Source organism: Taudactylus pleione, unplaced genomic scaffold (assembly GCF_031769625.1).
Source record: "Taudactylus pleione unplaced genomic scaffold, aTauple2 ptg000381l, whole genome shotgun sequence".
In the NCBI taxonomy this organism is placed as follows: Eukaryota; Metazoa; Chordata; class Amphibia; order Anura; family Myobatrachidae; genus Taudactylus; species Taudactylus pleione.
The window spans coordinates 367,071-511,249 of NW_028284782.1; the positions used below are offsets into that span (position 1 = coordinate 367,071).

Consider the following 144,179-nt stretch of genomic DNA (forward strand, 5'->3'; position numbering starts at 1 on the left):
TGGTTAAGAAGAAGCCGGGAGTTAATGCACACTTTGCGGGACAACGGGAGGCTTCACTAAAAATTGAGAGCCTCCCGCTAAAATCGGGAGGTTAGGCAACTATGCATATATACTGTATGTTTATAGATATATGTATATAGATATATGTGCAGCCATGGCTAAAAGTTTTAAGAATGACACAAGTATTGGTTTTCACAAAGTTTGCTGCTGCAGTGTTTTTAGACCTTTTTGTCAGATGTTACTATGGTATACTGAAGTAAAATTACAAGCATTTCATAAGTATCAAAGACTTTTATTGACAATTACATTAAGTTTATGCAAAGAGTTAATGCTAATTTGAGTATTGGACCGCAAGTTGAAACGCATTGCGTCATATCCGCTAAGTTGCGTCATATCCGCCACCAGGTAAAGAGGATAAAGGTCAGCCGAGAGTCTTTGGTGTCACAAAGGATTCTGAGTGTATCACATGTCTCCTGCTGTATAAATGGATTTGCCAAATATAGAGGATAAACAGCAGACATCCTTTTAATGTGCATACAGCGGCCATTTTATTGTTTTCTCTTACATAGAGCTTTATCCCAGACATGGCAGCAATTTTGTAAAGGTCTTTTAAGCTTATTCTCTTCTTTCCTTTAATAGAAGGATAAGGAATCAATAATACATATAATACAAGGACCAATAAGTACCATATAATAATTAAGGATCTATCCCAAAGTGCAGTGCATAATATATATAACTATATAAAAATATGCTGAGATATCAATATAAACAAAGATATAATGTTAAAATACTATAAAAAATTAGCAATTTCAAAACTTTCATTAAAACCTAGGGGTGATAGAGTCTGTAGTTCAAAAATCCAAAACATCTATGGCTTTAAAACTAAAATCATCTGGATATGTATCTCCAGGAAATGTTTAGAAACTGTATATGTTTTATCTTTGTTCTTAATGTTGCGAACATGTTCCTGTATTCGCAACTTTTAACGTTCTTTTCGTTTTCCCAACATACTTTAAACCAGAACATTCCAGCTTGTATATAACCATGGAAGAATTGTAATTAATGTAGTCGTTTATTGCATATTCTTTTGTGCCATCATGATTAAAGAATTTTCTTCTATTAGCATACTTCCCAACATGACCCTCTCCAGGAGGGACACAATACTCTGGTCCTGGACTTCCCTGGTAAGAGGTAGGGCTGCAGCGCAGTTCAAAATTCATATAGGGGAGCCACACCAACTTTCAATTCAAATGCTGCCAAACAGCAGGCTCCCCTATTTGAATGTTGGACTGTACTGCAGCCCCACCCCTGGAGCCGACACCAATCATAAATTACCAGGGAAGTCCAGGACCAGAGCATTGTGTCCCTCCTGGAGATGGTCATGTTGGGAGGTATGTATTAGGATTGACAAATCTACACCTACCGCACTTATAACATCCTTTACATTTAAGATGAGTTTGCAGAGATGACGTTGTATTTCTTAACAGGTTTGGTGCAAGGATTTCCCTTAAATTCCTACTTCTATATACGATTTGGGGTTTTTGAGGGAGAATTTCTTTTCTTTTTGGATCCATCGTTAATATATTCCAATGTTTTGTTAAAAGTAAACCCTTCGAATCCGTTCATTCTGACAATTGAAGGTGGTAATGAAAGGAGCAGTCATTCTTGAATTATCTTTTTGTTGCTGTGTTAACATCTCCATTCTCGAAGTTTCACTTGTTCTTATGAGTGCTTTATTAATGATCTCAGGGTGATCCTTTTCTTTAAATCTTTCTGCATAGATCTTTAATTGCTCATCACAATCTTGCTGTGAGCTGCAGTTACGTTTTATGTGGTGAAATTGCAAGTAGGGGATAATTGTTTTCCATTTCCTATCATGACAGTTTTTGAAGTGAAGATAACTGTTCATGTCTGCTTTCTTCATATAGTTACAAGTGGTGATTGTGTCGTCTTTTGCAAATAAAATTAAATCCAGAAACTCCACTTTGTCTTTATCCAATTGGTATGTGAACTTCAGATTGTAATTATTGTAATTATTTGTAGAGATCCATTTAAAAAAATCTAAAAATTGGGCTTCACTTCCATCCCATGTGATTAAAATTTGACTTTTTTTTATAAAATGGGTTCCCAGAGTGAATGCGTTCTTCTTCCCAACTCCCCATAAAAACGTTCACAAAAATTGTGCCCATTGGGGTGGCAATAAAAACCATCCAGGAATTTAACCCCTAGGTTTTAATGGATGTTTTGAAATTGCTCCTTATTTATAGTATTTTAACATTATATTTTTGTTTATATTGATATCTCAGCATATATTAATAGTTATATATATTATGCACTGCACTTTGGGATAGATCCTTAATTATTATATGGTACTTATTGGTCCTTGTATTATTGATTCCTTATCCTTTTATTAAAGGAAAGAAGAGAATAAGCTTAAAAGTTCTTTACAAAATGGCCACCGTGTCTAGGATAAAGCTCTATGTAAGAGACCACAAGAAAATGGCCGCTGTTTGTGTGATACCCCAGAAATAACATGTCTCCTTAAGTTGTACATATTAATTGTTTAAGTGATCCTGTTAGAAACAAAACAATACAGTGAATGCTATTAAAATATGCTTTATTTTTTCTGGTTAACATGAAGTTTGTGCTACTGGTGCAAAATGATGGACAATACTATCCCTGGACACGATTTAATGTCTAACTCACCTCAATATGTATATAGTTAACAGACTTCATTGGTGGCAGTGGACACTGGGACAGTGGCTGCAGAAGCCAGCACGTGAGTAGAAGTTTCTGGCAATCCACGTGCTGGCTGCACAGATGGACAACACAGCACAAGCTTGCTGGGAGAGGGGGTAAAAGGAGAGTGATGACTCGCGCTGATTGCGCAGTTCAGAGGAGAGACAGAAAGGAGCAGCTGCTTGTCCTGCTGGACCTACCTTGGGTGCTGTGTTGTGGATAGCCAGACAGCAAAGGAGTGATCTTTCAGCTCAGCTAGCTTCACAGATTGTTAATCGGAAGCACTGCTGACAGCTTCCGGCCAGCCAGGAACACTGAGAGCCCTGCAAGGAGGAGACTGTGAGCTGTGCAGAGAGACAGGAGGCGCGGCTCAGGCGGAGCTGGGGAGAGTGACAGGCAGCTGCAGTCAGAGGAGGACGGGCCCTGATCAGCTGGAAGTAGCAGAGACTGAACGGGGCTAGGAGGCAGAGAGTGGTAAGAGAAAGCCATTACACTCCTGCACACAGGCATTCTTCAAATAGTTCTCTTCACCGCAGACAGGGAAAGTCTATTCAAGCCCTCGAGCCTATGTGTGCAAAGTAGATAAGATACTGCTGCACCTTTCACGCAGAATTCACTGGCATCTACCCTCATTAGGAAGCCTACTATAAACAGTTAATCCCCAATAATTCCATTTATCACTGCCCCTAAAACAGGCTGATTAATTACAGGTACCCAAGGGAAAGAGTAATGAACTTAGGGGTTGTAACTTGCAAGACATTAACCCTCTCAGGCACGGTAGCTCACTGAACTCAAGTGTGTAGCCCAGAGTCTAAAAGAGAAAGAGAAATACTCCTGTCAAGGTTTTACAGTTACCTTCATATAGTCAGGACAAGAAGATGGGCAAATAGTGAGCCTAATATTGAGTGACAGTATTAATTATAAGGAAGCAAGATGCCCTAATACTGAGTCTTTTCATTAAAATTAACCTCCTGCAATACAGTATTGAGTGATTTGAGGACAGTTATAATAACCCCAGTACAGGATACATTGATGCGAGCAGCAAGTCCTAGGATCAAACTAGCTACAAGCCAGTTAGTGACTTCATAGAAAACAGTCTCCAGATTTGCTAGTGCAGTTGAATACAAAGGAGAGGATTACCATGAGAATTCATAGTGCCAGTAGTATTAAACTGGAACAGTTTATACAAAAGGATCCTGAGATTCTGAATTAATAGTGTACACTATAATTAACCTAGCAAACTCCAACTGCAGATCCTGGGCAACAAAATAGTGCACTCCAACGCAGAAAACTACAGCGCTGAACCCTAAATCACTAAGACTGTTTTGTGTTTGAACTAATAGTACAAAGGGAAAATATAGAGAGGTTAGGATTTATAGACCTGTTACCAATACATAGTACAAAAAAACAACTGTGGATAAGTGAGAAGTGTGTTGCAGTTTATGTTTGCTGAAAACTATATTTGCCTAGGTATACCGAAATTACCTGTGATACAAGAAGTACTTACCTTGTCAAAGTTTGCAGGTTCCTAGTTCTGGTCCAGAGATGATCGACGAGATCCTGTAAAATAAAAATCACCGTGTGGCATTCAGTGTTATTCATCTCTTTGTAATGTATTGTTTATAATCTGTAAACTGTAATGTATTGTTTATAATCTGCAAACTGTAATGCATTGTTTATAACTTGTGAATACCAACAGTTTTAGGGCTGTGTACCGTACTACATTAAAACTTTAAAGAAAGAAGACCTAGAAAGTATTATTTGATATCAATCAACTCTATACCAACATTATCTTAAGTATTAAGTTAGGATTATTACAACTTGGCGTCACGAACAGGATACGACAGGAAAATGTCGGCACCACAAACTCCTGCATCAACCTCAGGTCGAAGACGACTACCTACTTCACCATCAGCAAATGTCTCATCAAGCAGCGGTGTGGCACAGATGACACAGGCATCACCCATCACAATGCCATATTACTTTGGAGCCCCATGGCTGCCAACATATTCAGGGGAAACTCGCCCACAAGGTGCTAGCACTCTGAAAGAATTTAAAGATAAAATGAGATCGATGTTCAAGTTATATCCACTCAATGATGAACAAAGAGTGGAAATTGTAATTGGACAGCTGAAGGGAGCCGCATTGCGAGAATTAAAAGCGTGGGAGGAAGAAGAAAGAAAGACTGCCGAAGATATTTTCAAAAAATTACAAAATATTTTTTATTCAAGGACAGTATCAGAACTCCGAAGCCGATTATATGCTAGGAAACAACAACCTAAGGAGACCCTAAGAGAATTTGCACTGGGCCTGCAGGAAGCTATGCGGGCCATCCGAGCCCGAGAATCGAGAGAAGTGGAACAAGTTGACGAGACCTTAACGAATTTGTTCATTGAAGGAGCACGAGGGGAAGCGATATGGGCACAACTCCGAATGTGGAGACGCCAGAACCCTGTCTGTTCATTCTCTGAATTCAAAGAAACCATGTTAGACATACTTGGGCTCAATCAAAACATGGATCCTGAATATGATTCGTCATCTGAGCAGTTGACAGCTGATAATTATGAAGAAACCAAAACATATATGACGCCTGCCCATCCTCCGCCAATAGAAACGGTCTCTCAACAAGGACAGTCAGGACAGGATTTGATTGGAACGTTTACCAGCACTGTCACAGAAACTATGAAGGAGCTAAAGGAGATTCGGCAAGAACAGTCTGGAGCCAGACACAGAGATTGGCGTCAAGGATGCAGTGGGGGAAATCAAGCTCGATGGGACATTCCTCGATGGGCAGGTCGACGCCCCACCGATCAGTTTGATTCACAAGGAAGACCCATTTGCAGAGGGTGTCGGCAAAGTGGCCATATTGAACGGAATTGCCCGAATGGCACTTTAAACGAGGAAACCCCGAGGCGGGGGACCGACCCTCGGGAGGACACACCCCAGTAGGTCCATCATCGCAGGAGTGGTGGCCCCAATATGTTGGAAAATGTCCCCACGTAAAAATTCGAGTGAAGAATGTGGAAGTATCCGCCCTTCTAGACACTGGTTCCCAAGTGACCACTATACAACTGGCAAATTTTCTTCAACACTGGGACAAAGAAGAGATGGTGTCCCCACCAACTGCATGGTTACAACTGCTGGCCAGTAATGGACAACCAATCAATTATGAGGGGTATTGGGAAGCAGACTTAGAAATAGGCCAGGCCAAACTTCCAAGACAAGGATGTTTAATCACCACGGTGCAAAATTAACATTTTCCCCCAGTTATTCTCGGAATGAACGTCCTTAAGAATTGCCCTGATGAGTTAGTGGAGGTCTTAAAGATGGAGATGCGAACCGCAGCCCCAAAACAGAGAAAAACCTTGCAGCAGACAGTAAGGTTGCTTGAGGGACAGAAACACTTTGCCAACGAGAGGGGGGAAGTCGGGAAAGCCCGGATTGCAGATAGAAGGCCTATACTGTTACAACCTAATTCGGAGCATGTGATCTGGTGCAAAGCCCGGATCGGACCAGGTGGTCGTGATTACGATGCCATCATCGAGTCCTGTGATTATGATGGAAGACAACCTTTTGCAATAGCTAGGACATTAGCTAAAGTGGCACGTGGAAGAGTGCCCATTCGCATTTTGAACCCACACAGTTACCCTGTAAGACTATTTAACCAATGCCTAGTGGCACGAGTACTACAAGTTGATTTTCAGGACGTGCTGGGCGAAACTCTAACAACAGCCGCTCAGACTACAGCCACGGGAGAGTCGACCAAGGACAACCCATGGTGGGAAGATATACCAATAGGTGATTACGATACCCCAGATGATCAAAGGAAAGGGGTAGTGCAAGTTGTAAAGAAAAACGCTGTGTCCTTCAGTCAGCACCCTTCGGATTTCGGAAAAGCGAAGGGTGTCTACCATCACATACCCACTGGGATGAACCCCCCTATCAAAGAACGTCATAGGCCTCTACCACCGGCAATGTACCAACCGGTACGGAATATGCTAGAGGAAATTAAAGAGACCGGCGTCATCTGTGAGAGTCACAGTCCATGGGCAGCTCCGGTGGTAATCGTTAGAAAAAAAGATGGAAGTCTTCGGTTTTGCGTGGACTACAGAAAACTGAATGCCATTACCCACAAAGATGCGTACCCATTGCCCAGAATTGAGGAGTCGCTAATGGCATTGAAGACGGCTACTTATTTCTCAACGTTAGATCTAACCAGTGGGTATTGGCAGATTCCGATGGCCCCGGAAGACCGGGAGAAAACGGCTTTTACCACCCCGATGGGCCTTTTCTAATTTTATCGTATGCCGTTAGGGCTGTGCAATGCTCCCGCCACCTTCCAACGGGTGATGGAACACTGCCTCGGATACCGTAACTTCGAGATGGTATTATTATATCTGGATGATGTCATCATATTCTCGAAGGATTACGAAGAGCACCTGAAGCACTTGGACGAAGTGTTCATGCAGTTGGCGAAGTTTGGATTGAAACTTAAACTAGCCAAATGCCATGTACTTAAATCAAAGGTGCAGTATCTGGGGCATGTCGTCAGTGCTGAAGGGGTGAAGCCGGACCCGGAGAAAATCAGAATGGTACCAGACTGGCCGGTGCCAAAGATGGTGAAGGATGTTCGAAGTTTCCTTGGCTTTGTAGGGTATTACAGATGCTTCATAGCGAATTTTGCAGGAATAGCCGCCCCACTGCACAAACTGTTGCGAGGCAGATCGGGTCAGGAGAGAAGGAGCTCGACGGTAATCAGCTGGAGAGAAGAACAACAATGCTCATTTGCACAGCTAAAAATGGCCATGATTGAAGCTCCCTTACTCGCCTATCCTGACTATGAGAAGCCGTTCCAGGTATATACAGATGCCAGTCATCGCAGATTGGGGGCTGTGTTGTCCCAAATACAGGATGGGCGTGAGCATGTGATAGCGTATGCCAGTCGAGGTCTACGGAAAACGGAGAGGAATAGCGAAAGCTATAGCACGTTCAAGCTGGAATTGCTGGCTCTCGTTTGGGCTATTACCGAGAAGTTTAAAAATTATCTGGCCGCTACTCCCTTCATTATCATGACAGATAACAACCCTCTGGCTCACCTGCCCACTGCCCGGTTGGGAGCCCTTGAACAGCGCTGGATGGCCCGTCTTGCAAATTTTCGCTATACTGTACACTACCGGAGTGGAAAATTGAACGGCAATGCCGATGCTTTATCTCGTCTTCCAACCACTGACGTCACTGAAGAGGAGGATAGGGAGGAAGAAATAGAGACACCAGCCTTTAAACACACAAGAAGTAAAACCGTGGTAACTTCGGGGCCAGTAATGGTCACTGAGAGCCGGAGTAGTGAAAGTCTGACACCGGATTCTCCTGCCTTTGATTGGAAAGACATACAGCAAGAGAGCTCAGTGTTGCGGAAGTTGATGGACATTATGCAGCAAAGGTGCCGATTAACCAAAGTACAGAGAGATAATGCTGATCCTGAACTGGTGAAACTACTGAGACACCGAGAACGTCTACAATTTAAACAAGGACTTCTAGTCCGCCGTAGTATTGACCCAGGAACCCATCATCCAATTACCCAAGTCATCATCCCACAGCAACAGGCTAAATTATTGCTCCAAGCATATCACAACGAGTCCGGACATTTCGGCATGCAAAAAACTGAAGCTGTGTTACGCCGGAGATACTTTTGGATAGGGCTACGAGAAGACGTTGAGGAGTGGTGTAAAAAATGCACCTCCTGCACATCAAAAAGAAATATTGGAACTGAGCAAAAGGCCCACCTTTGCCCTATTATCAGTCAATATCCACTAGAGATCGTTGCCTTGGACCATGTAAAGCTCGACAACAGTCCACAGGGGTACCAATATGCCCTCACCATGACCGATCACTACAGTAAATTTGTGGTGGCTGTTCCAGTGAGAGACCTGACAGCGAGAACTACTGCAGAAATATTCCTTAAAAACTTTGTGCGCCCTTATGGATATCCCGATCACGTCCTTACTGATCAGGGACCCGCGTTTGAGTCGCAACTGTTCACAGAATTGTGTACTATGTACAATTGTAAAAAACTAAGAACCACAGCATATCACCTGCAAGGGAATGGACTTTGTGAATGGGTTAATCAGACCATCATTGAAATGCTGAGAAGCCTTCCCTCGGAACGCCGCTCACAGTGGCCAAAATTGCTACCTGAAATTACCTACCTATACAATAATACCGAACACTGTTCCACGGGGTTTACCCAGTTTTATCTTTTGTTCAAATAGTTCTCTTCACCGCAGCCAGGGAAAGTCTATTCAAGCCCTCAAGGCTATGTGTGCAAAGTAGATAAGATACTGCTGCACCTTTCACGCAGAATTCACTGGCATCTACCCTCATTAGGAAGCCTACTATAAACAGCTAATCCCCAACAATTCCATTTATCACTGCCCTAAAACAGGCTGATTAATTACAGGTACCCAAGGGAAAGAGTAATGAACTTAGGGGTTGCAACTTGCAAGACATTAACCCTCTCAGGCACGGTAGCTCACTGAACTCAAGTGTGTAGCCCAGAGTCTAAAAGAGAAAGAGAAATACTCCTGTCAAGGTTTTACAGTTACCTTCATATAGTCAGGACAAGAAGATGGGCAAATAGTGAGCCTAACATTGAATGACAGTATTATAAGGAAGCAAGATGCCCTAATACTGAGTCTTTTCACTAAAATTAACCTCCTGCAATACAGTATTGAGTGATTTGAGGACAGTTATAATAACCCCAGTACAGGATACATTGATGCGAGCAGCAAGTCCTAGGATCAAACTAGCTACAAGCCAGTTAGTGACTTCATAGAGAACAGTCTCCAGATTTGCTAGTGCAGTTGAGTACAAAGGAGAGGATTACCGTGAGAATTCATAGTGCCAGTAGTATTAAACTGGAACAGTTTATACAAAAGGATCCTGAGATTCTGAATTAATAGTGTACACTATAATTAACCTTGCAAACTCCAACTGCAGATCCCGGGCAACAAAATAGTGCACTCCAACGCAGAAAACTACAGCGCTGAACCCTAAATCACTAAGACTGTTTTGTGTTTGAACTAATAGTACAAAGGGAAAATATAGAGAGGTTAGGATTTATAGACCTGTTACCAATACATAGTACAAAAAAACAACTGTGGATAAGTGAGAAGTGTGTTGCAGTTTATGTTTGCTGAAAACTATATTTGCCTAGGTATACCTAAATTACCTGTGATACAAGAAGTACTTACCTTGTCAAAGTTTGCAGGTTCCTAGTTCTGGTCCAGAGATGATCGACGAGAGCCTGTAAAATAAAAATCACCGCGTGGCATTCAGTGTTATTCATCTCTTTGTAATGTATTGTTTATAATCTGTAAACTGTAATGTATTGTTTATAATCTGTAAACTGTAATGCATTGTTTATAACTTGTGAATACCAACAGTTTTAGGGCTGTGTACCGTACTACATTAAAACTTTAAAGAAAGAAGACCTAGAAAATATTATTTGGTATCAATCAACTCTATACCAACATTATCTTAAGTATTAAGTTAGGATTATTACATATGCACATTAAGAGGAATTCAAGATGGCTGCTGTCTATCCTCTATATTTGGCAAATCCGTTTATACAGCAGGAGACATGTGATACACCCAGAATCTTTTGCGACACTAAAGACTCTCGGATGACCTTTATCCTCTTTACCTGGTGGCGGATATGACGCAACTTAGCAGATATGACGCAATGCGCTTCAACTTGCGGTCCAATACTCAAATTAGCATTGTTTAGTGCTTTAAAGCGACTTAAATGTTTTTTTCCTTCTTATGCTTAAGACACTGTTTAGCACTGTATTTCCCTATATATCCTGTATAAGTCCTTTTTCTTTATTAGCCTTGTTTTTATTATTTTAGTTATGAGTCCACAGGAAGTGATGTCATGTAATTGTATACATGTGGCCTCCATCTTAATTAAACAACTGGCTATAAATATGTTTAGTCTGCCACATACACACATCCCCTTGATGAAGTCTCTGCTATGAGATGAAATGCGTTGACACTACCTCTATGGACAGATAAGCTAATTTTTATTTATACTCCTGTACGTGTGCTACCTACCATTTGTTCGTTGTCTGTATGAAATAAATACATTATGTTTTAAGATAACGTGGAGTATCTTTACCTTTGGGACCTAAGTGTTCCTTGATGTATATATATATTTATATGTGAATAATATCCACTCCACTTGACACATCTATATTGTACACACTATGTGTGATTTTTATGCTTTTCTTTCCATATATACTGAACTTACTTGATGGTCCGGTGACCGAAGATCATTCCTTTTTTAAAGATAAGTCTCTTGATCCTCTCATATTTTAATATACTTTATTTGGCACATTATAATTGTTTTTACATTAGCAGGCGCTCTTAAATCTTTATTTATTGAATATATATATATATATATATATATATAAACTGTATATATATATATATATATATATATATCTCAAAATAAAATAAAAGGAGAGCGCTCCATGGTGCAGGTAAAACACTTTTAATATCTCACAAAATTGTTAAAAGCACTTGTCAGCAATATAGTGCCACTCATACCATATGAAAAACAGTGTGGGCTGGTTACCGTGTGGTATATGTATAAATACTCCACTGGACTGTCTCCAAACAATGACCCAGGATCCATCAGGTTCACACACCCTGCCACTGGACACTGGTAACAGGCTGCTGCTGGTTGGACTGTGTCAGTCCTGGACACGCTGCAAAGGGAGCCGGGAGTCTGTTCCGTGGATGCAACAAAGCTCCGCCCTAACGCATTTTGTCATGGACTTTGTCAGAGGGCTGGGCTTCGTGACGTGGCGGGCTCATTATGAAGGCTGTACTGGCCAATAAGTGTGGGGATATAAATCTGCACCCCTGTCAGCACCAGAAAGATCATATCTGGTATATATTTAATTACTACAGAGAGGGGTTTTTGGAGACTATCACTTAGTACCAACCCACACTTCTCTTACATGAAAAACCATTTTTAGGATGTTTACACAAACAGTGTTGATATACAGCAATAAATATAGGCATATGGAGATTTAACATACAGGGGATCAACAGCACAAAATTTAAAAAAATTTCCTCTCCAACACAAACATGTACATTATTCAAATGTATATTTACAGCAAATGTTATATCATGTACAACTAAATTGGATGTAGATAGACCTTAAGGTAAGCAACTGGATTTTGGTATATTGCAAAGCTTGTTTCTATTTTTCATATACCCGCTAATACAATACACATTCATTTAGCTATCTCTTATAAAGGGGGTTATTTCTATCCCCTCATTAAGACCCTTCGGTATCAGAGTGTCTAAGGCCAGAATCCAATATGTTTCTCTTTTTATTAGGTCCTTATCCAGATCACCACCACGATTATTAATATTCATTTTTTCAATACCTTTAAATTTCAAGACATCAGGATTACTGCTATGATGATCCTGAAAATGTCTTGGAAGACTGTGATTCATTACTTTATTTTTTATATTTTGCGTGTGTTCCAGGATCCGAATTTTAAGGACCCTTTTCGTTTTACCTTTATACCTAAACCTGCAAGGGCAGGTGATCATGTATATTACAAACATAGAGTTACAATTGATGAAGCTTCTAATCGAATGTTCATTCATCGATTCTTTACCACAGAAGGTTTTAGCACCCCGTTCAGCTAGTTTGCATACCTTGCAACTACCAGATGTAAAAAACCCTTTTAAATCTCCAAGAGGATTTTTTTGGCAACTCCCTTTCCTCTACATCCTCTAAATGTAATTTTTGACTCAGGGGGTATTGATAACATTCGCTGTCTCCCTGTATTTTAGTCTTACAGATTTTGGATGATCCCATATTCTGCAGATAATCAATGAATTAAGATGGAATCCGGAATTTAAATGGTGTACAGTGGACATACAGTCCCTGTACACTGCAATCACCCATAACAAGGGTATTGAAAGTGTCAGGGAATGTCTAAGAGATTATCTTGATGTCTGAATAGAGCTGGTGGACTTTATATGTGATTGCCTAAATTTTGTTTTAAAACATAACTATTTCACGTTTTTGGCAGAGTGGTTTTTGCAAACGTGCGGAACAGCAATGGGCATGATTTGTATACATGGGTGCATGGGAAAGAACATTAGCTGATCAGGTGAGCTTTCAGTCAGTGATCCTGTTTAAAAGATTTATAGATGACATTTTGATTGTCTGGAGTGGGGAAAGAGCCAACTTTGAAGAGTTCATGAAAGAAATCAATGTGAACTCTTTTAATTTAAAATTCACCTCCACATATAATGATAGCAGGATAGGATTTTTGGATTTGGTCCTAGACACCACTGATTTTGAGAAGACAAAAGAAATTGAAACGTATACATTTTTCAAGAAAGTAGACTGTAATAGCTATCTGGAATTTTCCAGCTTTCACTTTCAAAAATGGAAGAGAAATATACCGGTGTCTCAATTCTGTTGGCTCTGCAGAAATTGTACCACCATTGAAAGATTTGACCAACAATCTGAAATATATAATCAGAGATTTCTAGAATGCGGCTATACTAAAGAAATTATTCAACATGCAAGGAAAACAGCCAGAGATAGAGATCAAAAATAATTATTGGTCTATAAAAATAAATATAAAGATATGATCACTACACAGAAATCTGAAGAAAATTTCTTCTGCTCGTTTGTTACCAATTATAATAATGGAGTTAATATAATTCAGAAAGTCCTTAAGAAAAATTGGCACATCTTGAAACTAGATCAGATATTGGCTAAACATCTTCCTAAAGGTCCAAGTATGGTGTATAAAAAAGCTAAAAATATTAAGTCATATATATCCAAAAGTAAATTAGACCCACTTCATAAACCCATCGGATTTATAAAAAATCCTCTTGGAGATATAAAAGGGTTTTTTACATCTGGTAGTTGCAAGGTATGCAAACTAGCTGAACGGGGTGCTAAAACCTTCTGTGGTAAAGAATCGATGAATGAACATCCGATTAGAAGCTTCATCAATTATAACTCTGTTTGTAATATACATGATCACCTGCCATTGCGGGTTTAGGTATATACAGTAGATAAAACGAAAAGGGTCCTTAAAATTCGGATCCTGGAACACACGAGAGGTATAAAAAATAAAGTAATCAATCACAGTCTTCCAAGACATTTTCAGGATCATCATAGCAGTAATCCTGATGTCTTCAAATTTAAAGGTATTGAAAAAAATTAATATTAATAATCACAGTGGTGATCTGGATAAGGACCTAATAAAAAGAGAAACATACTGGATCCTGGCCTTAGACACTCTGATACTGAAGGGTCTTAATGAGGGGATAGAAATAACCCCCTTTATAAGAGATAGCTAAATGAATGTGTATTGTATAAGCGGCGGGTATATGAAAAACAGAAACAAGCTTTGCAATATACCAAAATCCAGCTGACAGGGGTGTGGATCTATATCCCCACACTGATTGGCCAGTACAGCTTTCATAATGAGCCTGCCACGTCACGAAGCCCAGCCCTCTGACGAAGTCCACGACGAAACGCGTTAGAGCGGGGCTTTGAGACGTCCACAGAACAGACTCCCGGCTCCCTTTGCAGTGTGTCCAGGACTGATGTGGTCCGACCAGCGGCGGGCTGTTAACAGTGTCCAGCGGCGGGGTGTGTGAACCTGACGGATCCTGGGACATTGTTTGGAGACAGTCCATGGAGTATTTATACATATACCACGTGGTAACCAGCCCACACTGTTTTTCATATGGTACGAGTGGCACTATATTGCTGACGAGTGCTCTTAACAATTTTGTGAGATATTAAAAGTGTTTTACCTGCACTATGGAGCGCTCTCCTTTTATTTTGTTTTCACAGATTGTGTGGACCTGGAATCTGGTCTTGTGTAAAGGAGAGCTGCGGTCCATAAATAAGTGGACCTGGTGCTTTTTAAAGAAAGTGGAATACTGATATCATCAGTTTTATTGCTGGACTCAAGTGAGACTTATTATTCACAATACAGTGCATTTTTTATGCGCAACCACATATATATATATATATATATATATATATATATGTATATAGCATTCTTTTTTGACCATAAAGTATTTTTATTTTCAAAAAACATCCCCAAAATAGTAATTATTTTTATTATCACTTAATTAATAACACTGTAGTTAACAGCTACTGTATTTAAATATTTAAATGTGATTTGAAATTAAAAAAAAAAAACATTATATTGAGTCAGGTTTAAATAGCTCTTATTTACATAATGTACTAATAAAAACAATTTGACAATTTTGGGGACATTTTTTGAAAAATATTAGCCAGTTAAGTGGTTAAAATGGTATAGCATCATTCCTACCTTTAAGTGTTGGGGGATGTTTGTAACGGTCTTTTAACAGCTTTTTCTCAGCAAAAAAAAAATTACTTCTTCTAAAGGTTGTGCTATGATCCTTTGAGATGCCAGTGATGGAGCCTGGTGGAGGCAACATATAATCTCCTTTAACAGTAGCCTGCTCATTTGTGCCCAATTGGCGAGTGGTAGGTTTGGCCAAGTGGAACCAGTTAGTGCAGTGGTTCTCAAACTTGGTCCTCAGGACCCCAAACAGTGCACGTTTTCCAGGTCACCAAACAGGTGCACAGGTGTATTCATTACTCACTGACACATTATAAAAGATCCACAAGTGGAGCTAATTATTTGCAGACCCTCCAACACATACATGCCTACTGTCCCGGGACGGCCGGAAGGCTACCGATAATCTGGAGGCGCTACTGTTTTTTGCACTATCCAATTACAAAAGACGCAAAAACGTATATGTGCGATAATTGCGCATGGCGAAACTAGAAAAAAGTACAACATATTTTGGGAAAATCAGTCTGTACACCATAAAAAGCCTAACTGACATAGGAAATCAATAGAGAAGTGTATTAATAGCCCTAATAAAAGTATTTTGGGTTCTTAAATTGTGTGAAATGGTGATTGTGTGGAAAATTGATAAAAAGCAATATTTTGGGAGAAAATAATTGCTGTAGTTAAATTGGGGGTACATTACAATGGGTGCTAGTATAATTTTGTGTCTATAAAGTGCAGTTTATACACCTGCTGCAGCTACCTGCAATACTAAAAACACCTGTCCTAACCATACAGCCCCCCAAAATACCTGACCCAGTACTTTAAACCCATTTTCCAACACCTTTTACATTTTCACCCCAAAAATGACATGTCATTATTAGGGGGAATTAATTCCGCACAACATGGGTTTACTAGCTACCAGGATGTTGCTTACTAATAATGCTAACTATAAAGGACCTGATTTAAATCTGTTTTTGGCTTTGTTGGAACTTGTTCTGACATAATCTGGGTGAACGCTGTTATTCACATGAGTACTAAAATCAACAAAGAAGCCAAAAAAACTTTTGCCCCTAATTAAGTCTGATCCTGATATGAAACCTCTGAAGGATTGCACCTTAATGTCATGTTACACTAGAGGTAAGAACCTTAAAGATTATTTGGTACATACAGATATTACTAATTTTTCACGATCACCTGGCACTTTTTTGGGACAAGCAAAGAAGAACGGATGTTTTAAATGTCCAAACTGCACAACATATAGTTACTTACAAACAGGCAGTTCATTCTTCCATCCATTTACTGGTGTTAAATTTCATTTTCACCATCATCTTTCATGTTGTGTATACAATTACATGCGGCATGCCCATGTGCCCGACTTTATGTCGGTAAACAGTTTAAGGGACGCAGTACATAACATAGATCTGCCATTAGGGCTGCTCTCGCAAAAGGCACCAGAGTTCAACCAGTGGCAAGGCATTTTGCCTTGTTCAAACATAATCTATCTGTTTTAAAGTACCGCATAATAGATCACGTGCCCGCAAATATATGGGGAGGAGATAGATCTAAGGCCCTGTTACAATTAGAAACTAAGTGGATAGAAAAACTTGACACTCTAGCTCCAAGAGGATTGAATGAAACACTTGGTTTACATTGTTTCCTTTGAATAATCCCATGTTTTGATCTTCTTGAATGATTTGTATCTCTTTCTCATGTGTAGATTTAGATGAGCCTAGCCTTTGAGTAAGATATTGTTTACAATGTTTGTACAACTAATTATATCTATTATGTGTATAATTAATCTTCCTGATTTGTATCTATTTCCCATGTGTAGATTTAGATGAGCCTAACCTTTGAGGAAGATATTGTTTACAATGTTTGTACAACTAATTTTATCTATTAAGTGTATAATTAATGCTTTTTTGCTTATCATACAAGTATCCACATGTTTTTAATTTGGAGTTACTAATACATGTATCTCCTTTTTATTTGAAACATTAGTTGTGACGGTATCTTATTGACACTATTTGAATGCAAAATGGAATATTAGTAAATCAGGATTTTGTTAAAGGACTTTGCAGTTCGATTTAAAGCCGATTTCAGTTGATTTTTATAAATTCATAAAATCGAATACCAAATTGAACTATAGTCAATTTACCCCATGATGAGAGAGTTAATCTGCTGATAATGTCCAATAGAAGAAATTGATAGTATAAAAGTCACGTGGTTATTCTACATTTAATACTCTTATTGATTTATGTCAGATATACATAGCTCTATATATACTCTTGTATTATCAGAAACAGACCATCATAGTAGATTGCACACTTTTGGTACCAATCACTTACTTAGGAGCATAAATTCCATATGCCATCTTAATGAAAAATCCTCTTTATCAATTTCGCAGTGTAATCAATGATATTACAGTTGTTTGTAAGAATTAATATATAGATTTCCTCAGTCAAACTCCAGAAATGTTTAGGTTTCATGGGGCCCCTATTAATGAATGGGCACATTACTTAAAACATCTGGAAACTAGTGTTTCCGTATTTGTAATGGATCTAAATAATGAGGAATAGGCCCCTATGAATGATGTCACAAATATATGATATGATGTTGACCGATGGTGTGTCTGTCACAAGCTGCCGCACTGCTAATTCTGTGCGAGGTGAACGCCACGCCAGTGTTTGCTGAAGCTCCACCTACCTCCTGTCCATCATTCTGGGATCAGCCCATTTTGGCTCCTGCGTCCATGACCTTCTCCTGTAAATGCTGCTCCGATGCCGGTGATAGCGTTTCCAGTTCTAGTGTGGTCTCCTGTATCCAGTCAGCTTCATTGTTCCTGTTGATTGTGTCATCTAGGCGACACGGTCCGCATTTGTACTACCTGCTGCTTGTGTCATCTTGGCGGCACGGTCTGCATTCCTGCCTCCTGCTGTTTGTGTTATCCAGGCGGCATAGACCGCACTCAGTGTCCAGAGTGTGCAATCCAGCGTCCTATGGCTTGTGTCAACCTGACGACACAGGTCGCACTCCAGAGTACGCGATCTTGTGTATTGCCGCTAGTGTCATCCAGACGGCACTAAGCGCACCTCTGCATCCAGTGTACGCAACCTTGTGTACTACTGCTGGTGTCATCCTGGCGGCACTTAGCGCACCTCAGCGTCCTGTGTACACAATCTTGTATACTACTGCTGGTGTCATCCGACGGCACTAAGCACACCTCAGCATCCTGTGTGCGCAATCTTGTGTACAACCGCTAGTGTCATCCCGGTGGTACAGAGCGCACCTCAGCATCTTCTTGCCAAGTCTTTCAGCTCTCAAGGCTGCTACACAGCCCAGGGGCTGCTTCACAGCGCAAAGGCTGCTCAGCAGCCCAGAGGCTGCTACCGGCCCAGAGGCCGCATCTCAACTTATTGGTCCTCAGGCCACAACCAGCCAGGCTGCTACTGGCCCAAAGGCCGCATGTCATCTTACTGCCCCTTAGGCCGCAACCAGCCAGGGCTGCTACCGGCCCAAAGGCCACATCTCATCTTACTGGCCCACAGGCCACAGCCAACCAAGGCACTTCCTGTCCTCAAGGCTGATACAAAGCCGCATCAAGCCAAGGTATACCAGCTCTCAAGGCTGTTGCGGGACTAATACGCTATTGTCTGACCTGAGCCTTAACATTATCACCGGCCACGCATACAGTATACATTTATATTGTTTCAGGGTATTGTGATCCTCTATCTTGGACCCCAGTCAGAAACTGGCTCAGATTCTGACTGGCCAGATCCCGATACTGACACAAAAAGTGCAGGAACTTTCTCTCCATGTGGAGGAGACTCGTGGTACCACTGCTCCCACTATTGTGGAGTCAAAACTTAAATGCCTGACCAGTTCTCCGGAAGCTGGAAGGATTTTCTGAACTTTAGAGAGAGCTGTAAGCTCAACATCAGACTCCAGCCCAGGTCCTTGGGTTCTCAGACCCAACAAGTATGCATTATTATTTCCTTACTTCAGGGCAATCCACAAACCTGGGCCTTTGGGCTTCCTTCATCCAGTCCGGCCCTACAGAGAGTTGAGGCATTATTTTCTGCTTTATGTTGCTCTACAATGACCCGGATAAGGCGGCCATGGCAGAGGCAAGTCTTATGTCACTGTAGCAGGAGAATAGAGCTGCGTAAGATTATTGTACAGAGTTTCGCTAGTGGGCTGTATATGCAGGATGGAACGATCCAGCCTTGCAAAGTCAGTTTTGTTGGGGTTTATCAGACGAAATTAAGGATATTCTGGTCCAGTGTCCTGCCCCAAGTTCCCTGGATGACCTCAAGAGCTTGGCAATTCATGTCGACCGATGGCTCCAGGAATGCAGAGTGGAGAAGAAGTTACCTTCTCAAACCCCTCAATCTCCATTGTGGATGGCTCCATCTGACTCAGATGAACCTATGCAGCTGGGAGCATTTCGTCTTATGCCCGAAGAGAAACTGAGGAGACGCTCGGGTTTATGTCTGTACTGTAGTGGTAGAGGTCATGTGGCTCAACTTTGTCCTCTGAAGTCGGGAAAAGGCAAGGTCTACAGTAGGTGAACTAGGGGAGGTACATCTAGGTCTTGCATCCGTCTCCCCAGAAAATTCTGTCCTGATAACCACAGTTATTCATCTTTCCAACACGCAGGTCTCCGTCCCTGCATTTGTCAACAGTGGTGCAGGGGATAATTTCATGGACTTGTCCTTCTTCCAGACTTTGGGTCGGACCCTGCTGTCATTATCCACTCCTGTGTTGGTGATTAGACTGGATGAGACCAGTCTTTCTGAGCCCCCAGTGCTTTTCCGGACTCCTCCTTTGCAGCTGTCGGTTGGTGTCCTACATCGTGAGGAACTTTTGTTTCTTCTCCTGCAGTGTCCTTTGGATCTGGTGGTCTTGGGGTTACCCTGGTTGAAGAAGCATAACCCCATGATCCAGTGGCAGACCGGTGAAATTCTCTAATGGGATACATCATGCTTCTTTCAATGTCTGTCCTGGCCTATTCGTCTGGCTGCTGCTGCTGTCGCTTCATCCATTCCGGCTCCATATCGTGACCTAGCCGAAGTTTTCTCTAAGAAAAATGCTGATGTCCTGCCACCATCCCTTTGACTGCGCCATTGATTTGTTACCCAGTGCCAGGCTTCCAAATGACCGATTATATGCCTTGCCCATTCCAGAGGGATAAAGCCATGCAGGACTATATTGAGGAGGCTCTGGACAAAGGCTTCATTTGTCCATCCAAATCCCCAGTGGGAGCGGGGGTCTTCTTCGTCGAGAAGAAGGACGGATCTCTCCGACCCTGCATTGACTTCGTGGACTGAACAAAATCACAGTCAAGAATGCATATCCCTTGCTGCTCATCTTGGTGCTCTTTGATCAACTGCGTGAGGCATCCATCTTCTCTAAGATTCATCTCAGAGGCGCATACAACCTCATTCACATCGGAGAAGAACTATGATGTGGGCAACCGGGAGCTGTTGGTGATTAAGTGGGCCTTTGAGGACTGGAGGCATTGGTTGGAGGGGGCTAACTATGTGGTGACAGTTCTCACTGATCACAAAAACCTGGCCTACATTGAGACGGTGAAAAGGTTGAACACGAGGCAGGCACAATGGGCCCTTTTCTTCACCTGCTTTAATTATGTAATTTTGTTTTGACCTGGGTCCAAGAATATTAAAGCAGATGCCCTGTCTCGAAGCTTCTCTGTCTGTGAACCTCCCAGGGTTTCGGGAAAAGTCTATCATTCTGGCTTCCAGGATCCATTGTGCGGTCACCTGGACCCTGGCAGATTCTCTCAGGGCTTGTCAAGCTGAAGCTCCTCTTAGTATGCCATCAGGTCTGCTGTTTGTTCCTGAGAGACTTTGTAAAGTGGTGTTGAAGGACTTTTATTCCTCCAAGACAGGGGTCATCTTGGCATTTCTAGAACAATTGAACTTTTGACTCGATCTGTGTGGCGGCAGTCAATGTCGAGAGACACTTGGGAGTTTGTCCTGGCCTGTGATGTATGTTCTAGAATTAAGACCCATAGGACTAGTCCGCAAGGTCTGTTGTGTCCTCTTCCAACGCCCTCGAAACCATGGACCCACATTGTGATGGACTTTGTCGTTGGACCTTCCTGTGTCTTCTCGTTGTACGGTCATCTGGACCATCGTAGACCATTTTTCCAAAATGGTGCATTGCATCACTCTGGCCAAGTTACCATCTGCCAAGGAGTTATCTGCACTGTTCTTACAGCATGTCTTCATGCTCCATTGGCTTCCGGTGGATATTGTCTCAGTCGGGGGACGCAATTTGTTGCTCAGTCCTGGAGGTGCTTTTGTGCGGAACTCGGCATCAATGTCAGCCTGTCATCGGGTTACCACCCACAGTCTAATGGGCAGAAGGAGCGGGCCAGTCAGTCCCTGGAACAGTACCTCCGCTGTTTCATCTTAAAGTGCCAAGACAATTGGGCTTCACTGTTGTCCTTTGCAGAATTTGCCTATAACAACTCCTGCCATTCTGCTTCCTCCGTCTCTCCCTTCAACTGCAACTCTGGGGCCCAGCCTTGGAGCAATTCTTTTGAGCCTTTTTATAACCAGAACACCTTCTTATTCATCCGTTTCTAGGCTGCGGTGAGTTTGGAGGAAGGGGCATCAGTCTCTGCTTGAGGCATCAGGTCCAGGGGCGGATTGGGCCACCGAGATGCCGGGCCAGTTCCCACTGGGCCAATCCATTTGGCCACGGACGCCCTTCATTGATTGACCCCCCTCTCCCACGGACTTCCGCTCCCCCATCCCACTGCCACGATTGGAGCTCAGCTCCGACCGGGCAGCTGCACAGCTTCTGCTCAAGTGCAGCAGTGTGCGCTCAGAGGTTAGAAGAAAAAAAGGCAGACGGGAGACCTGCTGCCCATAAGCCTCTGCGGAGACGGGGCCGTCAGTCACCACTGACGGCTCCGCCTCCAGCCCCCTGCGGCCCTCCTCCAGCCTCCGTCCTGCAGAGAGGTCACACTACACACAGTGCACAGATGCAGCAGCACAGTGTTTGTGGCAAGCAGCTAAATCATTGGAGGTGCTGCCAGCGGCTGAAAGCAGTGGCGGATCGCATTGAGTATATTCTGCCCACTCCCCCTAAACATAAACTGCTTCCCCCCTCCTGGCCAATGTGACATACACTCTTACCCCCACCCCAGCTACATGTACTACCGACCCAATCATGATCCCCCCCACCTAATAAGTATAATATGATATATAAAACAAATATGGTTGTCATACCCATATGAACCCTCTGCACAGATACATGTATTACCCACCTGATCCTGACACCCACCCTAGACCAATTAAATATAATATATAAAATAAATTGTTTATTTGTCATGCGCATATAACCCCCATATCCTGATACATGTACTACCTGCCCGATCCTGATCCCCCCACCCCAATAAATGTAATATATACTGTAATAAATGTAAGTTTACTTGTCATGCCCATATAACCCCCCTGCTCAGGTACATGTATTATCCCTCCCCAACCCCCCCCTCCGCCATAATAGATATAATATATAACATAAATATAAGTTTGTTTGTCATGCCCAGTGAAGTGATAATGTAATATAAGAGAGCAGTACTACCTGCCCGACTCCCCCAGCTCTACAGACATATACTAAACAACCTTGCCCCCCCCTGATCCCATAGACCTAAACTCCTTCTTACGTCCCCACCCTCTCCCCAGCTCAAGAGACATACACTACCTGCCCTACTACCACACCCCACCTCTCTGGCCCCAGGGACATACACTACCTCCCGGCCCTCTAGGCACCGTCTCCCCCCATCCCAGGTTACATACAATGGTACTGCTGCCAGCCTGGGCACCACAGTGATCACAATAAACTGCAATGCCCAACAGCTCTTGTACCAGGATCTATACTGCTGAACACACATCACTCTTGGGGGGCAGATCCAAGCATGTCAGCAAGTACTTCAGACAGGTCAGTCTTTTGTAGGGGACTGGGGCAATTATGTATTATCTTTTCCTGTTGTGGCCAATGTGTTTATTATTTTTCTTGTGGGTGCCAGTGTGTTATTATTTTCATGTGGGGGAGTGTACTTGTTTTTTTTTTGTTTTTTTTCCCTGTGGGGGCCAATGTGTTTTTTTATGTTGGTGGCCAATGTGTTTTATTTTTTTGTTGTGGGTGCCAGTGTATTTTTTTTCCCTGTGAGTCAAAATTTTTTTGTGTTTGCCAACGCAACGGCAGCAAAGATGCAAGGAAGGCCGCAACTGTGTTCAACTCAGAATCAGGCCCTTGAGGGATCCTGTCCCCCTCAACAGACCACACCTACTCAACAGACTCCACCCCACTCAGGGCTGCTTCCATTAAATTTCCCGGGCTGGTTTTCCATCCCAATCCGCCCTGATCAGGTCGGTTCAAAGTGTGGGCTGATAAGCATCAAAGGCCCTGTTATTTCAAAATAGGAGACTTGGGGCCAAATGTAATAGGTAGTCTGTTTTAGTAACAGTACAAACTTGCACTTTCTCGCACTTTTAAATAGTGCGAGTTTGTACTGAAACTCGCAAATTCAATAGCCTGCGAACTTTTCAGCTCAAGGCTACTGCATTTGCGAGTTTAGGCGAGTTTAGGACTATGTAAACTGACACCTTTTAATGCAAGTAGCATTAAACGGTGCGAGTCTTAGAAAAGCCATCACAGATCAGTGAGATTTGTGATGGCTTCTGTGTGTGTGTGTAAAAAAAAAAACGTGCATCCCCTCCCCAAAAGCATAACCAGCCCCGGGCTTTATAAAGCCTGTTCTGGTTCTAAAACTACAGGGGCCAAATTGCGTAGGGGGCCCCTGTATATTAAGAACCAGCACAGGGCTTTGTTGAGCTGGTTCTGGAAAATCAGGGGACAAAACGAGTAGGGGTCCCCTGAAAATTCCAGAACCAGCTCCGAACTCTTTCTAGCGGGGGTACACACATACCTTTGCTCAGTCCGGCATGGATCGGGTTTTTTGCGTTTTTTTATTTTAACCCCTGGATTTCCTACTTGGACAAGTGGACGTGATCTACGCATAGGAGAGGTGAGTATGGATTTTTTTTTCAGGTGCACCCATACATGGTGTATGTTTATTTACGTATTTCTTTAGTTGTGGAACTACAAGTGCCAGCGGGCCCGTAATGCCCCGCATGCTGGTATTTGTGGTTCTCCAAATACCTGCATGCAGGGAAGGCTTGCTGGTACTTGTGGTTCTACAACTAAAGACAATATGGAAACTTCATTTTTACACTTTACACTAACACTATCAACCCGGCACCCACGGCCATAGTGTGCCGGGGATAGCCCCGGGCTATCAGTCTAGGCCTGGGGTGCCCTGGAGAGGGGTAACCCTTTATTGGGGGGGTACCCAACTCCCCAGGGATCCCCGGCCTGGACTGACTAGCGGTCAGGGATAATGCTTTGGCCGGGGAAGCCGGTGAAAGGTTTTCCCTGGCTGTGGCATTATCCCCCCGCTAGAAAGAGTTCGGTGCTGGTTCTGGAACTTTCAGGGGACCCCTACTCGTTTTGTCCCCTGATTTTCCAGAACCAGGACCAGCTCAACAAAGCCCTGTGCTGGTTCTTAATATACAGGGGCCCCCTACGCATTTTGGCCCCTGTATTTTTAGAACCAGAACAGGCTTTATAAAGCCCGGGGCTGGTTATGCTTTTGGGGAGGGGGTGCATGTCATTTTAAAACATTTAACATAAGTACACACAGAAACATGTACATATCTCATGGATATGTGCATGTTTCAGTGTTAATCTGACCTGCTCAGGATATACTCGCTAGCCTGAAGCAGGTCTATTATTTGGGGACTTTTGGTAATCTTTTTTTTGCGAGTCTGAAACAGACACTCTATTACATTGGGCGAGTTGATTGTTTTCAATGTGAAAACATCTGGATGCGAGTTTGAGAATGGAGAGTTTTAGTAACTCGGAAAAATGTGAGTTTTAGTGAACAGACACCCTATTACATTGGATAGTTGTGAAAAATTGCGAGTTTAGCACCAAACTCGCAATTTACCAAAACAGACTACCTATTACATTTGGCCCTTGGTCTGTCTGTCAAGTAGAAATATTAATCTACGTCAGAGGTCACAAAAATTGGGGCCCAAGTTCATTGGCTCATTTTGTATTATTGCTGAAGCGAATCATATGGCCTTTCGACTGAGATTACCGAGGACTCTTAGGATCAATAATACCTTTCATTGCTCCCAGCTGAAACAGGTGTTTCTTTCCTCCAAGTTCCTCGTAGACATCTGATCAGACCTCCACCTGTGTTCGTCCTGGGGCATGGAGAAGATCCTAGACTCCAGAATTTCCTTGTGATCTCAACAGTTTCTGGTCCACTGGAAGGGGTTTGGACAAGAGGAGTGTTCCTGGATCCCAGAAAACTTTTTGCATGCTCCTGCCCTGAAAAAAGATTCCGCTTGGACTTTCCAGGCAAACCAGGGTTTAGGTAACCCCTCGTCAAGGGGGGGGGGTACTGTCACAAGCCACCGCACTGCTAATTCTGTGCGAGGTGAACGCCGGGCCAGCGTTTGCTGAAGCTCCACCTACCTCCTGTCATTCATTCTGGGATCAGCCCGGATTGGCTCCTGCGTCCATGACCTTCTCCTGTGAACGCTGCTTCGATGCCGGTGATAGCATTTCACATGTTTCCGGTTCTAGCGTGGTCTCCTGTATTCAGTCAAGTTACCTGTATCCAGTCAGCTTCATTGTTCCTGTCGTTTGTGTCATCTAGGCGACACGGTCCGCATTTGTACTACCTGCTGCTTGTGTCATCTTGATGGCATGGTCTGCATTCCTGCCTCCTTCCACTTGTGTCATCCAGGCAGCATAGACTGCACTCAGTGTCCAGAGTGTGCAGTCCTGTGGCTTGTGTCAACTCAGCGACACAGGTCACATGTCAGAGTACACGATCTTGTGTACTACAACTAGTGTCACCCTGGCGGTACTAAGCGCACCTCAGCATCCATTGTACACAACCTTGTGTATTACCGGTGGTGTCATCCCGGCGGCACCTAGTGCACCTCAGCGTCTTGTGTATGCAATCTTGTGTATAATTGCTAGTGTCATCCCGGCGGCACAGAGCACACCTCAGCGTCTTCTTGCCAAGTCTTTCAGCTCTCAAGGCTGCTACACAGCCCAGAGGCTGCTACTCCACTCAGTGACTAATATTTCAACCCAGAGGCGGCATCAAGCCAAGGTTTTCCAGCCCTCAAGGCTGCTACTCAGTCCAGAGGCTGCTACTGGCCCAGAGGCCACATCTCAATTTATTGGCCCTCATGCCACAACCAGCCAGGGCTGCTACCGGCCCAAAGGCCGGATCTCATCTTACTGGCCCACAGGCCACAGCCAACCAAGGCATTTCCAGCCCTCAAGGCTGCTACATGGCCGCATCAAGCCAAGGTATACCAGCCCTCAAGGCTGTTGCGGGACTAATACCCTATTGTCTGACCTGAGCCTTAACAGTGTCTTAATATGCAGAGTGGCGTTATTAACGCCGCACTTGTGGACATTTTGGTAGGAAGACCATCGGCCACAACATTATCATAAATTCACAGTAATGTTTGTAGCAAAAGATGCAATGGTGGCTGCAACTGCGTCAACTTACAGTGAATCTGACCCAGTGTTTGCCCTGGCACAGTCCATGGAGTCTAATATCAGCAGTAGCATATTGCTTAGTAGCCAGTTGGGTATAATAGATTTACATTAAAAAGGTCGATACTGTATAGGTCAACACCAGTTGGTTGACAGTCAATAGATCAACAGATACAAAAGGTCAACACCTTTTGTACCTGTCGACCTTTTGTGCCTGTCGACCTAAACCCATGTTGATATTTTGTGTGCCAATCTGTTTTTATTTACAGACAGGAGGGGTAATATACTCTGCAGTGACATTTCCTGATTATAGCTGACACAGCAACAGAACATCTGATGTAAAGACCACTACTCCTCAAATATAAGGACCATAATATGTATATGTTGGAGAAGGTGATCTACACACCCACTAATTTGCTGTAATTATATTTTGGCCAGAGTGACACCAGACACATTCCTGCCATATACAGTAGCTAGGATCGAGTGAAAGTGTTCTCAATAGAACTGCATGCATGTTACTAGCAGACATTTAACCTGAGCACATAAATGTATCACTGGGTCTGACATCTGCCTGTGGTCATGAATAAGTATCAAGAAGAATTTTCCCTGAGAGTAACTATCAGTGTGAAAAGTGAAAAAATTCTCAAGTGCTCTAAACATTATTTGCTTTAATATAGTAATATCTAAGCACCCATGAGAATATTATACACCTGAAACACTATACAATTTTCTGTCAGATATCTGTCCAATCTGGCTGGTTGGAATGGAAAACTATTAATGCATGGGAGCAAATGACAGTCGATCATATGGTTTTAAACACTGAAAAAAGGACAAATAAATTTGTTCAAATTGGTTAAATTTGTGTGTTTTAACCAATTTGTCTGAACAACCATTTTTGGCTGTTTTCCAGTGTTTGTGAGCAAATGGACGATTGTCATTTGCTCCCATACATTACCAGGTTTTCATTCCAACCAGTCAGATTGGACAGATACAGTATCTGACAGAAAATTGTATAGTGGATGGCCAGACTGATACTTGTACCAGGGCCGGATTAAGGCTTGGGGGGGCCCCAGGGCAACTAAATTGCGGGGGACCCTTCAAGCCATATGGAGCTTCCCCCTAAGCCATCTGCCCTCCCACCCTCAAAGCCACCGCCGCTGACTTACCTGAATGCTCGCGTGCAGGCTTGACCTCCTCCCGGCAGAGCTGCTCCATGGTCCTCTCAACGGCGTCGCGGATGTAATTTGTCACGTGGCGCCGGTGAGAAGACTCGGGAGCCGCTCTGCGCTGTATGCAGCGGCACTGACTGTGCCGCTTCATACATTAATAGCGAATCGCGGCAGTGAGCCTCATTACAGGAACAGGTGTCACACTGACCTTGTGTGGGGGCCCCTCTGTGTGTGGGGGCCCAGGGACGATCGCCCCTGTCGCCCCTCCTTTAATCCGGCCCTGACTTCTACACTGTCTTAGCAGTCTACAACTGCAGTGTGATAATCTACTGAATCTAACACAAATTGTGTTAAAGTGTGTGCCAGATCTGTAGATGGTTTCTATAACACAGATTGTTAAAAAACACAGGGTTTACTGGTTATTGTAGAAGGATACTGCAGGCAGATATACACTATTTGTACTTATAACAGAGATGAGTCACTGCTGAGAGCAGCAGAATGACCAGCAGTGGAGACTGATTCCAGCTGCACAGAGATCAGCATCTTTGTAACAGAAGGAATAGTTACAATGTGTAGTTGCATGACAGTTTCATTCTAGTTATCATTCTCACTTGTAGATTCCTCTTATTTCATCCCCAGCATCTCCTGTCCTCCCCTATCTCTTCCCTGGCCCTTCCACAAGAGGCTAATTCCCCTTTTTTGGGAGCATTATGTCCCTTTGAAAAATGAGGGGGGTAAATACCCTATACTTGAGATGTCCGTGTCCATGTTAAGGTCAGACCTGTTGTAATACACTTTATGTACTGCAGCCCCAGTCCAACAACACTGCACTCTTGAACAACTACAACACTGCACTCTTGAACAGCAGAGAAGAACAGAGCACATCTGTTATGTACACTCTACACAGCCGGAGTGAAAATGGCGCTGATCACCAGGACCTTTATAGGATCCAAAACCCGTGGGAATCCAACAGTGGTAGGATGACATTATGCCTCGTTTTTTGGATCCGAGTCAGGTGGGAAAACCCGAGCCGGACTTAGATCCAACTCGGAATTGCAATGTTCGGGTGGGTCCGGTTCTTGGAGGACCAGACCAGCTCATCTCTAGTAGCCTGTGTGGTTTATAAAGGGCTTTGATTTTGGTGATTTAGTGGTGATATTTAAAGTGGCAAATGTTTAAATCCAGGTTAATTTTCTATTTAAAGTTGCTGCTTTAAATTTCTTAGCTAAATCGACAAAATGTCTGCACTTTCCAAATAATGAAGGCTTTTGGTCATATGTGTTAGTACTGTACCAATCAGGTTGATATATTTCTATAACCAATCTATTCATGCTTCATAATAAATTTGTGAAGTTATTACATTTCATTACATTTCTTCCTGCATACATTTTGTCATGCAAGACACTTTGCTCTGCTCTCAGTCAGCCTCACTGCTTGCACTATATCATTTAAATTCAAGTACAGTTAGCCAATACATGTGTAATGTACCTGGGTTGAACGACTTATCTGGAGCACTACTGCACTAAGAACATTCCTCTATGCATATCTGTGACAGCTTTACTCTGCTACTACTATCTGCTGTCACCATACTACTTTGCTGCTACTATCTGCTTTCATCATATTACTCTGCTACTATTGTCTGCTGTCACCATACTACTCTGCTACTATCTGCTGTCACCATACTACTCTGCTACTACTATCTGCTGTCACCGTATTACTCTGCTACTATTATCTGCTGTCATCATACTATTCTGCTACTACTATCTGCTGTCACCATAAAACTTGCAACTACTATCTGCTGTCACCATAATACTCTGCTACTATCTGCTGTCACCATACTACTCTGCTACTACTATATGCTGTCAACATAATACTCTGCTACTACTTTCTGCTGTCACTATACTACTCTGCTACTGCTATCTGCTTTCATCATATTACTCTGCTACTACTATCTGCTGTCACCATACTACTTTGCTACTACTATCTGCTGTCACCATACTACTCTGCTATTGTTGTCTGCTGTCACCATACTACTCTGCTACTACTATCTGCTGTCACCATACTACTCTGCTACTATCTGCTGTCACCATACTACTCTGCTACTACTATCTGCTGTCACCGTATTACTGTGCTACTACTATCTGCTCTCACCATACTACTCTGCTACTACTATCTGCTGTCACCATAATACTCTGCTACTATCTGCTGTCACCATACTACTCTGCTACTACTATGCTGTCACCGTATTACTCTGCTACTACTATCTGCTGTCACCATACTACTTGCAACTACTATCTGCTGTCACCATAATACCCTGCTACTATCTGCTGTCACCATACTACTCTGCTACTACTATCTGCTGTCACCATACTACTCTGCTACTATTTTCTGCTGTCACCATACTACTCTGCTACTGCTATCTGCTGACACCATATTACTCTGCTACTACTATCTACTGTCACCATACTAATCTGCTAATACTATCTGCTGTCACCATACTACTCTGCTACTATCTGCTGTCACCATACTACTCTGCTACTACTATCTGCTGTCACCGTATTACTCTGCTACTATTATCTGCTGTCACCATACTATTCTGCTACTACTATCTGCTGTCACCATACTACTTGCAACTACTATCTGCTGTCACCATAATACTCTGCTACTATCTGCTGTCACCATACTACTCTGCTACTACTATATGCTGTCAACATACTACTATGCTACTACTTTCTGCTGTCACTATACTACTCTGCTACTGCTATCTGCTTTCATCATATTACTCTGCTACTACTATCTGCTGTCACCATACTATTTTGCTACTACTATCTGCTTTCATCATATTACTCTGCTACTACTATCTGCTGTCACCATTCTACTCTGCTATTACTGTCTGCTGTCACCATACTACTCTGCTACTACTATCTGCTGTCACCATACTACTCTGCTACTACTATCTGCTGTCACCATATTACTCTGCTAGTATTATCTGCTGTCACTATACTATTCTGCTACTACTATCTGCTGTCACCATACTACTTGCAACTACTATCTGCTGTCACCATAATACTCTGCTATTATCTGCTGTCACCATACTACTCTGCTACTACTATCTGCTGTCACCATACTACTCTGCTACTACTTTCTGCTGTCACCATACTACTCTGCTACTACTATCTGCTGTCACCATACTACTCTGCTAATACTATCTGCTGTCACCATACTACTCTGCTAACACAGACCGCCGAGCACACATACCTAGGATCCTGGATCAACTTAAGGCTGCAGTACTTACTTTTCAGCCTGAACAATGTGCCAGGATTGGATGGCTGAAGTGCAATATCTGTTACAGAATAGGGGAATGTCAAATGTGCCCTAATCCAGTAATTCTAGATGCCATCAGTAGGTATCATCTTAAAGTAGAAAGTGTCCCATCCCTAGTGGCGTCCCTTCCCGCTGTCACACCCAGTGTGGGGAGGGTAGTAGTGCGCGGGGCAAAGCAGTGCCGGAATAAGGGGGCATGGCCTCGTGAGCGATGGCATGGTCTTGTGGGTAGGGGGCATGGCCTTACTGGCCGTACCCCCATTTTAGTTACTCACGGGGCCCCTGGAGGGGTCCAGTCTATGTGCAGTGCCGGCACCCCCTCAGTGTCAGGAGCCGAGTGCTGCACTGTAGCTCCTGTCACTGAGGAGGAGTCAGCACTTTGATGTCACCCCTCGACGGGTGACACCCGGGTGCAGCCCGCTCCCCTGCACCCCCCTTATGACACCACTGCCCATACCCATATGCAACGGAATGGGGGAGGCACCAGTCAATGTTCTTGGAAGAGCAGGCAGAGCTGGCGGGTACTAGGACCTGCCACGGCTCTCACAGCAGGTCCAACTTACATCATGCGCTACTTAATATGTGCTGCTATGCTGCGGGTCTCTCTCCTCTGGGGTCCATTAGCCACGGATGTTCCCCAGGCTCCCCGGACCCTGCTACAGCCACTAGGGCTGGCTACTTATGCTATACCACCACTAATTCGGTGCCCCCTGTTCTCACAGTGAGTTTAGAGCTTAATGGTTAATTCTGCACTAGATTCACTATAATGACAAGCAAAGCCTGTATGCTCCAAGTTTTCACTGTATACAGTAGCTCCTGCTTGTGAGATCCCTGCATTACTACTGTTTAACCCTTGAATCAGGTAGGTGGTGTGGTGGGTTACTCCAGCTGCTCCTCATGAGGCAACTTTCAGGCGCCAAAGTGATATCTTGGCTTCCCCCCGTCCTAAAAATCTGTTGAGCAGAAATGTTTGTGCACTTTGGTGTGGACACAGGTGTGTAAGTTTGTTTTCACCACTGTGAAATAAGTGTAATCTCAATGCATTAACTTGGCCACCTCAGGCATCCACAAGAATTTCATTGTCCAAATGTAAACTTTATAATTAGCATAAGGACTGTGGGGTCGATTCAGACCTGGACGCTAAGACGCGATCGCTCGCATCCAAAAGGGGCCGAGTATGCAAATTCCGCGATCGCACTGTCTGGTATAAGGACACCCTCTATGTCTTAGAGAGCGACGGCAGAGTGAGCGCATGCCGGTATAATTAAAACGCCCACTTTTCTTACTTAGCACACGTCATCTACAAATTTTAGCCACACATTTGGTTCTCTTTACCATTCCGCTGCCAAGTACAGAACATGTTAAAGTGTCTTAGCCTAATGGCAGCTCAACACTCCCAAACTGAGCCTGGGTGCCCAGTGGTAATTTCTTTCAATCATAATTTCAAAAGAACTGTATCTTTGTGAGTTAATCTATCATATTGATGGGGAGATGTACCAAGCCTTGGAGAGCGAAAAAGTGAAGAAGTTATCCAAAGCACCCAATCAGCTCCTACCTGTCATTTATCTAGCACAGTCTCTGAAATGACAGAAGCTGATTGGTTGCTTTGGGCAACTTCTCCATTTTATCTATTTCCAAGACTTGATACATGTCTACCTGTGTATTATCTTACTATGCATGTTCAGAAGTTTATGTGTAAATACAAATTGTTCAATGAAAAGGTTATCTAATATTATTTAATACACTGAGTGGACATTGGTATAGTTTACTGAAACAGAGTTTGAAGAGATGTACACATAGAACACTGTGCACTGGAACCGTTATACGTGTATGACAGTGCACTGGAACAGTTATACTGTACATATATAACACAAAAACACTATGCAGATATAAACAGATGAAGGGCAGCCTATTTTCTCTTTAATATATGAGGTGTAGACTCAGAGAGGAACGGAAACATTGACAGGAAATTTGTCATAAAGCTGTTTTTGTGACAGGAAGAAAGATAGCAAGGAAACTGAGAGACACAGAACGGCATGGAGATTGAAAGATAAAATGAAGGTGATAGTTCCGCATTGACCTAAAGGTAATAGTGCCACACAGATCGATAGGTATAGTTTAGGCTCATCTTTTGATGCTATAGGTTCAGTGATGTCTATAACAAACCTTTACAAGGTGTATATAATTTACAAAGGTTTTTTTTTTTATTACACAGACTCAAAAGACTGCTCTAGCAAATCAATTGAAGACAAAATAAATTCAGAAGACAAGAATAATGATGAAGATGCTCTGCCCTGTATTTGTCTGGAGAACCTCACTGGCACCAGGACCTTCCTACTGTCATATCATCATGCTGTCAGTCTTGATATACCATGTTCAGTGCAGCAAGGAACCAGGTAAACATGTCTTAAATAGTTCTGAGTGTATTGAAAGGCAGTTTAATAATTTAATTTATCATACACGGTGGTGTAAGTATATATTTTGTACAGGGATATGGCCATAGGCTGTTTACAACCATGCAGAAGTTTACAGTGCCTGTTGTTTACCGCAATACACTTTCAATTTGTAGTATTCATTTGCTAAATATTAGTCAACTTTATAATTAAACGTCTATGCTTCAAAGCAAGAACAGAATAATCTAAATAAATTCATATAAAACCTAATTTTCTGCTCCTTCCTGCTTGTCCTCATATACTTGTGATAACAGTGGTGGAGGGAAGACTCAACTGACCATTGAATGGTGTCTACCGCACTGCCTGTGTTCTTTCTACCATTCTCAATTCAAGTGTAATATGACATTTATGTGCTACAACCCAAAAATCACCCATGTCTCTGGTAAATTAAAGTATCCATGTGCTTTGGACCAATTCCTGTGCTGACAGGATCTTGGATATTACCCTTAACCCTTTCAATGTCCTTGTACTACACATTTCAGAGATAGGTTCCTTCAACAAGCAATTGAAGAACATGTTAATTTGTCCATTTAAATGAAAAATGTGAAGATATTGGTCAAAGAATATAAATACTTTAAAATACTACAGTAATGATAGTGAATTTATGGTTACATGTGATAATCCTTGCCTCTCTTATTATTGTAGTTTAGAAACATTATTGTACAGAACATAGGGAGACCAGTATGTTGGAAAAACAATCTATGCTCTGATGTAGGAGTCAGGTTCCTTCTGTCCAATCATGATAGCCCTAATGATATGTTCAACATACAACAATCCACACAATGCATTTTAACAAGTAAATGACATATTCACAAGAAACACAAGAACTTACAGGAAAATAATCCTTTTCAGGGAATTCTATGACATTACAAGGGATGTTTAATGTATACACCTTTAATAATTGCATTACTATTTTGACAGCTCAAACAGGCAAAGGTTTGATTTTCCCCTTGTCATAAGAAAATGTTATGGTAGCACTTTCAAAAGCTTATTAATAATATTTTTAATATGTCTCAAACTGGTGTTGTTCAGGGAATAGGGAAGTGGAATCCATCTGTGCACCACTTTGGAGTTTTTCCAGTACTCTGATCATAACCTGTTTCAAAGCATCAAATCACAACAATTACACTACTCTGCTTCTAATTCTTCTAACTACTAGAAATTGATGTTTTTGTAAACTATTAAAAAAGGGAGAAGATTAATGCACATTAAAATATATCATTATTCTGTATTATTATTAGAGATGAGTGGGTCTGGTTCTCCAAGAACCGGGTCCACACGAACATAGGGAATCCGAGCAGGATCCGAGTCAGGCTCGGGCTCGGGTTTTCCCACCAAACTCATGATCCAAAACATGGCAAAACGTCATCCTCAGGGGTTTTGGAGTCTATAAAGGTCCCTGGTCTTCTGCACCATTTCACTCCGGCTGTGGAGAGTGTACTGAACAGATGTGCTGTCACTGTGCTCTGCCCGTCCATCAAGGGGCTGCTGTGTCTTGCAGGGGAGCTCTGCTCTGTCGGTCTAGAGGTACTCTGGGTGCTGTATCTGTCCATCAAGGGGCTGCTGTGTCTTGAAGGAGTGCCCTGTTCGTCTAGGGGTGCTCTGGGTGCTCTGTCTGTCCATCAGGGGGCTGCTGTGTCTTCCTAGGGTGGAGGGTGGGCTGGCTCGAGGACCAGTGCTGGAGAACCACCGGGAGAAGAGGGTGGAGGGTGCACCGGTGCACAGAGTCACTGCAGCATCGGGGAAATGGATGGGCCGGCCCAGGGACACTGCAGCGTCGGGGGAAGCAAATACATAAAATTGAGCCGGCTGCCGGGGGGGGAGGGTCACGCAGGCTGCCCGATCTCTGCTGGCCACAGTGATCGGGATACACTGGGTACACTGGAGTCAGTAGCCGCGTGGGGAGGGGGATGCTGCCAGATGCCCGATCACTGTGGCCAGCAGTGATCAGGACACACTGGAGGGGCAGCTAGGGGTGCAGAGGCTCTGATGTAGATGGCTGCATGAAGATTAGCTTCCCGCAGCCACCTAGTGGGTGTTTCTGACTGGTTGTATCAGACACCACCATGTCAGGTAAAGCCCAGTCTGGTATGGTCGTATCTGATATGACTATGCCAGGCAAGTGGTTAATTACGTGTGTGGATGTCCTGCGAGACTGTCGTATTTTCTGGACAGATTATTTCATATATATATATATATATATATATATATATATATATATACGGTCCCCGCAGCAGGGAATTAACCTACTAGCTAATGTAGAAGTTTTCTTTTTATAATATAATCAGACTAGTCTGCATAGACTTCTTAATAAGAAGTAGTTTTTATTATTGTATATTGTTACATTGTTACTTTTTTATGCATATTATATAAAGAACTATTTCTAACTTTATATCTTGTGCCTTGATCTTGATTTTTGCCATGTCCAGTCATAATTAATGAATTAATTATTTATTAGCGCAACACCTATACCTTTTGTTTGTTTTTGTGATTGCCTTGGTAATCTCTTTGGGGTTTACAGAGACCTTTTGGTGTATGCAGCTATTTTTATATATATATATATATAATAGTCACAAAAATCAGGCGGCACTCGGAGTCTTCATAACTCAAATACCCTCACCAGAGGGATTTATTGGTCGACGTTTCGGGGTGCACTTCACCCCTTCCTCAGGACAACATAACCAGGAAGGGGTGAAGTGCACCTCGAAACTTCGACCAATAAATCCCTCTGGTGAGGGTATTTGAGTTATGAAGACTCCGAGTGCCCATTGTGGGGGTGCTGTCCCCCTTGGAGGGCACTGGAGCAAGTTTGGGCTATATGCCCTATGCGAGCTGGGATTTTTTTGCTTTTATCTGTACCATTTGTGTAGCCAAAGTTAGTAGAGGTAGTGTTGGTAACCATCTAAGCACCTCCTCCCTGTTACGTCATTTGCAGCGAGTTCATGCAATTTATTTAACAAAATTATAATAATTTGTAAATTAATAACAAACAGTCCAGTATCAGCTACCAGCAGTTTGGACCACCACATGCAAAAAGTGTCAGTCCTTGTTACTAAAGTGCTTGGTTTTTTAAAGTGTGCATGTCCTTTTTAATATCCCACATAAGCGTGGGTGCTAGGGCCCAAGGACAATTCCATCTTGCACCTCTTTTCTTTACATTTTGCACAATTTGGGTCATTGCTGACTGACATTTTTATAGTTTATTAAACTGTCATCCTGTCTGCAACTGCTGTGTGGTAATGTTTCATAGATGTCCTATATTTTTGTAAACCGCTGTGCGTTTGTGCCACTGCTCTGCAAAACCAGATCCAGATCCAAAACCTCGAAGGAGATACAGATCCAAAACGAAAACACGGGGGTCGGCACACACCCCTAATTATTCTGCACAGCACAGACAATATAATGGTTAGCATTAGTACCTCACAGCACTGAGGTCGTGGGTTCGATACCCACCATGGCCCTACCTGTGTGGAGTTTGTATATTCTCCCTGCGCTTGCGTGGGTTTCCTCCGGGTACTCTGGTTTCCTCCCACACTCCAAATATATACTGGTAGGTTACTTGGCTCCCAACAAAAGTGTTTTACCCTAGTGTGTATGTGTGTGTGCATGTGATAGGGAATATAGATTGTAAGCTCCACTGGGGTTAGGACTGATGTGAATGGCCAAATATTCTCTGTAAAGCGCTGCAGAATATGTTTGCACTATATAAATAACTTGTAATAATAAATAAATAAATAATTCTTCTTATTATTCTTATAATTATTCTACTTCTTCTTCTTAGTGTAATATTCACACATATATTGTGTCACTGTAGGTCGTACCGCAGTGTAATATTCATAAAAAGTATTGTGATGCTGTAGGTCATTGATACCGCAGTGTAATATTTAAAATTGGTACAAATTGACATATGTGCTGTACCCCACTTCGTTCATGTTTGTTGATATGGAGAACAATCATTTGAGAGGAGAGCAGGAACCACATACTAGTACTGGAGCTGCTGCCAGTGCCACCAGTCTTGATGATACTAGTCAGTCTACGTCATCTACTAAAGTTGATTCCCATGGGCATACAGGGCTTAAGTCAGGGCATCTAAAATCAAGAAGCAATTTCATCCAAGAATTGTGACACTGTAAGTGGTACCGCAGTGTGATATTCATACATGTATTGTGACATTGTAGGTGGTACCCCAATTTCATCCAAGTATTGTGACACTTTAAGTGGTACTGCAGTGTAATATTCATACATGTATTGTGACACTGTAGGTTGTACTGCAGTGTAATATTTATACACATATTGTGACAGTGTGTGGAACCGCAGTATAATATTCATACATGTATTGTGACACTGTAAGTGGAACCACAGTGTAATATTCATACACACATTGTGACACTGTAAGTGGAACCGCAGTGTAATATTCATAATAGATATTGTGACATTGTAAGTGGAACTGCAGTATAATATTCATACATGTATTGTGACACTGTAAGTGGAACTGCAGTGTAATATTCATACACGCATTGTGACTCTATAAGAGGAACCGCAGTGTAATATTCATACATGTATTGCGACACTGTACGTGGAACCGCAGTGTAATATTCATAATTATATTGTGACGCTGTAGGTCATTGATACAGAGGCGTAATATTTAAAATTGGAGAACGATCAGTTGAGAGGAGAGCAGGAAGCACATACTAGTGCTGCCAGTGTCACCAGTCATATCCATATTAGTCTGTCTGATTCATCTACTAAAGCCAATGCCCAAAGGCATACAGAGCTTAAAATCAAAGAAGCAATCTTTTACATTGGTAAAGAAAAAACATAAAAGGGAAAGCTAGCTGCAGAAAGAGGAGAATATTTGTGTAGCTGATGTTAATAAGGATGTTGATAATGAGGATGTTGATGATGAGGATGTTGTTGATGAGGATGCTGCTTGTGCAAATCAGGCACCATTGTAAACAGTTGTTGCCCATGATAAGGAAAAACCCATTGTGAAAAAAATGTCCCTCACCCACTAGCGCTCCCCTAACCACAAGTGCACATAAATGATAAGATGGAGAGATAATCACCATAAATCCAAATCACTTGATACAGGATAACATACAGCGTTGGATAAAAGCCAGTGATCTTTGATAGTGTTGAAGCCAAAAATTTTTCTTATCCTCCAATGATTAGAAGCTGACCACAGCAAACCTCATATATGGGGATATAGAAAAAAATACAAACATAGTATAGATCCAAAAAACACAAAGGTATAGTTTAATGATCAGTTACACTCACAAATAGCAGATAAAAATCAGGCATGTAAAATCCATTCAACATGGCATGGCAGCAGCATCTAAAACAGACCCCCTCCTTGTCTTCCTTGGATGGTATATAAATGGCAAAAACACCTGCTCCGGATGCAGTTGGATGCCCAAGCGTGGGCTCTAAGGACTGCATATATTATTGGCAGAGGACTGACTTCACTTGTTCCACCTTGGGCATCCAACTGCATCCGGAGCAGGTGTTTTTGCCATTTATATACCATCCAAGGAAGACAAGGAGGGGGTCTGTTTTAGATGCTGCTGCCATGCCATGTTGAATGGATTTTACATGTCTGATTTTTATCTGCTAATTGTGAGTGTAACTGATCATTAAACTTTACTTTTGTGTTTTTTGGATCTATACTATGTTTGTATTTTTTTCTATATCCCCATATATGAGGTTTGCTGTGGTCAGCTTCTAATCATTGGAAGATAAGAAAATATTTTGGCTTCAGCACTCAAAGATCACTGGCTTTTATCCAACGCTGTATGTTATCCTGTATCAAGTGATTTGGATTTATGGTGATTATCTCTCCATATTATCATTTATGTGCACTTGTGGTTAGGGGAGCGCTAGTGGGTGAGGGACATTTTTTTCACCGTACATGTTTTTGTGGAGTAGTGGGTGTTTACTCCATTGTACTTTCACCCTTTGCTGCATCCCTGATTTAATTGCGCACTGAAAATCAATATTTTTAAAACTATAAGGAAAAGCCCATTGTCATGCCTGGGCATAAGACAAAAAATCCACTTCTTATGTGTGGAATAATTTATACTCAATTCTGGACAACAATTGTCAAACCATCTGTAGCGTTTGCAAAGCCACAGTAAGTAGAGGTAGGGACCTTAACCATTTAGAAATCTCCTCCCTGTTATGTCATTTACAGCGAGTTCATGGAACGTTTTTGGGAAAATCAGAAACTGGTGCTAAAAAAATAACAACAGACAGTCCAGCATCAGTTAGCTCCCTTCCCTCAGCTAGATCCCAGCACCTGCAGTATCCACCACCAACACCTTCATCATCAATATCCTGTAATGATCGGAGGTAGTTCTGCATCAAGGATAAGGCTAGGTAACCCCTCCCTTATCCAATAAGCCTGCTGCTGCTGCTGGGGGTGGATCTTCATTCCAGAAAGAGACTAAGAAGACTACTTGTAGTAGTAGTTTCAAAAAACAATTGACCTTTAAACAATTTTTTGATAGAGGAAGCAAGTATAACAGCTGTCACCCAGTTGCACAGTGGTTCACTGACGTCTTGACAGATGTGCTAGTATTACAGTACATAGTGAAATAATAGAAATTGAGCATGATAATGTGGAAGAAGTGCAAAAGGAGGATGAGGGGGATATTTGTGTCCTATCTGATGCTAATGAGGATGTTGATGATGAGGATGTTGTTTGTGTAAATCAGCCACCAGTGGCAGCAGTTCTTGCTTGTGATAAAAAGAAAGATATTGTCATGCATGGGCATAAGATCAGAAAAGCCACATCTGTGGTGTGGAATTATTTTAAACCAAATCCTGACAACAGTTGTTAAGGCATCTGTACCATTTGTAATCACGAAAACCAAAAAAGATATAGGTGTTGCACTAATAAATAACTAATTAATTAATTATGGCTGGACATGGTAAAAATCAAGATCAAGACACCAGATATAAAGTTAGAAATAGTTCTTTATATAATATGCATAAGAAGTAACAATGTAACAATATACAATAATTAAAAGTACATATTAAGAAGCCTATGCAGACTAGTCTGATTATATTATAAAAATAAATCTTCTACAATAGCTACTACGTGAATGCCCTGCTGTGGGCACCGTATATATATATGAAACAATCTGTCCAGAAAATATAACAGTCTCACCAGACATCCATACACGTAATTAAAGTCTTAGTTCACCTTCTCTGACCTCCAGTTCCAGTAATATTAAGGCGTTTAAACAACTCTGTGTATTGGAAAACTGAGCCACCCATTTTGTGACCTCCAGGTCTGATAATAATCCATCACTTACTGGGCTCAGTAGATAGTGCTGCTGGTATAGTGTCTCCTGTTTGAAGACCACTGACAGGTGATCCAAGGATAAGCGCGTCCGGAGGCTATAAGAAGTCTACCTCATGATCGCCTTCACCTTACTCCGCACACAGTCCAAGTGCAGCGTACTCACAGTGAATATAGAAAGTAGCGCTGGTGGCTCTCATGAATCAGAGAGACAATCCTTAGGCAATGTCCAGCAGGTTTAAAAGCAAAATAGTAGCAGTAAGTACTGCCTTAATATTACTGGACCTGGAGGTCAGGGAAGGTGAACTAAGACTTTAATTACATGTATGGCTGTCCGGTGAGACTGTCATATTTTCTGGACAGATTGTTTCATATATATATACGGTCCCCATTGCAGGGAATTCACGTACTAGCTATTGTAGCAGTTTTCTTTTTATAATATAATCAGACTAGTCTGCATAGACTTCTTACTAAGAAGTAGTTTTAATTATTGTATATTGTTACATTGTTACTTTTTATGCATATTATATAAATAACTATTTCTAACTTTATATCTGGTGTCTTGATATTGATTTTTGCCATATCCAGTCATAATTAATTAATTAATTATTAGCGCAACACCTATACCTTTTGTTTGTTTTTGTGATTGCCTTGGTAATCTCTTTGGGGTTTACACAGACCCTATGGTGTATGCAGCTATTTATATATATATATTTTTATTAGTTTTCATTAGCACCAGGCTGGGATTTTTTTGCTTTTTATCTGTACCATTTGTGTAGCCAAAGTTAGTAGAGGTAGTGTTGGTAACCATCTAAGCACCTCCTCCCTGTTACGTAATTTGCAGCGAGTTCATGCAGTTATTTAACAAAATTATAATAATTTGTAAATTAATAACAAACAGTCCAGTATCAGCTACCAGCAGTTTGGAGCAGCACATGCAAAAAGTGTCAGTCCTTGTTGTTAAAGTGCTTGGTTTTTTAAAGTGTGCATGTCCTTTTTAATATCCCACATAAGCGTGGGTGGGTAGGGCCCAAGGACAATTCCATCTTACACCTCTTTTCTTTACATTTTGCACAATTTGGGTCATTGCTGACTGACATTTTTATAGTTTATTAAACTGTCATCCTGTCTGCCACTGCTGTGTGGTAATGTTTCATAGATGTCCTATATTTTTTTAAACTATTGTGCGTTTGTGCCACTGCTCTGTCACTTACTTTAGCCAGCCAACCCACTGCAGCCTTTGGCTATATTGGTGAAAAAAAGTAGTCAACACAATAGTGAGCTGTGAGGTGGTTAATAATGACTGGAAATGCCTGAAAATTATTCTTATTAAGATTAATAATACTGTGGAAACAAAAACAGGCCCAAATTATGTGATTTTAGCTGTTTTTATAATTTTTTTGTTAAAAATACAGATCCAAAACCAAAACACGCAAGGGCGGTGTTGCAAAACCAGATCCAGATCCAAAACCTCGAAGTAGATACAGATCCAAAACCAAAACACGGGGGTCGGCTCACATCCCTAATTATTCAGCACAGCACAGACAATATAATGGTTAGCATTACTACCTCACAGCTCTGAGGTCGTGTGCTCGATTCCCACCATGGCCCTACCTGTGTGGAGTTTGTATATTCTCCCTGTGCTTGCGTGGGTTTCCTCCGGGTGCTCTGGTTTCCTCCCACACTCCAAAAATATACTGGTAGGTTACTTGGCTCCCAACAAATTTTTTTTTACCTAGTGTGTATGTATGCATGTGATAGGGAATATAGATTGTAAGCTCCACTGGGATAGGGACTTTATGTGAATGGCCAGATATTCTCTGTAAAGCGCTGCAGAATATGTTTGCACTATATAAACTCCTCCTCCTCTTCCTCCTCTTCCTCTTCCTCTTCCTCCTCGTCCTCCGTCATATTTTGATTGTGATCTGCAAATTAGTGAAAACCAACATGTTAGATTTCACTGATCCTCTGACCTGGCATCTGAGGATTGCAGGATTGCAACAATCTGTCGATAATGTATGGGGGCCATTCGTTTTTTACTCTGATAAATAGGTAATTATACGCACTATGTTAATTCCTGACTCTGGGAGATTGGTGGTTACAGGCATTGTGTTAGTTCCTGGCTCCAGGCAGTAGATAATTATAACTATAACTCTGTTCTGGGTTCATTTGCTGGCTACAAGTAATTATGACCACTAGGTTTAGAATACAGTACACCTAATGAACATATATTATAATCTTTAATAATCCTAACAACAGATGGAATTATGCATCTGTATATTACAATATAATCTTAATTGTTTTAAGAAAAGCACTGAAAAGTGTGTGATAATTGGAAAGGACCAATCTAAAACATAAAAATATTGTTCATATATCTAAATCAAGTTTTAACAATAAGAGAATATTGTTAAAAATTTTAAACAGAAATCTGTTAACATTGTGACATAGAGATTTTGACACAAGTTGATGCTGCTGAAAGACCAATAGTATAATCACACAATTGTATGGGAAAAATATTGGAAATCAATTTCAGTCAATACCATTGGAAATGAAATACAGAAGTAGACTTGGAAAGACCTGGAACTTGAATCAAATATGTTTTTGCACAACATAAATCGTCACACACAGCGTAGGCATAAATAGATTATTAACATAAAAAAATCTGTACAATCACAAGTCAATTTAGAAAGTCAGTGTTATTTATCATATATAGAATTCCAGATGCTTATTTTTTAAGATGGAGATCCACAAAAATAGCTATAGGCTGAAGCTGAAACCATTCATTGATCAGACAGATCTTCCAGGTAATATACTGTTTCCAGTTATATTTATAGACTTTAGAAGAACTAGAACTACACAACAAAGGAATAATAAAAAGTTCAGCTTGAATGTCTCCTTCTGAAATACTAAAAAGGTCCATTGCTCTATTACGTATATATTTGTCAGTATCATCCACTTGTTTTAAAGTTAAACTATCACTGACAAATTGTACATTCCTGCTATATTATTATTATGCAATCTCCTTTATCTCCTTTATTTAAGGAAGAAACATGGCGCCCCCTCAGCTCTAGACCCCATAGCAGCTGCACCCCTTGCAGCTATGGTAGTTACGCTCATGGGCAGGCACCCTGCTGTGTGAACAGCTGCCGGAGCATCTTGAAGATGCTCCATGCACTGCTGCACTTCCGGGTTCTGGCGTCCCTGCCCCTATGCGCGATATGCATAATGTGGGCAGGACCGGTACAGGACGCCAGTAAAGCTGTGTTATGGCCCTGTGTAGCGTGCAAACCTTTAGGCAGTTGCCTAGGGCACATTACCTGGGAGCATTCCTGAGGCCGCCTTACACTGAAATGAAGGATTTCTCTGAAATAGACATCCTTGTTCTACTTCATGATGGCGGCAGCCATGGATCTTACATGCCATTACTGCCATCCTCCTCCTAAACCATCACCTGATCTGGTCTACAGCTGTGCTGTGTGACAGGCAATTATTGAAAAGCCTGGTGCTGCAGCAAGCATCTTATTCCCTCCCAGTCAGGGACTCCATGAAGCCCCCCCCCCAAAAGATATGGGGTGATGTATTAAGCAGTGATAAGTTCGCAGACTTTTGCTTGCAGCCTCATGGGGCTCTGTACAAAATGTGCAAGTCTAGGACAAGATGAGGACGAGTAGATGTGCCGTTACCGGCATGTCCATGCCGATGCATTGGCACTTTGCCCCACTCGCAGCTAATTTAAATGACCTATTAGGCCAATATATCTTTCCATTCTGAAGATTTATAATAGAGAATAAGTGGCAGATTAAGTTCAATGCAAGCTGTCATTACGGTAGGCTGATTCTGCTGTCACCTCCATAGACTGTGAGTAGAATCAGTCTTCTGGAGTTAACGTGCTGAGACGGCTCCAGCGCTTTATTGAATTTGCCCCTCAGGGTCTAGGAGTCAAAGCAAAAGTTCATATAAAATATACACTAGTGAGACTGAGCAAACGGTGGCTCTAGAAACCTTGAGATGCCAGTACAGGGGAAAGAGAGTAGAAAAATAATAATAAACATTGTATGGCAAACGAGTAAAGCATTGTCTTGCATGCTTACTGTGTACAGCAATGAGCTGAGAGATTATTTGGTGTTAGTTTCTTTTCTCTGCTAGGGACTGACAGGTAACAAGTGACTTCCCTGCCAAACAAAGCATGAACACATTTTATTTCCATGTTCTACAGCTTTCTTTTTTTTGTGCCAAAATGTTTGTAATTATTTGAGAGCAGTCACCCAGGAAGTCTCTCTCAACTTCAGGCTGAGTTATTTATTTCTGTAGCAGTTAATAATAACCACAGAACAAATGTAGTTTTTGATGCCAGACCGCTGAAAAATATGAATCATGCCAAAATTCTGCAGAGAGTTCCAGAGAAAATATGTGTGAAAATAGATTTTATAGTCAGATTTGCTGTAAGAACTGCCACACTGAGTAATTATGGGTCTGTATGAACAATTTATTTCCAATGACCCACAGAGTCAAATATTTTTTATTATTATTATTATCATTTATTTATATGGCACCAAAAGAGTTCTGCAGCGCCTTACAAAATACATAAACAAATGAGCACACAAGAAAAACAGTTATTAACAGTACAAATAATGCAGGACAAATACACGGTTTAAAAACATTGCTGCATAACATTTAAATAAACAGCAGGGTGTCAGCAACCGTTGTAAATTAAAGTATAAGTAAGGCAAGGAGAAGCACGTGAGGGAAGAGGGCCCTACTCGTGAGAGCTTACATTCTAAAGGGGAGGTGCAGACAAACAGGGGTGACACAGATAGGCTGGAGGAAGGAACATGGAGTAGTGGGTTAGGATGAGCGCTGGAAAGCTTTTAGGAGGAAATGGGTCTTGAGAGCCCATTTGAAGATTAAGGGGTCTATTTACCAAGCAGTGTTAGGAGATAAAGTGAACGGTGATAAGGTAGCAGCCAATCAGCTCCTAAGTGCCATTTATCAAACACAGCCTGTGACATGGCAGTTGGCTGATTGGCTGGTACCTTATCACCGTTCACTTTATCTCCTAACACAGCTTAGTAAATAGACCCCTAAGAGCCAGGAAGCAAAGTTATCAAGGAATTTTGAGCTAAGGCCAGGTTCATGAAAAAAGGCAGCTACTCGAAGAAGTTGAAAGAGGTGAATATCATGAGCCTCGAATAGAAAGAATGAAATTGAGGGTTCAGAAGGTAAGAGTTGGTAGGAGTGACCAGAGGATAGAAGGCCCCGCAACCTCCAGGCCAGGGTGTGTGAGAGAATGTTTGGCCCCCAAAGGAGATAGCTGCAGGAAAAGTGGTGTCAGATGGATGAATCCAGGATTTGGTGATGGCTAGGAGATTCAAGGAGTTGAAGATGAAGCTGTCATGGACGGGAACCAGTATTATATAGACAGGGCCAGCTCCAGAGGTCAGAGCACTCTGTGCCTGCTCTTAAGAGGGCGCCCTTACATCGCGGCGTGGCCTAGTTACCATAAGCCACGCCCCCTATGTGACGTTATTTGGAGGCGTGCCCGCATGAGATGCCTCCAAATAACATTAGGCTGGGAGGAGCCTCACAAGCTGGGCTTCCCCCAGCCCTCTTCCAACACTGAATGGATGCTGCGCGCAGCAGGGGGATGAGGAGAGTGTGGGTATGTGGCAGGCTTCTGAATGAGGAAGGGTGACAGCAGGTGGTGGGCAAGGTGGAGGTTTAGTGTGGTGTGGGTGGAGAAGAGGAGTGGTAACTTCTAGAAAAGGGAGGGTGCAGGGCTTAGTGTTGGTGTAGAAGGACCATGGTGGAAGAAAAGTGAATAATAATGGATCTATGGGAGATGCGGTGGAGAGTACTAGATGTGATGAATGGAGACAGAGGAGAGGAAGGCGGGGGAAGAGAACGTGGAGGGAGGAAAGAGGTGGGAGCTGGTGGTAGAGGAGAGAATAATGTAGCTGCTGAGTGAGGGGGGAGTAGAAGAAAAGAGAGACATAGGGGTAAATTTACTAAAGTGAGTTTTTAGAAGTGAGTTTTAGAAGAGATGTTGCCCATAGCAACCAATCAGATTCTAGCTATTATCTTCTAGAAGGTGCTAGTTAAATGTTAAGTAGAATCTGATTGGTTGCTATGGGCAACATCTCTTCTAAAACTCACTTCTAAAAACTCTCATTTTAGTAAATTTACCCCATAGTGTAGATGAGGGAATTGGGGGGGGAGGGAAACGGCACTAGTAGTGATGAGCGTGAGATACAGGTACAGTACAGTTAAAATGTCTAAAGATCAGGTAAAAGGAAGAACAGTGCTGGTAGATGAAAAGGCACAACTACAATAGTATATTATAAACAAAAGGAGTTGTTAAAGTTGCAGGACTTTAAAATTAGGATAAAGTATTCTAAAACATGCATAGGTGTGAAACAATGGTAGATACTGCAGTGGTATAGAGATAAATTGACAGTGGTATAGGAATGATTTAAACAATGTAGCGTAGAAAAAAATGCATACAAAAAATAAGTGTGCAGCAAACTAACTGGTAGTTGCTTGCAATGCTGAAGCATGGTGTTAGCAAAAGGTGTGTCCAGGTTATAATGAAAGCAGGTGTCTGAGATGCAGGGTGTCCAGAAGCTCAGAAGTTCCTTTTCAATTGTTTCCAAGTTTTAGAGAGTTCTTTTTAAATGTTGTCTTCCTGTGTTCCTCTTCTCTAACTTTAAATTATGCTGTACTTGTAATACCACTTAGAAAAAAAACGACTTTGAGATAAAAACCTATGCAGCCTTGAAACAGGCCTGCAGCCTGTGCCCTATTAAATATATAGTGAAGCATACAAGTGTAGTGACTGATTGCATCCCACCCGCAGTAACCTCACCCCACACCAAATACAAGTCATAAAATTCTAATACAAACAAACAGAGCCTAAACAGTATCCCATGTATCTAGGCATACTTACCTACTTTATAGACATCGTTTCCGGGAGCAGCCCCAAGAGCTGCCACTAGAGGCAGATTCAGGGGGCGGGGCCGGACTGATTATGCAATTAATGCAAATTGCGGCGTTTAGCCCTGCCCCCTTCTTGAGGACAAGCAAATTACCCACTAAATCTCCCCATCCTGCCCGCTTCACTAGGAAGTGGGCAGGATGCGGGAGATCTGCCCACACTTCCGGGGTGCGGGGGCGAGAGTGTAGGCAAATATGTTTCTAATATATATATATATATATATATATATATATATATATATATATATATATATAGTCAGACCTTAAGTCACTCTGGATTTTGCAGACATTAATTAATGACAAAATACTTAGAAAATCAGTATATTCCAGACAGCACTAGTATTTCTATAACAGATGCCTGGTGGCAATAGATTTTTTACCTGCAAGGTGAGAAGTGGAAAATCAGTCATATCATCATCCCTCACTGATCGCAGAGGATAAAGCTAGAAAGAACTCCTGTCTAATTCTTTAAATTATGCTGTGCATGTAATACCACTTAAGGCGCATATCCACTACATAATTTGCTCCATGAGTGATATCGTGTAGTGTGTCCCCGGCAGTGATGTGCCCAATGTCCTTAATGATATTGAGCACGCACACTTGGCCTGATTCAGCTTCACACGGAATTGCAAAGTTTTGCAATTCCGTCTGTGCTGATATGGTAATGTAGCAGGAGGCATCACACCTCTTGTTGCATTACGTATCTGAGCTGCATTGTCCAACCTAGCATCGGATACTTTGCTGGACATCGGCCGGCTAAGGTGACCCACGGGGTCACGCAGCCAGCCGGCCCAGTTGAAATGAAGAAGTCAGGAAATCTGTGACAGCCGATGGAGCCCTGGCTTCTTCCCTCCCCCCAATGGCGGTGACACGCCTCTGTTTCGAGGAACGGAGGGCATCGCCACCCCTCCCCGCCCCTCCCCGCCCACGAATGGCAGCAGACTGTCAATCACTGCCAGTCTGCTGCCAGTCTACGAGCAGGATCGCAGATCCGTTCTGCGCATGCGCAGAACGGGTCATACGCCTGCGCAGATTCCCAAATATAGGGAATCTGCGTTCAGTAGTGCACTACTGAATCAGGCTCATTGAATAATATAATTCACAATATCATTCAGTGCTGGCACCCTCCCTCATCCCCGAACCTGCACAACCTGACGATATCATCAGGTTTAAACCACAAGAAAAGTAAGTAACCTGTATTTAGGTGCTAATCAATTCAAATTATATTACTTGTAGCAGCAGCCAAATAGTGAGTTGTGTAGACTCACTATGGTCTCATAAAAAGAGAAATTTGGTTGCAATATGGAGTAAATATGATTTACGAGTACCTGCGCTTGACCTGCTTGTGTGTGGTGATAAATAAGTATATACTGTATACCCCTAATTCCTATGAGAATGAAGCTAGTAGCAGAGTAATTGTCAAAAAAATCTATGTTTATTGTAACAATTGTTATCAGGTTTTTGTGTTTGCAGCAGAAAGATTAGGTTCTCAGGACAGTCACAATGCTTCCTTATCCCTAATGCAACTGCAGATGGGCAAAAGAAACAAATGTAGGGTGCAGGGGTAGGTTGGGGGGGATGGATGTGGAGATGAAATAGGGGGGTATTAACAGTTCAGTTTAATGATTGGAGGTGATGTGGGACAGACCTGGGTGTGGGTACTGTCCCCTATGTATAAAGAAAAAATTAGTCAAATAATATCCACTTGCTCCTACCTTAGAAAGAATTAAAAGTCATGCACGATATGTTGATAGTAAATAACAAAGTTGCAGGTGTTGCGCTTTGGAGGGGTGGCGTCCCATGCCCTCCGGTCCGACAACTTACCCTGTGGTCCTGATTCTCATCTTCCTCTCCGCTATGTGTCTCCGATGGATGGACAAGTCACCTTCTCTGGGCTGCCTGGATCACCAACAACGGCGGGACAGCCGAGTCCCACGCTCCCGTGAGGTCATGTGGTACTTTGTGGTCCACCGCCGCCATTTGGTGGCTCAACTCACAATGGAGGAGACTGGTCTGGATGATGCTGGTCACGGTGCGTGCCTTTGTACACCCTCTGTGCGGATGCTCAGGGACCCTGAGAATGGTGAGTCGAGTGTGTAGAAGTGGAACCGGAAGTCAAGGGTATGCTGGGTAATGTAGTTTTCTGTGTCCAACGCGTAGCGGCTCTTAGCCTTCTTCACGAACGTATGTGGAGGTGTGCTGGTACTGTTTTAAATAGACTGGACTTAATTGACATATCCACCCATAAACATTCGTGTGCTGAATTATGCAAGTTTTAATTGGGAGACTGCATATCCAATGATACTGGTGGGAGTGGTTGAGACTCCAATCAGTGTTTATAACTAACTCCTTGTGCAAAATCTGATTGCTCTAGCAGCGTTAGGTGTTTTTATATAAAGAAATTGGACTCACCCTGGAGTATATGGTGTGGTCCTTATTGAGCTGGATATCCAGGGATTAACCCACTGTTGTTGAAACTAATGTCAATGTACTTGATGTACAGAAATAAATATGAAATTATAAATGTTAATAAATAATTAGTGTCACACTTGTTGTACGGCTCATAATAGCTATTTGATCGAGAATGCTTTCAGATGATCGAAACACTTTTTGTAATATGTTTCTCTGTGTTTTTAATTGCATGTATAAAAAGTGAATATATTTCTGTTACTAGGTTTCAAAAATTATTAGTTTTATGTAAACCCTCTAATTATTGTTGAGTGATGATCGACTTGACTTCATTATCAATGTTGAGGCCCCACGGGTTCTGTGTTTTGAGTGTGAAAATCCATTTTAACTCTTCCTGGTTTAATCTGGATTCTAAGTCACCCCCTCTCCAATTAGGTGTAATTGTTTTGATGCCTGTTATTGTTAAACCTGTAGGATTATTGTTGTCATTCTAAAATGATTTGATGGACTGTGTGTTGCTAAACCCCTGCGGATGTTTCTAATATGCTCAGCACTCCTCACACTTAATTTCCTGGTGGCCCTCCCTACATATTGGAGGCCACATTTACACTCTGCCAGGTAGATGACCATGTTGCTATCACATGTGATGTGCTCCCTAATCCTGAATGTTTTTTTGTTGTTGTTGATGTAAAAGACGTTTTGCGTTTTGTAGTTATTGGGCAAGTTTTACATGTTTGGCAATGTCCACAATGGAAGAATCCTCTTGTGGCTGTGAGTTATTTAAGGTCTTCTGTATTGTTGTTTTTGGTGGAATGTGATTTTTATTGAGTGCACGATCGAGATCCTGTGCCTTTCTGAATATGAGATTTGGTTTGTTAGGAAGGAGGTCTCTTAATTGTTCGTCCTGTAAGAGTACATGCCAAAGTCTTTGACTTATTTTCCTTAAGGAGTTCGCATCCCTACTATATTGTGTAACCATGCATGTGCTGTAACTGCTATCTATTTTCTATTTTTGTTTGCTTTGTTTTGCAATCAGCAGAGGTTCTCTTTCCAGTGTGAGTGCTTTCTGGAAAGCAGTTTCTACCAGTCTGGGATCATAATGTTTAACTATGAACTGGTACTTAATTTTTCTCCCTTGTTCTATGTAATCAGACTCTTGGATGCAATTGCAAATTTTCTTCTGAAAACTTTTTGTTTGTAGTGTACTGTCTTTGATAAAAATTGTGATGTCCAAAAAATTTACTTGAGTGCGGTTGTATTCTGTAGTGAAGGCTAGATTGAGTTTATTTGAATTAATGTATATTAGGAACTTTTGTAGAGAGGTTTCATCGACTCTCCAGATAAAGAATATATAATCAACGAAACGCTGCCAGAGGACCATAACAGTGCCACTGGTCTGTCTGTACAAGTGATTATCAAACCAGAGATAATTGTGCTGAAGTATGAATTGAATGCTCATAGTAAGGAAGTCCCTTTGGTCAATGTGTATTCTGGTATCTTTAGTAAGGATGTGTTCTATTGCTTGCAGTCCCTGACTGTGGTTTATGACCGTGTATAGTGATGTCACATTACACGTACACAGCCAACAATCAGGCTGCCATTCGGGTTGTGCTATTGTTCTTAAGATGTCTGATGTATCTTGTAGGTAAGACCATTGACACTTAACATAAGGTTGTAGTAAACTGTCTATGTATTGAGATAATTTGGATGTTATAGAATTAATGCCGGAAACAATGGGTCCACCAGGCGGTTTCTGGGGTTTTTTGTGGAGTTTAGGCAAGTAATAAAAGACCGGTACTACTGGGTGTTTGATATTTAAGAACTGGTGTTCTGGTTTAGTTAGTATGCCTTTCTCGTAGCCTGTCCACAAGAGGGATTTGAGTTGTGTATGATAATATCCTGTAGGATCTTTCTCTAGTATTTCGTAGGTTTCTTTATCCTTCAATATCCTATAGCACTCTGAAATGTAGTCTGCCTTATCTAAAAGGACTAATCCCCCTTCCTTGTCTGCTGGCTTGATAATTAGGTTGGGGTCATTGGCCAATTCTTTCAATGCTGTGTTTGCTCAGCTTTGGTGAAATTATTCTAATGATGTTTGTGTGGTTTGATTGTGTCCAGATCTCTCATGACTAGTGACTCAAAAGTATCAATATGCGAACCCCTAAAATGTTGTGGGTAAAATCTGGATTTGGGTTTTAGGTCAGAATGTTTGAAACCAGTGGAGCTTTCGTGCGGTTTGTAATCGGGATTGATGTTATTTGTGTGATACTTTTGTAGTATTAGTTTCCTGATAAATTTATTTAAGTCCAGATATGTCTCAAATTTGTTTAATTTGCTATGTGGGGCAAATTTAAGACCCTTGTTTAGAACAGAAATATGTGTATCATTTAGTCTGGTGTTACTCAGGTTGAAGATACCTACTGGTTCGATTCCAGTTGGAATTTGGTTGATTTTCTTATGGGAGTGTCGACCTCCCCTACATCCTCGTCTGTGTCCTCTAATTTTCATTTGTTGTTGCTGAGATTGGTTTGATGGCAGGCATTGAGGCCTGCCTCCAGATCTAAAAAAGAGGAACCGCATTCTGATTGTGTGTTTGTTTTGTTAATGGCCACTGCGTTTGAGGCTGTAGGTAGTGTTGTCTGATTTTTTGTGATCTGAGATCCTGCATCCAGTGAGTCTAGCTAGATTCTCCTAGGTAGAAGTCTCCGCTACACTGTAAGTTGAAAATTCAGTGTTGGTGCTTGTATCCAAAGCAGCATCTTCCCATTCAGAAATAGTGTATGGCTTAATTGGTTGTATTGGAGTAGGGGGGGATTCGTTTGTGCTATGTATTTGTGACATAAACTGTTGATATGTTAAGTTCAGTCTTTTGTAGACCGGTGTCCTTATGTGAGCTGGTTTGATTGTATGTTGCCGTTTGTTAGTGACTGGTCATTTGATGATATCTCTATCTCTCTTGCTAGGATTCTTATGCGTTTTGGGTTCCCCCACTCTGGGCCTCATTCATACCCGGTCGCATGCGCTGAGCGCTCGCAACTGGGTCGATGTTTGCACACTGGACATGCCGACGTCGGAGCTGGCTCCGAAGTGCACATGCGCGAGACCTGGGAAGCGACAGGCGCTCCGTCGCTCTGGGTCTCACACCAAAGGGGGCAAACTGTCGATGTTGATTGACAGCTCGCCCCATTTGGAAGGCGGGCCGGGGGGGTGGCCGGCCAAACGGAGGCGTTCCCGACGGAACGCTTACCGTTTGGGGGTGGCCCCACTGACATCACCAGTGATATCAGTGGGGAACTTCCTGCTCGATCAGAGCAGGAAGCTCCCTGGGGCTTGCGAGTGCGAGTGCAGAGACCCAACCTTACAGTCTCCTCGCAAGCCCTGATGGTCGCGATGGTCCTGACCATTGCGACCATCACCCTGGTTGGTCGCTAAGCTGTGGGTGGTAACCCACAGCTTAGCTAGCAATCAGGAGGCCGCACTTCAAGATGCAAGCGGCCGCTCTCGTTCAGAGCGACCGCTTGTATCTGAATGAGACCCTCTTGACTTGTTTTGTGGCAACTATGGTTTCCTCATTTTTTTCTAGTTTGTTTAGTGCAATAGTTTCTAATTGCTTGTATTCCTCTATATATGTCCAATTCCTGGTGTAATATCTCTATTTCTGCGTGGAGATGGATAAGTGTCTCACTATGGGGCCTATTCATTAAACCTAAAAATTCTCTGGAGATAATTAGCTTTAGAACTCGCATGGAGTTCTACCTAATTATAGGTGGAATTCATCATTCCACCTCTCCATAAGTATCTATTTCGAAAAGCTGTCATTTTTGCGATGACAGCTTTTCGGGAAATAGATACTTTTCCCTGCCTACACTACCTTATCGCATCTGGAAACAGTGCTGCGCATGCGCCGTTACATCTGTAAAACCAGCGAATGCGCAGCACTGCCTACAGATGCGTTAAGTTTGTGTACCCCCTCCGCTCACCCCCCCCCCGATTTACCTGTCCGCGCAGCAGCCTCTAGCTCCGTCCTGCTGGTCTGTCATGTGGTTTCCCAGCAGACCACATGACAGATTAGAAAAAAAAAAAAACTTTTTTTTTTTGTCTAAACTTTCTTGTGCTCTGCTGGGGAGCACACATGTCCGACCAGCCTCCGGAGCCTGAGGACAGAGCAGAGCGCCGGAGGGACTCATCGGGGGACCTGCACACGCGGATACAGGTAAGTTTCACTTGCTATTCGCCACCTCACAGTTGATAATTGATAATTTTCGGAATTTGATGAATACCACAATTTCCACATCCCCATACTAATGTATGGGGAGTGTGGAAATTAACGCAGGGGAACTTAGCAAGGGGAACTTAGCAAGGAGATATCTGTGATATCTCCTGTGCTAAGTGGCTACATGAATACCAAAATAACGTTATTTAAGGAAAATGTCCTTAAAAACGTTATTTTAGTGTTGATGAATAGGCCCCTAAGTGTGTCTATGATCAATTGTAAAAGATTCTGGGAGCATTGATGTAAAATGGCTCCCCATTTTTTCATAAATATGTCGTTACTCAGACTGTGTGATGGTTGTTTCTTTATTTTTAAGCCCCTTGGTGTAATGTTTTGTGTCACATACCATTGTAAGGTCTGTTTATCCCACCAGATTTTATTTTCTTTGTATATTAATTCCTCTAGTTTAAGAAAATTGTCACAGAAATATTGTCCTTTGATTTGGGCATTGGTGGAGGTTTCTAAGTTTGAAAATAGTTCCTACAATATGCTTTATTTTCCCTATTTTGTCTAATGTCAAGTAAACCCATGTGTTCATGGTAGCTGGTTCTCAGGATAGATAAGATGATTTATAAATGGGTTATTTAGAACCTGTGCACAGTTGATTGGTTGTGTCAGCTGCTGGTACTCCATATGGCAAAATAGGGGATTTGGGATAGACCCCTGAGAACCAGCAGCTGAAACAACCAATCAACTGTGCGCAGGATTTAAATAACCCATTTAGAAATTCGGTTGCGATTATCAATCCTTGTAATGGCAGAAAATTACCTCAGAATATATTAAAGATACTTTATATCAGACAAATAAATAAAACACTATGACATATATATATATAGAATTAACAATGAAATTAACAATATTGAACAGTATAATAGACAACACCTTTGTGGTCAAAGCAATTAATATGTGTCGACACAGATATTAAACAATATAGGTAAACATCCACTTGATATACTAGATCCTGGAATGGAAAAATTCCACAAGCATTGTAGAAATCCTTACTGTATTTATTCCTTTAGGATATTTAGCTGGTGAAATTGGCAATAATATCAAAGTCTCTGTAAATATACCCATTCATAAAGTGTTTGTGTGCTGAAGTATCACCTGCTATGCAGCGATCTCTTATCTGCAAATATTTAGCAGGGATATTTTTGTATAATAAAAACACTCCGCTGGCTGTGCTTCTTATAATTATCCCAAAGAGGAGTTATTCCAACTGAATGGATACTCACAGTCTCTCCCAATAATGAAGCAGGAGATCTCTCCGACTTATACCGCAGCGTGCCTGTGAGGTGGATCCTGGTTCAGCGGCGCCATAGGAATCTGGGCTAGATGTTAGCCTATTAATGTACCTCTGCACACCAAGGAGATGGTCACTTGGGGTAGAAAAGCCAATTTTTTGGTTGTAATCGCTGTATCTAGGGTATCAAGTGTTCTTTCAGAGAGTCAACGTTGGTAAGATAATTGTAAATGAACCAGGTAAACTGACATGTTTCGCTCCGCCCAGAAGCTTTATCAAAGGACTTTATCAATATGTGTCGACACATATTAAATGCTTTGACCAGATAGGTGTTGTCAATTATACTGTTCTATAGTGTTCATTTCATTGTTAATTCTATATATATATGTCATAGTGTTTTATTTATTTGTCTGATATAAAGTATCTTTAATATATTCATGGCGTTCTGAGGTTATTTTCTTTCATTACAAGGATTGATAAGCGCAACCAAATAAAATTTTTTTAGTTATTATCAGGTTGGACAGCCGTTTCGGGCGATGAACAATGTCGTCAACGACCAGTGGGAGCACACATCGCTGGTCATTGATGACATATCCACTGGACGATATAGTGAAGGATTGAACAATAATGATATCGTTATCGTTCAATCGTTCATTATATCGTCTAGTGGATACGCGGCTTTAGGAAAACAAAAACAATTTGAAATAAAAACCTATGCAGTTTGTGCCCTACATTTTTATCTATCTATCCAGGGTTGGACTGGCCCACAGGGGTATAGGGGAAATCCCCGGTGGGCCCCACTGCCTGTGGGCCCACCGCCACCTCTAGGTTTCAGACCCCAAATTATAAATTGTTGCACTATTAGACAGTCAGTTACCTGGTGGAGCAGGACCACTGATTAACAAGGGGGCTTGGTTCACTTCTATAGAAACTACACCAAGTTTTGCCTAATGGTTAGCCAAGCAACTGTGGTAGCAGGCCACACCTCCTCTGGTGGATGACCACACCCCTTAAGCATGGGCCCTTATTACTGATTACCCCGGTGGGCCCCTCATGCTCCAGGCCGACACTGTATCTATCTATCTATCTATCTATCTATCTATCTATCTATCTATCTATCTATCTCTGTCTGTCTGAAATGTGCTAAGTGAGCAACGTTAACCTTATACCCATTGTGGTTTATGTACAGTTGGACTCCGCTTTACGTGCATTTTATACACATATCCATTCTGCACAAGCACACCACATGCATAGACATACAGCTGTACACAGATTTACACTTACGTGTTCTTATGCTTGGAGTGGTGGAACGGGGGATGGAAGGCAAGTGCAAGTATAGGCCAAGCACGCAATTATTCATATATGCCTGTCGGAAAGGCATTATGGGGTCTTTTAATGAAGCAGAGAAGAGCCCTGTTTAGCTGAAATCAGGGCTCTTCTCTGCTTCGTGCTATTCATGGAGCTAGTTTACCATGGAGAAGTGTATTACTTCTCCAACTGTACCCCCTGCTCCATGCCTGGATCGCATCACCATACTGTACTATTGTATGGTGAGTGTGATTCATGAAGGAACGGAAAGCTCATCTTTCCATCCCCTCCTGCGGTACAGATTCGCCATCTGAGAATGACGTTATCTGTACCTCATGCAGGACAGAGCAGGGAAGCTGCATACTTCCGTGCTGGCTTCGCTGCCTTTTCCCAGCATCCATAGCAGCAGGTATAACGTGACCTGCTGCTCTCAGATGCCGGGGCATGCCCAGTGAGCACCAGGTCTATCTTCTCACTGTGCTTGGTATAACTACATGTCTCATAGCCACATACTGTAGCAACATTTTGTAAAGGCCCGTCACAGAAAAACACAAGTTCACAGGCGTTTGTACGGGGGAGGCAGACATCCCATGGCTGCAGATCCTGTAACTACTGACTCCTACAACTACCGTAGTTCTATTGCAGGGATCTTCCGATGGGATGATAATGTCAGCTGCACATGACATACTTAGCAATAAGCACTGCTATTATAGCTAAATGATGCACGTTGTGGTGAAAATGACAGTAGGTGCAGGTTCTGCACTGCACCTATACTACTACTTATAGCTGTTGTGAACTACACCACATACTTACTGCCCAGTATATTGTATTTTTAGGGCTTTGTGATATTAGTAATTGTGTACAGTAAACAATGTTTTCTTTTAAGATATATACAAGTCTGCTAAGGTGTGTGACTTGAAAGCAATATAAACTAGGGATGAGCGGGTTCGGTTCCCTGAGAACCGAACCCACCCGAACTTCGGGGATCCGGGGCGATCAGAGCCCAAGCTCGGATCTCCCTGTCTGCCCCGGATCCCTCTCCCGAGGCAAAACCTCGAGATCTGCTGTCGGATCTCGAGGTTTTGCCTCGAGCGGCCATTTAAAAAAAAATGCCTTTGCCTTTAATGGGCAAAGTGCTGATTGGCTGATAGAGCCGTCTGTCACGGCTCTCAGCCAATCAGCATTATGGTGCTCATTTGCATGTAGCACGGACTCATGAGATCCGTGCTACATGCATCTGTGTGACTGACAGTGACACAGAGCACAGATGGGTCAGTGAGACCCGTCTGTGCTGCTGTGTATTTCAATGACACAGATGCACGCACGGACCAGGAGATCCGTGCTACTTGCATCTGTGTCATTGACACAGAGCACTGACAGGTCCGTGAGACCCGTCTGTGCTGCTGTGGTAAAAAAAAAAAAAAAAAAAAACCTGTGTAAAAAAAGAAAAAAATGGCGTGCCCCCCCCCCAAAAAGAGCTACCAGCCCCGGGCATTAGTGACCCAGTGCTGGGTGTGCTTAAATACAGGGGACAAACGACGTAGGGGTCCCCTGTACTTAAGCACAACCAGCACCGTGCTAGTCAGAACCAGCGCTGGTTGCCAAAATACGGGGGACAAACGACGTAGGGGTCCCCCGTATTCTGCGCAACCAGCTCTGGGCTCTGATCCGGTCCTGGTTCTGGAAATACAGGGGAAAAAAATTAGTAGGGTTCCCCTGTATGTTCCAGAACCAGCACTGGACTTTTTCTAGCGGGGGGCTGATGCCACAGCCAGGGGAACCCTTTCACCGGGCCCCCCAGCCGCAGCATCAGCCCTGACCGCTAGTCAGCCCAGGCCGGGGATCCCTGGAGAGCTGGGGACCCCCTCAATAAAGGGGTCACCCTCTCCAGGGCACCCCAGGCCCAGGCTGATAGCCCGGGGCTATCCCCGCCACCCCTGGTGGCGGTGGGTGGCGGGTTGATTGTGTGGTGTGGTGTAAATAAAGAATATCAAACATTGTCTTTACAAGTAGAACTGCAAGTCCCAGCAAGCCTGCCCCACATGCTGGTACTTGGAGTACCACAAGTACCAGCATGCAGGGCATTAAGGGCCCACTAGTACCTGTAGTTCACCTGTAAAAAAATGTTTAAAAAAAACACAGGACACACACACTGTGACAGTATAAGTTTATTAAACATACATACACACACACACACACACACACACACACACACACACGTACACATACTCACCTATGTAACCTGTAGCATCGGTCCACTTGTCCAGTAAAGTATCCCTAGGGGACCTGTGAAAAAAAACATACTCACCATCTCCTATGCGAGGTTCTGTCCTCTTCGTTCCAAAGTAGGCATCCCCGGACTTGGCAAAAAAAAAAACGAAAACGTGAATCACGAACTTAGTACCGTTCTATAGAACGGTACTTCCCGAATGAGAGCTTAGCGGCGGGGTATCACCATGGAAACCCCGCTGCTAAGCGTTCATTGGCTGAGAGAGGCCATCTCCCGTCTCTCTCAGCCAATGAATGGCTCCCTCCATTGTAGTCAATGGTGGGAGCCGCAAGGTTATTAAAGTTTACCCTGCTGCTCCCACCATTGACTACAATGGAGGGAGCCGTTCATTGGCTGAGAGACGGGAGATGACCTCTCTCAGCCAATGAACGCTTAGCAGCGGGGTTTCCATGGTGATACCCCGCCGCTAAGCTCTTATTCGGGAAGTACCGTTCTATAGAACGGTACTAAGTTCGTGGATCGCGTTTTTTTTTTTTTGCCAAGTCCGGGGATGCCTACTTTGGAACGAAGAGGACAGAACCTCGCATAGGAGATGGTGAGTATGTTTTTTTTCACAGGTCCCCTAGGGATACTTTACTGGACAAGTGGACCGATGCTACAGGTTACATAGGTGAGTATATGTACATGTGTGTGTGTATGTATGTTTAATAAACTTATACTGTCACGGTGTGTGTGTCCTGTGTTTTTTTAAACATTTTTTTTACAGGTGAACTACAGGTACTAGTGGGCCCTTAATGCCCTGCATGCTGGTACTTGTGGTTCTCCAAGTACCAGCATGCGGGGCAGGCTAGCTGGGACTTGCAGTTCTACTTGTAAAGACAATGTTTGATATTCTTTATTTACACCACGCCACACAATCAACCCGCCACCCACCGCCACCAGGGGTGGCGGGGATAGCCCCGGGCTATCAGCCTGGGCCTGGGGTGCCCTGGAGAGGGTGACCCCTTTATTGGGGGGGTCCCCAGCTCTCCAGGGATCCCCGGCCTGGGCTGACTAGCGGTCAGGGCTGATGCTGCGGCTGGGGGGCCCGGTGAAAGGGCTCCCCTGGCTGTGGCATCAGCCCCCCGCTAGAAAAAGTCCAGTGCTGGTTCTGGAACATACAGGGGAACCCTACTAATTTTTTTCCCCTGTATTTCCAGAACCAGGACCGGATCAGAGCCCAGAGCTGGTTGCGCAGAATACGGGGGACCCCTACGTCGTTTGTCCCCCGTATTTTGGCAACCAGCGCTGGTTCTGACTAGCCCGGTGCTGGTTGTGCTTAAGTACAGGGGACCCCTACGTCGTTTGTCCCCTGTATTTAAGCACACCCAGCACTGGGTTACTAATGCCCGGGGCTGGTTGCTCTTTTTTGGGGGGGTGCACGCCATTTTTTTCTTTTTTTACACAGGTTTTTTTTTTTTTTTTTTACCACAGCAGCACAGACGGCTCTCACGGACCTGTCATTGCTCTGTGCCAATCACACAGATGCATGTAGCACGGATCTCCCGGGTTCGAGCTACATGCAAATGGGCACCATAACGCTGATTGGCTTCCTGTCTGCCACTGCAGTGCCACTCCTAGATGGGCCACGTGTTTGTGCCGCCCACTTGTGTCGCTTAGCATAGTCATCCAGCTACCTCGGTGCAACCTTTTGGCCTAAAAACAATATTGTGAGGTGTGAGGTGTTCAGAATAGAGTGGAAATGAGTGGAAATTAATGTTATTGGGGTTATTAATAGCGTAGGAACAAAAAATGGCCCATTTTATGTGATTTTAGCGTTTTTTTTTATTTTTTAAGAAAAAATCCAGATCCAAAACACAAAACCCAGAACCCAAAACACGGAAGGGTGGTTTTGGCAAAACCAATCCAGATCCAAAATACGAAGAAAGATCCAGATCCAAAACCAAAACACAAAACACGAAAAGTGGCCGGTGCACACCCCTAATATAAACTACAGTAAATCAGTTTATAACACATTGCAAATGACCCTCTTGACTGCTGTACATACTTGCCTAGTCTCCCGGGAGTCGCGTGAGGTTCCCGATTTTCGGGTAACCCCCCGCACCTCCGGAAGTGTAGGCAGATCTCCCACATCCCGCCCACTTCCTAGTGATGAAGGCAGGACGGGGATCTTTTCCAAGAAATTTGCAGGTCCGGTAGGGAGGGGGCGGGGCTTATTGGCACAAATCGCATAATTTAGCCCCACCCCTAATGACAGCGATAGAAAATAAGAGTGAAAATTATATAACTGACAAATTACTTATGTTTCAGGTAAAATAAGCACTTATTGCAGTATAAAAGTGACTGAGGGCCTAATTCAGCAGTGCATGTTAGTGCAATGCTGAACGTAGATTCCCGACGTTCGGGAATCTGCGCAGGCGTATGACCCGCTCTGCGAGCCCGCACGTAAACTGGCTAATAGAGATTTCCTGGCCTCTTCCTCGCAGCTGCGACGCCCGGCTGCGTGACCTTATGGGTCACCTTAGCCAGCCGATGTCCCGCAAAGTATCTGATGCCTCGTTGGACAATGCAGCTCGGATACATAATGCAGCAGGAGGCGTGATGCCCCCTGCTGCATCACCGTATCAGCACAGATGGAATAGCTTAGCTGCTTGTGAGCGGCTTGGCTATTCCGTGTGAAGCTGAATCAGGGCCTGAGTACAGATCATATTCAAATATGTAGGGAATCATTTAGAGCTGGATGCAAGTATGTTTTGTTTTACGTAAAATATGCATTTTCGTGCTGCACATACCACTAACAATGTGACAGCCCATACACAGACATACTGCACTGAATCTGTTTTTTTTTCGTCTATCCTACTGTGTATGGGCTGTCACGGGTAGTTTAAGTAGTAAGGTTGTGATCAGGGCCGGTGCCAGGGTGTTCGGTGCCCCACTGCAAACTATATATTTGCACCCTCCTACAAATATGTCCTCTGGACATGTCTATTTACAATGTGTCATATTTTGAAATGTATTGTGCACTATGTTGTAAAATAAGTGATTTGACTCTTGTATCTGTACTCACCTTGTTTATTATTATTAAAAGATGTTCAAATAAAAGTTACACCCCTCTCTGTTATACATTTTACCATTTTATACAGTTTGTGTTTGTATGCAATTGATATAATCGCTTAGCTTAACGCTAGCTGACTGGCCTGCTCATCTCCATAAGGGGCAGGCAGGAGCCAGCTGTCTCTCTCTCCTTCTTGCTCTCTCTCTCTCTCTCACTCAGTGTTCGGCGGGTCCTCCTCCTGTCATTGCGGTGCGCAGCTAAGGCAGCTTCTCCATTGCTCCTCCTGGACACGGCACACCACACACAGAGACAGCGGCTGTGTGTGCACGGCGTCATCGCTTACATTGTGCGTGTAAACTGCCGGTCTACATGCTATTTCTGGTAGTTGCGCAGCTTAGCAGGGGAACAAACTAGCTCCTCCCACTCAGGCGATGCCGAGCAACATAATCAGTTCCTGACTAGGCAGCCACGGGCATAAATGAAATTTAAATTCAGGTGGATTAGCGAGTCCGCAGCACCCATTATCCAGATCTCCAATCTTGAATTTAAATGTAAATTATGTCTGCGGCCACCTGGTCCACCTCCGCACCACCACTTACTTTTACCGTACCAGGTTCCCCCATGACACTGCTGCACTGGCTGCCTCACTCTGTCTGTCACAGGTGCAGCTGTAAAGGTGCTCAGAAAGCAAACAGGGGGGATGGCGCCTCTCCAGCCCTGGCTGTGATGGCATAATAATGACACAATTAGGTGGTTGCCTCTCGGGAGGTGTACAGTATCTCTCCCCTTCTGCTCAACCCTGGAGGAAAGATCTATGTGGATGATGATAATCAGAACAAATTGTAAAAGAAAGGATCAATTATCTAAGTTATTATCATTGGGGTGACTTAAGTGTTGGTTACTTATTTAATCATTTATTTTTTTTACAATTACATTCTTAGTTTACAATAAACTACATTTAAAATGTTAATGTCACACAAGAAAACATTAAGGGGTCTATGTACTAAGCAGTGATAAGAGACAGAGTGAAAAGTGATGTCAGTGATAAGTGCCAGCCAATCAGCTCCCAACTATCATCTCACAGGCTGTGTTTGAAAAATGACAGTTGGGAGCTGATTGGCTGGCACCTTATCAGAGACTTATCACTTTTCACTCTGTCTCTTATCACTGCTTAGTAACTAGACCACTAGATCTGTTACCCAAACCGCTAATTTTGATTGGCAGCAGGGTGAATTTTGTTGTAGTTTCTATAGAAAGAATCCAAGCATCCACTTTCCTGCTCTAGCCGGTAACTGGCCCACTAATAGAATAACAATGTGTAATTTGAGTGCATGGTCTGTAATCTGACAAGAGAGGAGGGGGTAGGGCCTTCAGGAAGTGGGGACCACCGGGGATTTCCCCTGTACCTCTGTGTGCCAGTCTGACCCTGTGGACTGTGTACCGCTAATGTGAGGGGGGATAAATAGTGTGGGATCCCCATGCAAGTGCCACAACCAGCCCCAGGCTATGACAGGATGGATGGTAACACTAGAAATGCCAATCTCCTTGTCATAGTGAAACATACAATTGTCCTCAGCATGGATCTAATATTCCCTAGGGGAATCAAGCTTGCAAAAAAGAAAAAAGTACTCTTGGCTTTATCCCAACACCCCTGACTGAGAGGTGTTGGAATATACATGCTTGGATGTGCTGGCACTTGTAGAACCTCAAGGAAACATGACGCAAATTCCAGACTGAGGGCATTTCTGCAATCAAGAGTGGCTTCTCTTTGAGTGGTTACTGTGTGAGATACCACTCTGATTGGCTATTTGTGTAAAACCCCCTTTTTGGAACTCAACAACACTTCATTGTATCAATGTTCATTGATTCATTTTATAAATGAACCTCCTTGATACAGCCAAGTTCATTCATAAGTGTTTCAAAAAAGAACAAAGTTCTCTAATGGTGGAATTGATCAATCTGCAAGCAGCCAGTGACTATTGATTTTGCCTAGATATATATTTCTTCTGCATGGCTTTGTAGGATGTAATAAAATCTAATAGCACTGTTATTTGTACAAAAGTAACACAGAACATTAATTTAATAAATTAGATAAATGAATCTATAGTATGAACTACATTTGTTAGAACAAAATAAAATGTATTATATTATCAATAATATAACAATTACCATTTTCAAATTTAAAACAAATCTGTTGTTCAGTATGTAATAATGTTTAAAGTTTTTAGCCCTGTTTGAATATGTTGATGTTATTTTGTGACCTAAACCTCATACTATGCTCATTGTCTGATGCAGAGGTGGACTGTACGATGAATAAGTACAAAAACGTGATGTGCCTTTGGAATCAGCAGGGACATCTGTATGACAACTACACATTATATTACTGGTGAGTGAAAACACAGACTCATACTCACAGACTATATACTGTATTCCCTATATAAATGAGTTGGTGCAAAGCAAAAAAAGAAACAACTACATTTGCACCATATTATGTTGCAAGAAGGGGGATTTAAAATGTGCAGCATGGGAGGGGTGTGTCCAAACTCAAATATAAATTGCTGTGTAAGAATAAAGCTGTCCCCATTTGTTGGCTACATGCAAATGCAGCCAGTAATTACCTTGCATGCAAAAAAAAAATATTTGCACCCCTTGCATTGCAGCATGGCTTGTTCCAGGGGCAAATTTACTTACCTTATTTGCTTTGCTACCAACTCAGAATCAGCCCCACTTAGATCTAATTATGCACCTGATTTGGAAAGGATCACTATTGCAATAGCGATAACGCACGCAGTCTCACTGCGAAGATATGCTAATGATTGCAATTGCAATGTCATACGCAGCCTAAGATAAGGATGCCCCCTTTAGCTTACACACATCCGTAACAGTTAGCAAGACTGCAAAACCATAGGTAACATCAAGTACAATCTCAGCCTCACGCACACTTGCTCAAGGTCTGACCTTACTCAGGATTGCTAACCTCATCGCACGCAGTGAAAGCCCAAGCTACATGTGGCATCGCACTGGCAAATTTATGCACGCTCCTTTTACGTCATTCAAAAGCACTGGCACGCCGGAATTTTGCAGGCCACCCCCCCCTCCTGTCAATCACTCTGTGATGGGTCTGCGTAGTCACTCTGATCGCAGTGTAGTGTTTGTGCATGCGCACTGCGATTAACATGCATACGCAAAAAGCAACAATTGGCTGATTTAGTGCGTAATCGGAGTTGCGATTGGTAGTGAATCAGGCCTCCAATACATAAGTGTGTTTTGTCCCATACACTCAGTAGTTGCTGAAAAGTAACACAAATTAATTAATAGATTATACTGTAAAGGAGAGCAGGTGGATGAGAAGGTTCAAAACTGAAGTCATCCCATTAAGGCATTGGTTAAAATGCGATTTATTAAAGGAGACATTTGGGTATATTTACTAAAGTGCAGGGTTTTAGAAGTTTAGAAGTAGCAACCAATCCGATTCTAGCTATTATCTTCTAGAAGGTTCTCGATTAATGTTAAGTAGAATCTGATTGGTTGCTATGAGCAACATCTCCACCTCTAAAAACCTGCATTTTAGTAAATAATACCCCCTTGTTTTTTGTCAAGGTGAAAAAACAAACCTAACAATAGATTTATTACAACAAATTAGTACATATTTAAAATCCAAAAATAGAACTGACAGGAGCCTGGTGCTGCACTGTAGCATTAACTTTAGCACTAAGCTCCTGTCACTGAGGGAGCCGACCAGCACTGCAAACAGGGACCTTCTTCACCCCCCTTCCCCCCAAGTAATAGACACGGCCGGGTTTGGGCCGCGTGGCCACACCCTCCTCTTGCATGGTCATGCCCCCATATTGCATGGCCACACCCCATTTTCGGCCCCACCCCACATCGGGTGACACCATGCGGAGGGACGCCACTGCCCTATCTGTCCCTCCTGGAGGCTAACCCTAACCATCAGAGTAGGTGCCTGGTCCTAACCATCCATTCTAGTGCCTAACCGTCCCTCTTGGTGCTTAACCTTAACCATTGGAGTAGGTGCCTAACCCTGACCATCCCTTCTAGTGCCTAACTAACCCTCCGGTTAGTGCCTAACCCTAACCATCGGGGTAAGTGCCTAACCCTAACCATCTGAGTAGGTGCCTAACCCTAACCCTCCGGTAAGTGTCTAACCCTAACAAAAAAAAAACACGTGTCGACCATTTGTGGGTTGATCATTTGTGTGTCGACCTAATGACCCTGTCGACCTTCTGTACCTGTCCACCTTCTTACTATTCGACGTTTAATGTGTCAACCTTCAGACCATGTCGATCTAATGACCCTGTCAACCTATTGCCTGTCTAAATTCCATTGTCTACCCAAACATTGTCTACCTTTTTATTGTATACCTAATGACTGGATACCTCATCAAACACAGATATGATGCATTTACTGAGTGTATAGTCTCTGTGGGGCATCTGTTGGTAGGATTGGTAAATTTTACTTCCTTCTCAGCTTCTCAAGTTGTGTACTCTCTGCAGGGCTGTAGATCTTTCATAGTCCCCAAGGGGTTTGACTTGGGAAACACTCTCCTGACTACAAAAAAAAACAGACGGCATGCATTTGTTGAGCGAAGTGGATGGGTGGGATTGTGAAGGGAGATGAGGTCATAGATGTAAATGGGAGAGGATTGGGTGAGGGCTTTGTAGGTGAGTGTAAGAACCTTGAATTGGGTTCTGAGGGGGAAGGGAAGTCAATGTAGGGCTTGAAGGAGAGGAGAGGCACATGTAGAATGTTTGAAAGGAAGATGAGCCAAGCAGCAGCACTGAGGACAGATTGGAGTGGAGAGAAGTGGGAGTCTGGGAGGCCAGATAGGAGGTTACAGTAGTCCAATCTGGATATGACCAGTGAGTTGATGATTGTTTTAATAACATACAAGGTGTGAAAGGGTCTAATCCTAGAAATATTTTTGAGATGGAAATGGCTGGACTGCGAGAGGTGCTGAATATGTGGTTTAAAGGAGAGGGAGGAGTCCAGGATAACTACAAGATAGCGCACTTTGGGGTTAGAGGAGATAGCTGTGCCATCAATTGATAATGAAATTGGGGGAAGTGAAGTTATACAGGAGGGTGGGAAGATGATCAGCTCAGTCTTAGACATTTTAAGTTTAAGAAAGCGCTGGGTCATCCAGGAAGAGATAGCAGAGAGAGAGAGCATTGGAGATGCAGGTGAGGAGACAGGGGGAGAGGTCAGGGGAGGAAAGGTAGATCTAAATATCATCAGCATAGAGATGATATTAGTGGTCAAAAGAGTTGATGAGTTCACCTAAAGCGGACGTTTATAGGGAGAATAGGAGTGGTCCAAGAACAGAACCTTGGGGATTGCTTACTGTTAGTGGAAGTGGGGGAGGGGAGGAGCCATGAGAGAAGACAGAGAAGGAACGGTCAGATAGGTAGGACTGCCAGGAGAGGGCAATATCACGTAGACCAAGGGAGTGAAGGATTTGCAGGAGAAGAGGATGGTCCATAGTGTCAAAAGCAGCAGAGAAGTCAAGGAGAATGAGCAGAGATTAGTGGCCCTTGGATTTGGCAGTGAGGAGGTCATTGCTGACTTTCATGAGGGTAGTTTCAGTGGAGTGGAGAGAATGGAAGCCAGATTGAAATTAGTCAAAGAAGGAGTGGCAGGAAAGAGAGATGGTGAGATGGTAAGGAGAGAGATGGGTTGATAGTTGGAGAGTGTGTTAGGATCAAGGGTAAGTTTTTTTAAGAATGGGGGAGACAAGTACATGTAGAAGAACCAGATGAGAGGGAGAGATTGAGGAGGTGGGCAAGTTGGGAACAGGCAGAAGGAAAGATGGTAGCAGAGGAGGAAGAAAGGGATAGGGTCAAGGGGTAGCTGGAAGGGGGGAGGACTGGATGAGGGCCATGACTTCCTCTTCAGATACAGGGAAGAAGGATGTCAGAGTTGGTAAGATGGGTGGGGAGGGTTGGTCTGGGAAAGGAGAAGGTGGCGTGCTGAGGGTCTGGTAGGATATGATGTCCTGATGTATGGAGTCAATTTTAGATGTAAAGTAGTTTGCAAAGTCAAGGGCAGAGAGTGAGGAGGGGAGGCGAGTAGTGGAAGGGCAGAGGAGGGATTTGAAAGTGGCAAAGAGACACCGGGGTTTGATGACAAGGAGGAGATGAGGTTCTTGAAATATGATTGTTTGGAGAGGGACAGGGCAGCACTGTAGGATGAGAGCATGAATATGAAATGAAGGAAGTCTGCCTTATAAGTGTGATTTCCTCAACTGTCGCTCAGTGATTCGTGAACACTTTTGCAGGTATCTGGTGTATTTGGAATGCCAGGGATGAGGTGTGGATCTGCGAGGGTGAGTAGTGATTGCTGAAGCAACAGAGTCAAGAGCAAAAGTAAGGGAGGCATTGTACAGGGAAGTGGCTTGTTCAGGGCAGGAGAGAGAAAGGATAGGGGAAAGAAGCGAGTCCAGCAGGGAGAAAAAAGAAACCATGTCGATAGTTTGAATGTCATGTTTAGTAATGGTATCCTTAGGAGGTAGAGGAGGTGAAGGAGAGAGGGATAAGTTAAAAGAGAGAATGTGATAGTCAGAGAGGGGGAATGGGGAATTAGAGTAATCAGAAATATCACAACGGTGAGTGAAGACCAGATCAACTGAGTGACCACTCACATGGGAGGGTGAAGAGGTCCATTGGAAGAGACCAAATGAAGATGTGAGGATAAGGAGTTTGTAGGCAGAGGGGATATCAATTGGAATATATTAAAGTCACCTAAGATAATGGAGGGAAGATCTGAGGAGAGAAAGTGAGGGAGACAGGAAGCAAAGTAGTCAAGGAATTTGGAGGGAGGGCTAGGGGGACGGTAAATGACAGCTACTTGAAGGTGTACAGGTTGGAGGAGGAGTATATTGTGAACCTCAAATGTGGAAAATGTAAGGGATGGTTCAGAGAGTATTAGCTGGTAGGGGTAACTGGGGTATAGAAGGACCCCAACACCACCACCATGATGACCCCTGGGCCGAGAGGTGTGAAAGAAGTTGAGGCCCCCAGAGGAGAGAGCAGCAGGGGAAGTGGTGTCAGAGGGTGAAATCCAGGTTTCCTTAATGACAAGGAGATGTAAGGAGTTGGAGATGAAAAGGTAATGGGTGGAGACCAGTTTATTACAGACTGATCTGGGATTCCAGAGGGCACAGAATAGAGGGACAGCATTTGTAGCAGAGATGTGAATGATATCAGGGTTGCTGTAGCGTGGAGGTAAGATTAATTTGGGGGACCGATATGAATAGAGTGTGATGATGGTGCGGGCACCTGAGCTAGGGATGGAACCTGTAGGAGATGGGCAGGGAGGGGGTTTAATAAGATGTGGATGGTGGTGGGGTGAAGTGACAGGGAGAGGACCTTAAGAGGAGGGATTAGCGGTGGGGTAGAACAGGATGAAATTGGAGTAATGGGAGAGGAGGGGAAGAAAGACAGACAGAGGAGGGGGGAGCAGGGGAGGAGGAGGAGACAAGGGGGAAAGGATAAAGGTGGAAGCAGGGGGCAGAACAGAGGATTTGGTTGTGTGAAGGGGAAGTTGAAGAAAGCATTGTTATGGTGTAAATTAGGTAACTGAGGGGAAGAAAACTGGAAGATATAGATAATGATGTAGGTGGCAGTCTCAGAATCTTTTAATACTTTATGTAATACAGTAACTAGAGATGTGCAGGCTCAGTTCGGATTTTCCTACCAAATTCGGATCTTTCCCACCAAATTTCAGTCTCAGAAAGAGACTTTTGTCCATGAAAAATTATGTTTGTCCATGAAATATGATGTTTTCCCTCTTTTTGAAATATGAAATGTGGTGGAAAATTTGGAAGGAAAATCCAAACTGAGCCAAGCCTGCACATAGTAATAACACCAAAGATACAATCCTTTGAATATAATAAAGCATAGATACAGTACATGCAATATATGAGGAAGTAACCCCTTGGACTATAAACACAGATTAATGCAAAGGTTAGGTAGTCCCAGCAGTAAAAGGCAGTTGAAGGAAAAGCACCAAGTCAATTGGCTACAGTACTGTAACTAATTTACAGAGTTGACAAAGTAACTCTTTCCAGGCACTTTTCAATAATACTTTAGATACCTTAGATCAAGCCTTCTTATACCACAAACTCATAAATGCAGCTCCCCAGTAAGTAACTGTGAATGTACTACAATACACAAAACTAACTAGAAGTAGGTAGAGTGTTAATCCACCATTTGGGTGTGCATTATTCAGTATAATTCAACACAGATACATAATTAATAATACTAAAAATATGTATTTTAATAATACACAAAGACAACTCTAAAAAATGCATACATAAAAACAATACAAAATAATTATTACAATTTGTCTCAGAATATAATTGACACCATACATATCCCCCAACAAACAGTTATATTAATTCAGCACCTCTATCCATCGGTGCAGATGTAGTTATATGAATAAAACAATCAGGTGTTGTTCCTTGTGGATAAGGAAAATTGCTCTTGTGTCCAGGTACAGATTCAGGATTGTTGTCCCTATAAAACACCCTATTATAGGGAAGTTATTATGTTCATCCAACTTGTCCATCTGAAACGCAAAGTTTGTGAAAATGCAGTGAATTCAATCAATCAGGTCGGGAGCGACTTAATACATAGGGTAAATAGGTCCTTTATTATCTCCGGATAGAGCAGGTCCCCAAAACAGCCCTGATGTACAGAAAGGGGAAACTTAACAAGCAATCATACATGTGCAGCCAGCCAAACTGCTCACAACTCACAGATCTCACTCGGCTGGATGTGGCATTCAGGACAGCTCCTAGTGTTTCCGGCTCATGTTGCCACTGCTGCATCTCTGTAGTGGATAAAGTGATCCCAGTCTCAGGACATAGATATCAATTATCAAGAGTACATAGCGACACACTGGCGTTATTTTGTGGGAGTCAAGGTGAAGCCAAATAGTCCCAATATAGCAACCTTGATGCGTTTCTCTCTCTTGTTAGCGTGACGGTTTCTTCAGAAGGTAGTTAGCTAATGGAACGCTGGTTGTCTCTTTTAAATCCATCATAACCAATAAGAAAGCCTAGCAATTATCTGATTAGGTTAACCTTATTTAGGTCATCTATGTCAACCACATTAGGGGTGGTAGTATTTCCCAATAACTTTTAAAAAGGGAAAGTTATTGGACCATTTTGGGAGGCTTACAATTGCAAGGACTTACTGAGCACATACATAATAATGTATTTTTGAATTAATATAGCAATGAATTAGAACAATTAAAGGGACTATTAACAACATTTTATGAATTAATTCATTATGTTGTATTCAATAAAATTCTTTAATATTTTCTATTATATATTTTCTTTATGTTTTAATGAACAAAACATCATTATAAATATTAATATGATGTATTATGTTCTATTTTTTATTTCAGAAATTGTTTCTTATAATTAAATAATATTTCATTTAGAATGCATACTGTTAACATTTGGTACCAATTTTTAATATATATATTGCCTTTTAGATTTATTTCACCAATTGGATGGATCTAGTTAATGGTATTATATACTACACTAGTATCACTAGATTATTTTTATATTATTTCATTAATTGGACATGATAGGATCAATTTCAAATAATCAAGTTTGGGATGGTAGTCACTTAGTTGTCACTTTACAATTTTTATACAGTATTTTCATTCATTCATTACCAATAATTTGGTGCCCAGGACACATTATTATTTTATTCACTTCTTACACTCTTATGATCACTATTTATTTTGCAATTTATACGTTATACTATATATTTATTATTCACTAACTGATATACATAATTTGATTATCTCTATGCACTTGATACACTTATATGATCATTTTTTTATTATTCCTATAATATGTCACATCACTGTTTTCTTTGATTTTAAAACTTTCACTCATTATTAATTTTTTCCTGCAGTACAGTGACTATTCTAAATTATTATATATATAATTATTTGGATATATTAGTTTTCATTGATTAATTTTATTATACATATATTATTTTGTGATATTTACAATTTTATTTATTCAATCAATTCACTATATTCATATTTTGATATTAGTCCCCTATTCCATGTAAGCAGTGTTAACATATATATAAAGCTTGTCAATCTGAGTCCTTTATTTAATTAAACCCCCTATCTCTATCTCCAGTCCATTTCTGATAGACAGAGTATGTGGTAGATGACTAAATAATCTCATTGGCTGTGAATGCTGTCAATCATCGAGTCCACCGCTGATTGGACACTTACCATGATATATGCATCGTCAACTTGGAACTCGGGTTTGCCCTTGATGAAGCTATGAGCAAAATGTGCATAATCTATTAGCAGCATCCGGGACTCAGGGTGCTGTTTGGTTTTAACAAACACTATTGTTTGTTTGTGTACCTTCTAAACTGTGATATCCTACAGTGTGAACATCATGCTGACTGAATAGTACCTCTGTGGGAACACTGGCATTGCCGATTATGCTATTAGGCTACCAGTAGAGTCCGTGACCCAGGACACTACATGTTTCTAAAATTTACTATATCCTGCACATGTATTATACTTATAAGAAAAACTGATAAAAAGCGCTCCCCTAAAGAGTTGATGCCAAGGAGAAGCTGCTGCCAAAAATGAAGGATGTGCAAATACTTCAACAAATGTGTATAAAAGAGAATGATTGGCTGTGCTTCTTGATGACAACAATTAGAAAATTGCTGCTCCTGACGAAGGTGTCTAATGACACAGAAACGCGTTGAGCATTTACCATTACGGCAGAGACAGTCCACATACAGCACAAGGAGATTGTTTAGACCCTACAGCCAGCATACCCATTGGAGCGGTCCCCGCAATCTCCAGCCAGCGCCGCATTCACCTTACTAGTAGACAATAGGTTAATATTGAGATAATTAATGTGAATTAGAATTTCTGCCCTTTGAAATTAACGGCAGTAACAGAGACTATTTTATGCTGCTGACTACATTATCAATTGCTGGAGACTTTCTAATTAAAAACAACCAATTTCTGGGATTGACTGTGTTATATATATCTCCCCACTAAATAGATGACACACTTTGTTTCCAAGTCCACCAAACAATAATAGTGTATTAAGTGAAATATATGTATTTAGCTTTATGTGTCTGCCCTTATTTACAGGCAAACCGTAGCATTGGCTACTGCTACATGTATCTAATGAGTGATTGTTATGAAATACGTGCAATACTAGCAACATTTTGATACATGAAAGGAAGAGATTTGAGTGTCAGTTAATTTGTAATATTATAAACGACCTGTTATGGTGCCACAGTGATACATAATACACACTGTTACAAGATACTCAAGACTACATGAATGGTCCTGGAATAAAATAAATAAGATAATTTTATTTCTTACACAGCAACATTTCCAGAACTCCCTGAACAATTGAAGGGTTTCATTAGCACATAGATGTGTGCAATAAATTTAATCAAGACCTTAAGAGCCAACATCTAACTGGCAGATTTTGAGTGGAACGATCATCTGGTGGATATACCAATTTCAGATAAGCTCTACAGAGTAAAATAAATTAACATATGACACTTACGGGACAATCCACTATTACAGATATCATGTTTTTGAGTGGATGTGACAATTTTGAGTTAAACAGGACCATACTGACTTAACTATTGAGATATTTTACCACATAATACGGAGCCATCATAAATTGGCCAATTTGGATAAGCTCCTTATTATAATTATGAATGGTTACTATTTAGTCAAGCAGTGTTGTTAATAGTGTTTTTTAATTACTTTTTTTAATCACTTTATTTCACAATATGACATAATAAATTCACTTATCACAATACTTTGCTGGCTTTGGAAATAATAAAAGTAATAAAACAATAAAAATACAAAAAATACAACAGTATTTTTATAGATACTAATAAAAGTTATGTTTTAGTTTTATCTTGTCTTTCTGGACCCTTATATTTATAGGTAAAACTCAGTTATTGATAACACATTTATCCAGTGAGTGCCCCTTATGGGAATACTTTTTTCTTCTTTGTCTATGTATCTCAACAGAAGCTAAATACCACACATTAATGCAGTGACGGATCTAGACACTACTTTTAGGGGGCTGGTTTAAGAATGAATACTGACTCCTCCCCTCTATTCATTAATCCTCCCACTTACAGTTCTGCCCCTCCCATTTTCAGCAAATATAATAATATGCTCCCCTCAGCCCTACATGTGCATCTGCCCACCCTTTAATAATAATATGCTCCGCAGAGCAGGCCCTCCCAGCCCTGCATGTACACCAGACCTCCCCGTCCTTCCCCTTCAATAATAATATGCTCCACAGAGCAGGCTCCCAAGGACCTCCCCCAATAATATGCTCCACAAAGCAGGCGTTCCCCAGCATCACATGTGTACCAGACCCCTTCCCCCCTGACCCTTAATGATATGCACCACACTGACTCACAGCAAAAAAAGGAACAGGCAGGAGGAAACGAGTCTACTTTTATCAGACCACTTAAACACAGCCAGCCCACACAGCCCAGTCTGCTCCGCTGCTCAAGATTGCGCCCACCCTGACGGATTCTCAACATCTTCACTGTCTAAACTGTGCATGGCAGAAATCTCTGACCTTGCGCATGCGTAAAACAGGAGAAGAGGGGGCCAGCCACGTAAGATACTACTAACTCAGCCAGCCAAGCCAGCCCAGCCAGCCCAGACTGTCACATTGATGGTGCTGCGCCGCGGGCCTGCACTGCTGACAAGCAGCAGCACCAGCCAGCTTACTCACAGTTTCAATAAGTGGGCAGGGCTTTTGGGGATGTATGTATGGGGGGTAATCGCCCTTATCGCCCCCCTGGATCTGCCACTGCATCCATGCGGTACTGAGACGTGTAAAAGCATACTCAGCGACCATCTCGATAAAGGGTGTTTAACACAAGTAAGGCTTACTTGAAGGAGTTAATCTCCCTTTACCAAGATGACTGCCAAATAATGGAGATACCACAGGAATGCACTCCTTTCCTAACAGGATGGGCCTCCCCCAGACAGTGGCCCCTACTTCCATGTAATTCATCCTTCGGGACCCAGTCACCCACTACAGGTGAGTACTAGGTCCGAGGTCTACAATATACAAATATGTTTTCATATAACTTTTAAGATTTTTTTTATTTGATGAGTGGTTAGAACCTGTTAAATGAACAGAGAAGAAATCAAGGAAGAGTAATAAAACATACTATAAGACATAAGACATGCACACAAATAGACTGGTGTTTCTCAATAATGGAAAGTTTATCAGATGAAGCAGGCATATATGAGAACAGTTTCTAAAATTGGTGTATATTTTTAGGTACAGCACGCAGGAATCCCTAGCAGCTCCTTGTCCTCAATACCTGGTTGCCAATCATATAATTATCGGCTGCTTTTTCACTGAAGGCAAAACTTTCATAACATTCAATGTTAAGCTGAACAGCAGTATCCAGGGACCTTCAATCCGGAAAACATTTAAAAACTTGCAAGACCTTGGTAACAAAAATATATATATATTTGAAATGTGTGCGATATCTATCTATCTATCTATCTATCTATCTATCTATCTATCTATCTATCTATCTATCTATCTATCTATCTATCTATCTATCTATCTCTATAATAAAGTTGTAATGGTTGTGTCTGTACAGAGAATCTTTTCTGGAGAAATGTACTCCTTGGGACTGTGGGTCTGATTCAGACCCGTGCGCAAGCGCATAGTGCTCGCAAGCGGGTCGATGGCCGGGCAGTGCGCATGCACGGCGTGCGCACTGCGTGTGCCCAACACCGCAGCGAGCAAGAAATCACTCGCTCCGGAGCTCGCAACAAAAGGAACGCCTGCCGTTTGTGGGCGGCCCTACTGACATCACCAGTGATGTCAGTAGTGAACTTCCTACTCTATTAGAGCAGGAAGTTCACTGGGGCTTGTGGTGGATGAGACCCTACCACAAGGGTCTCGTCGCAAGCCTGATGGTCGCGATAATCGTGACCATCGCCAGGCTGCTCGCACAAGCTGTGGGTGGTCGCCCACAGCTATGCGAGCGGCCTGGAGGCCGAACCCCCCCCCAAAAAAAACGCCCATCAGACCTGCGAGCGGGTCTGAATCAGGGCTCGTATATGAACTATGGAGACAAAAAGAAAAATTCAGAATTTTTGTTTGTCTGTCCGTTTGTTCTGACATCATCCATAAACTATGGGATGAATTTGGATTGCGTTTTCAATATTGTATAGCTTAGTCACCTAGAAAGAAACTGATTTATGTATTATCTTAATGTGACATCAGAGAGAGGAGCAATAAAGAAAAAAACAGACGCTTGACACTCCTCAAGCCAAATATGACTAAATGTATATAAATATAATTGTTTTGGGACAAATATACTTTTAGGGACTGTTTATGATCTATGAAGGCAAAAACAAAATATCAGATTTTACACAGGTTCCTCAAGTACAAAATACACTATGTAGACAAAAGTGATTGGACACCCGTGCGCAAGCAAATTGCATACCAATGCACACAAGTTCCAAATGGCTACTAATGTTGCAGTTTTGACAAAAACATTTCACAGGGAGACCCGTGCACTTGCGGTTATAAGGAAACAATGAATGTTTTTATCAGGACAACAATGCAACCTGTCATGTTTCCAGGGTGACGCTGGACAGGTATACAGAAAATTCAGTAACCCGGATGGACTGGCCAGCTCAGAGTCCAGATCTTAACCCCACTGATTACCTCGGGGACGAATTAGAGCAACAGGGGCATTCTAGGCCGACTCGACCTTCTTAAGTGTCACAGTTGGTCACTGTACTTAAGGCGGAATGGCAAAACATACCACCTGCTGTGGTCCAGGAACTTGTGGAAAGTTTGACAAGAAGGGTGTCTGCTGTAATTACTGTGCGTGGTGGACCTACAAAGTATGGATGTCAATAAAATCTCATTGCTGCCAGTGTCCAATCACTTTTGTCTATATATTGTATATATATATATATATATATATATATATACATACATATATTGCACACCCTGAATGCAAACAGTTATATATGTATGCATATATAAATACATATATCTATTTATCTCAAGATCTATTGCACAGGAAAATCCAAATATATATTAATCACTAATTAGGCATCTTATCTTAACTCATAAAGTTGCAGTATAGATCTCAATCCAATAGATGGCGCACCAAGACAAATACTTCATATCATAGAGTCGTTGTTCATGTTACTTGCATCCTTTTTAGTGTTACTGCAGGTTACATAGTAACGGATTTGGGATCTACAATATAAGATTTGTTTGAGTAAGTGAACTTAAGCTGGCCACACACTAGACCAACTTACATCCAACCAGCCAACTTGTTGATTAGTTGGAATGAAAATCTGGTAACGTATGGGAGTAAATGATGATCAGCAATTTGCTCCTAAATGCCAGAAAACAGATGTAAAAGTCAAACCTGTGATAATGAAGTCAAAAGTGCGATATTAACGCAAAAACTATGTTTTCGCTCCCATATTGAATACCCCTATAATAGGACTTATAATAGGACCCCTATAATAACACTTTTGACGTCATTATCGCAGGTGTGACTTTTACACCGTATTCAATTTCAAAGACTTATCGCAGGTTCGAAAAGTCTTTGATAAAAAACGGGGATAACTTTTAACCATTGAATAGGTGTCGAAAAAAAGTGCAGAATTGGGGTTTAGGGGTGCAGGCTTAAAAAAAATAGCCTGCACCCCTGGGAATGACATTTAAAAAAGAACTGTGACAAAAAAAAGTTTAAAAAAAAAATAGGGACACCCCAAAAAATGAATTTAAAAATTGGGGTGATAAAAAAAAAATGGGAAAAAATTGTTTAAAAATAGGGAAATAGGTTCAGGGCTATTCTGCAAGTATGCGGCAGGTGTTTTCTAGAATAGATTTATAGCGGCAGGTGCACAATTGCAGAATTTTTAAAAACTTACTTTAGGGACTTAAACATATGCTAGTACCCATTTTCATGTACCCGAAATTTGATGGGACCACTTAAAAAAATGAAAAAAATAACCTAAGTGCTCTTCTGCATCACTTCTTCAATGTCGGAAAAAAACACCTGCTGCGGCTATTTAAATTCCCGACTTTCATTTAAAGGCTAAAACGGGGGTACCCATAGTGATCCCCCATGTTTTTACAACTTTAGGGGGGTCCTACAATTTTTTAAAGGAAAAATTCGTAACTTTACGCAAATCCAACTTCGCAGACTCCCGTTTTCCTTAATTTCATATTGAATACGGGGATAAGCGGGCGCTTGCCCGATACTTTAACGCAGGTAAAAACTTCGATATGAAACGTAAACTTCGACAGCGAAGTTTTCGTTTCATATTGAATATCCCTCCTAGTGTAACATTTTGCCTGTGAAACTGCCGTATCCTGTATACCTGCCTATGTTGAGAAATAAAGATGCTGAAGGATTTTACCCAGTCTATGTGATTCTTGTCACTATATATATGTGTGTTTATATAATTATATATATATATATATATATGTATACACACACACATGTATAGTTATACATATAATGACTATATGCCTTTTTTGTTTTGTTGCTAATTCTATAATATTGTATTTGTTGATCATACATCTGTTACAAAAGTATATGTTATATAATAGACTATACACTTTCAGTTAAATATGCAAACTACTTCCTTATGTTACATTTTGCAGTGAAGATGGATCCTCCAACAAACCTTAGTGTTATGAATACTAGTGACCTGGAGCTACTTCTTACATGGGAACAATCCTATGGCTCTTTCCCTGAGCACTGTACCTCTTATCAAGTGCGGCATCGGAATATGGCCAGTGACAAGTGGACGGTAATATTAGCTCAAGTGTGCACAAATCATATATTAGATTCTAGTCACCTGTCATTCCATATTATATATAATATTTTTTTTATATATATATATATAATAATTATTAAATATATATAGTATATCCATATTATAATTGTGTAAGGTCTGTCCCGTCTCTGACATGCATGCGCAGTGGGAGCCAGATTGCACGCCGCCCCTCCACTGCTAGGGAGACGGTACAGACCTAGAATGGGGTAAGTATGGGAGTAGGGGGTGGGTGGTGGTTTGGAGTGGGGGGGAGGTATGGAGTGAGGGTGGGTGGGGCAGAAGAGCGGAGAGGCGACCTGAAAGGCATAGGCAAGTATGAAAAATACATGCATTCATGCATGAACAGTTGTGCTACGTCTCTGTAATATTCTTTAGTTCTTAAGCAACGTCCATGAACTTTCCTACATGTGTAATGTTCTTAGTTCTCTCCATAAAAGTACTTCTACCTTTCTTGCCTTAGGAAAAGAATATCTCTTTCAGGAAGTTTTCCTTGCCTAGTTTTGACCCTCAGGAAACTTATACCTTCCATGTGAGGAGCCAGTTAGACACACAGTGTAGCAGTTCTAAAATGTGGAGTGAATGGAGTGAAGGAGTCACCTGGGGAAGGAATGGCACCGTGACTGGTAGGTTACAGAATTGGTATTGCCGGCCTAGACACTTTCTTTCTGCATTTGTCATATTGTACAGACAATTTTACACCTATTGTTGTTATTAAAATGTTAAGGGGAGAATGGGCCTGAAATGGGCCTGTTACTTGTAATCTTCCTTCTTTTACATTTAAACAAATATATAGAACATCAATAGAAAAGAGGCATTATTTAATCTTCCCCAAATTAGAGTACATTCACAGTTTTACTTACCTGCAGAGAAGCATTTCCCCTATCTAGTGGACCTGGCACCCCTCTGCCTGACTCTGTCCTTGTTCCTCTGAAATTGTCATTGGTATTTGTGAATTAGGCAGTTGGTTATAACTTATGGCAGAGCAACTCCATACTTGTGTAGGCATCAGGTGGTTATGAAAGAACTGCACAAACCACAGAAATAATTTTGGTATTATATATTAAAATAGTGACCTCGTCCCGAAAGTACATTTTAAGTTTTGGAAAGAGTTCATCTTAAATGGACTGCTTCCTCATGAATGTTACTTCAGTCTGCAATATGGCTGCCTCTGCTGTATGTATTAGGGGTGTGTTTTCGTGTTTTATGTTTTGGTTTTGGATCTGGATCTTTCTTCATGCTTTGGATCTGGATTGGTTTTGACAAAACCACCCTTCCGGGTTCTGGGTTTTGTGTTTTGGATCTGTATTTTTTGTGAAAAAAGCATAAAAACAGCTAAAATCACAGAATTTGTTTTTTTTTGTTCCTACGCTATTATTAACCTCAATAACGTTAATTTCCACTCATTTCCAGTCTATTCTGAACACCTCACACCACACAATATTATTTTTAGGCCAAAAGGTTGCACCGAGGTAGCTGGATGACTATGCTAAGTATGAATACCTAATGTATACACCCTAAATGTCGTTATTTAGCGTTATAAGTCGCACAAGAAATAATTGCTTTGCAGACTTGGATTGTGGTTCCAAAGCACAAAAAGATATTATTCACCAAAAAGCAGATAGTTACACACTGTGATCTAAATAGAATTAGCACAAACAAATTATACAATCACAAGGTACAGTCGAATACATACGCATGCACTCTGAATCCAGATCCCGGCATCAACTATGAAGCCTTCGTCAACAGCAAAGAAAAATGACTAACTAACAGATCCAGGGTGCTTGCATATAAACCCTTGCAGAGATAGGCAATAGAATAGAACAAGTTGGCATAATCCCATTGGTTCTCCTTCCTGGTTCTTCTGTTACGATACAGTTCATAGGTCGTAAACAAAAAAGTAAATCCTGCACTCCTATGAACACCCTGCCTTGGTCTGAAGGCCCATTCTGGTAAGGAGGCATTTTTATGTGTGTTTTTTTATATATTTATTAATAAAGTATTGATGGTATTACACTATGGTATCTCCCTCTGTATAAATATTTTTGAGGTACAAGCAGCCAGGGAAGCACTGTTTATGCAGGAGAATCCACTGGGCTATATAAGAGGAAAGACGGACACCCTTTTCCTAGATGTAAGTAGGGATAAATGATTCCACTTGAAGTATTGGACATTTACTGAATGGTGTATCTTTTCTTCTCTTGGAGGAACATATCAAAAATAACTGGCCTCAAAGGGAAGACTCAGGATACATGTGGACTATTTGACAGCTGTTATTTTGTTTTATGGACACCTTTAGACTGATAAGAACCCCAAAAAGAATATTGCGCTTAGTGTATGTATTTTTCTTACAGTTCATAGGTCAGTTTGTATTGTTATAGTTCAGCCTCCAACAGTTCTTTGTGTCCGTTTTCCCACCGAAGAACAAGTCTAAACTGGCTACATTACAGAGTACATTTCAATGCCTAACTCTCTATGATCCATAATTTGCAGACGCATGTTGCGATTTCCTCGCCGATGGAACTGGAAATCTGCAAATAAACAGTGGTTCAGAATGGCACCAAACATGGTCTGCTTATCATGCACTAAACCTGAGATCTTAAATACAGTCGCTTTATTACATAATAAATAATGAATAAAACCTTGGATATTAACCTTAATGCTAGGGAACCTTCCTATGTAAGTGTGCAATGTGTAAGTGTAAGGATATTAAGAAAAGACGCTAGTTAGTGTTGTGCGTCTACGTGTTTGTGGAGTACACCGTGGTACATGTTTTGCAGGATTGTTCATATTATATGTTTTAGTAAATGTATGTATTTATATAATGATGACTTTTAACATTGTTCTATTGCGTGGGAATTGCACAACGCTAAATAATAACATCGCCGTATGTACTGATATTGTGTGAGATTCACTAAAATGGCGCTGGGTGGCCATTCGCAAAATGGCGTCTTGTTGCCATTCACAAAATGGCATCATGCAGATTTTAATTTGAACAGATTCTGTCTCAGCCAATTATCCGGCTTCAACAGTAGCGACACAATTGGGCGGCACAGGGCCCATCTAGGAGTGGCACTGCAGTGGCAGACAGGAAGGCAGTTTGCAAAACTAGGCTGCTGCTGCTGGGCACACAGGACGGGACTCAGGAGAGTAATGGGCACCACTGAAGCTGATAGACGCTGTTCATGGGGAACTTAGATCCCAGGGCCACCGAGGAGATCCTGTTCAAGCTGTTTCTGCAGGCTGGTCCTGCAGTTAACGTTAAAATTCCAAAGGACAAGGATGGAAAGTTGAAACAATTTGCTTTTGTCAATTTCAAACATGAGGAGTCTGTTCCCTATGGAATGAGTTTGTTAAATGGAATCAAACTGTTTGGGAGGCCGCTGTAAATTCAATTCAGATCAGGAAGCAGCCATGGCTCCGCAGAAGCAAATAGCGCAGCCTACTCACCACAAGGAAAGGGCGGTTTTACTGGAAACAGTCCATCAACACATGACCGCAGGCATGATGGCATGGGGAGTTCATGAAATACTCTGCACTTTCACCTCCTGTTCCAAACTATCAGAGATCTTAGTCCTCTCCAGACAATCTTCAAAGACAAGCAATGATGAATAACTTCTATAGGTCAGAAACCCCTCATGGAGCCAGTTACTCGCCATCACATTATCCGCCTCACCAAAGTCGGTACAGTCATGTATCCGATCATTCTCTCCCACACAAATATGATTCCTCTTCCAGCCACTGGTACAGTAGAAGCCATAGCTCTCATCCTTATCAAAAGGAGAGTTACCACAGTAGCAGAGATGCATACTACAGAGGAGGTCAGGAGGAGCACTATCATGGCACTGATGGCTTGAGTCCAAACCAGAGAAAAGAGCCTAGGTGGCATTCATCTCGCCACTAATCTGTCATGGTCACGTCTACTTTTTACTGGATCTCTGTTTGGCCAGAAGTCTCTCTTCTTTTACGGCTATGCAAAGAAAATCCTCTAAAGGACCAGAGAATAAAGCTGCAAAATATTATTCTAGTATTATGGGCAGATGATTATATTCTCACATTTATTTTTTTATGGCTCACATTGTGGGTATTTTTTTTAATTATTCAATGCAAGAAAATACTGTTTAATAGAAAACTTAATGTAAAGAGAAAAATATACCCTGTTTTAGAAGAACAGCATATGTCCTATTCTCCAGCAAATTACGAAAAGTTATATTAAATTAAATCAACAACTACATGCATTAAAGGCATGCTGTATGTGAGCTGAAAGGGCCTCACCAGTTCCTAGAGAATGGATGTGCTGAATGTAGGTTCCACCCACAAATTCACTACCTGTACTGCGTATAGGTATTTGATCCACCTTACTGCTTACACAATACAAGTGATCTAATTCAAATATCTGCCCAAATCACTACTCAAAGGAAAGCAGTCGGTGAAATGTTGACCTCAAAAATTATTTTTATGAGCGTACCCCTACAGCAGACAGGGCACCCCCTGTAAAAATTATTTGTAAAAGCTTACCCCTACAGCAAACAGGGCAGCCCCTGTAAAAATAATTTGTATGAGTGTACCCCTAAAGACTGTAAAGATGCTGATCATAGAAATTAAGGATACTGTGGAAGTGCAATAGGATGAGGGGGATATTTGTATAGCTGACTCCGGTGCTAATGAGGATGTTGATGATGAGGATGTTGTTTGTGTAAGTCAGGCACCAGTGGAAGCAGATCTTGCCCATCATAAGAAGAAGGCTAATGCCATGCCTGGGTATATGAACAAAAAATCCACCTATTATGTGTGGAATTATATTTAACCAAATCTTTACAAATATTGTCAAGCCATCTGTAGTGTTTGTAAAGCACAGTAAGTAAAAGTAGGGACATTAACCACCTAGGAACCTTCTCCATGTTGCATCATTTGCAGTACTTCCATGAAAAGTTTTTGGAAAAATCTGAAAATTATGCTAAAATGATGCAGCTATCTCCCTTCTCTAAGCTAGATCCAGGCACCTACACTGAATTCACCTTCATCATCAATCAATCTCATTAATGATCAGAAGTAGTCCTGCATCCAATTTGCCAGTTATGTGGACAAGCGGAACTGGGCAAACTGAAAATATTACATGGTTGTGACAGCCCACTGGGTGGGTGTATCATCTTCAGCAGCAGGAACAGCAGCAGCATCTAACACACAATGCCAGCTCATGTAGAAGCAGGCTACTCTCTGTATCACTTGCTTCACTAAAGCTGGGCACACAATAGGTCAACAGGTCGGCCATTTGCCCAAGCCGCCAACCTATCTGACGATTGGTAAGTGTATACACACTCACCAATTCGTTATGCCCAATGTGCCGGACTTGTATGCTCATATGGGTGGGCATTTAAGTCACCCACTCATTTGTCAATCACTGCCGGGTCCTACAGCATGTGTACCTGCGATTGGCGGGTCGCCCGTACACACCAGCAGATGACTGATAATATCTTTCAGATATATTGGCCATCTGCTGTGCTGCACAGTATTTCGGATATGTCTGTGAATAATGTTGTTCACAGACATATCCGCTGTACACACCTTGTGATGCACTATAGATATATTGCCCGTTCAAATGAATGGGCGATATATCTATCAGTGTGTATCCAGCTTAAGAGGCATACTGGTGTCAACCTTAGAAAAACTAAGGGATGTCACAGGAAAATGGCTTATCTAACTTGGACTCTCCTTAGGAATTGTCATTACTGATAATGCCACAACTATTGTGGGAGCATTACAGCTGGGTGAATTCGAACACATTCCAAGTTTTGCTCACACAATTAACTTTTTCAAAAAATTAGTGCAGGAGATGCTGTCTGTGGGCCAAAAAAATTCAGGACATTTTCAGCATTCAGCAGCTGCATGTAGAAGATTGTAGAAGATTGCAGCACCTGCAAGAACAGTTAAATTTTCCCTGCCACCAACTGAATCTGGAGGTAGTAACAAGGTGGAATTCCACCCATTATATGCTTCAGTGGATGGAGGAACAGAAAAAAGCCATCCAAACTTACACAAGCCATGACATAGGGAGTGGAGGTGGCATGTACCTTAGTCCAATGAAGTGGAGAACACTTTCTGTGTTGTGTAGGGTGCTGAAACCATTCAAAATAGTCACCCATGAAGAGAGTTCAGACTCTTCCAGCTTGAGTCAGGTGATTCCCCTAATTAAACATTTGGAAAAGCAGCTCAATAAACTGAAGAAGGAGATGAATTGAAGAGATTCCGCTAAGTATGTTGGACTTTATTTGCTTCATCAGGATCCAAGGGTTAGCAACAACTTGAAGTTGGATCACTACATTTTGTAAATCGTGCTTGATCCTAGGTTTAAAGCATATGTCTTTCTTTCCAACTGACTCCTGGCAAGCAAGTTGTCAGCTCAAGTAGCACATGACACAGCAACAGTTTCTCCGGCAACTGCTGCTGCCAGGAAAAAACTGTGCTTTTCCAAGAGACCTACTGGTGATGATCAGTCAGCACAACATTTTGACATCTGATCAGGTCTAAAAGAATTACCCAAAATTATTGACACCTCTATCGTAACTCTATCCATAAAAAGGTGGAGGATTATTTTAATGACAGTGTACAAATAGGCATGTCCTTTTGACTACTGGGAGGAAAAATGGCAATTTGGAGGCCTTTGTACAAACAGGCTTTGCCTTAATTAAGCTGCCCACCTTAAGCCCATAATTAACAACACTGTTAGCTGCCTTAATCCCATCATTAACAACACTGCTAGCTGCCCTAAGCCCATTATTAACAATACTGTTAGCTGCCTTAAGCCCATCATTAACAGCACTGTTAGCTGCCTTAAGCCCACTGTTAGCTTGTTTTGTGGGGTCCCAAACAAACCAAACACTTCAGTCACAAAAGTGGCAGTCACTGAAGTGCATGGTTTATTAACAGAGCTGGAGACGGAGCACACCTAGTGGAGACCTTAAGAGACAAAATAGTGCATTTGCTCCAATTAATGAAAAGATCAGAGTACAGTCCAAATGTATCTACCATGCTGAGCAAACTGCACAGGGAGTCATCAGTATAGCCAAGAACAGAAGCATACTGGATAATTTGTGAACAAAGCTATGGTATCCACCGTAGCGCCCAATTGCTCTAAAATCTTTACTAATTTGCAACACATTTTGAACCAGAAATAATGTGGTGCCTCATACATCTTAATTTTAATGAAAAGAGAAAAGATGTCTGCGCAGTCGTCTATACACAAATATTAAGGCTGTACATTGTTAATCATATACATTTATTTAAACATATAATTGTACTGCAGTTCAGTACAAAAACATATTATAACATCACATTAGAAATAACTCTAAAGTGTACCCATTAGTAACTGATACCTATTGATGGTACACTGGAAAAACGTCCCAAACCAATTATTGAAAACAATAGCAGATGTTTGAATCAAATAATAATTGATCCCCTCTATGTTAGAGGGTGAAAAAGGGTGTTGTATTGAATGTCTTAATAAATATAGTCACCAGTGTAGACCCTGATAGCAATGCTGATGTCCCGTGTAATGCCGCTCCAGCGCTCCCCACCGAGGTGGAGAGGGTTCTTGAATCCCAATGTAGCACCGCTACAGCGCTAACCAGCTCCGGCGTGTAGAAATGATCAGAGCCCGGTAGCAGGTGCAATGCACCGCTCTGCTGTGAGCCCCAAAATTACACCGCTCCTATAGCTGATAACTCCGGCATATGGAAATGGAACAGAGTCCAGTTGCTGATGTGATATGCCACACTGATGTAAGCCCCAGAGCTATGCAGCTCCAGTGGCTGAGTGCTCTGGCATGTGGAGATGAAGGTACGATCTGGCTAGTGGTACAGCCCACCATGCTGTTGACCGGAGTGGTGCGGGATAGGGGGATGGTGCCTGCAATGAGTGGCTTGACATCCGCTGACCCAGAGGCATCGCTGATGGAAATACAAATGTAAATAGCTTTTGTGCCATATGGCTGGAGAAGGGTGATGAATACAATGAAAAGCAGTCTACTAAGATCCTTCCTTGACACGTTTCTCTCCTATAACAGGAGTTTTTTCAAAAGGTAATGCAGTATCTCTTGCTAAGAAAGGCAGTCTATTTATCCTGTATCTAATCAATCAATTAGTTGCAATTAGGTACACCATTGGAGCTGCCAATTGGAGCTGCCATTGGAGCTGCCAATATTTATTAAAACATAAAAATTAACACTTAAAACAGCCTTAATATACAGAATAATAAGACTCAATGTACAGAGTAATAAGACACAAAAGGAGACAAATGCAGATCTCATAAAGAATATTAAATGTATATCCAACTGGATATATATCCTGAACAATCAAAAAAAATCAAAAAGAATAATAAACCCACAGTTGATGATAGATGAATGTAACCATTAACCCTTCCTTTTATTTAACCCACTAGATGTTCTCTAAATAGACCGATTCGTCAAAAGGACACCCTAGCAAATAAAGATATGATTAAAAATAATCATACATATAAGATATGAAATAAATATATATATAAAAGAAAAAAATAATATAACAATTGAGAACAATGTGAATAATATAATAATAATAAAATAAATATGATAAAATAAAATATATAATATATAAATATATACAAAATATAAATATATATACTAAAGTAACAAATAAAAATATGTAAAAACTAGAATGTACAGAAATGCTTAAATCGTGGGTATATAAAACTCCACTTATTCAAAAATCCATATCTCTTGTCTCATTGAGGCCCTCTGGATACACAGTATGTAATGTATGTATCCAGAAGGCCTCTTGCATACAGAGTCTACGATACCTATCTCCCCCTCTAGGAGTGGGGGCAATATGTTCAATACCCACAATCTTTAGACCCACAGGATTCTTTCCATGTACCAAACTGAAGTGTCTTGAGACACTGTGTTTCTCATAACCACGCATAATGTTCCTCCTGTGCTCACAAAACCTAATCTTCAATGATCTCGTGGTACGTCCAACATATTTAAGCTTAAATGAACATTCGAGGACATAAATTACATATATACTATTACTATTAATAAATGACTTAATTGCAAACGTTCTATCTGAATCTTTAGTCATGAAAGTCAGAGTTCTATGACAAATAAAGTTACATGTGATACGAGTGTGACCAGATTTATAACACCCAGTGGTCTTTACAGTTAGATCTATTAAATTGCAACCATCAGATGACTTTGTATTAACCATTTTTCTATTAATTTTGTTCTTAAAAAAACTCGGAGCCAATATATTCTTCAGATTATTAGTCCTTTTAAAGATGACCTTAGGACCTGACGTCAATTCAGCTTTTAAAAGAGGGTCCATTTGTAATATCCCAAAATTCCTATTCATAATGCTTCTGATTTTATATGCACAGCTGCTATATTTAGATACAAAAATATTAGACCTATCCATTGTCTCTCTATTCTTTTTCTTTATCCCTGTAGTATCTAATAGATCCGTTCTATTTAATATTGAAGCTGAATTTAATGCACTTTGTAATATTTTCTCAGGATAGTTTTTATCCCTAAAAGCCTCCACCAGGACATTAGCTTATTCATTAAAAGTCTTAATATTTGAACAATTGCAACGAATAGGTCGCAGTTGTCCAGAAGGGATGTTCTCCAACCACGTTCTATTATGATTACTTTGGTAATCAATATAATTATACATATCTACCTCTTTACGAAAAGTACACTTTTGTATGCAATCTTCCACAATCTCCAATTTGATATCCAGAAAGTTAATTGTTTTAAAGTGACAAGTGCTTGTGAATGTGAGATTAAATTCATTTAAATTCAAACAACTCATAAATTGATCAATAGACTCCTCATCACCATCCCAAGTAAAAAATAAATCATCTATGAATCTCAGATAGAGGACCAAGGGCCTAATTCAGACCCGCTCGCGAGCGCTGAGCGTTCGCAAGCGGGTCGATGGTGCCCTAATGTGCATGCGCACAACGGAGGGAGCTCCGTCGTGCGCATGCACAAGACCCGCATAGCGACAGCCAAGCTGTCGCTATCGGTCTCACACCAAAGGGGGTGTGCTGTCGATGGTGACTGACAGCACGCCCCCTTTGGTGGGCGTGCCGGGGGCGTTGCAGCCCAGACGGAGGCGTTCCCATGGGAATGCCTTCCGTCTGGAGCCGGCCCCACTGACATCACAAGTGATGTCAGTGGGAGTGCTTTTGGCTCTGGGCTTGCGGCAGCTAGACCCTACCGCAGGGTTTCGTCGCAAGCCCGATGGTCGCGATGGTCTTGACCATCGCGACCATCATTTTGACCGCTCGCATAAGCTGTGGGTGGTCACCCACAGCTATGCGAGCGGCCAGGAGGCCGCTCCATTTTTAGATAGGAGGGCCCTGATTCAGAGCGAGCACTCTGGTCAGAGCGTCCGGCTCTGAATCAGGCCCCAAGTTCGGATCGAATTTCCCCCCCCCCAAATGAGCCGCTCCTCAAGGCAGCCCAAATAGAGGTTGGCGAAACTCGATGCAAGCCGGGTCCCCATTGTGGTGCCAGTTCGCTGCAAATAAAAATGGTGATTAAACAAAAAATAGTTGTGTTTGAGTATAAATAAAATGGATGATAATATAAACTCAAGCTGTCTCTCCAAGATTCCTCCATCTCTTGTAAGATAGAATTCAGTAGCTTCTATTCCCCCCTCATGGGGGATGTTGGTATACAATGAACTAACATCACAGGTTAAAAACCTGTAGCTAGGTAGCCACTTAATCTCTGACAAACAGTTCAAAAAATCTGTAGTATCCCTAAGGTGTGATCTCAGAGAGACAGCGTGAGGTTGAAAAAAGTGATCAACGTTAAATGATAAATGAGCTGTGAGTGACCCAACACCAGAAATAATAGGATGACCCGACAAATTAAATCCTTGTGCACTTTAGGAAGGTGATAATAAGTGGAAATAATTGGATGAATAGGAAATAAAAAATCCAATTCCCTACTGGAAATCACTCCATCATTATGTGCTTCATCAAGCAAGAATTTAAATTTTTTCTGAAAACAAATGGTTGGATCAGATGGGAGAGTGTGGTAATAGGTCTCATCTGACAAGAGCCGCATAGCCTCTTGTAGATAATCCCCCACATCTTGTACCACCACTGCTCCGTCCTTATCGGCCAAATTAATTATAATCGTTCGATCAGATGAAAGTTCTTTCATAGCTACAAGCTCCTGGTGGGAAAGGCTCTGTTTATATTTAAAAATATCCTGTTCTTTTTCACACATTAATCTGAAATCATCTAAGGTATTTTTATAGAATGTATCTGTACATGAATTTTTATTAAATAATTTATAAATTTGGATTTATTCATAAATTTGGATACCTCCTGAGGGCGTTTGAGATCATAGACAGGTATTGTGTCCAAGGTGGAGTTTTGTTCTAAGAGCAGCTGTTCTAAATTATATACTGCTTCCTCATCATTCTTATCTAGAACTATTGGTGACCCCTCAGTATTAACTCTTTTTAAATTCTTTGTTGCGAAATACCTCTTACGACAAAGGCTCCATATATATCTGTTTAACTCGACAAAGAGTTCAAAAAAGTTTGGCTTTGATGATGGTGCAAATTTTAAACCCCTAATCAATAAATTCATTTGTTTCTCAGATAACACTTTAGAGGATAGATTGATCACACCTCTTGTGGATCTACCATTTTAAATCCCCTGACATTTTTTTGGAACCATTCGTCCTACTCTGACTCCTCTACCCCTGAATTTCTTCTTCTTTTTGGTGTCCCTATTGATAGGGGGTAATATCTGTTCCACGTTGGAAATTCTGGTAATGGTTTCTGAGTTTGATAATTCAGGTCCCTTTCCTGGTGGGGGTGAAAAACAAAAGTGCTGTCTCTCTGTATGGGATAGGTTTTTGGTCTTACTATTTTATCCTCTATCCATTTGGATTCTTTAGGTTTGTTACTTTTCCAACCAGATCTATCTGGTGTGTTGCGAGGGGGTCCTTTCCATGATTCCAATCTCTCTCTAGGGGGAAAGTTGTTCTCCCATCTACGTCTAGAGGGCGAATGTTTATGATATGTCCTAATCATGTTGTTCTTATAATCTCTTTCATCACGGATAAATTTAGCATTCTTTTTATCAATAATCTCTTTCTCAAATTTCTCTACCCTTTGGTTAGTTAAGGTGTCCCATTCCTGAAAAAGGGGATGGGCCCTCTGTAGTTCTAAGCTAGTTCTTAAATCCTCTATTTTGGTACCTGTGTCTTTAAGTTTGGTATCTCGATATTCCACTAGCAGCTTCATCAATGAAACTGAACAAGAGTCCAAAATATTACCCCACTTCTCACTAAATACAGTATCATTCTGAAAAGAGGATCTCTTGAAAACTCTCAGACCCCTGGGTATGATTTTATTCTTAATATATTTCTGTAACATACACATATCTAACCAATGACGGGTCTCAGTCTTCAAAAGATCCTCCAATTTAAAAAAGATCTAAACAAGGATTCATTGTTCACATTTTCTGTGTCAATAGTTGGACTATTGAAATAATCTTGTCTCCTTTTGTGTCTATCACTACAACAATTCAATGACATAATCAACACCTTTTAACATTACCAAAATCTAAAAATATTAATGTACAAATAGTAGCAGAACAGAAAAATGCTGCACCACTGCAGAAAAACAGGGGAAAAACCAAAAAAGAAGTTTGTTCGCTAGAGCCGCTCAACTAATGTTTAGTACAGACAAATGCTGCTGACACCAGAGAAAAAATTCTGCCAATAACCCTCACTAACATCTGAATGAAAAGAGAAAAGATGTCTGCGCAGTCATCTATACACAAATATTAAGGCTGTAGATTGTTAATCATATAAATTTATTTAAACATGTGATGCAGCCTTTGGGCTGTGGAGGCAGCCTTGAGGGCTGGAATGCTGTGGTTAAGTTGTGGCCTGATGTCCAAAATGTGATGCAGCCTTTGGGTCATGGAGGCAACCTTGAGGGCTGGTGAGTCCCTTTAAGAAAATGTGAAAAAAACGCTGAGATGCTACCAATGTTGCTGAGTTGACATTGGTGTTGGTGCACTGGATTGCGCACTTGGGAAGCTGAGATGCTACCAATGTCGCCGAGTTGACACTGGTGTTGGTGCTCTGTATTGCACACTTGGGATGCTAGGATGCTACCAATGTCGCCGGGTTGACACTAGCCACCGGACGCTGGCATGCGCCCGGGACGGAGGTGTACTTTGAACCGCTGGGATGACATACGCGGCTGAGGGCAGAGATATACACTGTGCTGCTTAGATGTCTCAAGCAGCACTCGAGCAGCACACAGCAGATGGAATGCAGCCCGTGCCACCTGGATGGAACAAACAGCAGTGAATAATACTTAAACTGGACACAGATACTCGACTGAACAAACAGAAGACTGGAACAACCGGAAGCACGAGTAACTCTATTGCTGGCATGGAGTGAAGGGCTGGCTGGAATGTAACAAAAACACGGCCAAACCAGAGCAAGACTCCCTAATGAGAGATCAGTGAGCACCTGGGCTGTGCACAGACAGGAGAATCAATCAGTGTGCACCTGACACTGCACACAGACAGGCAGTAATTAGTGTAGAGCCTCAGCAGCAATCAAGACTGGGACTGCAAATAAAATGCTGTAACCACAGATCCTAACAGGAGGAAGGAGGAGACTTCAGCAAACTCTTGCCCGGAATTCACCCACACAGCACTGGCAGCACAGCAGCTTGTGACAGTAATAGATTAGAGCAATAATAATCAATAAAATGTTGGTCTATGGAAAAAAGACATGTCCAATAATAAATTAACATTTTTAGAATCAAAAAATTAAATTACATTATGAATCAATCCTTCCTTTACCTGCCTTCCACTACATACATACTCCACCTTCCCCTGGTCTCTGGTCTAGTTCTTGGTTAATGAAAAAATCATTGGATTCAACTTTCTATGGGATCGTATAGTTTATTAAAATGCCATTCTGTCTGCCACTGCAGTGCCACTCTGTTTCCTAGATGTGCCATGTTTGAAGTTGAGATGCCTCGTGTTTGTGCTGCCCACTGCTGTTGCTTAGCTTAGTCAGCCAGCTAGCTCAGTGCAACCTTTTGGCCTAATCTGGATGAAAACAATATTGTGAGCCATAATGTGGTCAAAATTGACTGGAAATTATTGGAAATTAAGGTTAATAATACCCTAGGAACACAAACAGGCCCAAATAATGTGATATTAGCTGTTTATATCAATGTTTGAAAATAATACATAACCAAAACACAGCACTGAATTAGAACCAAAACCAACGGCTCTCTTAAATGGGGCAAACGGACGAAAGATGGTGGCCCCCACTACACCGAGGACACTGCCACCTGCAGTTTTTTAACACTGCTGGCAACCCCTGCAGTGCCGACCCCACTGCATCCCAGCACTGCCAACACACCAGCAACCCTGCACTGAGGACACCATCAACACTCTGGCACTTCTGCACTGAGAACACTGCCAGCACTCCTGCACTGCCAACACTGCTGGCACCTGCGCACTGAGAACACTGCCGGCACTCCTGCACTGCAGACACAGCAAACACTCCCGCACTGAGGACACCGCTTCCAACCCCGAACTGCGAGCACCACCAGCACCCCAGAACTGCCGACACCACCAGCACTCCCGCATTGAGGACACTGCTGCTACTCCCACACGGCTGACATCACTGGCATCCCCACACTGCCGTCAATGCTGGCACCCTCTGTAACAGTAAGTGTACCATTGGTTTATCCAACCTGCACTGTAAGCCGCACTGTATCCGACCCACACTGTATCTGACCCACACTCTATCTGACCCGCACTGTATCCAACCCACACTGTATCCTGGCCCACACTGTATCTGACCCATGCTGTATCCAGGACTGTATGTGACCCACATTGTATCCAGCTCACACTGTATCTGACCAACACTGTATCCGACCCGCGCTGTATCCAACCCACACTGTATCCTGCACTGTATTCGTCCTACACTGTATCTTATCCACACTGTATGCTACCCAAACTGTATGCAACCCACACTGTATCATGCACTGTATGTGACCCACACTGTATCATGCACTGTATGGGACCCACACTGTATCCAACCTGCAGGTACAGAATGCCGTTTTTATGGTTGGGGAGATTTTTGGGAACTGCTCAACAAAAAGTCTGATTGATCACATTACTAAATTAAAAAATTAATTAACACTTGCCAATTTACGTGTAAAGGCAGCTGAAGGTTGTATGTCCACCTGGTGTTATCCTCACCCATATAAATTCACACACACAATACAACTTGGCAACACCCCTTTGTGCCTTAAAAAAGGGAATCAGGTAATGACACCTATCTTATTATTGTAAAGTCTTGATCTCTTTAGACTGAAGTTCTTCGCCAATAATTGCAATATTGCAAGATATGTATCCCAATGATAGAACATGCAAAGACAAAAACACATAAAATCTAGTGCAACAAGTCCATACACAATATTGGTTTGCAAGTCAAATGTTATATCAGCATAATGTTATAGCAATGTGTATCTTTTGTATAATAATGGGTAACTTCAATGAGATAAGTAGATAAGTGCTATTTTAACATCAGCATAATATTATAGCAGTGTATGCCTCTTATATATAATAAATAATGGTTTTAATGAGATAATAACAATTTTAAAATTTTAATAAAATAGAATCCAAACAGCAAGGTCCATATAAAAGTAAGGTCCAACGTTTACAACTGATACATCAATACAGTAATGATGTGGCTGGCTTCCTACCAGAATAAGAAAACAAGGGTGCATATAGAAACCTAGTAGATGTTCCAATTCCCACAGGGAAACATCGGCTCCAGATGGAAACACTGGGCCTGATTCAGACCCGCTCGCAAGCACTTGAGCGCTCGCGAGTGGGTCGATGGTGTGCTCTGCGCATGCGCAGCGGATGCACTGTGCGTGCGCAAGCCCCGGAGCGAGAGAGAAATTCTCTTGCTCCGTGGCTCACTACAAAAGGGGCGGCTGTCGATTGACAGCTCACCCCATTTTGTAGGCGTAGCAGGGGGGTGGCTTCACAAATGGAGGCGTTCCCATGCGAACGCCTATCGTTTGTGGGCGGCCCCACTGACATCACCAGTGATGTCAGTGGGAGAGCTTCCGGCTCTATTAGGGCCAGAAGCTCTCTGGGGCTTGCGGCCACGAGACCCTACCACAAGGGTCTCGTCGCAAGCCCCGATGGTCGCGATGGTCTTGACCATCATCCTGGCTGCTCGCAATAGCTGTGGGCGGTCACCCACAGCTATGCGAGCTGCCAGGAGGCTGCACAAAAAAAAAAAATGCCCTGATTCAGATCGAGCGCTCTTTCAGAGCGTCCGTCTCTGAATCAGGCCCACTGTCTTCTCCTGGTCTGGTCAATCTGCCTATCCCCTTCTCTTAGCCAACATGTTTCAATCAGTCCTCTGATCTTTATCAAGGCGATCGCATTAATAATTTGCAAAACATTTTTTTACAGAAATAACTGCCGTGTATTTGGGCCGCTGCTCTGTTTCTTAGTTTAGCCAGCCAGCCTTTGCCCTAAATTGGTAAACAATATTGTGAGTTGTGAGGTGGTCAAAATTGAATGGAAATGACTGAAAGTTAATGTTATTGAAGTTAATAATACTCTAGGAACAAAAAAAGGCCAAAATTATGTGATTTTAGCTTTTTTTGTACATTTTTGGAAAAAATCCAAAATAAAAACCAGTCACTGGTGTTTTGGCAAAACCAAAACCAGATGACGAATTAGAACCAAAACCAGCAAAAATGGCCCGGTGCACATCTCTTATTCCATATGCCTGTGCTTTCAGATGGGCAGCCATTAACAGCTCTTGCCAAAACGGTCCTTATCTCCATTGGTTCGACGTGTCTGTTGCTGTTACTTCTGTTACTCCTCATTAGAATGGAGAGGTAAGTACTTACAGTAATATATGAATGACATGTTATCTTCTTTTTTCATTTTTTTTTTTTAATTCTTCTTAGAGTAAAGAATGGTTGCAAAAGAACAAAAAGAAGATAACAAACACATATAGGGCTTCTTTTAAGAAATCATAACCCCTCTAGCGCTCGCATTCCTTCAGTATTTAGTAACCAGCTGTAAGCTTAGCTGTATGACTATACGCTTACACTATCTATGTCAGCAGACTTCCAGTCTTTGCTGAATTCCCGCCAGGTTGAAGCACAATGCTCATGCGCAAACGGCAGTCACGCATGTGCATTAGTCAGCAACCCATTGCCAGCATCACAGGAGGGAACACCACAGAGTAGGGAGAGAGCGCTGGACCTTACTAGACAGGTAAGTTATACCAGCGGCATATTAGTAACTATCATAGTGATACTAAACTATGTGCTTCCTATGTTTGGTACAGTCGTTAAATGGATCCCATATAGGAAATTTTCTGTAATTTTTATCCAATGTCATCTATCTTTTTCCATTTAAACTATAAACTTTTTCATACTGCTATTCTGTCTAATAAGCCAACTGTCAGCCAGAATATTTTTATAGTCTTATAGTTATTTTGCATGATCTTACCATATTTTTACAATTGTGGGAAATTTGCTGTTTGTAGCTCTGTCTTAGTTGACAGTGTATAATGGCTTCTTTGATTTTTTGTGTAGTGTTACTCCAGGCTTTTTGTGTGGGCACATAGCATGGAATGTCCTTTTGTCATGCCTATTTTCTCATTGTCTCTTATAAATGTTGGATCTATGTCGTGTCTAATTACAGCATTTTTTTTTTTAATTAGGATTTGGTTCATTCTTGTTCCTCAAATTCCAAACCCTGGGAAAAAATTTGAGACCCTTACAACAATCTACGGAGGCGACTTTCAGGTACACAGTTTCTGGAAAATCTGTAGGAAGTTTACATCATTAACTCTGCATATATATATAATATACTACAAGTAGCCATTTCAGAACATGAAAGGGTTGATATGTAAATGCCAATCACACCGAATGTCAAATGAGATATTTGATGAGCACTTTGCAAACAGAGTTCAAGGACACTCAGATGACCACAGTAGCTTCCAAAAGATGTTGCCTCCGCTTATCCTAAGCATGAGATAAGTTTACATGGGATCTTTAGAATCAACAGGATCTGTCCAGTTTTGCATACAAGCTAAAGCATGATTTTTAACCCTAGTGGGTACATGTCCTAAATTAATCAACCAATCACTATTACCTCTATAGAACCATTATCTGTGTCTCTCAGTAGGCCACAAATTCATTATTTCTACTTTGAATCCTATGAGTTCCAGCACAAACTCAACTTTCAATGTGGAAATGGTTTATAGCCATTCTAGTGAACTCTCCTGGAAGTTCTGGGAAGTTCAGAAATAGTTTAACCAGACTCCTGTTCATCTCGCTCTGCAATAACCTAAACAGGAGTTTATGCAGAGTTGAACAAAAATTAATATAATTATATTTTTGCTTTGCATTTTTTTTTACATTGCAATTTTTTTACACTGCGTATGCACACCTATAATTCGTATTCACCCTTCCCTTTGGTAACTGTAGTGCATTTTGCACTTACAAAGGCAGATTGGATATTGTAGATGGCATGTAAGCATGGACAAAGATTATTAAGCGCGTCCACATAAAATGTGTTCCATGCTGAATATAAAATAATGGGTCAATTGTGAGTTCTCGACCTCTGTAGACCGGATTAAGGGCCACATGAGCCTGGGACTGAAAATGATCAAGAATCTATTGTGAGAAGCTGAGGAGCTGTGGCCAGTGCTGTGTAGGTGTGGCCAATGCCACGTGGGCTTGTCCGCCAATACACTATCAGCCTAAATACGTAAAAGTAAAAAAAAGTCATCATTTTGTGTGGAAAATAGAAATACAATTTAAATACCTATGTTTTATGAACTGACCGTGTGGCCAGCTTGGTGGCTGGTCATTATGATGATGGTACTATTTTATGTGGAGGCCTAGAGCCATCTCCCACTTAGCTCCAGGGAGACCCCAGTATTACCTCCACCCACAACGCTTTCCAGCATCCGTGTACCGCTACTCAGTCACGAGATACTCACCAGCTGTGAGTTGTATATCATCCTGCTCCGCTCAAACTCTGCTCCATGAAACCAGTGTATAACAGTAAGTATCTCATATAACACCAATAAAACCACTGCAGTGGTTCAGCAATTGGGCTTTTCATTGTCTGAGGGCATCTGCTGGTGTGTACTGGAACTCTGCTACACCTACAAATCTGTACACACATATTTCCAACATAGCGCTTCAGTCAGAGATGTATGCAAATCCAATAATTGTGTACATCCTCGATGGTGGGACGCCTGCACATGCGCAGAACGTGTCTGGGGTGGGGTGGTGCCTGTCTCTGTTCCTCCGGTTTCCTGAAGTGTACTAAAGCCAGGGTCTGCATCTTCTGGCGCAGACTTCCTAGCCTTGGCTTGTGAGCTGCGAGGGCCAATCTGAGTAACCTTAGGGTTGTTCAAATGGCCAATGGTCTAACGGATGATTTAATGCTGCATATTAATATGCAGCACTCGGATCAGCAATGCTGTCAGGAGGTGACTCTTCTCCCCAGACACCTCCTGCGGCATTAGCATATGTTAGCATCACTGCTGTATCCAACGACAGAGCAGCAATGCTAATGGTGTCCATACCTGAATCAGGCCCATAGCGTATGATTTATGTAGTGTAACTTTAGCATTTACTACTGCCACTGTAAAGCCACATCTCCTGGCGTAAAGTGGGTACATATACAACTATTCTCTCCTGGAGAGTATACCACCACACCGCATACAACTTGTCATACAGCCAACACTGCAACCTAAGCAAATTGTGGTTTTTTTTCAGTGCACATTTTATGCCAATTTAGCATGAACCCCATAATGATAAAATGCTGTGTAGCTCTGCAGCAGATGCAGAGGTACAGATGTGTCCTCATACAACTATTATTTTTGTGCTATATGGCATGAAATGCCTGGCGTGACTCAGACTCTGCAACACAGGTAGCGATTTTTACCAAATTTTGCGGCTTAGTTAGCTAATAGTGTACTAAGTAATTAACAGGGTAATAAGTAGCTGATAGTGTACTAAGTAACTAACTGTAATAAGTAGCAGATAGTGTACTAACAATGGAATAAGTAGCTGATAGTGTACTATGTAGCTAACAGTGTAATAAGTATCTGATAGTGTACTAAATAGCTAACAGTGTCTAAGTATATAACAGTGTAATAAGTAGCTGATAGTGTACTAAGTAGCTAACAGTGTAATAAGTAGCTGATAGTGTACTGTGGGCCTGATTCAGAGCCGGACGCTCTGAAAGAGCGCTCGCTCTGAATCAGGGCTTTTTTTTTTTTTTTTGTTTGGTGCGGCCTCCTGGCCACCCGCATAGCTGTGGGTGACCACCCACAGCTATTGCGAGCGGCCAGGATGATGGTCACGATGGTCAAGACCATTGCGACCATCGGGCTTGCGACGACACCCTTGCGGTAGGGTCTCTTTTAGGCAAGCCCCAGAGAGCTTCTGGCTCTAATAGAGCCGGAAGCTCTCCCACTGACATCACTGGTGATGTCAGTGGGGCAGCCCACAAATGGCAGGCGTTCGCTTGGGAATGCCTCAGTTTGTGAAGCCACCCCCCGCCATGCCTACAAAACGGGGCGAGCTGTCGATCAACATCAACAGCCGCCCCTTTTGTAGTGAGCCACGGTGCGAATGCTTTTTGCACGTGTGCACTGGCACACCATCGACCCGCTTGCGAGCAGGTCTGAATCAGGCCCTAAGTAGCTAACAGTGTCGCAGAGGAATTGGTATAAAGTTGCAGATTAAGCTTAATGAGTCATGGTGCGAGTCACTTGTATCTGACCCCTGTTTTATGCCTTTTTACCTAGATTGCATACTTTTTCCCAAATTGTGCCTCTTAATTCCCTAATAGTGTACTAGATACTTAGGTTTAGTAAATTTTGTTGTAAAATAATTGGTATAAAGTCCGTGACGCACTATATGAGCTATTTAGTGCAATTTGTGGATAGGTATTTACGGACACATTTGTACAGGATACTTGATGAATGTGTAAGAGAGTGTCATAGAATGAAATATTTGATAAAACAGCTGTGCATAAATTGTGTGGTTTTACATTTATTTATGTTTTCATATTTAAATTATATCTACAGCATTTAGGATTTGAGCCTAACATTAATTTTTCTTATCAGGAGTGGATTGGAGTATCCAAAGAAGCTGTGGACAACTTAAAGCCCAATTACAGTGAGCCACTCTGCAGCGTGACTGAAGATCCTGATTGTATAGTGCTGGATATGAAGAATCCCACATATAATTGACCTGCTCAGGCACATCAGTGGTGGGAGTTGCTACGAATATAATGGGGATGTTCTAAAAGTTTTTCTATCATACTTTTAACCATTTGTATAAGAATCCTTGTCCTACTTCCCATGTTATCTGTCTTCTCCTAATCCTGTGTTAGGAGTTCCTCTATAATACCACTGACAAAATGTGTCAATACATAACTTTAAAAAGTTAAATAATCCCTGCTATTTGGAGAAAAGAAAGATAGCTAATTTGTTTTAATTTGATATTATTGAAGGGTATTAAAAACAGTGACTTAATATCCGTAATATAAGAGAAGCCCTAAAGTGTTATTTCTTCTCAGAAATGGATTAGCTCCAAATCCCACTGCACTAAGGAGTATATTTACTAAAATGCAGGTTTTTAGAAGTGGAAAAGTAGAAACTATTTGGTTGCTATGGGAAACATATCCACTTCTAAAAACCAGCACTTTAGTAAATATACCCCTAATGGCCCCATACCGTACTTGCCTACTTTTGGAAACTAGTTTCAGGGAGATTCAAAATTACATGAGAGTTCGCACGGCACATCGCTGAGGGCACAGCATGTCATGCTCCGCCCAAAGGGTGTGTCTAGCTCTACCTATGGGCGTGTCTATTGTCACTTAGTGTGTTGTCCTGCGGTGGCAGGTGGAAACATAATTACTAAGTACAGCACACTGGCAGGGTGGGTTTGTGTATGGGTGGCATGTGTATTCACAAATCATCCCTAATTTATGTGGTCATTGCCTCAACCAAAATGAGTCCTCTAACAAAGTTTTTTTTTATAACCTCCACTGTACTTACACAGAGGACACACACACGGGTCAGTGCCAGTCACCCCCCCCACACACACACACATACAAAGGGGTTAGTGCCAGCCCCCTCACCTAACACACACACATACTCAGGTGTTAGTGCCAGCCCCCCTCACCCCACACACACACATACACAGTGGTTAGTGCCAGTCCCCCTTACCCCACACACATGCATACACAGGGGTTAGTGCCAGCCACCCTTACCCCACACAGGGGTTAGTGCCAGCCATCCTCACCCCACACACACACACACACAGGGGTCAGTGCCAGCCCCCCTCACCCCACACACATACAGGACAGTGCCATGGAGCTGCTGGGGTAGAATCACAAACACTCACCTTGGGACCATGCACTTCTCCTCCAGCCACTCCACTGAGCTCCAGGACCAAGCCGCCACTGAACAGGAATCTCTCCATCAGACAAGAGCTTCTCTCTTCACCCGGCCAGCTCCCCCATCACTCCTCGTCCATGTCTCACTCCACAGGCTCCAAACGTGCAGGGGGGAGAGGGGGAGGGATCCACCAACATGTCTCTCTCCCCGTGGCTCCAAACGAGCAGCGGGGGTGGGGAGGGATCTGCCCGCATGTCTCTCTCCCCGCTGCTCAAAACGTGCAGTAGGTAGAAGGGAAGGGATCCGCCGCCGCCGCTGCTGCTGCCACAGGAGACACACTGCTGCCTTACTTGGGCCACCACAGGTACAGCTGGGTTAGGCGACCAGCGCTGCCCATGGACCTGCTGTGCGTGGCCGACCTATTTTGCATAATCGCGCCAAGCTCCACCCCCATCGCTGCTGGGATCGAGCATGTACGGTCTGGATTTAAGATGGTGCTCAGGGATTTCAGGGGATTGGGAGGGCTTTGCAGGGTAGCGGGAGACTGGTGGGTAAAATGGGAGACTCCTGCAGGATGCGGGAGTGTTGGCATGTATGCCCCATACACGGTGCGATTTGTATAAGATCTGATCTCACATACAATTTCCTTTGAAAATTCTTCCCTTGACATTCTGTACGATTTGTGTAAAGAAAAGAAACGATTGTACAAACAACCATACGATTCGATGTATCTTAAACGATAGCAAAATGTTTAAGATATATCGATATATCGTATGCAGCAAATAACCACACGATGCATCCCCTCCTCCAATGGAGGAGGGCAGGGGCCAGGGACACCGTACATCAGCAAAAGTGCCACATTGTACATGATCGGTCGAAATCTTTCTGCAAAACCATTTGATCTACAATGACGATACACGATGCCGGGGACGCATATTGCTTCTTAATCGTGTATGAACACACCACTTTTTATATGATTGGTCGTTATGATCAAATCGTGCCATGTATGGGGGCCTTAAGACTGCTTTATGCTGAGTTAGTTTTGAATGAAGGAGCTGGTGCAGTGGTGGGAATGCTGAGAGGAGTAAGGTCCTTCTGCTAAATCACACCCAAAAATTCAGCTTTAATTAATATAAACAGGTCATTGATAGGCATAAAACATTTTATACTGACAAAAACCCAACCTGAGGGCATTTCTAGAGGGGGATTTCTGAATGCCTGACTTTATAACCTAGCAAAAATAACGTAGGCTGCAATAAGCCAGCAACAGACAGTAGACCCATTTATTAACAAAGCTTAATACCAGAGGCATATTTCGTTTAATATCACAGTGATAAAATGAAAATGTACTTGTATTCAGCATTACTTACCCCTTTGGCAAGATCCAGTAATGTCCTCCTCATTGGCGAGGTCCTCCACTCAGCTGCTGGCAGCCTACCGCTGCCACCGACCAGCTTCTGTGTACTGCGCATGCGCGATGGTCCATCTGCACATGTTCATGGCACTTTAACCCAGCAGGGACCCAGCAATGCCTGGAAGGCTTCACTGATGCCGGAAAAGCAGTGCTGGGCCACCATTTCCAGCAATGGGGACCGCATTGCTGTTGTCATCTAAAGATGGCGAGAGTGATGCAGTGACAAACAGCAGTTACTGTATCTTAGATTACTGCTGTTTGTTGAACACAGAAAGGATGACATAACCCGAGTGCTAAAGGGGTTATTCATGATTGATAAATGGGGCCCACTGTACGAAGTCAAATTGCTTTATGTAAATAACAAATATGGTTCAGTCACAAAGTGTTGCTTATTAACATGTGTAAGATGTTATCTAATAGTAATAACTAGAGTAAGACAAACAGTATTTTTTATTATTATTATTATAATTCTTTGGTGAACTTTAGTGATTAAGATTTGTTTATAATCTACATATATACTTTATGGTATATGGGTGACTTTAAATGTATTGGCCATAAATAAGTAATGCAAACAGGTTGATATCAGCCCAGCGGGGCAAAGATGAAGAAAGGGGGCATGATATTGTACATATACTGGACATCAAAACTTCACTCACTATTGAATAAAAGGATCAATAATGTTCAGTTTATATATACACTACAGCTCATTAATTTCAATACACCCTCAGGTTCGTCGAATTTCTCTGTAAAGGATGAGCTTGATATATGTGTTTTGCACAGAAATAAGGCCGCCTGCTTTGACTCCTGGGATCGGCATTCCCTGGGAAATCATACCCCCTAACTGCGAGGCCACTCCCCCTAACTGTGAGGCCACTCCCCCTAGCCACCTAATTTCAGGTGCGTGGCTGTGCCGTGTACAAAGGTCCCTCTTGAGGTAAAGATTTTGGGAGGTATGCAAACAGTCAGATAATATCTGATCCCGGAAAATAAATGAATTACACCTGCGATGCCACGAGGTAATCATAGTGATATCAGATAGATGCCCAATGCTGTTTTGAAGCCGATTTGTCACCACCTACACAGTGTGAGAATTCCGGTGTTCACCTTGTGTTGTGATACTATTAACACCTGTGAAAACGTGTAAAGTGGTCTCGTAAATTGCTCCCAGGCAGTGATGTGCGGTCAGGGGAGGCAGAGCCTTTCCTGTCATACTTAGGTATACTCCAGAGTTTTGACTAGAAAAATTATAGGAAAAAAGTAAAGAAAATATTATAAATATCTTTATATTATTCTAATCATTTTTATAGTCAAAACTCTGGAGTAAAAAGTGTATGACAGGTGAGGCACTGCCTCTCCTGCCTACCTTTTCCGCACATCCCGAAATAAAAACACACCAAATTTCCAGCGCTATATACTGCTGCACCTTTGTATAATGCCCACATAAACCCTCGGGTTCATATAAGTACTGTATCTGTAAATCTGGCTCTCAGCCAGCACCTCCCCAGTCATTTACGTCACTGCTCCCAGGAAGGAGTTATCAATCAAAAAGCGATCTGCCGTAGTTGCTTTGAGAAATGCAGGGCATAGTTTGCGTGAAATTAGTCATCTGGAAAAGGTTTCTCTTGATGGCGTGCAGTGTACCCTCAAGAGATATACCATAAACAACAGTGTTCGTGATCGCAAAACAGAAGGACAAATTTTTCAGAGTGTGTTCCAAACAGGACAGATTCCAAACAGCTAGTCAGATCCGTGCTGATGGAAACGAGGAAGAAAAGTGTGTCAATCGCAACCGTCAAATGCTGCCTTGTAGCTGGTGGCTTCGAGGGATGTGTTGCAGCCCAAAAGCCATTGCCTAGGCCCATAAGTAAAAAGAGGAGGCTACAGTATGTGGGAAAAAAAGCATAGGAGCTGGACCACTAGTCAGTGAAAGAAGGTTCTTTTCACAGATGAATCGAAGTTTGAGGGGTTTGAGCCCAAGTTCGTTCGTTGTGCAACATATGAGCACAAGCTTCCTGCTTGCATTCAGCCCACAGCCAAGCATGGAGGAGGTGCTATTATGGTCTGGGGATGTTTCCGAGGTAGTTTGGTTGGTGACTTCGTAAAAATTGAAGGAATCATGGGCCTTATTCAGCAAGGATCGCAGTTGCTAATACGCACGCAATCGTCTGAATATTTTGCACAGAGCGAACCAACCACTGCGATTGGAACTGCCATCGCAGCGGCAACACAGACCCATCGCAAATTTTGAGCATACACATTTTATTAGTATGTAACATATTAAAACACATAACCACTTATTTTTTACATCACAAATATTTGCACATTATGACTTAAGAAATTAGCTAATATAGCACAATGGGGTAGATGTATGAAGCCCAGAAGCGGTATCAGCGCACGTTATGTGCGCTGATACTGCTTCTCCCCGATGTATGATCGGGGGTCTGGGCGGTAAATGACAGGGGCGTTAAGTGCCGCTATAATACATCTATCCCATTATTTGTTACCAAAATATGTGCTTTATTATCTTATTTTCAATATTCAATGTGCAGAGTTTAGTGTTGTAACAAATAGTGCTAGAGATGTAAGAAGCACTGAAGCGTGATCAGCGCACGTTATGTGCGCTAATATCGCTTCTCTCCGATGTATGATCGGGGGGTTGCGCAGTAAATGACAGGGGCGCTATGCACCCCTGTCATTATCGGCGCTGCTATCTACAAGGAAGCATCGCCGATCGGCAGGGGCATGTATGAACGGTCAGTTCGCCTGACCGTTCCGGTTGCTATGGCCAGCTACAGCCTGGTGATGCCCTATCCCCACAGCAGGGACAGTGCTGTCCCTGCATGCGGGATCTCGCTATTCTTGAAAGATCCCGCGCATGCACAGTGGAGCCAGCCAGGACGAGACACAGCACTAGGCTGATGCGCTATGTCCTCAGGCTGGGTTCGCCGGAAGGGGGAGTTAACGCTCCCCCGCTTTGGCAGATAAGAGGTTCTTACATCTCATCGTTAGTGCTTCCTGCTTTACCTTGGCAAAGAGCCGAAGCAGGAAGCGATATAGCGGAACGTTAGGTGTCGCTATAATACATCTGCCCTAATATGTTTTATTACCTTATAAAATAATAAAGTTAAAAATGTAGTGCTGTAACAAATGTGTTATATTACCTTATTTCTAAAGCTGGTTACACTTTTAATGATGCGTACCCAGCCGACCAATCGCAACTTTGATCCTTGTAGCGACAAGAGCAAAGTTGCGGCAGTGGGTGCCATGCTGCATTTGGCAGCATGTTCCTCGCTGACGATGACACCCGTCGGACCAGCATGTAGGTCCGTCAGCGAATGTTGTTGATGATGTGTGGGAGCATGCATCGTTAGCGACATAGAAGGTACACATTAGACGATGTTCCCGATATGTTATCCGATCCGCCAACATCAGACGACATATCATCTAGTGTGTACCCGGTGTTACAGATATATCTGCAGATCGAGTGATCTGCAGATGATGGTTGTTCATAAACAATGAACAACCATCATCAGTCCTCTGCTTGCTTTACTTATCCAATGCTGTGTCCAAGGATGTAGCATTGGATATTCTGCAATCCCATTGGCCTGCTGAGTGACACATAGGCTCATGCAAGCCGGCCCCTGCAGATACAACCATGAGATCTGGAAATCTCCCTTAGCCAACGGAGATCCTGGACTCTTCCCTCCCCCGAATGGTGGTGACAAGTCTCCGTTTTGGGAAATGGAGGCTGCTAACGCCCCCTCCCACCCACATATGACAGAAAACTAAGCTCCAGGTGGCTTTGAAAGCTGACCGCATTTGCAGCCCCCATTCAAACATAAGGAGCCTTCAGCTGCTGACTTAAAAGGAGGGTCCGCAGCAGATATCTGCTCCAGAGCCTTCAAACATTTGGGTTATACTTGTATTTGCGGGTATCCCCTGTTAAATTTAAGGTAATAGGTGGCAAATATTTAATGTAAAATAGGCCCTTCTTAACCATTTTTCCAAATAAAAAGCATAGTAAGTACCAATTTGTATAACCATATTAACAAAAACATAGTTGAAAATTTAATAGGGACAGAGAACCTGATTCTGACCCGGTCGCAAGCGCTGAGTGCTTGCAACCGGGTCGATGGTGGCCCAGAGCACATGCGCACGACGGAGCTGGCTCTGTCGTGCGCATGCGCGAGTCCCGGATAGCGATGGACAATCTGTCGCTCCAGGTCTAGCACCAAAGGTGGCATGCTGTCGATGTTGAGTGACAGCACGCCCCCTTTGGTTGGCGGGCCGGGGGGGGTGGCTGCCCAAACGGAGGCGTTCCCATGAGAACGCCTACCGTTTGGGGCCGGCCCCACTGACATCACTAGTGATGTCAGTGGAGAGATTCCGGCTCTGTTTGAGCCAAAATCTCTCTGGGGCTTGCGGCAACGAGACCCTACCACAAGGGTCTCGTCGCAAGCCCGATGGTCACGATGGTCTTGACCATCGCAACCATCATCATGGCCGCTCGCTATAGCTGTGGGTGGTCACCCACAGCTATGCGAGCGGACAGGAGGCCATTCTAAAAAAAAAAAAGAGACCGGCCATGATTTAGAGCGAGCGCTCTGTCAGAGCGACCGGCTCTGAATCAGGGCCACAGTTATTAAGTCATGCAAACTATTTACAGTGCAAGTGTTGTATTATTTTTTAACAGAGATCATGGCTACTGAAAATTAAAAAAAATTCATATCAGAATTTATAGCTGTATATCATGCACATCCATGCCTATGGAAGTGCAAGGATGACTGTTATATGAACCTGGAAAAAAGGGCATTGGCATATAATGCCCTCATTGAGGTTGCCAAGTCCAAAATACCTAATGCCAATCTGACATGGGTCAAAAACAAAATGGCTAATTTACGCACCGTGTTCAAGAAGGAGCACAATAAATGGTTGGATTCACAAAGATCTGGAGCATCCAGTGACCAGATATACACACCACGGCTGTGGTATTATAACCTTTTGACATTCACTTCAAGAGTTGCCAAGGGTGTCATTTCATACCATGGATGAAGAGGATGATGAAGCATTCACATCTCATTCCGCAGTGGCCACGGACAACACGGTAAGTGTACTCTAAATAATGTTGTTGTAGCAATGCTTTCCAAACTTTGCCCAATCATAGCACCCTAGAGTATCAGCTTTATATGCATGGCATCCCTGGGCTAAAATTTTTGGATTGTTAAAAATTGCAAAAACTAAGTGCAGTAAATTGTGCTTATATGTCAACCTTAGGTTCAGTTATGTAGTGGTTGACAGGGCTGCACTTTATTTGTTCCACATGTTTTTTATTTGGCAGCTGTTAGTACTGGTTCTGCCTCTAACACTTTTTTTTTTTTTTTTCATTTTTTAGGACTTGACCATGAACCTAAGGCAACCTTGGAAGTGCCCTGAGGCACCCCAGGTTGCCACGCCACCCAATTTGTGAACCAGTGTGTTACAGCACAAGGTTACCTTATTGAGTTTATATGTGTCCCTTTCAAACCTAACTACAAAAATTTTGACAAACAGTCGAAGAAATGTGTTTAGGATTTTGGAAAAAAATTCTTTAAAAAAATATATACCTAAAACACAATTGATTTAACCAACACAATTTTTGTACATTTCCAACATTTATTACACAAAAAAAACAAACACATGCCACACTATTATTACAAAAACAGGAGACAGAATCATTAATGATGTAATTTATTAACAAAAGATCTAGCAGTGTAAAAATTTCTTAATTTTCAAAAAAACACAACACACATTCGTAATGTCAACTTGCCCCTTAAACGCATCATTCAGAATTTACAGTAGTTAAAAATCACTGCAAGATAAAATTTTGCCAAGCAACACCACCCACACCATTGAAATATGTTAGGTAATTATCCCTTGTGAGTTTGGCCAGCTCACAAGCATTTTTGGGTGGTGCAGATTCAAGTGGCGTCCATCTTGCTACTTCATCTGTGTAATCCACAGTGTCTGAAAAATCAGTTATATTTTGAAGGGAACATTGACCTGATTTAGTTTGTAAAAAATTATGCAAAAAACAACATACCATAACCACTGTGTCTATTTTCTCAGGCTGGAGATTAATGGCAGAATTAAATATACGGAACCTGTTGCTCAACATGCCAAAAGCATTTTCAACTACACGTCTTGCTCTAGAGAGATGGTAGTTGAAAATTATTTTTTCCTGTGAAAGCCCTCTCTGTGGGAAAGGTTTCAGAACATGACTATTTAGTGCAAAGGCATCATCTGACACAAATACGAAATTCAGGCCACAGAAGGCAAATGAAGTGTATCATTGGTGAGTCTGCGATGAAAGGCGGTCTGTTCAAAAACTCCACCATCAGACACTCGCCCATTTTTACCAATATCGGGATACAGAAATTGATAATTAGCATCTACAATAGCCATTAAAATCACACTAAAAAAACCTTTATAATTAAAATAATAAGAACCAGAGTTGGCAGGTGGGATAATTCTGACGTTTCCCATCTATTGCTCCTCCACAATTTGGGAAATTCCAGCGTTCTTCAAATTTTTGACCAATATCCATCCAATCTTCTGGTGTAGATGGGAACTAGCAAAAAAAAGAGTAGTTTAATTAAAATCCAAAAGTGAAAATTAACATTATTTTACATTTTAACTTTTTACCACTCTCACATTCAGATGGAGGATTCTGCAGGTTTACACCAAAGCAACATTGATGAACCAAGTACAAGCATTAACACAGGGAATCAAGATACAAACCCAACCATCCAACCTACGCAGACATCTCCAACTATTCCAAATGAACCAGCTAACACCAGCATCTCCAGTTCACAAGGTTGCAGTAGCATCGGTTTCCAGAGAAGACTTCGGCAAAGAAATCACCAAGTGATCCTGTGGCGGAAAGTCTCCTGGCCACCGCAAAGAATTTAATGGCAACAACCATGGATGAGTATGATGCTATTGGAGTGAATGTAGCTGCAAAACTAAAGAAAATTTATCCAAGATACAGGGAGGATGTTGAACATCTGATTTATGAAATCCTGGTTATGGGACGGTGTGGGGAAGTGGGTCGTCACACTATCATATGTCCTGATCCATCAAGACACCAACACCAGCAATATCAAGAAACCCAGCCTCCACCACAGTATTTTAACACTCAGCTGGATGGACACAGCTTCCAGGGTAACCATGTTTATAATCGATCATCTTCACTCGCATTGTATAGCCAAAGGCAGCAATATAGTGCTACTCCTTCCCTAACTATCCCAACGACCAACCCTTCCCCTCAAACCACAATTGTTTAGGCTATTTTTTAACAGGTATCCCATTAAAATGTGTAAAATTAAACATTGTTATTTTGAAAATGTGGTTGGTGTTCAGGCCACTATTTTTGAAAGGTTAATAAAGTTTGAAAAATGGTGTGAAAAAACATCTACAAATAAAGTAAAATTGATGATTACAAATGACTTTACTCATTTTTGAAAACTATATTACCTTAAAATATTCCCCTTTAAGAACTTTGATTATTGCCAGACAGGTCTCAGGTATAATACAACCCAATAATTGTGCTGAAATTACACTTGTAAATTTCAAATCTTCCAAAGATCTACAGTTGCCAAGAAGCAGAACGTTGCCACTAGTCTTTGGTCCATTGGAATGGCTTTTCGACATAGTGTATCTTGTTTTTCTAGTAATGGTGTAACAAGATGCAGCAACTCCATGAAACTTTGCTCATTCATACGTAAGTAGTTGCGATAATCATCAGGATTATTTTCACGTATTTCATATAGTATAGGCATGTGAGAGAAATGTTCTCTTCTAAGTAGCCATTCCTTCATCCAGCAACTCCATTTTTTGGTAATCTTCTTGCACTTCAAGCTTTTATAACGACAAATACAAGTGTCAGCAATGAGGGCAACTGCTTGATTGTGACGTTTATCCATCTGCCACAGCCCAGTGATTGGGTCTCCGGGCTGTGGCAGTCCACCCCGGTCGGTTAGGTCTGGTGCTGGTCTTAAATATAGGGGGTACCCCATGTCTTTTTTGCCCCCTATATTTAAAACCAGCACTAGTCCCTGCAGCCTGGTGTTGGTTTCTAAAATACGGTGGAACCCTACACATTTTGTTCCCCGTATTTTTAGAAACCACCACTGGCTGGCAAGCCTGGGGCTGGTTTGGCTTTTGGGGGGGACCTTATGTCATTTTTTTTTGTAAGTTTTTGCTAATTTTTTTTACAGGTTCAACAAAAATGGGAATTTTCGGGAAATATTCTAGGGACCCCCCTAAAGATGTGTAGACATGGGGGATTACTATGGATACCCCCATTTTTAACTACTGACGGAAGTCGGGGTTTCTAATAGCCGCGGCAAATGCATAAATGTGTCTTTGAAGAAAGTGATGCAGAAGAGCTTTTAGAATTTTTTTGGGGGAAAAATAACTATGCCCATCAAATTTGGGGTACTTGAAAATGGGGGTCAGCATATTTTAAAGTTGCTAAAGTGACTTGAAAAAATCGTGAAAAACCCACCTGCCGCAAGCAGCTGCAATGAAAAAAACACCTGGGGCATACTTGGGGACCCCTCCAGAGTCAAGTTCACTATTTTTTAACTTTGTCCCCCAACACTTTTTTTTTGGCCCCCAAATTCAAAGTGCTTTTTTTGGGGTGTCCCGATTTTTTTTTCTTTTTGACACAGATCATTTCAAGGGGTCATTCTGAAGGGTGCTGGCTATTTTTTTTAAGCCTGCACCCCTAAACCCCAATTCTGCACTTTTTTTCGCCACCTATTCAGTGGTGAAAAGTTATCCCCGTTTTTTTTCAAAGACTTTTCGAACCTGCGAAAAGTATTTGAAATTGAATACGGTATAAAACCTAAACCAGCGAAAATGACGTCATCGGTGTGAAATTATCACAAAAACAGTTTTTTCGCTCCAAATTGAATACCTTTGTAAGACCGGTATTCAATTTGTATCACACCCGTGGAAAAGATTTGCATGCCGGTCTTTTCACATACATCGAGTGTTTTGTCCGCAACAAAATAGAGTGCGCGTGACCACCCACAGCTATAGTGAGCGGCCAAAATGATGGTTGCGATGGTCAAGACCATCGCGATCATCGGGCTTGTGACGAGACTCTTGCGGTAGGGTCTCTCTGCCGCAAGCCCTGGAGTGCTTTTGGCTCTATCAGAGATAAAAAAACTCCCACTGACATCACTAGTGATGTCAGTGGGGCCGGCCCCAGACGGTAGGTGTTCCCATGGAAACGCCTCCGTCTGGGCAGCCATGCCCCCGGCACGCCCACCAAAGGGGGCGTGCTGTCAATCACCATCAACAGCACGCCCGCTTTGGTGCGAGGCCTCCGTCGTGTGCATGCGCACTTGGGCAACATCGACCCGCTTGCGAGCGCTCAGCGCTCGCGAGCGGGTCTGAATCAAACCCTGAGTCTGCACACAGGCCTTCACCTCTCTTAAAACGTCCCTGGTTATATGAAATATTAAATACTGAACTTACATTGTGTGCGTGGTCATAAATAAGGTAAGTAAAAATATGTGTTGTATTTGTGACATTACTGGTCTCTGGCTTACCCTTACACGATACATTTTAAAAGGCTTTCTGGCACTTGTAGTGCCTACACTTTTAACATTGGAGTCCATTATCTCGGAGGAGGGAGGAAACACCTTAATATTAGGTTAATTTTAATGTTCTCTGATTGGAAAATGACACGTCAGCAGCATGCTGATTCTCACCTTGTCCACGTCTGCAGAGCATTTCCTCTGTAGTCATTTGGAGTCCAGCCTACTATGCAAATTCTTTTGTCCCTCCCCTGTGAGGGAACAAAAATATGACAGAGCCTGGCAGATTTTTGTTTGACAGATATTTTAACACAACCAACAGATTTTTTCAGTGTATGGGCAAGATATCTGTTGCTTTTAAATTGGTCTGTCGGTCAGACAGATATTTTTATCTGACAGTGTATGGCCAGCATAAGGGTGGATACTTTTAAGAGAAAAATGTAATGCTGGGCATACACGGCAAGATAAAATGTCTGTCAGACCAACAGACATTTTATCTGGCCGGCTGCCAGCCGCAGATGTCCGCGGCATACACTGTGAGAGAAATCTCACAGTGTATAGCCCGACATCTGCGCTCTGCCCCCGGGGGAGGAGACATTTCCCTGTTCCTTCCGTAGGAAGGAACACAGGAAATGTCTGTCTGTCGGCCGCGCTGGGCATACACTGCCCGATGCGGCCGACAGTTACCGGGTAAATATCGCATCGGACGGGCATGCTGGACAATCCAGCATGCCCGACCAAGCAATATTTAACCCTCGGTCATCCCCCCAAGTTACAATTATCGCGGCGATCCGCCGATATCGGGCGGATCGTCCCGATAATTGCAGCGTGTATGGCCAGCATTAGTAAATAAAAACTCAATTTATTTGTAAACAATTTGTGTGAAAACAAAACATGTTTATTTGCCAAACTAAATATATATTCAAAACAAACTAGCTTCTTTTATTCATTATTTCCCAAATTGACAATTTGGGTGGTGTATTGAAATGAATGAGCAGTAGTGTAGTGAATAGGGATTCTTCGACACTATACAATATAATTTCATCTGCAATGAAGTTACTGTACTTGCCACCAAGCCATAGTTTTATTGTGTTTCAGGCATATAGTGCACTGTAGAGAGTGTGAAGGATGTGTTTATAATAGCGAACGTATCGGGTGTGCATGCCTGCTGATGCACTCCCCATATATCCTTCATCGATAAAACAAGCTATACTGTATATTGCCAAGTGTGTACCCAGCATAACACACCATCTCAGTTTCCTTTACCTGTCTCTTCTGTTGTAAAACATGCTATATTGACTTAATTTTGAATGGAAGTCATTATGTTACAGTTTTTGTTTTGCAAAATATGCTAATAAAACCTTTCCATTACTTAAATAAAAAATGTTTCTTATGGTGTTCTTTATGTTATTCAGTATTTAGTTTAACTACTAACAACACTTTTTGACAATCTCACTTAATATTACTTCCTTAAGAACAATCTTTTGCAACCAATTATTTGTGATAACATTTTCTAGCTCGAGTACGTACAAATAAACAAGTAATGCGTCAAGTACTGTTGTCCTCCTCAGCCTGGTCAGGGTACAAGTATTAACAAGCAGCAGCTGTGCAAAACTCCGGAATACTTGTACAACCCCATATACAGTGCATTAATCCTGCCTGTTTCAATAAACATTTTGCCAATTTGCAGACTATCCAGGGGTTTGACATATTTGATATACACAGAGAAATATTTACCTTTTATAACATTTCAGTGAAAGTCTTTTTCTTTTTATAAATGACCTAACCCGTGTCCATCCTTTTATTATTTTGTTGATAATCCCTTGATTACTTATTCATTGAGCCACTGAATTCTATCTCACAATGATCAAATTGGTTCATAATTTATGTATACAAGAAAGATCATTTTGTGAATACTAAGCCGAAAGAACAAACACTATCTAAACTTGCCATTGGACTAGGCAGGAGATTTGACAAACATGTCCATACCATTTAACATTAAATATACTATGACACAGACACCTTCAAAATGTAACGTCGATTTGAGAGGCTACTTTATTTATCAGGATGGCAGACAACTTATACAAACAAAAAGGTTTCTTCTTGGTGATCCCTAGCACAAAGCTACAGTCCAACAGACTATCAGATTGGCCAGCTGGTCTGACGTAGATCGCCCGTCCACAGGACCCAGTTTCCTTTTAAACTCTAAGTTCCACCTCGGCTCTATCCTAATTGAATGGCAGTAAACACATGATTTTCCTTTCCCTAGGGATAATGGGAGGTAGTTAAATGGTCAAAAGTCATGCTAACAGTCAAATGTCGACAGCATACTGTCGAGCGCAGAATGCTGACACAGGGTTTTGTCATTTACAGCATATTTGCTGTGTTGGCATTAGAACTGCAAGCATGATGGTTTACCATCACAGTTACATATATGGGAAAAATGCTTTAAATAACATCACTCCCATGTCTGCATTCTGCGCTCGACAAGGGAGTGCAGACTGCCGACAGCATAAATGTTGACAAACCCATCCCAAGGCTAACAGTTCCTAACTTTCCTATATAAATCTGATTTACCCAGGTGCTCTGTTCTTCTTGTCTGGCTACAGCTCTGCCGACAATAAAAAGTGGAATCTCTTCCAAAAGCATATGGTAAGTCCCCATCTTTGCCACAATCCATATTGTTTATTGCACAAAATTTAGCTCTTGAAATGTTAGAAATCTATGTATATGCAGCATATGACCTAGCTCATATCCATGAATGCATTTCACTGTGCTGATGCACCTTTCTTGAGATATCAGATCATACACATAAAAAATAAATTTTATATATATATATATATATATATATATATTTATTTATATATATTGTGATAGGATCACTGGCAAAGTGGTCTGTGGCAGGTACATTTGTCCCAGATTCCTGTCTTTTGTGTTTTAAACCCCCAGGAGAAAGTCTGCAGTGTAGCAGGCTTGAGTTTCGGCTTTTTGAAAAGCCGGTTTGGGACCTGGGGGTTGTGGGTGAGAGGAGAGGGAGGGCTCCACCCACGGCCACTCCAGGTTTTGGTTCTCACAGCCTGGTAACAGGCTTGTTAGTTTTCCACCTGAGAGTGGCCAATATAAGCCTAGTTTGTTTAGGGCTGATTGTCTCACCTGGGAGAGCAGGCAGGGAGTTTGCTCAGAGACACTTGGATACCTAACTGTGAGTGTTGTGCTGTGCTTTTGTTGCTGGCGAGGGCATTAGGCCCTGCCAGGTTCTGGTAGTGAGGGAACTACCTGTGAAGTTAGTGCCCCGACAGGGCTAGGATTTATATTTATGTTTTCTTTATGTTTCTGACATTGTACAATAAAGACTGGCGCCGACCAGCTTGTACTTGCATCCAGACTGGTGTGCTGCTTCCCTGCTGCTGTGTGTGTGTGTAAGGAAGGAGTCCTCTATCCAGGAGAGGGACCTCCTAACCTAACTGTGACACAATATATATATATATATATATATATATATATATGACAGGCTTAATCCACGGCACTCAACCAACTGAGGTGTCCTTGGTATGTGACCACACCATCTACATAACAAGTATCATACAATCTCGGCACTCACTTGCTTTTCAAACTGAAACTCCTTTGAATACAGGGAATGTTGGTTCCAAAATATTGCAATAATTTGTTAAGCTGACCACCACTTCATGGTCATTCCCATCTGGCCAGTCCAGACCAAGATAATTTAGTTGACGATTACTGTTAGTCAAATTTTTCATCGACAAAATGAATACTGGCTTGAATATGGTGAAATTGGCTGAAATTTTATTGACTTATAACCTGGTAACCCTGGTAACACACTATTGAATTATGTGCTGGTTACTTCATCCAATGACTGCACGGACATACTGCAAATGTTACAAATGCTATGCCAGGTACCTCTCTGACCCAATAGTGTCTCCTGTGTATATGACCTACAGTACCTGGTATTCCCAGGTGGTCTCCCATCCAAGTTATAAACAGGCCCAATACTGCATAGCTTTCAAGATTAGATGAGATTCTGCATATCCAGTATGGTATGGCTGTAGGTATAGTTTTAGGACTAAATTGTAACTATAATGATAATATAAACATTTTAATAACAAAAATGACAACAAAATCTGTGTTCAGTTTTAAATAAGCGACTAAGACTAAAACTACATTTAAAATCCTTGTCAAAATTACTACACACACTACTTTCTGTTCTTGAAGTTGAGTTATTTTTACATTTTAAAGAACAAGTATGTGTTCTAGATATTTGCAGAGAATAAATATGACCCGTGTGAAGGAAATATAATTTTGTATTGCACTTGTTCTAACAAACTTAAGGCATTAATTTGTATATGATATATGGGAGGGGTACTACAGTAATTCAGTATGTAACACATTGTCACTCAGCCTACTGAGCCTAAATTACTAAATACATAGCTATGGAAGGAACGCTACTTACCTGTGAAAAATTTCTCCAGCTCTGCAGGATCTGTATTGGTGATATTATTTCATAGCTAGAAGCATGCTGACTTCAAAGTGCTCCAAGTACTCAAGATACTCTGCTGTCGATGCTGGAACGATTATTGGTGTCTGTGATGTCATTGAGCACTTGGAGTACTTTTACTACCTCCGTTAACCCGGTGAAAGATACCCATATGTACAGAGCCGGATCAAATACCAGGCACACGCATCAAGGTCCCGCCCGACATACCCCAAGTAGGGGAATTGGTCACTACTTCACCGCTACTCCAGATGCTTTGATGGTGGGAGATTACATCTACAAGGACTGCTGGGCCCTCCCTGGACCCACTATATGCCGCTGACGAGGTACGGCTTAACAAGTCAGTATATATCTGTGCTGGGGCGCCAGCACAGACAACTCCAACTATTACAAAAAGGTACCCATATATGACTGGCTGCTAATTGTAGGTACTTAACTTTTATATCCTGGATATCTACAAAGCATGTTACTGAGAACACGCTTATTTTGGAACTTGTGCAATAATGCAAGTGTTTGGTCCATGAGTAACCATTTTTTTAACAGCAACATATCATTATTACACTTTTTGTACTGCTAGTATGTATCTATGGGGCCTATTCATCATCAGAGGCCATATGGCCCCCGATGATTAAGTAATGGTCTTGCTGCGAGGGATACTTAAGTATCTAACTCGCAGCGGGGGAAACTTGCACTGGAGCAATTTACCACTGCTCTGGTGTGGGGACAGCTGCTCCGAAAAGCAGCTGCCCCCTCGGTTAGTATCGCAGCTACAGAAGTAGCTGCGTTACTTACCTCCTCCCTGTCGGCCCGGCTACGCATGCCTGACCCGAGCGTAGGTAGTGAGGAGGCGGCGGAGGAATCCGTCCGGATCATTCTTCGCCTCCCCAGAACTTCTTCCCATAGGAAGGACTAGGGTCCCAAGAAAACAGCCGTTTGCTGAATATCAGGTGGTCCATTTGGGACCCCTGATGATGAATAGCCCGGTAACTTAAATATGCGGAAACTAGCATTTCCGCATGGTTTCCTGGCCCTATGTCTGGTACCATTAATGTATTAATCCATATATGATACTGTGTTTATTTTTATATAAAGTGGAAACATTTATTGGTACTTGTTGCAGCCTCACACTTTTATTCTGATATAGATTTAAGCTAGAAACTAGTGCAGTGTAATTTTTTCTTTTTGGAACGATTTAGCTTAAATTGAAGTTAGCACCAAACTTTAGACACTTGCTGCTGGTTTTTTAGGCCGATAATAGTTTTAATTTGTATGAGCGCTGGGAGCTAGGTAAAATTTCTACCATATTGTGAGTAAGATTGATTACAGTATCATTAAACTGCTAAGTTAGGTCCACTGACTAAATCTTGATTAAAAAAAGCAAAAAAGAGAGACAAAAATATGACTTCAAACCAACTACAGTTTTAAATAAGTGACTAAGAGCCTGATTCAGGAGCGATCGCAATTGCAACTACTTCTGCAGATCAAACGATTGTTAACAACTGCGCATGCATATGCACTGCACTGCACGTGCACGGCGATCGCACAGCAAGTTCGGATGCACTGAGGAATCTTGCAGGATGAGTGACAGGTTGTCAGCATTTGGGGGACGGGGGAGTGGTCGGAGAAATGCAGGTGTGCTTGTCCATTTGAATGCCGTTTCCTGGGCATGCATAAATTATCCCCTGCGATGGCATACGCAGCTTGTGTACTCACTGCGTGCGATGAGACTTTTAAATCCTGCGGCAGGTCGGAGCTGTTGTAAAATGCTCCGTGCACATCGATGGTGCCGGTGCGCACGCAGAGCTGAAAGGGCATCGGAGGACAGAGCTGGAGATAGGAACGACAGCAGCTGTAATCCATTATGGTGATTATAAGCAGAGTGGAGAACACATGCAGACAATACCGCTGAGCAAGTTGTGTTACACAAGTATGAACGCACTGCCTTGTATACCGCTGCAGTGGCATGCATACTTTTGCATATTTCTGCTGAATGTGTTAGATGTACTGTACTGTCTTAAGTACTTTTCTCATTGCACTTTATCTCAATGTTATTAGCACAAATAACTGAGATTACAAATAAACAATGCTACACATTTCCCTCACCTTTGCCAAGAATGTTTGTAAGCTTGTTACAAACTACATGTTTATTTATTTACTTTAAATGTACAAATTACATTTCTTTGTCACAGTATCCTCATTTACTTTGAATTTATATTTTGTTGTTAGAATGTATTATGTATAAACCAAAACACGTATAAAGACACTAGATAATGCGTCAGTATATTATTAAATGTCATGCTTATATCATCTTGCAAACAAGATAGAATGAGGGCAGGGGCGTTTTTAGAAATTAGTGGGCCTGTGTGCAAAGTCAGTGGTACCCCCCACCTAATCATTCTTGTGACATAGGGGGCGATTCAAATGTTTTTTTGGTTGTGATAATTAATGAACACCCAGTTTGCTATTCAATTGTTTTGGGTGCTCATTAATTGTCGCCCTCTTCGCCGACTATGAGACGAGGTTTAGCTGTGTAAAACGGCTAGACCCGTCTTAATTTCTGGTTAGGGCGCAATATCTGCGGTTAGTGCGGCCTAACCAGGGTGTTTCACACACATTTCTGCTCGATCCCTGCTGAGTGCGTGCAGAAATGCCGTCGCCGGCGGCTATTGCGCCCTGACAGAGCAACAATTGAATTGCTCTGTCAGGCGTCTTAAAAAAAAAGCCACCGGCAAAACATTTGAATCGCCCCCATAGTGTTCAGAAGATAGTTCTTTAGAGTCTACCAATGTATATTTTTTATTACACATATAAACTAGTTAATTCTAATTGCCAAAGTTAAAAATGCATATTTTTCTGTGGAATCAGATTATGGGATGGGTAATTCATGATTTAATAGCATTAGTAGTAGGACGGTTATTTTTTTACTATAAATTATTATAATTGTAATTCTAATTTGAAATTTATCCAAACAAACATTTTGGTCAAAAGTGTCTAAAATAGATAATGGCCTGAGGCTGAGCCTTGATTGTGAAGCTGCAGGTCCTGTCAGGTTACTGTCCTGTTAAAATTGGGACCAGCAGAAAATGGCCAGGTGGTAACAACGCTGAGAGCTCCAGTTCTAGGAGAGATGATAAAGACAGGAGGTGTTTTCAGTGAAGGAGGAGTCTCAGGGTTATGAGATTGTGGCTTATCCAATCAGGCTGCATGTCTGACAGTGTGCACCTGAGTCTCCCATTCAATCACTGCTGTTCAGGAGAAAGTGAGGAACGACTCAAAGTAGTAGTAAACGTTTTAGTTACTTCATATAGTTATGTAATATCTATATAATAAGTGAGAAAGTGTGTCTGTCTGTTTGTCCTTTATGCACGGCCAGAGATTTTGACAGGGTGATGTAGTTTGGATTAGGTTTTTGAGAATAAAAAGATAAAACCAGCACTACAGAAATATTAAAAATGATGGACGGTTTAAAATTGACCAAGTGTTTTATTCAATTAGCTAAAATCTGCATTTTTGTGCAAAGGTAGCTCTTAAAATAAAAATACACATATATAAATATGTAATACAATAAATGATAGACTCCACTTAAATCTGCTCCTATAATAGCTGTTGTATTGGAATTAAGGGAGTAAGGAAGCTGAGGGTTCATTGATCAGCGAAACGCGTTGAGATCATTAACCCACAATCTGGACTCCTTGCAATCTTGGACTTTTATTGGACTCTCTTTTTCTCCCTGTGACTATTACTGCAGCACCTTGTGAATTGTGCTTCAGCCTTTACCTTGGACTTGCTGGATGCCAAAGGACTTCAGTAAAAGCTACCTCAGCCATACATTGGTAAAGTTTTTATTGCTGCAAAATCTATTTTGATTGGGACAGAGAGCCCTGAATTCCAATACAACTATTATAGGATCGGATTTAAGTGGAGTCTATCATTTATTGTATTACGTATTTATTTGTGTGTATTTTTATTTCAAGAGCTGCCTTTGCACACAAATGCAGCTTTTAGCTAATTGAATAAGACACTTGTTGATAAATTTAAACCATCCATCATTTTTAATTTTTCTATAGCGCTGGTTTTATCTTTTTATTCTTTTTGAGTTTTGTTGGTACTGAATACCCCTTTTTTCCAGCTGCTTTCATTACAGCGCGTTAGAATTATATTTAGGATTAGGTTTTTGCCTAGATTTGACCTTCAAGAAAATAGACATATAGAAAAACTCTTTGTGGGGCACACTTGGAAAATAACATATATATGTAGAAATAAAACTTAATTTTTACTTAAATCATGTAATAAGGTCATAAAAACCAGATATAATAGTCTAAAAATTATCTACAGTATATGATCTGCTTCTCGGATCGCCAAAGAAAATTTATATATTTAATGTATCAGTGTGAATCATCACACTTAAGATCTATATGTCAGATCACAGAAAAATATAACATGTATTATTATGGTCCATCAAACATTACTCCATCAAACCAGCCCACATTAGGGGGAGAGGGGTAGGGATAGGGTACTTATCTTCTCCGACGTCGGGATACTTCATACTCATTCTGTGTATGCATGTATGTTTTAATAAACTTTAACTTTCTAAGGTGTGTGTGTCTTGTGTTTATTTTTATATTTCTTTTGCTGTGGAAGTACAGGTGCCAGCGGGCCAGTAATGCCCCGCATGCTGGCACTTGTGGTTCTCCAAGTACCAGCATGCTGGGTAAGCTTGCTGGGACCTGTAGTTCCACAACAAGACAATATTTTTAACTGTTAAAATAAAAATTCCATTCCAGGTCTCGAACCTGGGATGCCCACTCTGTAAGACGCTCACCCAAACCTCTAGTCCACACATGACAACCATACTGAGAGCCATACCTGTTGTGTATGTGATGTGATGTCTATGAATTACAGCAGACAATGTGTACAATGTCAATAGCGGGCTCAGCATGCGGCAGCATTGAATAGAAGTGAATGATGGTGGGGGATGGTGGTGAGCCATATAATTAGCTCAGTGAGGTTGAATAGTAATGCATCATGGTGGGGGGAGGTGGTGAAGGGACTTGGGTGGCCATACACACAGAGAGACAACTCCATAATGTGTACAATACAATGTCTAATGCATGGCGGTGTTGCATAGAATGTTGCTCGGTGGCATAAAGTAGCATAGAAATGCCAGGTGGTGGGAACTTGAGGACAATCGTTTGAGTTCAGTAGGCTTTGATAAGAATACTGAACTTCAATTGTTCGGTCTTTATACAATGCTGGGAGTGCGTCTTTTTGGTCAACACAGATACCGGTATAAATGACAGAACTTACATACCATCAAGTGATTTCTCTTTATTCCTGTAGTGAAGATTTAAAAAAAAAAAAAGTCCCTTACCATGTCTCAAACCCGGGATGCCTACTCTGAAAGGTGCTAACCCAAACCTCTAGCCCACACACTCCAGCCATGTCAAAATCCGCACCTGTCATGCACAGTACACAGTGCACCAGCTTATTCATAATTTTGGAATATTAGGATTAAAAGGAAATTGTTTACATCAAAATGTCATTAATGGTTATTGCAGATATATATATATATATATATATATATATTAAAGTGAGAAAAATATTAAATAGGTTTGAATATACTGTATAAGTTAATTATTTTGTAACAGGTATTTAGCTATATGCTTTAATTGTAAGGTTTATTAATTGTGTAAGAAACAGGTTTTTACTGCTTAGACCAACAGACACTGGTATGCATACAATTAAGATCAGAATAGTGTATGGGCCCTATAACAGACCTGGGGCAATCATAAAACCAGTTCATCCATTGTCCAAACCAGGGGCAATGATAATAGGGCAATGTAGCTGCTATATTTACAGATATTTTAATAGATCTGTTCGGACATCAAATAATCAAAGGTAAATTGTTTGATGAACAAATGAATACCAAATTTTATAATCCCAAAACACATTCCCTGCTGGCCACCTAAGGGGTGAAATTGAGCTGACACTTTTACAACACTTCAGAATCTGGTTTTAGGGAAACCCGTAATTATATGCCACATTGGCTAGAGTGGGAGATGGCAGAATTCAACCTGCAGATTTGGGATAAATAAGACAGCACTGGGAGCTAGTTAGTTGAAGGAGGACAGGGAGAGAGAAGTTGAGGGAGGAGAGAGGTCAGCACAATGTAACACAGAGTCCAGAAGAACAAAAAGTTTGTGCAGGAGGAAGTACAGTAACTAATAATACTTGCAAGTATATGATCTATGTTGTTATTAATTGTCTAAGTTTGTTAATTGTTTATTAAGTTTTATGTCTTAGGAAGCATAAATATACTAGTATATATGTCACTACTGTGTATATCTCATTCTGTATAATTTGAATTGCCTATAAACAAATATCAGAAATCAGAGCTTGAACTTCATGTCTGAACTCACTGGAGTCATAATTAATTAATTCATACGTATGCATGTATTTGCAAATATATAACGTATGTTAATTGAACTTTATCTATATTTATAATATCTTTATAAATATAGTAAAGAAATAATATTATTGGAGTCTCATCTTCAATGATTGGCGCCCATGGTAAAAATATATAAAATATAGAAACGATTCCTCAACAGTTATATGGCAATTACACTACTGTAGTTATGTACAGTATGTGTACTGATTTGCATCCCATTCAAAGAGCTTCTGCGATATTATTAAAAAGATTGGTTGTGCGAACAAGCAAAATGCAAATACACTGTGTGAACGTGATTGGCCCAATTGTCAGGGATATCCATTAACGTTTATAGTATGGTATTGAGTAGTACAAATATCATCAGTGGTGCACTCGCCACCCAGCAGTTAAGCAGTGTATTACATGCTGTGGATTCTCTTTCATTGTAGAATGCCATGGTGCGCCAAAGTACAGCTATCACATAACGTTCTATGGCGTGACTCAGAAACCTGAATGTCGCGCTTTGAGCAACAAATTAGCTGGGCCCATCTGTATCATTGTGAATCACCATACTTAAGATCTATATTTCAGATCACAGAAAAATATACCATGTATTATTATGGTTCTTCACACAATCTGTACAAGAAAGTATACATATCGTACCATAATAAGTTCAATCCTTATTCACATAAACTACATGTGAAAGAAAAATATACATCTATTCTAAAAACATATGTGTGAAAGAATGCTGATATAACTTCATTTCAATAGACCTATAGTTGGTTAAGATTCCAATATCATGTGAAAATATAAGGTAATTTTCTCTGCAATATATTTGCTTGGTAGAGTCACTATGAGGAATTTCCACACACTCTAGTCCGAGTTATATGCCATAATATCACACCTTAGTTTCTGTAACATCCCTGAAGCTGCATCAGAGCCGTAACGACTTTTTGGTGCCCTGTGCCAGAGAGAGCAGTGGCACCCGCCCCCGTTTTTTTAAGAAAGGACATAAGATAGTGCCCCTGAAAAAGGGCCAGGGCCTCATGGGGAAGGGCCAGGGAAGAGATGGGGAGGCCAGGGGATGCTGGGGATAAAAAAAAGAGGAAGTTACAAGTGAGAATGATAATAATGAGAATGATAGGAAAATTGACAGGCCCAAACAGTGCCCCCTGCTCTGCGGTTCCCTGTGCCATGGCACTGGTCGCACTACCCTAGTTACGACCCTGAGCTGCGTACACACGGTCAGAAAAAGTGGACAATTTCAACGATAATGATCCTATCATTATCATTCAAATCGTCCAGTTTCAGGCCCCTGCAAATGACCAAACGATGGTTGATGCGCGGACATGAATGGTCGTTATCGACCATCGTCCATCGCCCGGGCAAACCGGCATACATGGTCGATATCGACCATGTTAGCCTGTTTACTATAGGGACCCGCGATCGTTAATCATGGGCCATTATAGGTTAGTGCATGTGTTGGATGTTCGATAACGATCATCCAACACATGCAGAACGATCAGATAACAATCATTATCGTTATCTGATCATCGTGCAGTCGTCCTATGTGTACGCACCTAAACATTATTGAATAATTAGTCTTTCAAGCTTGAGGTTAGGATATTCACAATTTGATACAAAGTGCATATTCAGAACCAATTCTCATTGATACACAGTTTCAGCACATATGAACATTACTAAAACCTGTATACAGTGGTGATATTCAGAGTCAGAAAAATATATGAAAATTATTGTCTTACTTATAATAAGGGGAACAAACCAAACAAAACTGGCGTGTCATCCCCTTTTATGCCAATGTTATACACGATGTACTGTATCACTGTTGAAATCAATTGTGTGAATAGATGTACAGATCAAAAAAATGTATATCAAATCATATATCAATCATTCAGTATATCCTGTGTTCAGTGGGGATATTTAGAATCTGAGACAAGGGGAACTAACAAAATAAATGGTGTATTAACCCCTCTTATGCCAACATTAAACACTATGGGGCATATTCAATTGGGGGCAAGAAAAGCAAAAATCCCGCATCTGCAAGGTTTTTCCTGCAGGTGCGGGATTTTTGCAATTTAAATAGGTGCAGATTTTTTCACTTTTTGTGCGCCGGGAGCTATTTATTCTCGCACCCCCAGAGCAAGTGTGATTTTATCTAAAATTGTCAACTTTTGGAGAAATCAGCAGGAGTTGCTCTGGGACCCCGGCGGCACCCCCCCCTTTCTCGAGGACTAATTAAGTAATTTTGAAGTTTCCAATTAGCGTAATTAGTCCATAATTACTTACCTTCTGCAGCGCTGTCTTCTGCATCCAGCGTCGGGAGCCGAGTTTTCTGCAGCAGGGTGAAAATGTCAGTGTGTGTGAGTGTTTGTTAGTGTGTATGAGTGAGTGTGTGTGTGTATGAGTATTGTGTGTGTGTGTGTGTGCCCCCTGGTGTGTGTGCCCCCCAGTGTCTATGTGCCCCCCAGTAATGGGCCTTTGGAGAACTACATCTCCCAGCAGCCCTTGCTCTTCCCACCAGCCCCTGGAGCCTCCCATGACGGTGGAGACTACCGGAGACCCCCGGGCAGGTAAGTGTAGAATTTTTATTCTTTTTATTTCACTCGGCCGCTTTTTTAAAATTGGATGCAGTGGGTATCGGGAGCGTGCATACCCGTGGTAATCCAAAATTGGGTGCGAGGGTCACAAGGTTTTTTTCCTCGCTAAACCTCCCACTCAATTGATTATGCCCCTATGTATCTCTGAACAGGTCAGCAATAAGGTTAGATGTACAGTGCCTTGCAAATGTATTCACCCCCCTTTGCATTTTTCATATTTTATTGCCTCACAACCTGGAATTAAAATGGATTGTTTGAAGGTGTGCATCATTTCATTCACAGAACATGCCTACAACTGTGAAGTTGTGATTTTTTTATATTGTGAATCAAACAACATTTAAGACAACATAACAGAAAACTTCAGCATGCATAACTATTCACCCCCCTAAAGTCAGTACTTTGTCCAGCCACCTTTTGGGGCAATTGCAGCTGCAAGTCGCTTTGGATAAGTCTCTATGAGCTTTCCACATCTTGCCCATTCCTCAAGGCAAAACTGCTCCAGCTCCTTCATGTTGGATGATTTCTGCTTGTGAAAAGCCTGACCACAGATTCTCAATTGGATTGAGATCTGGGCTTTGACTAGGCCATTCCAACACATTTAAATGTTTCCCCTTAAACCACTCGAGTGTTGCTTTAGCAGTATGCTTCGGGTCATTTTCCTGCTGGAAGATGAACCTCCGTCCCAGTCTCAAATCACAGGCAGACTGAAACAGGTTTTGCTCAAGAAAATTCCTGTATTTAGCACCATCCATCTTTCCCTCGACTTGAATCAGTTTCCCAGTCCCTGCTGCTGAAAAACATCCCCACAGCATGATGCTATTACCACCATGTTTCACTGTGGAGATGGTGTTCTTGGGGTGATGGGATGTGTTGGGTTTGCGCTGGGGGTGTGCACCGGCCACTTTTCGTGTTTTGGTTTTGGATCTGGATCTTTCTTCGTGTTTTGGATCTGGATTGGTTTTGCTAAAACCACCCTTCCGTGTATTGGGTTCTGGGTTTTGTGTTTTGGATCTGTATTTTTTTTTTAAAAAGCATAAAAACAGATAAAATCACAGAATGTGTTGGTTTTTCTGCTCCTATGCTATTATTAACCTCAATAACCTTTATTTCCACTAATTTCCAGTCTATTCTGAACACCTCACAATAGTGTTTTTATGTCCAAAAGGTTGCACTGAGGTAGCTGGATGACTATGCTAAGCGACACGAGTGGGCGGTACAAACACGTGACCCATCTAGGAGTGATACTGCAGTGGCAGACAGGATGGCAGTTTGAAAAACTAGGCCCCAAACTGTACATAATGCAAAGAAAAAAAAAAGAGGTGCAAGATGGAATTGTCCTTTGGCCCTCCCACCCACCCTTATGTTGTATAAACAGGACATGCACACTTTAACAAACCAAACATTTCAGCGCCAGGGTCTGCCACACGACTGTGGCTGAAATGATTGGTTCGTTTGGGCCCCCACAAAACAAGCTGGCAATTAATCTGTCCCTGCACAAACTGGCTCTACGGAGGAAAGATGTCGTCCTCATCCTCCTCATCCCCCGATTCCTCACCCTCTTCAGTGTTGTGTACATCCTCATCCTCACAGAGTATTAACTCGTCCCCGCTGGAATCCACCACCACAGATCCCTCTGTACGTTCTGGAGGCTGGTTTCCCTGGAAGAGTTGATAATTCATTTTTATGAACATCATCTTCTCCACATTTTGTGGAAGCAACCTCCTACGCCTTTCGCTGACAAGGTTCCCGGCTGCACTAAACACTCTTTCGGAGTAAACACTGGAGGGGGGGCAACTCAGGTAAAATAGAGCCAGTTTGTACAGGGGCGTCCAAATTGCCTCTTTTTCCTGCCAGTACAGGTATGGACTGTCTGACATGCCTACTTGGATGCTGTCACCGATGTAATCCTCCACCAATGATACTGTCAATGGTGACAGTATCATATGTAGTGACAGTAGACATGTCAGAAATTGTTGCCAGGTCCTTCAGTCCGGACCAGATGTCCAAACTTGGTCCTGCCTACCCTGCATCACCGCCAGCGGGTTGCTTAGGATACCTAAGTTTTTTCCTGGCAGCCCCAGTTGCTGGAGAAAATGAAGAAGGAGCTGTTGATGTGTCACGTTCCGCTTCAGCTGACAGTGTTTTCACCAGCAGGTCTTTGCACCTCTGCAGGCTTGTGTTGGCCATAAAGAGAGACACCACATAGGCTTTAAACCTAGGATCGAGCACGGTGGCCAAAATGTAGTGGTCTGATTTCAACAGATTGACCACCCTGGAATCCTGGCAAAGCGAATGAAGGGCTTCATCCACAAGTCCCACATGCCGAGCGGAATCGCCACTGGGCGATGATTTCCCTCAGTTTCTCTAAGAGGTTGTCGGCGGGGTGCCTCTTACTGAAACCGGTGATACAGAGCGTAGCCTGCCTTGGAACAAGCTGGCGTTTCTGAGATGCTGCTACTGGTGACGCTGCTGCTGTTGCTGCGTAAGGTGATACATCTACCCAGTGGGCTGTCACAGTCATATAGTCCTTAGTCTGCCCTGTTCCACTTGTCCACATGTCCGTGGTTAAGTGGACATTGGGTACAATGACATTTTTCAGGACACTGAGGACACTTTTTCTGACGTTTCTGTACAGTCTCGGTATCGCCTGCCTAGTAAAGTGGAATCTAGATTGGATTTGGAACCGGGGACACACTACCTCCATCAATTGTCTAAATCCCACTGCACTAACGGCGGATACCGGACGAACGTCTAACACCAACATAGCAGTCAAGGCCTCAGGTATACGTTTTGCTTCAGGATGACTGCTGTCGTACTTCATCCTCCTCGCTAAGGACTGTTGGAGGGTCAATTGTTTAGTAAAAGTAGTGGTGTTCCTACTTCCTCTCAGGGATGATGAATGACTCCCAGCAGCAGCAACAGCAGCAGCGGCAGCAGGAGGCATAGCAATGCAGGATCCTCTGGAGGAATCCGGGTAGGAGAGTCAGTCATGCCAGTGACATGGCCTGCAGGACTACTTTCGATCCTGACTAAGGAGGAAATTGACGAGGAGGGAGTTGACGGTGTGGTTTGCAGGCGCTTGGATACAACAGGACAACGGGATTTAGGTGTCCCTGGACTGCTTACGGTCTTAGCCAAAGTTTCTGAACTTGACAGTAACTTTTTATGAACGCGCTGCAGGTGCCGTATAAGGGAGGATGTTCCTAGGTGGTTAACGTCCCTACCCCTACTTATTTCACCTTTACATATGGTACATATGGCAAGACAGTTGTCATCCGGATTTGGATAGAAATATTGCCAGACCAAAGAGGTGGAATGTTTGGTCTTCTGCCCAGGCATGACCGTGATGGGCTTTTTCATCCCATGGACAACAACTGTCTCCCCCGGAGCCTGATTTAAACAAACCATATCACCATCAGAATCCTCCTCGCCAACTTCCTCCTCAGCGCCAGCTACACCAGTATCCTCATCCTGTTGTACTTCAACAGTGACATCTTCAATTTGCATATCAGCAAGTGGACTGTGGGTGCTCCTTTCAGCACTTGCAGGGGGCGTGCAAATGGTGGAAAGAGCCACCTCTTCCCGTCCAGTGCTGGGAAGGTCAGCCATCGCAACCACCACCACACTTGGACTCTCCTTGGGGATTTGTGATATCTTCTTAGAACGCACAGTTCTTCGCTGTGCTTTTGCCAGCTTAACTCTTTTGATTTTTTTAGTGGGGGGAGGGCTTCCATCGTCATGTGAAGCTGAACCACTAGTCATGAACATAGGGAAAGACCTTAACCATTCCTTGCCACTCCGTGTCGTAAATGGCATATTGGCAAGTTTACGTTTCTCTTCAGGTAATTTAAATGTTTTTTTCAAGGTCATTTTCCTGAACTTTGTCATTTGGGATTGTATGTGCCCTCTACTATGACATTGGGCATCGGCCTTGGCAGACGACGTTGATGGCATGTTATCGTCTATGTCATGACTAGTTGCAGCAGCTTCAGCACTAGGAGGAAGTGGTTCTTGATCTTTCCCTATTTTATTTTTATCGGAGAAAGTTTGGTCCTCCATTTATGTTATATTGATATATACGTGCGGCTAAGGCGCACACAAACACAGAAAATAATTTTTTATTTTTGTTGGAGACTAGTGCACTTTGTGGGTTACACCACCCTTTAAGAAATGACCCAGCCGGCCCTTTACTTATGGGACACAGGCACACGCTTGGCGCTGCTCCTTTGTTGATGCACGTGCAGCCAAAGTGCACACAATTCACAAACACAGAAATTTTTTTTAAATTTTGTTTGGAGTGCCCTTTGGGGGTTACAGCACCCTTTAACGGTCAAGCCGGCCCTTTACTTATGACACAGCCGCACGCTTGGCACTACTTTGTTGATGCACGTGCGGCTACTGCGCACACAATTCACAAACACAGAAAATATTTTTTTATTTTGTTTGGAGTGTACTTTGGGGGTTACAGCACCCTTTAACGGTCAAGCCAGCTGACCCTTTACTTATGACAGAGGCGCACACTTGGCACTACTTTGTTGATGCACGTGCGGCTACTGCGCACACAATTCACAAACACAGAAAATATTTTTTTATTTTGTTTGGAGTGTACTTTGGGGGATACAGCACCCTTTAACGGTCAAGCCAGCCGGCACTTTACTTATGACACAGCCGCACGCTTGGCACTACTTTGTTGATGCACGTGCGGCTACTGCGCACACAATTCACAAACACAGAAAATATTTTTTATTTTGTTTGGAGTGTACTTTGGGGGTTACAGCACCCTTTAATGGTCAAGCCAGCCGGCCCTTTACTTATGACACAGGCGCACGCTTGGCACTACTTTGTTGATGCACATGCGGCTACTGCGCACACAATTCACGAACATAGAAAATATTTTTTGATTTTGTTTGGAGTGTACTTTGGGGGCTACAGCACCCGTTAATGGTCAAGCCAGCCGGCCCTTTACTTATGACACAGGCGCACGCTTGGCACTACTTTGTTGATGCACATGCGGCTACTGCGCACACAATTCACGAACATAGAAAATATTTTTTGATTTTGTTTGGAGTGTACTTTGGGGGCTACAGCACCCGTTAATGGTCAAGCCAGCCGGCCCTTTACTTATGACACAGGCGCACGCTTGGCACTACTTTGTTGATGCACGTGCGGCTACTGCGCACACAATTCACAAACACAGAAAATATTTTTTTTTTTTTGCACTTTGGGGGGAGCACGCCTGATGGACAGAGCACCCACTGGACAACACTACAGCACCCCTTTAGGACTGGGACTCTGCACAGGACTTTGGAGTGAACACAGCCCCTATGGACAACTGACTGCACAACACAGTCCAGCCAGCCCCTATGGACTTTGGAGGAGTGGACACAGCCCCTATGGACAACAGCAGCACAGCACAAACAGCCAGCCCCTATGGACTTTGGAGGAGTGGACACAGCCCTTATGGACAACAGCAGCACAGCGCAGCAGAGCACAGCACAATACTACACTGCACTACACTACACAGCCCAGCCAGCCCTAACTCCCACCCTCCCTCTTCACTGTCCACAGCCGAGTGAGAAAATGGCGCCGACGTGGGTACCTTATATAGGATCCAAAACCCGCAAGACCCGGAAGGCGGGATGATGACGTTTTGCCTCGATTTCAGATCCGAGTCAGGCGGGAAAAGTCAAGCCTGACTCGGATCTGCCTCGGATCGGGGGGGTTCGGATTTCAGAAATCCGAACCCGCTCACCCCTAGTTTGCGCCAGACATACGGTTTTCCTTGGTGGCCGAAAAGTTCAATTTTAGTCTCATCTGACCAGAGCACCTTCCTCCATACATTTGGGGAGTCGCCCACATGACTTTTGGCAAACTCAAATTGTGTCTTCTTATTTTTATCACTAAGTAATGTTTTTTTTCTGGCCATTCTTCCATAAAGCCCAGCTCTATGGAGTGTACGGCTTATTGTGGTTGCATGCACAGATACACCAGTCTCTGCTGTGGAACTCTGCAGCTCCTTCAGGGTTACCTTTGGTCTCTGTGCTGACTTTCTGATTATTGCAACTCCTTGCCCGGTCTGTGAGTTTTGGTTGGCAGCCCTCTATTGTCAGGTTTGTTGTGGTACCATGTTCTTTCCATTTGTTGATGATAGATTTGATGGTGCTCCGGGGGATCATCAAAGATTTGGATATTTTTTAATAACCCAACCCAGAACTGTACTTCTCAAAAACTTTGTCCCTGACTTGTTTGGAGAGCTCCTTGGTCTTCATGGTGTGATGCCTCTTGCTTAGTGGTGTTGCAGCCTCTGGGGCCTTTCAGAAAAGGTGTGTTTATACTGACAGATCATGTGACACTTAGATTTCACACAGATGGACTTCATTTCACTAATTATGTGTCTTTTGAAGGTAGTTGGTTGCACCAGAACTTTTGAGGGGCTCCATAGCAAAGGGGGTGATTACATATGCACATGACAATTTTCATAATTTTATTTATAAAGATTCTTTTTTATATATATTTTTCTCATTTCACTTCACCAAATTAGACTATTTTGTGCAGATCCATTCACATAAAATTCAGATTAAAAAAATAAATTACAGGTTGTAATGTAACAAAAAAGCTAAAAAGCCAAGGGGGTGAATACTTTTGCAAGGCACTGTAAATATCAAAATGAGATCATGCTAGAGGATCAAACAATAAAACTGCATGTGTGACGTTTCTCTAAAAAAATAAATATTTTTTTTTCTTTTTCATAAATCAAAAGAATAGTTTATAAGGTCATAAATATGTGCCAGCAGCTGCCAGTGATAGATGGGCATCAAACCCATAAACAATCAACAATAATCAAATAGTATTATATGGTGTCCTAAAATGACACAGGGTATATGTGCGGCTTACTTCTGCTGCTCCATTGACTTGCCTAGCATAGATCATTGGAGTGAGAGAGAAGGAAGGCAGCTACCCTGTGTAGAAGAAAGACAGACCACATCTGCTGTCGGCCGGTACAACTCTGGAGAGATCCTGTTACCTAAGCACTGCAGAAACACAGCAGAGGACCGGACCAATGAGAGTACGGAGAAAGGAGAAATACCTGTTATGTGCAAAATGGAGCTAACTCTGGAAGCTGATAAATGGCAGACTATAGGGAAATCCTGAACACGCTTCATGCACAGAGCGGTGCCACGTGACCTACACACTGCTGACGCGCGTTTCACTGATAGGCTTGTTCACTGCATGTTTCTGATTCCCCCAGATGCCAGAGAATATAGCAGACTTTAGCCAATCAGGGAAACCAAATAATTAGGATGCTCAAAAAAACCCAGTGATTTAATTAAGAGATACCACAACTATAAAGATATAAACCTGAGCCATCCCTATTATGTAGGTAACGGTATACTACCTAGATCCTAACAGAGAAAAAAAATGTATATATAACGATGTGTATATAGAAAAGTATATATTCTCATAATACCAAAAGTGTACATAATTAGGCAACCAAAATTACTGTATGTCTTATTATCCAATTCCCAAAACCAAAAGGACACCACAAAAGAATAATGAAAAAAGTCCAAATAGATATTCTCTGATTGGGTTTCATAATATCTGAAATATGTGTATTTAGGGGCCATAGCTTGATGAGATATAAAATTGTGAGATATAAATCACCAACCAATCAGCTTCTAACTTACATTTTATAGGCTGTGTTTGAAAAATGACAGTTAGGAGCTGATCGGTTAATACTCTTTCTCTCACAATTTTATCTCTCATCAAGATTTGATACATAGGCCCCATAGTAATCATACATACTAAAGAAAAATGTGAAACTAGGTGTTGATATGTAATTTTTACATACAACACGAGTGATATGCATAAGTGTATAGAAAAAGAGTGAAAAAATTATTAAATTATTATATGAAAAAAAGTGAATCAAAAAGTAAAAAAATATATATAAGCCAAAAATGATATATAAAAAATATATATATTGTGTGCAGTATATGAGATAAAAGAAATAATCGTGGATATGAGTAATGATAGTATCATCATGTGGTGGTGTGAAAAAAAAGGTCTATATTATATTATTATACTAGTATTAAATGTAAATAAAAAAGTGAAAAAATATATACTGTAAGCCAAAATATATATATATATGTATGTATATATATATATATATATATATATATATATACACACACACACACATAAAAATTATAGTGTGTAGAATATGGGACATTGTGGATACAATTAGTGATAGTATCATCATGTGGTGGTGTAAAGTGAAATTAGAAAAAGTGTGTTGATACCCTGACTTAACATATTGCATAAAAAAACAATATGTATATTAAAATGAATCATGATATATATTGGACCTGAAATTCTATTACACAAAAACATTGTAATTTATGTATTCGTAAAGTCCATGTGGGGCGAGAGAGCCCAATTTAAAAGGTTCATTCACTCTCTTTCTTTAAGAGTTAATTTGTAAGCTTGCCACCTCTTAGGTCCAGTCATACTTTCTCCAATCCAAACACCTTCATAGCTGTGAAAGTGTCTGTATGGTGTCTCTGAAAATGACGAGCCACAGTGGTTAGTTTTTTCATGCATGTCATATCTGTGTCTGCATTCCGTACATTTCCTATATGTTCAAGTATTCTACTCTCTATGGCTCTTTTTCTGTGATCTGACATATAGATCTTAAGTGTGATGATTCACACCAATACATGAAATATATACATTTTATTTGGAGATCCGAGAAGCAGATCATATATATAATTTTTAGACTATTATATCTGGTTTCTATGACCTTATTACATGATTTAAATAAAAGTTGTTTTATTTCAACAAATATATGTTATTTTCCAAGTGTGCCCAACAAAGGGTTTTTCTGCCTGTCTATATTCTTGCCTAGTGCTTATTGTACTGACCCTAGGGAGCAGCACCAACTTTATTTGAATTTGTTCCTGTGAGAATTTCATGAATACATATTGTTGGTCTCTGTTATATTCCAACAGATCCATCAGCTCAGTGCAGAGTATATTTTTTGGGTTTCTAGGTGTGAACTTCGTCAGGGCAACACACTGTCACACAATACCTAAAAATGGACACACTTCTTAAATGACACAGATTGGGTCCAGTGGAATTTGGCAGTCTGCCAAAAACCTGTGTGAAACCTATAAAAGTATCGTTTTATCCTCACAGTCTGAGCAAGTATCAAACTTTATGACTCGTGCAAGTTCATATTAAATTCAGAGTTAGTCCTTTTTAAAGTGACCATATATATTAGTCAGCCCTCTGTGTTTGCATGCAAGGGCATAACTAGAACTTTGGGGGCCACATATCAAGATCTTAAAAGCCTCCCTAAGAGGGAAAGAGGTAAAAAGAAACACATACATTTGCCCCCACACAGAGCCCATTCATGTTTTGCCACACAGTAATACTCCTTATACACTTTATGTCACGTAGTAGTAGTGCCCCTTATACATTATGCCACACAGTAATGCCCCTTATACTACACAGTAATGCCCCTTATACATTATACCACACAGTAACACCTTTTACAGATTATGCCACATAGTAGTAGTGACCCATATAACACATTATTCCAAACAATAGTACTGTCCCTTACACATTATACCACACAGTAATGCCACTTATAGCATTATGCCACATAGTAATGCCCCTTACATATTATGCCCTCCCCGTCTCCCTCCAGCAGCCTTTCGCCTCCTCCTGTGTGCCATCAGCAGCCAGCAGGTGTGGATTTGGTGCCGGGCAGCCAGCTAATTTCAACTGGAGCACTGGCAGGCAGCGGCAGACATGGACAGATAACACCAGTGCAATTTGAATCTGGCACCGGTTGCAAGCCAATCGAAGCTCGCATACCGGCAGCTAATCAGGAGCCACCACTGCTGATTGGCTGTTGGTCTATGAGCCCTGTTTGCCTCACAACCAATGGCTCTGTCTCTCCATATATGCCTGGCACCAAATCACCACTGCTGACACCCGGGTCCCCCTCATTTGCGTGACTGGCTGCAGGGGGAGTGGTGGGCCACAATGGGCAAGGAAGATGTAAACAAATAAAGGCTGCATGTGTACTTCAGGGTCCAGTCTTCAACCCATTCAACGCCAATATCCCAGCTAGTAATAAATGTATAACCCTGTCACTCTAACCCAGGCCTGATGGCATCAGGTCCCTGCTCTCTGTAGTGCTAGTCAGACAGTGTATAACCTATAAGGGTGGAATGTACTAAAGTAGAAAATGCAGTAAAACCCCAAAATGCAGTTTGAGGGTTTTACCGTATTTCCCATATGTACAAAGCACCAAAATGTGATGCATTCCGGTGCTTCGTCCCGGTGGGCAGCGCCATCTTCAGGTGATGTTACCCAATAGTAGCCTATGGGCTTCTTTTTGGGATGCTTCTACTGAGAGGGAACCAATCACATTCCTCCCATCACCCCTCAAATGCAGAAGGATGCCAGAGGGACTTCTGGGTGTTAAACCCGGAATTTCCTCTGTCCGGGGGCATTGCAAAGGACAGCTCTTATTGGGAGAGCTGTTCTTTGTGATGCGCACCACATACAGTCAGGTCCATAAATATTGGGACATTGACAGAATTTTCAGATTTTGGCCTCTATTCGCCACCACAATGGTTTTGAAATGAAACAAGATGTGCTTTAACTGCAGACTTTCAGATTTAATTTAAGGGTAATTACATCCAAATCGGGTGAACGGTGTAGGAATTACAACAGTTTCAATATGTGCCTCTCACTTTTTAAGGGGCCAAAAGTAATAGGACTATCAACTCAAAAGCTATTTCATGGACAGGTGTGGGCTATTCGATCGTTATTTCATTATCAATTAAGCAGGTAAAAGGTCTGGAGTTGATTCTAGGTGTGACATTTGCATTTGGAATCAGTTGCTGTCGACTCTCAATATGAGATCCAAAGAGCTGTCACTATCAGTGAAGCAAGCCATCATTAGGCTGAAAAATCAAAACACACCCATCAGAGAGATAGCAAAAACATTAGGTGTGGCCAAATCAACTGTTTGGAACATTCTTAAAAAGAAAGAACGCACCAGAGAGCTCAGCAACACCAAAAGACCCGGAAGACCACGGAAAACAACTGTGGTGGATGACAAAAGAATTATTTCCCTGGTGAAGAAAAACCCCTTCACAACAGTTGACCAAATCAAGAACACTCTCCAGGAGGTAGATGTATATGTGTCAAAGTCAACAATCAAGAGAAGACCTCACAAGAGTGAATATAGAGGGTTCACCACAAGATGCAAACCATTGGTGAGCTAGAAAAATAGGAAGACCAGATTAGAGTTTGCCAAACAACATCTAAAAAAGCCATTACAGTTCTGGAACAACATCCTATGGACAGATGAGACAAAGATCAACTTGTACCAGAGTGATGAGAAGAGAAGAGTATGCAGAAGGAAAGGAACTGCTCATGATCCAAAACATACCACCTCATCATTGAAGCATGGTGGTGGTAGTGTCATGGCATGGGCATGTATGGCTGCCAATGGAGCTGGTTCCCTTGTATTTATTGATGATGTGACTGCTGATAAAAGCAGCAGAATGAATTCTAAAATGTTTCGGGCAATATTATATGCTCATATTCAGTCAAATGCTTCAGAAATCATTGGTCGGCGCTTCACAGTGCAGATGGACAATGACCCGAAGCATACTGCAAAAGCAACCAAAGAGTTTTTTAAGGCTAAAAAGTGGAATGTTATGCAATGGCCAAGTCAATTCCCTGACCTGAATCCGATTGAGCATGCATTTCACTTGATGAAGACAAAACTGAAGGGAAAATGCCCCAAGAACAAGCAGGAACTGAAGACATTTCCAGTAGAGGCCTGGCAGAGCATCACCAGGGATGAAACCCAGCGTCTGGTGATGTCTATGCATTCCAGACTTCAGGCTGTAATTGCCTGCAAAGGATTTGCAACAAAGTATTAAAAAGTGAAAGTTAGATTTAGGATTGTTTAGTTTTTCCCATTACTTTTGGACCCTTAAAAAATGGGAGGCACATATAGAAAACGTTGTAATTCATACACCGTTCACCTAATTTGGATGTAATTACCCGCAAATTAAATCTGAAAGTCTGCAGTTAAATCACATCTTGTTTGTTTCATTTCAAAGCCATTGTGGTGGTGAATAGAGGCCAAAATATGAAAATTCAGTCACTGTTCCAATATTTATGGACCTGACTGTATATAGGTACATACCGTGGTAATCAACCACGGAATGTACCTGAAGAGAGGCAGAATGTACCACATTGTGGATGCAATGCTTAGTACATCCCACTTAGTCCATTCCGCCCTAATACTTATCATTCTGAGGTTTCATTTTATTTTAGTTAAGTCTAAGGGTGAGCGGGTTCGGATTTCTGAAATCCGCACCCCCCTGAGCCCCCCCGATCCGAGGCCGATCCGAGTCAGGCTTGACTTTTCCCGCCTGACTCGGATCTGAAATCGAGGCAAAATGTCATCATCCCGCCTTCTGGGTCTCGCGGGTTTTGGATACTATATAAGGTACTCACGTCGGCGCCATTTTCTCACTCGGCTGTGGACAGTGAAGAGGGAGGGTGGGAGTTAGGGCTGGCTGGGCTGTGTAGTGTAGTGTAGTGTAGTGCAGTGTAGTGTTGTGCTGTTCTGCGCTGTGCTGCTGTTGTCCATAGGGGCTGTGTCCACTCCTTCAAAGTCCATAGGGGCTGGCTGGACTGTGTTGTGCAGTCAGTTGTCCATAGGGGCTGTGTCCACTCCAAAGTCCTGTGCAGTGTCCCAGTCCTAAAGGGGTGCTGTAGTGTTGTCCAGGGGGTGCTCTGTCCATCAGGGGTGCTCCCCCCAAGTGCAAAAAATATTTTTTCTGTGTTTGTGAATTGTGTGCACTGTGGCTGCACGTGCATCAACAAAGGAGCAGCGCCAAGCGTGCGCCTGTGTCCCATTAGTAAAGGGCCAGCTGGCTTGTCCGTTAAAGGGTGCTGTAACCCCCAAAGTACACTCCAAACAAAATAAAAAAATATTTTCTGTGTTTGTGAATTGTGTGCACTGTGGCTGCATGTGCATCAACAAAGGAGCAGCACCAAGCATGCGCCTGTGTCCCATAAGTAAAGGGCCAGCTGGCTTGTCCGTTAAAGGGTGCTGTAACCCCCAAAGTACACTCCAAACAAAATAAAAATATATTTTCTGTGTTTGTGAATTGTGTGCACTGTGGCTGCATGTGCATCAACGAAGGAGCAGCGCCAAGCGTGCGCCTATGTCCCATAAGTAAATGGCCAGCTGGCTTGTCCGTTAAAGGGTGCTGTAACCCCCAAAGTACACTCCAAACAAAATAAAAAAATATTTTCTGTGTTTGTGTGCGTCTTAGCCGCACGTATATATCAATATAACATAAATGGAGGACCAAACTTTCTCCGATAAAAATAAAATAGGGAAAGATCAAAAACCACTTCCTCCTAGTGCTGAAGCTGCTGCCACTAGTCATGACATAGACGATAACATGCCATCAACGTCGTCTGCCAAGGCCGATGCCCAATGTCATAGTAGAGGGCACATACAATCCCAAATGACAAAGTTCAGGAAAATGACCTTGAAAAAAACATTTAAATCATCTGAAGAGAAATGTAAACTTGCCAATATGCCATTTACAACACGGAGTGGCAAGAAATGGCTAAGGTCTTTTCCTATGTTCATGACTAGTGGTTCAGCTTCACATGACAATGGAAGCCCTCCTCCCACTAAAAAAATTAAATGAGTTAAGCTGGCAAAAGCACAGCGAAGAACTGTGCGTTCTAAGGAGATATCACAAATCTCCAAGGAGAGTCCAAGTGTGGTGGCGGTTGCTATGCCTGACTTTCCCAGCATTAAACGGGAAGAGGTGGCTCTTTCCACCATTTGTACGCCCCCTGCAAGTGCTGAAAGGAGCACCCACAGTCCACTTGCTGATATGCAAATTGAAGATGTCACTGTTGAAGCACAACAGGATGAGGATACTGGTGTAGCTGGCGCTGAGGAGGAAGTTGGCGAGGAGGATTCTGATGGTGATGTGGTTTGTTTAAATCAGGCTCCGGGGGAGACAGTTGTTGTCCGTGGGATGAAAAAGCCCATCACAGTCATGCCTGGGCAGAAGACCAAACATTCCACCTCTTTGGTCTGGCAATATTTTTATCCAAATCCGGACAACAACTGTCTTGCCATATGTACCATATGTAAAGGTGAAATAAGTAGGGTTAGGGACGTTAACCACCTAGGAACATCCTCCCTTATACGGCACCTGCAGCGCGTTCATAAAAAGTTACTGTCAAGTTCAGAAACTTTGGCTAAGACCGTAAGCAGTCCAGGGACACCTAAATCCCATTGTCCTGTTGTATCCATGCGCCTGCAAACCACACCATCAACTCCCTCCTTGCCAATTTGCTCCTTAGTCAGGATCGGAAGTAGTCCTGCAGGCCATGTCACTGGCATGACTGACTCTCCTACCCGGATTCCTCCAGAGGATCCTGCATTGCTACGCCTCCTGCTGCCGCTGCTGCTGTTGCTGCTGCTGGGAGTCGTTCATCATCCCAGAGAGGAAGTAGGAACACCACTACTTTTATTAAACAATTGACCCTCCAACAGTCCTTAGCGAGGAGGATGAAGTACGACAGCAGTCATCCTGAAGCAAAACGTATAACTGAGGCCTTGACTGCTATGTTGGTGTTAGACGTGCGTCCGGTATCCGCCATTAGTGCAGTGGGATTTAGACAATTGATGGAGGTAGTGTGTCCCCGGTTCCAAATCCCATCTAGATTCCACTTCACTAGGCAGGCGATACCGAGACTGTACAGAAACGTCAGAAAAAGTGTCCTCAGTGTCCTGAAAAATGCCGTTATACCCAATGTCCACTTAACCATGGACATGTGGACAAGTGGAACAGGGCAGACTAAGGACTATATGACTGTGACAGCCCACTGGGTAGATGTATCACCTTACGCAGCAACAGCAGCAGCGTCACCAGTAGCAGCATCTCAGAAATGCCAGCTCGTTCCAAGGCAGGCTACGCTGTGTATCACCGGTTTCAGTAAGAGGCACACCACCGACAACCTCTTAGAGAAACTGAGGGAAATCATCGCCCAGTGGCTTACCCCACTTAGACTCTCCTGGGGATTTGTGATATCTGACAACGCCACCAATATTGTGCGGGCATTACATCTGGGCAAATTCCAGCATGTCCCATGTTTTGCTCACACAATAAACTTGGTGGTGCAGAATTTTCTGAAAAGCGACAGGGGCGTGCAGGAGATGCTTTGGGTGGCCCAAAATATTTCTGGCCACTTTTGCCATTCAGCGACTGCATGCCGAAGACTGGAGCGCCAGCAAACACTCTTGAACCTGCCCCGCCATCACCTGAAGCAAGAGGTTGTAACGCAGTGGAACTCAACCCTCTATATGCTTCAGAGGATGGAGGAGCAGCAAAAGGCCATTCAAGCCTATACATCCACCTATGAAATAGGCAAAGGAGGGGGTATGCACCTGACTCAAGTGCAGTGGAGAATGATTTTTGTGTTGTGCAAAGTTCTCCAGCCCTTCGAACTTGCCACACGTGAAGTCAGTTCAGAAACTGCCAGCTTGAGTCAGGTCATTCCCCTCATCAGGATTTTGCAGAAGCAGCTGGATAAAGTGAAGGAGGAGCTAAGACAGAGCGATTCCGCTCGGCATGTGGGACTTGTGGATGAAGCCCTTCATTCGCTTTGCCAGGATTCCAGGGTGGTCAATCTGTTGAAATCAGACCACTACATTTTGGCCACCGTGCTCGATCCTAGGTTTAAAGCCTATGTGGTGTCTCTCTTTCTGGCCGACACAAGCCTGCAGAGGTGCAAAGACCTGCTGGTGAAAACACTGTCAGCTGAAGCGGAACGTGACACGTCAACAGCTCCTTCTTCATTTTCTCCAGCAACTGGGGCTGCCAGGAAAAAACTTAGGTATCCTAAGCAACCCGCTGGCGGTGATGCAGGGCAGGCAGGACCAAGTTTGGACATCTGGTCCGGATTGAAGGACCTGGCAACAATTTCTGACATGTCTACTGTCACTACATATGATACTGTCACCATTGACAGAATGGTGGAGGATTACATCGGTGACAGCATCCAAGTAGGCATGTCAGACAGTCCATACCTGTACTGGCAGGAAAAAGAGGCAATTTGGAGGCCCCTGTACAAACTGGCTTTATTTTACCTGAGTTGCCCCCCCTCCAGTGTGTACTCCGAAAGAGTGTTTAGTGCAGCTGGGAACCTTGTCAGCGAAAGGCGTAGGAGGTTGCTTCCACAAAATGTGGAGAAGATGATGTTCATAAAAATGAATTATCAACTCTTCCAGGGAGACCAGCCTCCAGAACGTACAGAGGGACCTGTGGTGGTGGATTCCAGCGAGGACGAGTTAATACTCTGTGAGGATGAGGATGTACACAACACTGAAGAGGGTGAGGAATCGGTGGATGAGGAGGATGAGGACGACATTTTTTCTCCATAGAGCCAGTTTGTGCAGGGACAGATTAATTGCCAGCTTGTTTTGTGGGGGCCCAAACGAACCAATCATTTCAGCCACAGTTGTGTGGCAGACCCTGGCGCTGAAATGATTGCTTTGTTAAAGTGTGCATGTCCTGTTTATACAACATAAGGGTGGGTGGGAGGGCCCAAGGACAATTCCATCTTGCACCTCTTTTTTTTCTTTGCATTATGTACAGTTTGGTGCCTAGTTTTTCAAACTGCCATCCTGTCTGCCACTGCAGTATCACTCCTAGATGGGTCATGTGTTTGTGCCGCCCACTCGTGTCGCTTAGCATAGTCATCCAGCTACCTCGGTGCAACCTTTTTGACATAAAAACACTATTGTGAGGTGTTCAGAATAGACTGGAAATTAGTGTAAATTAAGGTTATTGAGGTTAATAATAGCATAGGAGCAGAAAAACCAACACATTCTGTGATTTTAGCTGTTTTTATGCTTTTTTAAAAAAAAATACAGATCCAAAACACAAAACCCAGAACCCAAAACACGGAAGGGTGGTTTTGGCAAAACCAATCCAGATCCAAAACACGAAGAAAGATCCAGATCCCAAACCAAGACACAAAACACGAAAAGTGGCCGGTGCACACCCCTAGTTAAGTCTGGTTATTGTTACAGTGGCTATATTGATATGGCTGGTGGCTAGCAGTGCTTGTCTTCCTCACTAATGCAATAGCCTGTGGAACTACTCTTTTCTCCGATGCACAGTTGTAGGGTCAGGTTGCCACATATACTGTAAAAACTATGATAGTATTAATTATTAACTTCTAGCAGTTGGCAGAGGAAGAGACAAAGTAAGTGACAGGTTGAGGGAGATGGTGGCGGAGCTAAAACAATGGCTGGTCTGAGCCTGCAGAGTGAGGAACAGGCAGACTGTCAGAGACGGAAAAACAAACACTGGCCAGCCGGTGCTTCAGAGTGAATGACATACAGACTCGGAGGCAGGGCCAAGCACTGGCCAATCGGAGCCTGCAGAATAAGTGACAGATAGACTATGGGAGGTAGAGGGGTGGAGCTAAATGCCAGCTAGCTGGAGCCTGGAGAAAGAGTGACTGACTGTGGGTGATGGGGGCAAAGCCAAATGCTGCGCTGATGCAGTAAGTCAGTTTCTTAACCCAAATGAAATACCACTTAGAGAAA

At 42.2% G+C, this 144,179-nt stretch overlaps 1 protein-coding gene across 2 annotated transcripts; it reads left to right on the forward strand.

Annotated features, from left to right (window-relative positions):
- Positions 1–3,063: 3,063 nt before the first annotated feature.
- IL2RG (interleukin 2 receptor subunit gamma) lies at positions 3,064–101,052 on the forward strand. Of its 2 annotated transcripts, XM_088445470.1 has the most exons (10): positions 28,842–28,891; positions 33,238–33,326; positions 33,456–33,636; positions 64,797–64,887; positions 75,865–76,040; positions 79,246–79,394; positions 79,882–80,044; positions 96,289–96,388; positions 97,225–97,309; positions 100,657–101,052. In XM_088445470.1, the coding sequence occupies exons 3-10, from the start codon at positions 33,516–33,518 to the stop codon at positions 100,780–100,782; spliced, it is 1,011 nt and encodes a 336-aa protein (XP_088301596.1). In that variant the 5' UTR covers positions 28,842–28,891; positions 33,238–33,326; positions 33,456–33,515; the 3' UTR covers positions 100,783–101,052. The 2 variants fall into 2 exon arrangements, with proteins under 2 accessions (XP_088301595.1, XP_088301596.1); XM_088445469.1 differs by lacking the exons at positions 28,842–28,891; positions 33,238–33,326 and adding an exon at positions 3,064–3,213.
- The last annotated feature ends 43,127 nt before the right edge of the window (positions 101,053–144,179 follow it).

What these genes read in the sequence shown, in the direction of transcription:
- IL2RG (XM_088445469.1), top strand. Translation starts at nt 33,516, where the DNA reads ATGATGAAGATGCTCTGCCCTGTATTTGTCTGGAGAACCTCACTGGCA. An exon ending in CTCCTCATTAGAATGGAGAG is followed by an intron (nt 96,389 to 97,224) that starts GTAAGTACTTAC and finishes TTTTTTAATTAG; the next exon opens with GATTTGGTTCATTCTTGTTC. An exon ending in TCTACGGAGGCGACTTTCAG is followed by an intron (nt 97,310 to 100,656) that starts GTACACAGTTTC and finishes TTTTCTTATCAG; the next exon opens with GAGTGGATTGGAGTATCCAA.